At 45.5% G+C, this 144179-nt stretch overlaps 1 protein-coding gene across 1 annotated transcript; it reads left to right on the top strand.

Annotated features, from left to right (window-relative positions):
• Positions 1 to 36354: 36354 nt before the first annotated feature.
• Positions 36355 to 135148, top strand: KCNK10 (potassium two pore domain channel subfamily K member 10). The gene is made up of 6 exons (XM_090034991.1): positions 36355 to 36648; positions 67134 to 67251; positions 83120 to 83280; positions 126609 to 126795; positions 130422 to 130564; positions 133892 to 135148. Exons 1-6 carry the CDS (start codon positions 36415 to 36417, stop codon positions 134513 to 134515), a joined length of 1467 nt encoding a protein of 488 aa, XP_089891117.1. The 5' UTR covers positions 36355 to 36414; the 3' UTR covers positions 134516 to 135148.
• The last annotated feature ends 9031 nt before the right edge of the window (positions 135149 to 144179 follow it).

Raw genomic sequence — 144179 nt, 5'->3', positions numbered from 1 at the left:
TGAGAAGTGAGAAGTGGCTAAAGCAGAAGGGGTGCCCCTGCTTGTATAGTGTAATGCAGTCAGATGCCTCTGCTACAGCTACGTGTCATTTGGGCTTCTCTTACTTCCTGAAAACCAGAAAGTGGGGCAGTTTCACCCTGTGGCATTGGTGTCAGTGCCACTGGTGTCAGTGACATGGCATCCTTGGGAGACTCTTGTGGTGCTCTGGGGTGCTGGAGCTCCCTGGTTGAGAACCACTGGCATACATTCACAGGTCTTGGGTAAGCCAGGACTACTCACCAAGGCAACTCCTACTCACACTCTCTTGTTTTGGTTGCCCCACTGGTTGGTAGCTTCCAGGCTTTAAAGCCTGAGCAAAATGTGTAGCAGTGTGAATCCACTGAATTTAATGGCAAATCCATTGTGAATATCATCAATAATATTCAGAAGGCAAGATAACAGGAGATATACACCCTTGCCAAATACTTCATAGCCTAGGGGAGAGGCTTTCCTGTGCAACTTACTACCTTTATCATTAAATAGTGATCTTAGATGTGTTAAGGCAGAATACTTTTGGAAAACAAGGTGGGTACTGAGACAAAAATTGTACTCACAACTAAAACCTTGTGTTTTCTGTCAAACTTAGTTTCATATTGAAGACCTCTGAAAATAAGTTTGTTAGAGATAATCTTTTGCCTTTAAAAAGCACACGCACATGCGCTGTTGAAGTTTTAGAGCTATGCATGCATGTGACTGACAGCAGAATCAGGTCTTAAGAGATGTGATGAACATGCCTGGATTTTGTTTGTGCAGTCTGTAGTTTGAAAATGTGTAAATATCAGTAGTTTTAAGGGCATATTACAAAATGTCCCCATTTAATGAAATAATATATCATATTAGACTATGATATATTTAGCTTACTGTTCCTCCTTAGGAGCAACACTTGTAGCCATTTCCTTCTATTCATACTTCATTCTATCCTGAAATCCATTCAGAGACAAATGAACATTAAATTTCTTCAGGGTTCTATCTGCCTAAGATTGTGGGTGACTGGCTGCAAACTGACCCCAATGCCTGGTGTTTGCTGAAGGCAATGGACAATTTGCCTAATGGAAGCTAACAAGAATTAACTTTCTGAGAAATGTTCTATTGTGAAACACTTCAGATGATTTTAGCATCAGTATCCCGGTGGGCATTCTCAGTGGTTTAGCGTCCGGTTCTGAATACCTAGACTTGCTGGATCCATGTATTTGTATCTCAGCAGGATTGACTCATCCCATCTTCCTTATAAGGTAGGTAAGCTGTATTGTACTCAATTTACTGTACAGAGATTTTAGAACAAGGCTTCAAGCAGATATTTGTCTGCTTCACAAAGACTTGAAAGATACCGTGGCATGTATGGTAAAAGCTGAGAATCTCCTGTGAAATACTTGGGCCATACTTTCTCTCATTTCACCAATACTGGACAATATGCTGTTGCTGACAGGGCTGAAGAAAGTATTTTAGCAAAGAAAGGGAACTAAATAATGTTCAAATGGGTACATTGAAGCCTATTTTAAGTGGCACCTTCTTTTAGCTTCTCATTATATAAAGACTTATCCAATCTGGAAGGGATAGTTTACTTTAAATTCACACCATACCTGATTCTGGAATAGCTCTTATGTGTGGAACAACCCTAAGTCAAAGTCACTTCTAGTGTCTGACATTTCCATAGATCAATGATTCTCAACCAGGGTGCCAGAGCACCCTGGGGCTGCTTGAGATTCTTTTAAGGGATGCCATGGGATTCCATATAATGTTCGTACTGTTAGGTTAACAAGGATGATTCACAAGATAAGCCCAGAAATTTCACATATAAATCCATAGTTGTGGTCTTGCTGAGTGCTTTGTAACAGGAAAACTGCTCTGTTATTTTTCTGTAGTCTAAACAAGTGTAGCATGGCACTGGGGTGTGCCTGCTCTTTTAAGGAAGTTTGCAGCCTTGCAAGGTTGCCTGCAAGTGGGGCAGGGAGCTAATGAGAAGTGCACCCAACCGGAAGAGGGCTCAGGCTCAAGCTATATATAAGCCCATAGCCTGAGCCCATCAGGGACTCTAGCCCTGCTAGCCATAGGTAGGGTTAGGAGCTCCTGCCCAGGAGAGCTAATCAGGGATACTAGACTGACTGCTTTGCTGCCTGCAGGAACAGTGAGGCTGGGGGAGCTCACAAGGAGTGCAGGCTGGGAGGTATGCCAGCACAAAGGGGTGAGGGAAGTTTTTCCCTCTTAAAAGGGCAGAGAAATGAGAAGAAGAATTAGAAGTGGGGAGACACAAGAAAACTTATCAGGAATTGGAAAAGAGAAGGCTCTTGCACAAGAAACTTATGGAAGGAGGGCCAGGGAGGATGCTGTTTCCATTGTCAAGGGAAGAGATGAAGGCTAGAAAGAGGATATCAGGACACTACTTACATGGGTAGTGCCATGTAAATGATGATATCATTCCTTATTCATGGCTGTCCATGCTGTGGCAGTTGTTCATTTTGTGGTGAAAGCTTTTATAATGATTATTCTTAGTTCTAGAAAAGAAGAACTTGAGGGTCAGGAATTTTAGCTAGGAAAATAATGGAAAACTAGGAAAATAAGTATAATTAATGTAAATAGACTTTATTTCTTATGTCTGATTCCACTATATCACTGTTATCGAGCAGACAGTTGTCATTATAGTGCTTAGGGTTGGAAGGGATCTAAACAGATCATCAGGTACAACTCCCTGCCCTGGGCAGGAATGAGTGCTAGGTTCATCATGCCCCAGCCAAATATCTATCCAGCCTCCTCTTGAAAACCCCCCAAGGTAGGAGATAGCACCACCTCTCTTGGGAGTCCATTCCAGAGCCTGGCAGCCCTAACTTTAAAATAATGTCTCCTGGTGTCCAGCCTGAACCTTCTCTCTAACAATTTGTGGCTGTTACTCCTAGTAACAGAACAGAGCTTCCCCCAATATCCGATGGTCCCCCCGGTGAGTTTGTAAATGGCCACCAGATCCCCTCTCAGCCTTCTCTTGTGGAGGCTGAATAGGTTCAGGCCCTTTAGCCTCTCTTTGTAGGGCCTGCCCTGCTGCCCCTTGACCATGCGAGTGGCCCTCCTCTGGACCCTCTCAATGCTAGCCACATCCCTCTTGAAGTATGGCGCCCAGAACTGGATGCAGTACTCCAACTATGGCCTGACCAATGCCACATAGAGGGGAAGGATCACCTCCCTGAACCTGCTTGTGATGCATCTGTAGATTCACAACAAGGTGTGGTTAGCTTTACTGACTGCTTCCTCACATTGGAGGCTCATGTTCATCCTGGAGTCAACAATGACTCCAAGATCCCTTTCTGCCACTGTGTTGACTAGAAGGGTGTTCCCCAGCCTATAGTGTGTTGCTGGTTCCTTCTCCCTAGATGCAGCACCTTGCACTTGTCTGCGTTGAATTCCATCCTATTCTCATCTGCGCACCTCTATAACCTGTCTAGATGTAGCTGGATTCTGTCCCTCCCCTCCAGTGAGCCCAACTTGCCCCACATCTTGGTGTCATCAGCGAATTTGGACAGCGTACATTCCACACCCACATCCAGATCGCTGATAAAGATGTTGAATATTACAGGCCCCAGGACCGAGCCCTGGGGGACTCTACTGCCCATGTCCCTCCAGGTCAAAAACGACCCATCCACCACCACTCTCTGGATGCAACCATCTAGCCAATTTCCCACCCATCCGACTATATAGGCATCAGTGCCACAGTCGCTTGGTTTTCTTATGAGAGTGGGATGAGAAACTGTGTCAAAGGCCTTCTTGAAGTCCAGGTAGATGACATTCACCTCAACACCTGCATCCAAGGGCTTGGTGACCTGGTCATAAAAGGAAACCAGGTTAGTAAGGCAGGATCTGCCCTCAATGAACCCATGTTGGTTGCCCCTGAGCATTACCTCCCATGCAGATGTGTTCCTTGATAATTTTCTCAAAGGTCTTCCCAAGGACTGAGGTAAGACTGACTGGACTATAATTGCCTGGGTCTTCCTTTCTCCCCTTCTTGTAAATGGGGACCACATTGGCCCTTTTCCAACCCTTTGGTACCTGGCCGGAACCCCACCAGCACTCATAAAGCCGTACTGGGGCCCCGCTATGATTTCTACCAATTCCTTCAGATGAAGAGCATCTGGACCTACTGATTTAAACATGCCCAGCCCCTCCAAAAGTTCCCTAACTAGGTCATCCCTGATCCTAGGCATGGTGGTGCCTCCCCTGGGTCTGTCCACAATTCTAGTGGGGGAAATGTCCCGGTCCCTGTTCAGGAATATGGAGGCAAAGAATTTGTTAAAGAGGTCAGCTTTCTTGTTTGCTGCCATCACCAGATTGCCAACCCTGTCCTGTAGGGGCCCCATGTTACCTGGTGCCTTTTTCTTACTCCCTATGTATTTGAAAAAGGACTTTTTGTTATCCCTAATTCTGGTCGCTAGCTCTAGCTCCATCTCTGCCTTGGCCTTCCTAACAGCCTCCCTGGAGTCATGAGCAACAGAGGTGTAACCCTCCTTGGTGATAGCCCCTTGCTTCCACTGTTTGTATGCTTCCTTTTTTGCCTTCAAGCATTCCTGGATGCCCTTGCTGAGCCATGGGGGCGTTTTAGCACTCCTGCTCCCCTTGGTACACATTGGGACTGACTCTCTTTGAGCTTGGAGGATCGTCTCTTTGAGGAACAACCACCTGTCTTGGACTCCCATTTCATTGGAGCTCCAAGACCCCAGTGCCTCTCTTACTCATCTTAGCTCATTGAAGTCAGCCATCCTGAAGTCAAAGACTTTTGCCTTACTGCTTGCTTTCACCACCCTGCACTGGATAGTAAATTTCAGCATGCAATGATCACTGTTGCCCAGCTGGTCAAGTAGCTGCAGACCCCTCACCAGGTCATTGCCTGTGGCAAGGACCAAGTCCAGCAAGGCATTTCTCCTGCTGGGACTATGCACCTCCTGGGTTAGGTGGAGGTCCTGTATCCTGGCTAGGAACCTACGTGAGTGGTCAGACCTGGCTGACTGCTCCTCCCAGCAGATGTCTGGGTAGTTTAGGTCATCCATGACAACCACATCCCTTGACTTTACGACCTCCATGAGCTGACTTAAGAATTCCAGGTCCAGCTTGTCCCCCTGGTGAGGAGGTCTGTAGTACACGCCCCCTATCAAGTCCCTTTCCCCACAACGCTCTTGCATTCTTACCCAGTGCACCTCAGTTTGCCCTTCTTCTGACCCCGTCCTGATCATCAAGGATGTGTATTGCTCTTTGGCACCCCTCACCTTTTTTCCTTGCACTGTCTCACCTGTACAGCCCGTAGCCCTTGATGCCTACTGTCCAGTTGTGGGTAGAATCCCACCAGGTCTCCGTGAGCCCCACTAGATCTGGGTTTTTGCTAGCTAGCAGAAGGGTGAGTTCTTTTTGCTTTTTCCCCATGCTTCAAGCATTTTTGTAGAGGCATTTGAGGCCTCCTGTAGTGCACATACCACCCCCTTGTTCCTAAGCCTACCCTGGCCCCAATCACTTACCTGGGTACTACCTGCGCACATCACCTGGCTTGACAGCGAAGTGTCCTCGTGTTCCTCTGCATCCCCATCCCCCAGTGAACCTAGTTTAAAGCTTGCCGTATGAGATCAGCCAGCCTGGAAGAAAAAACACACTTACCTTTTGGGGAGAGATGAAGCCCGTCCCGCCCAAGCATGTCCTCTGTGCGGAAATGTGTGTCGTGGTCCAAGAACCCAAGGCCCGCCTGGTAACACCAGCTCCAAAGCCACCTGTTGACCTCAGTGATGCATGGAATATTATAATCATTTTATTTTAACATTTTTTGCTAAAGTAGTATTTAAATTCTTTATTTTGCAAATAATCTATTTATCTTCACTGTTGGAAATGTTAAGACTCAAGGAGGGTGTGATATAATGACATGCTTTGTAATACATTTTAGTGGAACTGAAGCTATTAGCATAAAATCAAGGGTAGCCTCAGCTTTATAGTGGGGTCTTATGACACACATTTTAAATACCAGTATGTAGTTATAATAATCCTCTGTACTTCTATACATTTTCCTTCTGAGGATCTTGAAGAACTTTACAAACTTCAGCATGAAGCAAACCTCTATCTCACCTTCTGAGGTAGGTTTTAATCTCCCCATTAGATAGGAAACACAGACACAGAGAGAGTTAGACTGAGAACTTCAGAATGAGTTGCTTTTTCAAAGCTTTGCTTTAAAGAGTCAGGGCCTCACTTTCAAATGCTGGCAACCCACCATTTACATTGAAGTTGATGAGAGCTGCCTGATTTAAACATTTGTCAAAATCTGATCCCATGTGTTGATAGCTGTCCACCTCCCAAAAGTGGTATATTTAAAAATTGGTTTTATGCAAGTAGTCTATGACCCAATGGCAAATATGGGGAAAGAAGAGCTGGTAAGACAACATTACTGTCTCCACTAAATATTAAAACAGACTCTAGATGATCTTTCTTTTTAGTGGCAGCTTTCAAGGTCCCAAGCTGGTTTTGGTCTATGCTGAAAAAAAATCAAAACAGAATGATTTCATGGAATGGTATTGTGGGCAGATGACATTTCCTGCTCTGCCTGGTGCAGAACACAGGTTTTTATCTGAGTGATCTGAGAGAAATTAGGTAGAACCCAATCTACCTCTTCATTAGGTAGTACAGGAACCTGTACCATGATTTCACACCTCCAAGCCAGTGTCACACTCACTAGATTATAAAAGGAGCCATCAAGCACTTGTGAATGTGAATGCGGTCTCTGTTTGTGAGACTGAGCCTGTCTGATATGTACTGTGCACCATGTCTGTCAAAAGCTGTTTTCTTCTTAGCTTGTTTTATGTGCTTTGCTTTTTTTTAAAGAGGTGTTTGATTCCTTCCCCTTTTCCTGGAGCATCAAAGGAAATGACCCTAGGATCACTTGAGATGGATGTAGTAGCCTGGCTCACAGACGTGGGTTTGAGGGTGTGTTGCTGAATGTAGCTGGAGTTGCTGGCTGAACTGATATAAAATCTTTCTTTTGAAAGTTCAGATCTGTAATGGCCCAGGAGCAGTTTGTGAATCACTTGGTTCAGGAGAGGCTCTGGAACAAAGAGTCTTGTATTCAAGTTTCCCCTTTGTTTACTCCTATCACAGAAGTTGTTTTTTTTTTTCAGTGTCCTTCTCCCTTGACTGTTATTTGCAATGATACCCTCATTCTCAAAGTGAGGCAAATCACAGCATTCTGACTCCCAGCCATTGTATTAGCACTGCTGATTCTGCGAGCACTAATAATAAGAGGTCCTAAGATGCAGGGGAGAGGCTAGAACATTGTGGGGCTGACAGGAGAGAGAGATCACTTGCTGTTGTGACAAGCAATCATTTTTCCCTCTAGAACAGTGGTCTCCAAAGTGGGGTGCATACACCCCAGCTGGTGCTCAAGACAATCCATTGGGGTGCGGGAAGAAAATTATTTTTTTTTTAGTGAGAGCAAAAGGTTTTTTGTACCGTTATATAATTTATAAGTAAATAAATATACATATATTGGGATGCGTGCTCAAAAATTTTTACTGATAGGGGTGCGCGATCAAAAAGGTTTGGAGACCACCGCTCTAGAATACAGTCTGATGTTTCATAGTTTCATAGTTTCATAGTAGCTAGAGTCGGAAGGGACCTAGGTAGATCATCTAGTCCGACCCCCTGCCTTGGCAGGAAAGAGCACAGGGGTCAGATGACCCCGGCAAGGTGCTCATCTAACTTCCTTTTAAAAATCCCCAGGCTAGGAGCCTGCACCACTTCCCCTGGAAGCTGGTTCCAGGCCCTAGCCGCCCTGACTGTGAAGTAGCGCCTCCTAATATCTAATCTAAACTTACCCTCCGCCAGTTTGTGACCGTTATTCCTGGTCACTCCTGGCAGCGCACGGGGGAACAGGGACTCCCCCAATACCTGCTGATCCCCCCTGACCAGTTTGTAGCAGGCCACAAGGTCCCCCCTTAACCTTCTTTTGTGGAGGCTAAACAGGTTCAGGTCCCGTAGCCTCTCCTCATAAGGCCTGCCCTGCTGACCCCTGATCATATGAGTGGCCCTCCTCTGAACTCTTTCCATATTGTCCACGTCCCTCTTGAAGTGTGGCGCCCAGAACTGGACGCAGTACTCCAGCTGCGGCCTGACCAGTGCCGCATAGAGGGGGAGGATCACCTCCCTGGACCTGCTCGAGATGCATCTGTGGATGCATGACAGGGTACGGTTGGCCTTCTTGACTGCCTCCCCACACTGCCGGCCCATGTTCATCGTGGAGTCAATGACGACTCCAAGATCCTTTTCCGTCTCCGTGCTGGCAAGAGGGGAGTTCCCCAACCTGTAAGTGTGGTGCCGGTTCTTCCTCCCCATGTGCAACACCTTGCACTTATCAGTGTTAAACCCCATCCTATTCTCATCCGCCCACCATTGCAACCTGTCAAGGTCAGCTTGTTCTGGCTCAGTCCTCATGAAAGAGCCCTCCAATGTGGTCTCATACCTATGCTTGATCTTAGAACAGTTCCTTATGGTGTGAGTGGAGACACACAGGCTGGAGGTGGGGTCGGGGATGAAATTGAGATGGTAGATCCACCTGGAACTCTTATTAAAGGATCTCGGATGCTGTGACTGTTGGAGGAGCTGTCAAAGCAAGGCACTGGAGGATGACTCTATGCTACTGGCTCCCAGTGGTGATTTGTCAGACACCATAAGTCCTCTGAGTTCAGAGCTTGCATGTTGTAGTGATGGCCCTGAGTTTCAACCCTAGACTGCTGTGTTCCTTACTCTTGAAAAGACAGTTGTGGCTGACATGCCAGGTATACCTACTGGGCACTGCTGAGGAATGGAGATGCTGCAGCAGAAACCCAGCACTTTGAGCTGGTGGAATCTGAGAATGGTGATGGGGATTCTGTGACTCTTGAGTGTTGTCTCAGCCAGTCAGCTGGACAGTGATGGAGGGTGCTCCACCTGAAGATTAACAGTTTAATAAGAAACCATAAAGGCAGACTATGGAGTTGAGGCTGAGGTCCATTTTCTTCATTCGAAGCCTGTTGTCTACTTGGCTTCCCTTGTTTTGAGAGATGTCTTATTCAATTGTAGAAATTGCTAATTGCAGCTCTGCTGCTTTTTCCTTCTCACTTTCCTGGGGTCCCTCAGCCTTAACTCTTTGAATGTCAAGGGGTGCCACAATGGTGGTAAAAGGGCACAACTTTTTTGAACTCCTCATACAAAAAGTAGGCTGATATTTTTGCTTTGTAAGAGACGCATTCAGATTCCAATCTGGGGGTCCTGGGTGAAGGGATGGGATGGAGATGGTTTCTTGAGCCAAAGCTCTCATATCAGAGCTGGGGTGACAGTCCTTTTCTCCTTGGGAATAGGGCACGGGTTCTCTGTTCAAGAGATTGCATAGGGTCATTTTCTCCAGGGAGAGGCATGTATTGGTACATTTTTTTTCTTACTATCTATACCTTTATTCTAGGCAGGACCACATTGTCTTTTTGTCCTGGCCCCACTTGGCTGTGCAAAAGTTATTGTCCTAGGAATGTGGATTTCATCTGGAGCATTGACCATATTTTATATGGGAAACATGGGGGATCTTACTTTTCTTTGCTATGAAGTTCAGTTCTCTTCCCCCTAACTTATCTTACCACTGCTGTGTTTTTGGCAATGTGTTTCTCCCTTTCATCAACTCTGCTTACCATTGGCACTTTAATGCCAAATAGTTACAAGCTTTGGCTTTCATTCAGACATTTCATTCAAATGTTTGATTTGCCCTGGTAGTGCTGGTAGCAGCAGAAACTGTTTATGCATCCTTGAGACTGTGGTGGGACACTGTGATCCAATATTCAGGTCCAAATGTTCTGCCAGCAATGCACTTAGGCTACTACATAGACCTTGTATCAAGCTATGAGCACTCTGAAATTGGGCATTTTAGACCTTCAGGGCAGTCTTTATGGTAGAAATCTAGTATAGATTTACCAGACTCATAAACACATACCAAATTTTGGGCCACCTGCTAGAGGGAAAGGTGCAAAGAGCTCTGGTTTGGACCCATTTCATACAGCTGTCTTACATGGATGCTCTGCTGTGATAGTTCTCTGTTTTCAAGAGGAAGACTGTGGACTGTCAGCAGTTTCATTGTGTCCTGCTGCACTGCTCATCTCACAGCTGACTCTGCAGAGGCTAAGAAAGCAGAGGTGTCTTTCTGCAGTACTTTGTGCTTGATGGAAGTCTGTGATATGTTGGCATCGGAGGAGCTGCTCTAGGTCCTGCTGTCTCTGACTGACAGATGAAGGAACAGTGGTATCTAGATTGTTCTCTCTCCTTGCAAGAACTCTCTCATGGTCACAATTTTAATCATATCTAAAATTGTCATGCAGCAATTTTTGCCTCTACTTACAAATACCTGAATAAACATTTGCTATCTGAATCAACTGGGCCAAGAGTGTTTTCTTCCAACTGGGCACTTAGCAGAGCACAGGTCTCACACCACTGCCCAGCAATTGCACAGGTCATTTCTAGCATTAAAGTGTTTTTTTTGGAGGGGAGGGGTGGGAATCTGAGCAATATGTGCTGGAGAACTGGAAGGAGTCTGAGGAGAAGGTGAAAAATGGCCTGTGAAAATGAAACTGTCTTCTGACTTTTTTCATTTTGGGAATCAGTTTGGGTTGTTAATAGACTCAGGACCTCAATGTTTTGGCACCAGCTGTTGTGTCTAGATTTTCCTCTGGGGCTTCAAGGCCACATTCAGAAGTACAGGAAACACTGTATTTGGAATGGGTACCACAGGTTGCTCCCTGTGGTGCTGCATTGCCTGTAGGTAAAGGAGGCTAAGGGCTCATTAGTTATGTCAGTAGGATGGCAGGTTTTTGTCTTCAGGTTTTTCAGCTTCTGTATTCCCCCTTCAGCCTGGCTTAGAGGACCCTTCCTTTCTCTTTCTTCTTATGCTTGTATTTCTGCTAGTGCCTGTTATCTTGGAAGGCCTCCATTTTAAAATGGCCTTTGTTAATACTATGTAAACCTTGAGACAAGCTCTGCTGGACCAGACGTTCTCCATGGTGACCATGGCTCTTGGCAGAACCACTTTTTTTTTTTAACTCTATTTTTCCCTCTGATATTTGTACCTCCAGGAGTCTTGCTTTTCTGACTTTTGTCTAGGCTGGGTTGGCCAAAACATCCAACCTGACTGGTTTTGGTTGATTGGGCTGGAAACTTTTAGTGGCTTTCACTTCTCAAACTGGAAACCAGGCTATACCACTTCTGGAGACAGTCCTCCCTGATTTCCAGGGGGTGCTTCTTCCACATTGCTTAGTTTCTGCTAGGGGTGCACCCATAGAGATACTGATGTCTGGTTTTTTGTTTTTTTTGTTTTTGAGTTTTTTCTCTTTAATAAGCCATATCAGTTGATACCAATCCGATTGCCAATACATCATTGCAAGACCCCTGGCACGGCTTTACGAGCACTTGTGGTGCTCTGGTGTGGTGCCAGAGGACTGGAAGAGGGCCAACATGGTTCCTATCCTCAAAAAAGGGAGGAAGGAGGACCCAGGAAACTATAGGTCAGTTAGTCTTACCTCGATCCTGGGTAAGCTTTTTGAGAGAATTATCCTGGCACATGTCCACAAGGGGCCAGCAGGGGAGGTTATGCTTAGGGGCAACCAACATGGGTTCATTAGAGGCAGGTCCTGTCATACCAACCTGGTGGCTTTCTATGACCAGGTCACAAAATCCTTAGATGCAGGGGTAGCAGTGGGTGGAGAGGCTATGGGACCTGAACCTGTTCAGCCTCCACAAGAGAAGGCTGAGGGGGGATCTAGTGGCCTGTTACAAACTAGTCAGAGGGGACCAGCAGGCATTGGGGAAGTCCCTGTTCCCCCAAGCACTATCAGGAGGGACTAGAAATAACGGTCACAAGCTGGCAGAGGGTAGATTCAGACTAGACATCAGGAGGCGCTACTTCACTGTCAGGATGGCTAGGATCTGGAACCAACTTCCAAGAGAAGTGGTGCTGGCTCCTACCCTGGGGGTCTTTAAGAGGACGCTAGAAGAACACCTTGCTGGGGTCGTTTGACCCCAGTACCTTTTCCTGCCATGGCAGGGGGTCGGACTTGATGATCTGCTCGGGTCCCTTCTGACCCTACCAAATATGAAACTATGCAGCCCTGCAGCATGGAGAGTGGTGACTGGCTGGTAAGTCTGCTGTGGGGTGAGGAAAGGGGCATGGGGGGGTAGATCAAGGCCCCCGTGGTGACAGAGGGAGGGGGGCTGGGGTTGGGGCAGGGGCACGTGCTGCCCAGCTGGGGTGGGGTGGGGCACGGAATGGAGCTGTGGCTTATCTGAGGGGTGTGGGAAGGGCGGGATGGTGGCATACTCTTGCCCCACACAGATACGGGGGCACATGCCCCCTATACCCCCTGGGGTGTGCGCAGTGGTGGGAGCCACCCCACCCCTTACCCTCCAGATGAACCATGGCTCCATCCTGTGCCCTGTCCTGCCCTGGCTGCAGCACCTGCCCCTGCCTCAGCCCCACTCCCTCCCTCTCCACAGCAGGCTTGATCTGCCTCACCCCACCTTTTCCTTCACAACAGACTTACCAGCCAGACAGGGCCGCTCTTCATGCTGCCGGGCTGTGCTGTTGGCCACCTGCATGTTGTGCGTGTGCGCGCAGCATTTATCAGCCACATTACCAGCCACATGAACCAAAAAAGGCCAGTTGCTGATACTCTCTATTTTCCTCATATCAGTGCTGATCTGATATGGGACTGATGTATCAGTGCACCTCTAGTTTTTGTTGAGGTTTTATACAGAGGCAGTTCTCCCAGGCCATCTAGTGATCTCTTCACTGATTTCTGTACCTTTCTGTGTCTGGGATTTTGTGAAGCCAGGCAACTTGGTTTCTTGGAAAAGTCTACTAGTGATTGTTTTCTTAGTTATGAGCAAAAATAATATCTATGATACCTCTGTCGAAGTGCAGCATTACACTACCTTCACTAATGCAGACAGAAGTGCAGCTCCCAGCTGTAACAGAATGATTTTTGCAAAGTGGTCTGATTTAAAACATTACCCCAGACCAAGCAGAAGTTCACTGTCATCTCCAGCGGGGAGGAGAATGTAGCTGTGGGCTGGGAGCCTGCAGCCAGGTTTCCACAGCAGTGGCCAGGCTCTCTGCCAGTGCTCACTGTTTTCAGAATGGGGTTGGGGGGGGTGGGAAAGGCAGTGGAGGGAGCTTGTTCTTGGGTCTCCCCAGACTGTGCTGAAGGATGAGGTAGGTGAACTGGAGCCCCCCACCTTGGGGGGGCAGGGCTGCTCCAATACAGCTGCTTTAACTGCCAGGGGGACTGAAAACCCCACAGTCTGAGCTCGCTTTGTTTCCTTTCTCCCCCATCCTATTCCGAAAAGAGCAACAGGCTGTGAGCTCTGCAGACACAAGTTACAAAAGGTGCTACATTTTGAAACCTCTTTGTCTGATACCTCATGCAATGAGGGGTCAGATTTTCACCCAATCAGCCATTTTTAAGCTGTTTGCAGCTGTGCACTTGTGCTTGGTCACAGCTATAGGCTGCTTTCTGTGGCCAGATCAGGCAAAAATTGTCACTTCTGCCTGCACCCAATGTGGTAGATGCTTTTATTCTTGGTTACTATCTTTTCAGCCTCAAAGGCTTTGTCCATACTTTCTTTTTGTAAGCACCTTGCCGTGGCAAGCTGACCTAGTGCAGAGGTGCTCAGCTTCTGGCTTGGTAGCCAGATGCAGCCCCCAAAGCCTCTGGAATCAGGGCTCTGCACAAGTTGGGGAATTTGGACGCGGGGGAGCAGTGGCAGCACCACCGGCCTCATTGTTGCCAGAATTCCAAGCCCCATGGGGTGGGTCTGAGCTGGGCCATGACCCTCTTCCTGCATGGCCAGATTGGAGCCAGGCCATGACACTTCCCTCTGGGCCACCAGGTTGAGGCCATGCTGCATCCTCTTCTCCCTGTAGGGCCTCGTTATGCCCCCTTCCCTCTCCTAGTCAGATTGGGTCTAGGCCACACCCCATCCTCCTTCTCCCTTTCCCACCACCCATGGGGCTAGACCATGCCCCTGCCCTCTGCAGGGCTGGACTGGGCATAGGTCATGACCCTTTCCTACACAAGAGCAGGTTAAAGCCATCCCAAGCCTCCTTCCACAGCGTGGCTGGATCAGGGCTGTATTGCCCCTCTCTTCCCTCTATGAAGCTGGGTGGGGCCTTGCCTGATCTGGCCCACAGAAGGTTTGGGCACAGTACCTATCTGATCCGGGAGCCAAACATATTAAGCACCACTGACCTAGTGCTTTCTGTCTGCTAGTTGCTTTGGGAGTGCCATCAACCTTGAGGCATCTACATAGTGCTGCCCTGTTTGGCCTCACAAAGAAAATAGTGTTTCATTTTTTTTCTAGATAGTCCCCAACTGATCCTTCCTCTCCCCCTGCCTCCGTCTTTTCCTTTTCTTGTATGGCAGCTTTTTGATGCCTCAGGACACCCCTGATTATGCTGGAAATAAGATACATGTCCTGTTCCTATAAAGCCTTTTTTTTTTTACTAGGCCAGGTCATTGTATATGTATCATATATAAGATCAATACATATTACTTTCATATTGTACCTCTCTTCTCTGAACAATGTTTTGGTTTCAATAAAGCCATACACTTTGGCATTTTATCGTATTGAAACTATTTGTATCATCTCTGTTAGATATGTTTCCTTTCCTAAGTTCTCACATTAATATTTTATCTATAGAATATTACTTTAAAGTTTGGTCATAGAAATGCAAACCAGATTAATTTTTTTGTGTTCAAGTTTCATTACAAAATACAAACATAAGACAGACTTGCCATAAAACTTACTAAGTTTTGCAAACTTGGTGATGAGCTGGATGTTAGTTTCTGGTGAATTTCATCAGCTTTTGCAGGAAACAAAGGAGAAGTTACAGACTTGGATTCAAGTTACAAGAAAATAGGTGGTTTCATGTAGTTCTGAAATTCTACAAGACAACCTTTGGTACTTTTCGGGGAAGAATTGTTCCTTTTTCACATGTTTAGAGAAAAGGGATCCTGTGAACTGAAATCCCATATGCTAGTAAGGGGAAGGCAAAATAAAGAGCTGTTTTAATGTCCATGAAAATAGTAGCTCATTGATTAAAATCCCCAGGCTTAATTTCTTTTGGACACCAGCAAGGGTAGGAATATTTCTTGGATTTACACTTACTTATGTGGAGCTAGTGATAGGCAAGAAACTGCTTCCAATAAGTGTGTGCTTGAATAAACACTGTACTATTGAATTAATCCTGCCTCAAGCAGGAGTGCTGTTAGTTTAAATGTCCTGTCTTCTTGCCAGCTGCTTTTAATCTCCGCTCCCTTCCTACCCCTTCTAATCTGTTTTACCATCCCCAGTTCCTGAAACACCCAGAGCAAGGAATTCGTTGATGGTTCTTTTAACATAGGAACATTCCACTGACTAGCACTTGGTGCTCTGCTCTGGCTTCCAATGTCAGGTGAAGGGGAAAGTAGATGGCTAGAGAGTGCCAAGAAGAGGCGGCCAGCTAGTTTCAGGTATGCTGCCTCCCACTCAACCAGCAGGGTTGGAGAGAAGTGAGGGGCAAGAACAGATGGATGGATTTGGAGGGGTCAAGGCGGAAAGAAGTCTGGGGGAGGGAGAAAGCAACACAAGGAAAGCAAAATAAAAAATGTACTCCAGTGGTATATAGCCTTGTTCCAGGACCAGGGAAATCTCCCTCAAGCATTAGTCTGGACCTGGCAGTTCTAAGTCATGCCACAAAAGTTGTCAGTGGCAATAAAGATTCATGTCAATGCCAGAAAATGTCAGCTAAATTCTGCCCAGAACTGTTTTCCTAAGGCTGAATCATTAAAAAACAAAAGAACTGTTCAGCTGTTCCCAAAGCTTATCTCCATCCTAACGCTCTCTTTCTCTCTCCTTCAGCAAAATTGTCAGCTTCCAGCTCAGAAATAAGCTGTGGGCCTTGGAAGAGTCAAAGAAACATCCCTTAACTATTTTTCACTTTGTTGCAAGGGCTCTTAGCAGGCTTTTATGTAAGGCTGTAGAAGTGAACTGAGGCTACTTTTTAACACATATTATATCCTTGTTACACAGGAGCTCTGAAGTAGTGTCTTGTAACACTGTCACCCTTGGGCAGTATCCTTCAGCCAGGTAGGCTGGATTCTGATCTGTTACACCAGAGTAGCTGAAGTTAGAATCTGCCCTGTAGCCTCTGAAATTAAACAGACTATGTTATGCACTAGCGTTATGCTATCTCTATGACAGACTAAAGCAAGAGTATTATAGACTCCGCACCTACTAATCATGCAACAGATAAAGCAGCATTTTCTCTCCGACAGTGGAAGAAACACATGTGTCACAGTGATGGAACTTGAAGATTTCTAGGTCCAAATTTAGATCCAGCTAGGCTGAAGTCTGAGGAAATGTACCTGGTTATTCCAGCTGTGAATTTGGCCTTCAGGACTTAAAAAGCATGTACATATCTAGTATAGATCTTGCTTAAATGAAATCCCATTGTTACTGTTCTATTCAGTCTATTTGTTTGCATCTTTGTGGTAAATTAATACATATAATACCTGCCTCATTAAGGCTTATATCTAATATTTGTAAAAAGTGTGGAGACTCTCAGATGAAAGGCACCACTTAAGTGTAAAGATGATTATGACAGACTTTTGGCACAAACTAATACCAAGAGGAATATAGTGATTTAGGTTTCATTACTTATTTTGTCTGTCTTTTCATAGAAATCCATAAAAGGGAGGGGTGGATTGGACCTCCTGGGATCATTTAGTCATATTCATCAACTCTGAGACTGGATAAGTACTTTTGGATCATTCGTGACACACAGTTGTCTAGCCTGTTCTTAAAAGCTCACAGTAATAGGGGTTGCACAACCTTTTTAGGTAGTATGTTCCAGTTTTAACTATCCTTATAGTTAGAAAGTTTTTCTTGCTATCCAACTTAAATTTGTTTCACTGCAAATTCAAGCTGATTGCTGCTTCTCTATAACAGTCTTTAGATACTGGCACACTGCTACCATTTTGCTCCTATGTCTTCTCTGTCCTAGGCTAAACAAAACTAATTCTCTCAACCTTTTTTTATAGGTTCTGTTTTTCAAGCCTTTCTTTCTTCTCTGAACTTTCTCCTGTTTGGGTATATGTTTCTTAATGCTATGCCCCAAACTAAACACAGTACTATAGCTGAGGTATCACTAGCCTGAGTAAGGGAGGTTTAATTGTCTCCCATGCATTGCATACAACAAGCCTTTTAATACATCCCAGAGAAACTTTTTTCCTTCTGTTTCAACAATATCACTTTTTTTTAACTTGCATTCAGTCTGTGATCTATTATAATCACTGCATCATGCTGTTGCCTGCCCATATATTCCCCACTTTGTATACATTTGAATTTTCCTTGCTAACTATGGAACTTCACACAAGACTTTACTGAATTTTCTTATCCATAGGGTGCTCCTACACATGTACCGGGCTGCACAATTGGTACTGTGCAGTCATTTAGTACTTGCTTTAGTACTTGCTAGTACTGTATAGTTCCGGTGGCACATAGGCGCATGGGCACTGCCCCAGCTCAACCCCCATGCCAGGAAGAGCCCATTGCTGCCCCTGGGCCCAGCTCACATTCCTTCCACATTTTGGTCTGCATTCTCTTGGTGGTGATGAGTTGTGTTTAAAGATCTAGAAACTTTTTGTGAATTCTAAAGCATATAAGGTATGGGATACAGTACTTCTGCCTTATCATTTTGGGACTGTGAAATTTGCTTTGTGTGAAAATTTGTTTTGGGCTCCTTGAATACCTGCAAAAATGGAAGATTTGCTTGGGGAAAGAGTGTGGAAAGAAGTGAGAGAGAACCACATTTATTAACAAAGTCAAATGAGCAGCTGTAATATTCCCCTGACTCTAACAGTGAGTGACAAAATCATTGCCAGCAGAAGGCTATAATATGAGTGCTGGCTTGCATATTTGTAGCCTTAGGGCTTTCCCATATCTCTGCAGTGGCTAGTTCTGAGAGACAGTGCTGAGCATGGCTCACCTGAGTCAGCAGCCATGCTCCAGACCCAACAGTTTGCCAGTGAGCTTGATCTGGTCACCTCTCCAATGTTCATTTTTGAGTCCTGTATCTCAACTGGGTCTTAGAGCAATTGCTGGGAATGAGCCTGGAGCAGTTCTGGTTCTGGAGCATGTCAACAGATTTGTGTGGGCATGGCATGCTCAATACCATCTTCCCTAGATTTATCTGCTGGAAAGGTATAGGCAAGTACTCAGTTCACAATGTAAAGAACAGGTGTTTCATAGGAAAAGACCCTGAATAGGAAACTTGGAAAAGTAGGCAGGAAATGTACCATCCCCTTTGGACTCTTCTGTCATCTCTGCTGCCCTATCCACTCTGAAATGGGAGGCAACCAGACATTAGCCATGTCACTTAATGCACTAGTGGAAAGAGCTCAGACACTAGGCTGATGAGGGCAACATAAGAAACTATGTGGATGGAAAAAGAGCATTAAAAGTTTAAATTTTTGACAGTAATCAGATATAGGGTATGACAGAACTGAAGGATGAGGTTTCCAGAGCCTACTTCATTAAAAGGGATACAGGCAGTCCTTGACTTACAATGTTTTGAGTTGCAACATTTTGCACTTACAATGTTTATAAATTGACACCATTTCAACTTTCTGACATCAATTTTGACTTTACAATGCTTGATCCGATGTGACACCACGTCAGCTGTGTTACCCATCTCCCTGGAGAACATCTGTCCAAACTTCCTGGGACACTTTCTTTAAGAAAGCAGAAAAGACTCCAGAAAAACCTGCAGCCAAGACTCCTGAGAAGACTCCAGCCTTCAAAAAGTCCAACGAAGAGCCCTTCAAAAAGTCCAGCAAAGTCACCATAAATAAGTCCTTCCAAATCAATATGATTGCTATTAACAATATAAATACATTAATATAGCTATATTAATCATCTATAATTGATTCAGTACAAAATTATGGGGTATTTTTAGTGAAAATAGGGTATCAGGCCTTAGTTCAGAAACCAATCCCCCATTTATAATATAGTTTCTTATGAGAAAATTGGTTCTGAGTTACAACGTTTTGACTTAAGACATGGTTTTCAGGAACCAATTGTTTCATAAGTCTGAGGACTGTCTGTATACCCCTTCTTGGGACTGACACATTCTGTAGGAGCAGGCATATTCTGGGGGAAGCACTGCCACTGTTGGGCAGCCTCCAAACTTCTTGACTATTTCTACAAGGTTTATTTAAGGTACAGAGAAGAAGATTGAATTTCATTGGCTCTTACAGCCTTCTGATGCCTACCACCCTCTCTCTGCAGGACTACCTTATGGTAATTGGGAACCCATCCCAAATGGAAAGACAGGCTGAGTCTCAGACCATCAGAATTAGTTCGTTTCAAGCACATACTCATTTCTGACTGCCTTGTTTTCTATTTTTGTCTTGACTGTAACTTTCTAATAAAGAAGAGAGAAAACAGCGCTATACACTGTGAATTTTTAATTTTCTCTTAATAACTGCATTCCAGGTCAATTCAGCATTGGGTTACTCCAAAAACTATTAATTACTGAGTTTCAATTATAACTGATTAAGCAGAATTATGTAGATTGTCTGAAAACTACCAAGAATCATATATCACCAGCCAGTGGCTGACAGTGTAGCAAATGGCATGACAACTGCAGAAATGTTTTTACACAACCTTTTCATCCCCCACCCCACTCCCCAGCTGCTGGCAGGGATGACAAATCAGTGATGAGGCTTCATTCCCATGTGGAACAGCCCGCTGACAATTCTCCTTCCCAAGACAAAGAGCACTCAATGTGTGAACTCTTTTTATTTTGTGTTGTACTACAATAGTAAGTAAAGTAGGTTTTATTTCTTGTCCAGTTCTATAATCTACCCAAAATAAAAAGAAGCCCTGGGGACAGAAGTGGTTGGAGATAACCAATATTGCTTTGTTTTTAACATGCTCAACTTCTTTGGTTTAATGTTGGCTGCCATTTGTCTCTTCTACCTGTCAACGTCTCTTTTCATCCTTAGTTGAATTCCTTGTTGCTGATGACTGCATTTGCAGCAGGTTTGTGAGATGTTGCTGATCTCAGCAGCACTAATACTGCATTACAGAATCCACTTTAGGTTTAGGGAAAATGATGTTAGATTTAACCAGTATGGTGCTGCTGTTGTGCAAAGTGATTTGCTCTGAGACACACTATGCATTGTGCCAAGAGGTGATGTGTTGAGCTTTGTTTTTATTTATAGTAAATGGAATGGAATGAATATTTGCTCTGAGATACTATATGTATTCTGCCAGGAGGTGATGTGTCAAATTTGCTTTTATTAACAGTAAATATTACAGTAATTTTTTGCACTTCCAAAATCCCTCCCAGCAAAGCACATTACAAACATGATGTGGCAGTCTTGCACCAGGTCCTCTGGTCTGCCCTGCTTAGGTACACCAGGAGGAGTGTAGTTGGGGTCAGTCAGAGGTGTAGATACTCAGGGAATATAGGTCATCCATGTTAGTGCTGTGTAGGCCAAGATGAATGGCAGGCTAATGGATCCACAGTTATATGAATGCAGCAGCCTCCACAAAGGTGAGTTTATTATTTTGATTTAGACTAGAACAAATGGCCTGGGGATGCAGAAGCACAGCTCTTAGTCAAAGGGAGGATTCTGGACTTTGCAAACTTGGATATTGCAAACTTGCTAATATCACTTTTGGATTTAATTTCAGGGTTTTTTTTTAAAGCAAACTGCAAAAGCAAATCACATTATGCTGAACCATACCTACACTGACATGCTTCAACAGGGCTAGAATATTTAGATATACTCCATATCACTGTCACTTGAGCTAATTAATTTGACAGAGTAACTAATAATAATAAGTTGTCTTCTTTTGTGAGGACCAGGAGTAGTGGGAATGAACCACAGAAGAGAGTTGACATTCAAGGCTAATGTTTTCCGTTCCATATTCGGGAGGGGATCATACTATAATGGTCACAGACCTTTCTAACATTGGTATAAATGCTAAGGTTTTCAATTTAATTTCGTTTTGAGATCAGTTTAAACATGGAACTCAGAGCAAGCCCCTGAGACACTGAAATATGTACATCAGCTCCTCCCAATGTTAAATGTTTATATGATGCTGGGAAGTGAGCCTGAAGTGTTGTCTGGCTTTGCATAACGAAGGGAAAGAGGTATGTACATTGTACTTCATGTGCAAGGTGTTAGCTGATCCAGCACCTAAATATGAAGGATAGGAAGCCAAAAACTATGATTTCGTATGGCTGTTTTGGACAGGAGCATATCAATTTATCCTTTCAAGCATCTCATACAGCTCCATTTCTAGAGAACAGGGTTCTTGGATATTTCTTATATTTGCTGTTTTTAGGGTAGGCTGAAGCTGGCAGACCTTGGATCAGTGTAACAGTTGTACACATGCATTCAGGAGCACAGGCACCCCCCAGAGTCTAGAGCCAGTTTGGTGTTCTAGTTTTGTTCTTGCAAATGGCTTAGTGAAGAAGCTGGGTTTCTACTACTGTAACTTTTTTATTTGAAGCTTATCTTTATGTGGGGCTATGTTTTGAGTCTCTTTACCTTGAAAATATCCCTTCAAATGAGGTTCATGTTTGAACACAAAAACTAAATAAATGCAGTATTGCCAACCCCCTGCCAGTCAGAAATAACAGGTCAAATTCTAAAAATCATGAGCTGTACATAATAAATACACACATTTGGGGCTCTTTGTTTGCTGTCTGGTTTCAGAGGTACAAGTTTTATGTTTAAGGGCTTCTTCTCCTGACTTCACTGGCTAAAAAAAAAATGCTGTAAAACAATGCTGATAGTTTCACGTACTTCCTGCACAGGAGCTGCAACTTCAAGGAAAACACCAAATGAGTACAAGCCTCATGATAAATTGAGAGGGTTCACAATTCAGGGACTATAAAAACCGTTAGGGTCATCTGGGTTTTTGGTCGTAGCTGTGTTGGTCTAAGGACATAGGCAAGCAAGGCTCTTTGAGAAGATGTGATATCTTTTATTACACCAAGTGAATAGTTGGAGGGGAAAAAAGTTCTTTGCAAGATTTTGGGTGCAGTCACCCTCCTTCAGGCATAGGGAGTCTCTGCAGGTCTCCTTTAGTCACTGTAATGTCTCCTTTCAGCCTATTTTTTTCTTTTTCCCTGCTCTCTTCCCCTCCCCACTCTGGTTTACCTTTTGTCTTTCTAATTTCTGCCTATTTACCTTTTCACTGACATTCTGCTACACTTCTAGCTTCTTTCATTCCTTGGAGTCTCAGACTAGTAGAGGCTCCCTATGCCTGAAGAAGGGTGACTGCACCCAAAAGCTTGCAAGAACTTTTCCCCAGCTACTCAGTTTATCTAATGAGAGCTTCAGTCTAAGAACCTAGCTTGCCATTAGGGTCATCTAGTCCTTCTCTAGAGAACCAATGTGTCACGGAGTGGGTCTCCAGGGGTGGCAGTGATGCCCCTGGTGGCTCCATGACCATGCAGAGTCCACCCTGAGGGTGCCCTCTTATCTTGTCTGCCATGTCTTTGTTGGAAAAATAACTTGGGTCCATGGGCCTTCACTTAGTCCCAGTTCCCTGAACCTTACTTGAGTTCCCTGATCTTTGTTGGGCCTTTCTTCAACACAGAGCTGCACAGGGCACCTCAGGCCTTATGGGCTAGTTGTATGGCTCTAACATTTACCATGCCCCATGCCTTACAAGTGTTACATCATTGTTATTTTCTCTGTTGTTATGCCCTCCACCCCTTTAATACAGCTAGGCCTTCTAGCCTAGACCCACTGTGTCAGGCCTGGCTTTGAGGCACTGGCCCACAATCTCTTATCACCTAGCCCTTGTCTATTGCATCTCTAGCACTGGGCTCTGCAGCCCCTTGCAGCATGCGCTGTTCTGGCACTGGGGCACTACACAATAGTGTGCCCCAAAGAGGCTGCCTCTTCCCCTATTAGCCTCATCCCAGTCCACCAGTTCAAACAGTAACACAAACCTAAGCCCCTGGGCTACAACATAATATTAACAATAAAGGTAGCACTCTTCCCCTTTAAGACAGCAAAATACCACCCTTAGAATACCAGACCCCTTAGCTCTGGGAACCTTGTGCCCCTAGAGTCTTACTGCATTTGGAGGTAGTAAAGCAGGCAGCCAGATGCATCAGGCAGCTCTCTTGTGCAGGAGCTCCTTTTCATGCAAGTTGCCAAAGAGAGGGTCAGACCAGCCCCAGCCCTGAGCTTATGTTTCCCTGGGCTCTGACTCCTTCTGGTCCTTGACTGCCTGCAGGTGCTGGCTAATTACCTTGTTAGCCTGTTACTCAGGCAACCTGCGGCTTTGGAGCCTGCCAGGCTCCTTTGCTAGGCTGCTACTTTCTGTAAAGGTGCAGGCACACCGTGGTGCCCTGTAACATAGTGCAAGGCTTTTTCCTCAAACATTCTTCAAGGACAGTAGTGTCTATCTTTCTAGGCCCCAATCTTAACAGCAGCACCATTCAGTGGAGTTAAGATCAGATCTCTAATGGGCAAATTTATCTTATGCATGACTTGGCAAGACGGGTTCCATGTTTCTGTACTTAATATGGAACAATATCTCTAGATCCAAGCATTCAGATAATTTACTACTTAATCCTAAACCACCAGTAAATGATTAAAGAGCATGTACAAATAATAACAACTAAAAGGCATGATGATGATCATATTATGGTAACTAGGATGGTGTCTGCAACTCAGGGTGTATCACTTTGATAACAATACTATTTTACACTTCAGCATTTTGCCTTTCTTTGCCTGTTTGTCCAGTGATGTGCCTGCCAGGCTTTCGAAAACTTATGTCTCATCAGCTGTTGACAGAAGTATTGCAGATAAACACTTCATGTACTAATGTAAATCCTGGCTGTATTGTTCTTGCATGGGCAGAAGGATTTGTAAGGCTTGGCTTCAGTAGTCTGGTTTTCTCAGGGATTAATGACTGTGAGGATGCTTACATTTAATGCAGCTTGTAATGTTAGTGTCTTTGATTGTTTCATTTTGAGGCTTGCTCAGACAAACAGGATCTTACCTTTCCCCATTGGCATCCTCTCACTGGGAAAGACTGTGTCAAAACACTGGCATGTTCCTTTGAGGGCTACATACTTGCCAGTTTCGTGTGTGTGTTTGTGTGTGTGCATGCGCATGCACACTGTGCCCCTGAATGGAGACTCACCATTGCTTTTAATAAGGCAGATTTAGTTCCCTTCAATATGATTCAACAAACAAACATGGACAATTCAGTGTACGGGGAAAAGCCAATTTTGATAGCTGCATTTTTGAAACACAAAAAGGGATTAATAGCCAAAGGCTATCTTTTGAATTTGCCAGTTCCTATGCACTAAGTTTGTCAAATCAAATAGTATAATCAATCAAATAATAATAATAATGGTGCAGAGCAAAATTTAATGTTTGTGAAATTAATCCATCTGTTCCCAAGCAGACAACCAAACCAAAAGTATATGGGCCTGATGGCAATACCTATGCTAGGATTTTCCATTGTAGGACGATCTTTTCAGTAGATTATAACATTTGCCAATTTAAAATTCTGGAAGCTGAATTTTCAATACTGATGTGTATCTGTAGGAAAATTTTCAGCTAAAATGGTTCATCCACTTCTGAGCATGAGGTTAGTGAAAACTATCTTTTCTTTTTTTGCCCGTATTAAAAACATTCTGATAAGGGCTCATTCAGAAACCGAAGCCTTGCCATGCTCAGGAACAGGATGTTGCCACTTGGCAGGATGGTTTTCCTGGTGTCAAGGAAAAAAGGACAAATATTATCAAATCAGAAATGTCACTCATGTTATATCTTATGAAAAACTGCAGTCTTCATTCTCAGCAAAGATTTGTTACTAGGCCTGTGCGAATAGGGAATTATTCCATTTGGATTCGGCCGATTTGGAGGACAGTGATTTGATTTGGAGATTTGGATCACTGTCCTGAATTGGTTTGTCTGAATTGGCTTCGGAAGATTCGGCACTGATTCGGAGTGATTTGGTTATTCAGATTAAGCTGGGAGAGGCAGGCACAGCTGGGCGGCTGCAGGTTCTCCCACAGCTCTTCCGGCTATGCTGCCCCTCCCTGGACAGGGGGAACTATGGGAGAAGCCCCCATGGCTGCCCTGCCCAGCCCGATCCCCCACCTGGCCCCAGCCTAGTCCTGGTGCTTTAAAAAGGGACCATGGCATAGGTGCAGTACGGCTCAGCAGGGTGCTGTGTGGTGCCATGGGAGCTGGGGCTGAGTGCTGCTGGGCTCCAGCTGATTGCTGGAGCTGCCCCAGCTCCCAGACAGCACATGGAGGGGGCTCTGTCACAAGTGCCAGAGGCCCCAGTCACTGCTCCTGTGGAGCTTTTTTTTTTTTTTTTTTTTTTTTTTTTAAGTGCCAGGAGGCTGGGCTGGAGATGAGCCTAGGCAGGGCAGCCATGGGGGCTTCTCCTGTGGCTCCCCTGGCTGTGCCTGCCTCTGCCCTGGTAGAGGCAGCCACAGGAGATATGCCCTGGTGCTGCTTGCCCAGCTGGTGTGGGAGGGAGGGGGGACACGAAGCAGGCATGACTTGCTCCAGGTGGCAGCAGGGCATAGCTCCTGCTCCCAGTGCTGCTGCACCCGCATCGGTGCTGGGAGTGGGGGCTCTGCCCTGCCGCTGCTTGGCAGGGGGTGTGGGATGTTTGTGTGGCAGTGCTGGGAGCAGGGGCTATGCCCTGCTGCCACTTGCCCCCTTCTGCCTAGAGTGAGCTGTGCCCGCACACCGCTTCCCCCTGCCCCGGCTGGGCAAGTGGCAGCAGGGCAGAGCCCCTGATCCCAGTGCTGTCACACCTGCATCCCGTGCCCCACCTCCCACTAACCGAGCAACATGCCCCCTACCCTGGCTGGACAGTTTGTCCCAGCCCCAATTCCTGCCTCCCCCATGCCCCTTCCCCTCTCCCAACCCCAACAAATTTACCAGTTGGAGGCAGCTGTCAGCTGCCTGTTTAGACTGTGGCCAAATCTCCGAATTGGCTGAATCTTTTTCCTAATCTTTTTCCAAGTTGATTCAGATACTTTGAATCAATTTGGAACTTTTACTTGGTCTCCCACTTTGATTTGGATTCAGAGATTTGGTCCCTGAATCGGGCCAAATCTCCTCTGAATCAGATCAGCTACTGAAGCTTCACACAGTCCTACTTGTTACATCTGACAGCTAAATTTTCCAAAGATTCCATCTTCATTGTGCATGTTCAGATCCTATATAACAGGATCTTCACACAGTGACTTACCATGCTGCAGCCTAGTGCTCCAAGAAGTGAGCTGGGCTTTCCTTGAAATTCTTCCAATCTACTAGGGGCTACTGAGTAGCAGTATAACCGAGGTGGGGTGGGGAGATGACACAGGGCAGCAGGGTGAGAGGGACATGAACCCTGAACGTTGACTTGGAGCACCAGAATGATGCTGTCTTCCCTCAGAGACTTTGCCACATTTTGAGCAGCCCTGCCTCCTTTGGCCATAGCTGGAGAAGCCTCGTGCTGCCTGGCTATAGAAGCTGTGCGCCAGGAAACAGAAACAGCAACTCTGCATCAACCAGTCCTAGAAGCTGAGTAGGAGGAGGGCTGTGCTGCCCAGCCATAGGAATTGGTTGAAGGGACATGGTAGGAGCAGCTAGGGTCTCTGAGTCCCTAGTGCAGGTAAGACCTTCCTATGGCTGGCCTGGTTCAACTCAGCTTCTAAGGACAGGCAATATAGGGCTGCTTCTGCTATGTCCTGGCACACAGCTCCTACATTTGGGTAGCACAGGGCTTCTCTGACTCAGCTCCTGCAGCTCAATGGGGCTGCTCCAAATGTCACAAAGGAATGCTAGACTCCCCTCCCCCTTAATTTTGGTGCCCAAGCAGGACAGGCCCTGGAGTGGCCATGGCACCCCTAGGGCCACACTAATCCCATCTGCATTCCTGGTTCTCTATATAACCCCCCATTTATCTCTCCTGCCATGCCTTGGGGTTCCTTTGATATTAGTAGGGAGTGCCACTAAGTCCCAGCATGTCCTCACTGGTGTTTTGCTTAGCTTCACTCATTTCTTGTGATTGCTGGGCCCTTTGCCCACTAGCCAAAGCCATGCAGCTCTTCATGGGTGCCTCTTGCACCCTGGTGGACTTACTGGTGCCTAACTGGCATTGTGAGCCAGGAGTCACTACCTATGGCTCAAATGGCCCTTATTTAATCCTTAAGGCTTTTAAGGGTGCTCTACTGCTGCCCCTATATCCACATCCATGCCTTGTATATCATTTGGTCACCATTTGCCTTCCTGCATAGACTTTTAGCTTTAACCTACAGGTTACTCTGGTTGTTGACTGATGGCCTAGGGCTACTGTTTCTGGCCTGGACTTTTCAGTCTCAGCCTCTTGTTGGCCCCTCACCACCTCTGTTGGCTTCTCTGAGCTCAGGCTCTGGACCTCTGAGTGTCAGCCTGCCTATGCCTTGTGCCCCTGCCCCTGGCAGAGCTCAATAACATGTCCCTGAGGCACCCCTGTGACCAATTTTCCTTCCCTATCAGCCACACCCAGTCCACTGGTTTAAATTAGAACAAAATCCAAGCAACCACTTTCATTCAAAATCCCCCCTTCCAGGTCATCATACCACTGCCAGGCCATCTTCCTACTGTTGCTATCCTGTGAGTGTCATGGTCTGCAGCTCCCACTCCCCACCAGCCTGAGCATTCAGCAGAGTTCAAGGCTGCACTGCACCTCTGCCTCAGAAACTCAGGTTTATATCCCTTGGGCTCCTCCCCTTCTTATCAGGATTTCTCCTGACCAGCTGCAGATGTGTCCCCTTACCTTAATGGGCAGCTTCCTGCCTAGGCTGTAGTTTAGGGGTGGCCAACCTGTGGCTCTGGAGCCACATGCATCTCTTCAGAAGTTAATATGTGCCTCCTTGAATCTTTGCACAAGCACATGGTGACCAGTTTGGTGTGATGACTTGCAAAGGGGGATTTTGAGTTAAAGTGGTTGCTTGGATTTTTGTTCTAGTTTAGATCGGTGGACTGGGTGTGGCTGATAGCGGGGAAAAGAGGTCACAGGAGTGCCTCAGGGGTATGCTGTTGAGCTCTGCTAGGGGCAGGGGCACAAAGCATAGGCAGGCTGATGCTCAGAGGTCCAGAGCCTGAGCTCAGAGAAGGCAACAGAGGTGGCCAGGGGCCAACAAGAAGCTGAGACTGGAAAGTCCAAATATACATAAACTGGTACAAGTGATCAGAAACCTCTTCAAATCTGTAACACAACAGAAGTTCAGTGCACATAAACTGCTCAGAGAAGGCAAATGGAAGCTGATCACTGTGTGCTTGTGCAAAGATTCAAGGAGACACATATTAACTTCTGAAGAGCCATGTGTGGCTCTGGAGCTGCAGGTTGCAGTGGCGATGCGTAGGGCGTGCAAGGTGGTTTACTCCTTGAGAGCACCAGTGCACCCTGCCAGGCCACACTCCCTGCTCAAGTGATAGGTGACAGGGGGCAGATGGGAGCGCCGGTGCACCCCCGAGAGTGCCGGCTGGGGAGTGGGAGTGCCGTGGCTGCTTCCTGGCTGGTGCGATCGGCTGTGGGGGGACCCCTCTCCCCTGGTCAACAGACTCTGGTGCTGGCAGCTGGCTCTGGCTTGAACATGGCTGCTGAGTGCTGGTAGCCATGTGGCTGGAGACTAGAGCTCCCCCTGGCAGCCACAGGAGCACATGGCCGAACTAAAGGGACTTGAGACTAACTTTAGTGCCAAGTCCAGGGACTTTGGACTAATTTTATTCCTGAGTCCCTGCACATGTAGACACCTGCCAAAAATCACTTAATGTGCATTAGCTTAATGTGCATTAAATTTAGACATGCTTAAATGCATGTGTTGACATGCTTTTATGTTTAAAGTACTGCATAGGCACTAACTTCAGTGATACCTGTGGGGGGTAGAAGTGTAAGCATTACTGTTCTCATATCACAGTTGGAAAAGCAAGGGCAACATTGGACCCCTGCTAAACCAGATGGGACATCTGACAACTGATGCCCAGGAAAAAGCAAACTTGCTAAATGGGTACTTTGCATCAGTCTTTCACCAGTCCCATGGGATGCCCCTGCCCATTACAAGACAGGGAGGCCCAGGTGAAGGAGATTCCTTATTCCTCATCAGTGCTGACCTCATAAAGGAACACCTTGAGAGGCTGGACACCTTCAAGTCAGCCGGCCCTGACAGTTTACACCCCAGGGTACTCAAGGAGCTGGCTAGCATCATAGCTCAGCCCCTGGCACAGAACTTCAAGAACTCCTGGTGCTCTGGTGTAGTGCCTGATGATTGGAAGAAGGCCAATGTGGTGCCTATCTTCAAAAAAGGGAGGAAAGTGGATCTGGCAAACTATAGGCCCATCAGTCTGACCTCTGTCCTGGGGAAGGTCTTAGAAAAGGTTATTAAAGATTATATAACAGATTGGCTGATAGCAACATCCTGAGGGATAGCCAGCACGGGTTTATTGTGGGTAGGTCTTGCTTGACCAATCTCATTTCCTTCTATGACCAGGTGACCTATCACCTGGACAAAGGAGAAGAGATTGATGTCATATATCTTGGCTTTAAAAAAGCCTTTGATCTGGTATCCCATGATCACCTCTTAGTAAAACTGGCTAACTGCAGCCTCGGCCACACCACGATCCACTGGCTGGGGAATTGGCTCCATGGTAGGACCTAGAGGGTGGTGGTTGATGGAAGTCAGTCATTGTGGTGCCCTGTGACTGGTGGGGTCCCCCAAAGCTCAGTCCTTGGGCCTATACTATTTAACATCTTCATTATTGATGTGGACATTGGTATCAGAAGTGGACTGGCCAAGTTTGCTGATGACACCAAACTCTGGGCTAAAGTGTCCACACCTGAGGACAGAAGGGTGATCCAGGCTGACCTCGATAGGCTCAGAAAGTGGGCAGATGAGAACCTGATGGTGTTTAACAATGAAAATGCAAGGTTCTCCACCTTGGGAAGAAAAACCTGCAGCATCTTTATAGGCTCGGCAGTGCTACGCTGGCTAGCACTACAGACAAAAGGGACTTGGGGGTCATGATTGACCACAAAATGAACATGAGCCTGCAATGTGATACTGATGATAGTAAAGGAAGCAAAATGCTTGCTTGCATCCACAGATGTTTCTCAAGTAAATCCCAGGACGTCATCCTTACATTGTATTCAGTCTTGGTGAGGCTACAGCTGGAGAACTGTGTCCAGTTTTGGGCTCCAAAATTCAAAAAGGATGTGGAGAAGCTTGAGAGGGTGCAGAGGGGAGCCACATGCATGATCAGAGGCCAGGAAAGCAGACCTTATGAAGAGAGGCTGAGAGCCATGGGACTCTTCAGCCTGGAAAAGTGCAGGCTCAGGGGTGATCTGGTGGCCACCTATAAGTCCAGCAGGGGTGCTTACCAGGATCTGGGGGAACATCTGTTCACCAGAGCTCCCCATGGGATGATAAGGTCGAGTGGTCACAAACTCCTCCATGACCATTTCAGGCTGGACATAAGGAAGAACTTTACTGTCCGAGCCCCTAAGTTTTGGAATAGATTGCTGCCGGAGGTGTTTCAAGCACCTACTCTGAACGCCTTCAAAAGACATCTGGATGTTTATCTTGCTGGGATCCCATGATCCCTGCTCACTTCCTGCCCCTGGGGAAGGGGGCTGGACTTGATAATCTTCCAAGGTCCCTTCCAGCCCTAATATCTATGAATCTATGAATCTTACTAAAGGACTCCTTACTAAATACTCACTCTTTCAAAACAAACTGCAAGGCAGAGTGGACTATATGCTAGCTTTTACAACAGAAGAAGTTCCCAATCTAAGACTGCTCGGAAATATCCCCACCTTTAGGAGGAGATCATCTCTCCTAGGTATCAGATATTTTTAGTCCCTTAACAGATGTTTAAAATGAGTTTGTCAGTCAGTTTGTGTATATAATCTCATTTGGGGTTATAATCTTTATATGATCTTGGACAAAAGTTCAATAAACCAATTTAATCTAAATCAGTTAAGTCTGATACTACATCTATTCAAGTTTATCTTGAACTAGTTTTGGCCACTTTGAAAGCAGTTTATATGCACTGAGCTTCTGTTGTGTTCTGATTTGAACAGGCTTCTAAACACTTATACCGGTTTATGAGTAATTTCTATTCCTTACCTATAAATCCATGATGGCTAGAAAGGAATCCATAAGATACGTTTTTCTTTTAAAAGAACTGTCTTTAGCTCTGAGAGATCAAACACAGTAACCCGCTGACCTATTTAAGTGAAGCAGTTCACTTTCCTTTCCCTGTACTCTACAGCTTGTTCTTAAATCAATGCAACACACTTTCCTTTAAGGGGTCATATAACAAGCCATGGCTTTTTCTGTACAGCTGTTATTAACACACTGCTAAAAACATGGTTTGAATAAGAAAGATGCTTAAAGCAACAGAGAAAACAGATCTCCCTTGAGCAGTCTCAACCCAGGAAGCATCTATGTGTAGAGGCATTTTATTTTACCTGTTCTGTTTGAGAGATATAGTATCCATGCATCTCTTTGCAATGAAAAATTAGCACCAGCCTATATATCAAAATATGCTACACTTCAGGGAATCAGCATACCAAACATGCCAGGCAAGTCCTGGCTTCTTAGTCCTTTTTTCTTGGTAGGCCTACGCTGGACAAAATGACTGCTAGAACCTGCAATTAGTGCTCCTCCAACATCACTATTAATAATAGCTATAGGCCATATTCTAAGTCTATGTGAACTGATGTAGTATTGCTGAAGTCCTAGGAGCTAAGCTATGTTGATTTTCATTGGCTGGGATTCTGATCATACATTTTGAGATTTGCTAAAATTAATGAATGGTTCAGCAAGGAGAAACTAATTCGTATTTTAGTGACTTGCGTGGTAAGGTGGTGACAGATGAGGATCAGAATGCAAATCCACTCTTCCAACCAATATACATAGACGTGTGACTCTATTTTATATTATTCTTGCTTCCTGCTCCCCTCTTTTTGTGTCCTGGGATAACATGCTAGATCAGCCACAGTAACCCTTTTCCTTCAGAAAGCTAGATGAGTATAGCAATCGATCTTTTCTGCTAAAACCAGGACCCTAATGTTGTCACCACTTCCCCATAGGCAATATCATTTTTAGAATTTGTAAAGGCTACATGAGCCAAATTTGGAGAGAGAGGGCAAGTTTACGTGTGCAACTAACGCAAAGCAATAAACTCAGGAACTTATCACACAGCAGTTTATTGCTTCCCAGGTGCTGTGTTTACATGTGCACTCGGGACTGCAGCACGTTGAGCCTGCCAATCTGGGGCTGCTCTGAGCCAGCTCACCATGCTTTGGAGGGGCTGGTTGGGGCACAAGGGTGCTCCAGTGTGGGGTTAGCTGGGAGGCAGCCCCCACACTGAAGCACCCTCATGTCCCAGTCAGCTGCATGAGTGTCTACATGCGCACTGCTGTACTGTCCTGCTGCAGAGTTAGTTTACTCCTGCCTAATAGCACTGCATGTGCAGATGCGGGACATTTACTACAGAGCTAATTAGTCAACTCCTCAGTAAGTGTCTTGTGTAGATGCGCCCACCAGGTATCATCTTAATCTGATGCTAGCCCACCCCACCTGGTACACATTGGGTACTCTGGTGGAACTGGTGCTGGTGAGGAAAAACAGATGTGACAAAAATTATTTGGGATTTGGAAAAGGAGAGGCAATTAATTACATAAAGGTCCCTTTTCCTGCAAATCCTGGGTTTTTATTTTCTCTTGAAAGTATTTCATAAACAGTTTTGCTGTAAAAATAATATTAATATTGGGTACAAAGGCTGTGTCTCCACATGGATTTGATCTGGGAGCAGTTTACTTGTGAGTAAATTACTCATAAGTAAATGCTCATGGATAGGTATCTACACATGCAGAGACTTGGGAGATTTGCTGCTCATGGCAGCAATCTGCTCCTGCCCCCACTGATCCTGTGCTGGTCCCCTGCCACAGCCAGGGGGAGTCCCCCACCCCCGATCATGAGGGTGAAGTGGGGGCCGGGAGATAAGGATCTCCCAGCCCCTGCTCCCCAATTGTGATCTCAGAGCAGGGGTTTGGGAGCTCCCTGCTGCTGGGGTGGGGGAACATAATCCCTGCCCAGGCTCCGGTGGTGGAGCCAACCCCAGCAGCCAGCAGCTGCCAGGAGCAGGAAGCAATCTCCTTTCCCCTCCTGGCCAGCTGACTGGCAGCACATTTGCTCCCAGTCAGGCATCTACATGAGCACTACTGCACAGTGACTAATCATGAGTAAATTTGCTACTTGCATTTGCAGGTACCAAATTTACTCGTGATTAGAGCAGTTTACTGCACAGTAAGATTGTGCATGTGTAGATGCACACACTTACTGCTCAGTAAATTACACTACTGTGCAGTAAACATCGCATATAGATTCACCCAATGACCACTGCATTCAGTATTTACTGGTCAGTAGGGCTGTGCAAAACAGTACCTTTCCCATTTGACTTCCATTTCGACAATTTGATGGAACAGTGTTTTGTTTTGAGTTTCTATTAATTTTGAAAGCATGGTTCCATTTTGTTTAATTGAAACTGTTTTGCTGTTTCAACACAGTTTTGATGTTTCATTCATAAGTTATTATGGGGAAACATAAAATGCAGCAGGCAGGCAGATCGGGAGCTTGCCTGCACCCCGGGAGGGCTGTGGGGGCTGTGCCAGAGTCCTTCTGGGGGTGCAATCCCCTGATCTGCCTTCCAGATGAGAGAAGATTGGTTCTGTCATCTGGGACCAGCACCGGGAAAATTGGTGCTGCTGCTGGTCCCAGGTGGCAGCACCCTGGTCCTCTCTTCCAGCATGCAGATTGGGGGCTTGCCAGTACCTCTGGGAGGGCTGCAGGGGCTGTGCTGGAGTCCTCCTGGAGGTGCGGGCCCCCAATCTGCCTGCCAGATGACAGACAGGTGCTGGGCACAGCCCACACCCAACACAGGGAAGATTGGTGCTACTGCTGGCCCCAGGTGGCAGCACCCAGCTCCTGTCACCTGGCAGGCAGATTGGGGGCACACCCCCCCGGGAGGACTCTGGCACAGCCTCTGCAGCACTCTTGGGGGTGCCAATGGACCCCCAATCTGCTTGCTGGCTGACAGGACCCAGGTGCTGCCACCTGGAGCCAGTGGGGCCAGAGCAGACCAGCTCATGCAGGGACCTGCCACCCCAATCCCAGGGTGTGGAAGGGTCCCTGCATGAGCTGATCTGCCCTGGACCCTGCACCTTCCTTGAGCTGGCTCCAGTATGGGGCTGGGGCAAATCAGCTGGTGCAGGGACCTTCCCCCACCCTGGGATCGGGGTGGTGGGTCCCCACATGAGCTGATGTGCTGCAGCCCAGCTGGTCCCAGGCAGCAACACCGGGTTCCTGTCAGGTGGTAGGCAGTTTGGGGGCCTGCCAGCACCCCTGGAGGGCTGCAGGGGCTGTGCCAGAGTCCTCTCAGGGGTGCATGCCACCACTCTGCCTGCTGGGTGACAGGAGCCAGGTACTGCTGCCTGGGGCTAGCAGCAGCACCTATCTTCTTGGCACTGGGTGCGGGCTGTACTCAGTGCTGGTTTGTCATTTGGCAGCGCCAGTCCCAGCTGGTAGCACCCGCCTTCTGTCATCTGGCAGGCAGATTGGGGGCCCACACCCCCAGGAGGACAGTGGCACAGCCCCTGCAGCCCTCCTGGGGTGCAGGCAAGCCCCCAATCTGCCTGCCAGATGACAGGAGGCAGGTGCTACCAGCTGGGACTGGCGCTGAAGCCAGTAAGCTTGGCTTTGAAACTCAAAATGTTTTGAGTTCCTTTGTTTCATTTTGAAGCTGTTTTGTTTTATTTCGATTTTGCTGTTTTGAACTCGAAACGCATCGAAACAGCTTTGAAATGAAACGCTGAGTGAAATTTGACATGCTGTACTGGTCAGCATTATCTTGGTCAGCTGCGATCTGCATCTTTAATGTAATGCTTGAGAAGTGTCAGTTGTAAGAAAATTAGATTTTAGTTGATGGTAGAATTTCTGTAAATTATTCAGTACTATAAGACAGCCTGTTGCTGCGGGAGAGTTGTAGCATGCTGTTTAGCTGAACGCGTAATCTTGTTTTTATGTTCAAATCTTATATAGTCAGTCTGTTTACAGTACTGCTGTCTTTAGATTCTATCAGTGTCCTAGTATAGTTCTTGAGCTGAAGAGGCAATAGTATTTTGGGAATAAATGTAGTTTGGGCTTGGCTAGAGAAGCCATATTTTAATGGTTATCTTGTTTAGGTCACAAGAGGAATGACCCAGTGTGATCTCAAAGAAATTATGGGCCAATGGTAGCTACACCATATGAAGGTTCCAGCAAGGGTTCTGTTTAAAATAAAACTAGTATCTTCTCTTCAACTAGACTGTTAGTCCAATCCATTTGAAAAATAGTGTGTTAGTTCAGGGGCCCAGGTCAGCCTATTTTTAGGGCTTTAATGGGACTTGACAGGCATAGGTCTTCTGGCTCTCTCAAGGGAGTTAAGTTTCACTTGCAAATGTCTGTCACAAAATGTTAATGATTTATGCCAGATTGTGTGAAACTCCACTAGACACTTTCTCTAACACCTGTTGCTTTTGTGTAAGCTTGTGAATAATATGGCTATGCAAACTGTATCAAACCAAACATGGGCTTTGAGTATGTCTACACCATTTCCTTGGTGGTAGTCCAGGGAGGGATGCTCCTGCGCCCATCTGACCTGCCCATTCCTTCTTTCCCATGCTGAACCTAGAACTACAGTGGTAAAGCTGCTCAGGGGAAGGAGAACTTGGGAAAGTCGTACCCCTTGATTTGTAAAACTGTTTAAAAAACAATTTTAGTTTCACCAGCTTTGTTTCTGGTCACTAATAATCCCACTATGATCAATTACTATTTAAGAAGCAGAAATTTATCCTAGTGTCCCGACCAATAGGATAAACTGTTTTGTACACCTATAAATTGTTCTTATCCTAGAGGCAGTAGGAAAAACAACTCCTAATTTGTATACTAATGTACGAAATGTTGGTGGATCTTCAGGAGGGAAGGAGTCACATCAGTATAAGATTATTTTCCAAGTAACAAGATATTTTCCATTTATTTCGGAAATAACCATGTAGAAACTTAACTTTGGGTATATGTGGGCAGGAAGATTAAGCCCAGCTTTTAACTAAAGAGATCTTTAACATCACCTTTTGTTCTACATTTCAGTGGCTGTTCCTGCAGCCGTACCAGCTTGTGAACCCAAGACTAACGAGCCCTACCCAGCTCCACGTCTCTCTCTTTCTTCAAGGACAACTATGGTTGTGACCATGGAAACTGCCTCCCAGGGCTTGCAGACAGTCATGAAGTGGAAAACAGTAGTTGCCATCTTTGTTGTGGTTGTAGCTTATCTGGTAACAGGAGGGCTTGTCTTTCGTGCCCTGGAACAGCCCTTTGAAAGCAGCCAGAAGAATACAATAGCCTTGGAAAAGGCAGACTTCCTTCGGGAACATGTTTGTGTGACCCCAGTAGAGCTGGAGACACTGATTCAGGTAAGACATACGGGCAAGACAGCAGCTCACAGCTAAAGAGGGAATATTTTCCTTTTTTTGGATCTTTTTCTTTTAAGTTGTGAGAAATAAGCTTGGCATTTCATGATAAGCCTAGCCTGTGGGGTCTGGATGGCTCATGGGTGTCTGGTAATGAGCTAGGAGGCATTATAGCTCTGAGTCCCTGTTTGAATCCTACCCTGGTGAGAAGTGGCAGATAACTGTCATCTTCTGACAGCTGTTTGGTGTCTTGTGTGAAAAGAATTGGTCTCATTCCAGGTCCTAGGGGTCCATATTGCTGAAAAGCACCATCCCAAGGGGTATCCTCAAAGGAGGCCTGAAGATTCAATGGCCACAGAGACTTGTTAATCCTTTCTTTGTTCCTCTTTATGGTATAATGCAGCCAACACATTGAAGAAAGGGCTGTCTGGCTGCTGACTGTGCTGTACATGCTTTCTGGTGATGCAGAGGACTTGTTTGCTTGCCATGCTTCTAAGCAGACATCTTTCACTGAAACTGAAGCAGCAAGGAACTGGTTCAATTTACTTGTTGTTAGGGCTGTGCTGTATAACAACAGTTCTTGCTGGTTTGCCTGACAAAGCCTGGGGATTCACAAATAAACTGGCCATTCATTGGTTAAAGCCTAAATCATGCACACAAAGTTCGGAATTCTTGTAGAAATCCTTTTTTGGTAAAGAAGATTAAAATTTCACTTTAGAGGGTAGAAATAGTTATTTTATTTTAAAATATAGTCAAATGGCAGTAATAATTGCAGGCATGACTCAGATGAAGTTATTTAACTTAACAGTAGGGTTGAATTTGGTCTAGTGAGGTTATCACTTCAGTGTGAAAACTGTCCCAATTTACTGTAAGCGATTTAAACTGCAGCACTGAGACTCAGTAATGAGGTAGAAAGGTATGAGCTTTATTGATGATGTCTGCAAGGCATAAGCATTCATTCTGCACTGACTGCAGTCATATCTTAACATGAAATCAGCTTATTGCAAAACCAGTCATGGATTATATATGGGAGCAGATCCTTTTTGGCTGTTGTAAACTCCCAGCCAGGATCTGGAGGATTTGTTCCCAAAACACTGCAAATGGAAGTTCAGATCTATTCAGTAGAGTGATGCAAAATACTTGCAAATTCAGAACTGTCATTTCAAGACAAGCGCTGAATTCAGATGTTCACAAAAGGTTTTCTTACATACATAAACCTCGCAGATGGAGAAGGGCCCAGTTCGTTTTACATGGTCAAACCCAGAACACAGAAAACAGTAAACAGGAGAGTGTGCATGGGATCTGTCATTGGAGAGGAAGGAACAATTCTTGTTTAGAGGACATGTACATTCATATTTCTCTTGTTTGAGTGCTTGTTTGGTTGCTATTGGTAGTTTAAAGGTATTATGGATGGTTTCTTTGCATAGTTTCTTAGGATAATATATGTTGTGAATAGGATAGAAATCCTGTAGGTACAGGTACAAGAATTTTCATGACTTCGAGCAAACTTAATATGACATGCTTAAAAAGATACACAGTCAGCAACTAGGGGAGTAAACAAACATATATTCATAGGAGAGGAATTTGGGAGATTGTGTCCTTTTCTCAGGCTAAAAAAGAGAAGATATAATGTTTCTGATGCAGCAGTGGAAGTGGCCTGAAGAATGAAGGAAACAATGGTGACTGGATGCTGAAGCTCTGGTATGTACGTTATTCCTGAGTGGGCACCTGACAGAAGATATTAAAGCAAGAGATTTTACCAGAAATAACTTTTAGTAGGGGATGTTGAGGAATAGAGGTTCAGTTTAAGATTATTCTTGAGTTCAAGGGGCTTGTAGAAATGATGGAGGTCAGGAGAGAGAAGGCTCCACAGGGGGGTCAAGATTTGTAAACACTTGATGACCAGGATGGCTTTGAGGGCTGACTGCTATGTGAGGAAAATGATCCACAGAAGCCTGTGACCATGAAGATAATGCAAAGAAATACAAGCTATGGAGAAAAAATACATCTGGGAAACAAGTTTGCTGTGGTGGAGAGTGTGAAGGAGGAGAGAGCAGCAAAAGAAAGTGAGACAGGAAAGAAGAAATGGGAAGCTAATTCCACACGAAGAGAGGAAGAGATGATGGAGTCAAGGAGAAATAATGCTGGGAAGTAAAAAAGGTAGAATGATTTGCAAACAGAAAGAAGATTGGAAGGGAGAGCACCTGAGACTTAGAGCAGGAAGAGGTAGTTCTTTGTAGTCGGGATCTCCTTGTTGAAAAGAGCTGACAGATATGCCACCACAGCACACCCAAAAACTATGAAGAGTGTACCGGGAGCAAGGGCATGATATCCTCAAAAGGATTCTGATAGGACCGAATTGAAAATACATGCATCAGTTCTCACATTTGGACAGATGATATTGTTAGATGGCACTGGAACAGATCAAGAATAAGCACACCAAACTAGAAAAGCTGTTAAAAAGAGTGGTAGCTCACCTAATGTTCCACTGAATTTTTTTAGTACCCAGAGAAGAAGGACGAATGCAAGATAAGGCAGTAAAAATCAATAGATGTTTCAAGGATCAGTGCTATGGGAAGAGTGTAGAGATGTTCAGCCATTTGGCAGTATTCATGCAAAGAGGACTCTTGTTGATGGATAAACTCTACCTTAGAATCAGGCTAGCACAACTGTTATGAGCTGTAAAATAAGAAATGAAGGGAAAGAGACTTGAGGGACTGGAGCCAGAGCAGAAGGTATGGGAGGGAAAGGACAGCTGTTGGGGGGAGGGTACATTGCACAGTCTCCCCTGCACTCCCTGAGAGCAACACATATGGGTCTCTTATATTATTCACCCCCCACCCCATTGTCTCCCTTGTGCCCTTCCTGCTGTGAGCCCCTCCCCTGCCAAATGAGCCTTCTTAGTCCTGGTCGGGCAATGGCTTGATCCAGCTTCAGCCCTGAGCTTGGTGCTGGGGCTGACGCTGGAGCTGAGCTGCCACCTTCCCTGGGCTAGTAGTTGAATCTAAAACCAGGCTTTTTCCCCGCCATGAAGACTGGAGAAAAACCTGGTCTTGCATTCAAGCAAATATAGTAATTTCTGTGTCTGGTTTTGATCCCCATGGTGCAGTTGTTACAAGTGATTTCACAGATTCCGTAGACACTAGGGCTGGAAGGGACTTGGGAAGATCACTGAGTCCAGCCCCCTGCCCCAGGGGCAAGAAGTCAGCTAAGGTAAAAGGATCCCAGCAAAATAAGTGTCCAAACATTTCTTAAAATAGTCCAGAGTAGTTACTTGTACCACCTCTGAAGGGAGTCTATTCCAGGTGTTGGGGGCTCTGACAATAAAGAAGTTTTTCCTTATGACCAACCTAAAACGGTCTTGAAGGAGTTTGTGACCATTTGACCTTGTCATCCCTTGGGGTGCTCTGGTGAACAGGCATTCCCCCAGATCCTGATGCACACCCCTTATGTACTTATAGGCTGCCATCAAGTCATCCCTGAGCCTGTGATTTTCCAGGCTGAAGAGTCCCATGGCTCTCAGCCTGTCTTCATAAGGCCTGTTCTCTTTCCCTCTGATTATGCATGTGGCTCTCCTTTGGACTCTCTCAAGCTTCTCCACATCCTTCTTGAATTGTGGAGCCCAGAATTAGATGCAGTTCTCCAGCTTGGCCTCACCAAGGCTGAGTACATTTGGGAGGATGCCATCCTGAGATTTACTTGAGAAGCATCTATGGATGCAAGCAAGAGTTTTGTTTTCTTTGCCAGCTGTGATGTTGCATTGGTGGCTCATGTTCATTTTGTGGTCAGTCATGACCACCGAGTCTCTTTCAGCCACAGTGCTAGTGAGCATTACTGCATGATGGTGCAGTAACAGCCATTACGGCACCGTCCCAGAAGTACGTGGTTATTTTTCGGAACTACATTGCCATAGCACCATACTATAATGAGGTAGTTCGTCACGGCTTGTAGCACAGCATCACGTATAGATGTGCCCAGGGAGAAGAAAATCACACTAACAAAGATATAACATTGCATAAAGAAATTTCAGAGGGAGGAGAGTGAACCCAAAGAGAAAGAAAGCACTGAGACTGATAGTAATTAGAAAAACAATACACGTAGGGAAAGGATTAACTTTATTCTGGCTGGGCAATTAAAGATAGTCAACCAAAATGTATGTATACTAATACAAGGATTCTGGGCAAAAAAAAAAAAAATGGAGGAACTAGAACTGGGCAAAAAAAAATGGAGGAACCAGTTCAGGATGTGACACTTTTCGTTATACAGTGGTAGAAACCTGGTAGAATAGCAACCATGACTGAAATGTGTCATATATTTTTAAACAGCAGGAATTCCTTATTTATTCAAACATCACAGTCACCTTTTCCTCAAGAATAAGCCTTCCAGAATTGGGTGTCTGTTAAGCAGGACATCTGATTTTCTGCCGAAACCAAACACTACACTGTAAGATAGTTGCCACTTCTTTTCCTCCTTTTCCTTCAAGCAGCCACATAGAGGGAACAATGGAGTCCAGCAGAAATAGATTCAGGAGGATGCAGTAATGCAATCACAGCTGTCTTTGATTCCTGCTCCTCCCAAGGTTTAAAGCTAACTGGCCATGTCTACATGAGATGTTGACTGCACAGTCGTTACTGTACAGTCATTTAGTACTTGTATAAACTTATGCTAGTACTAGTATAAACAAGTATTAAATGACTGTGCAAGCATTGCCAAACAACATTTTTATGACACTAGCTGCACAGTAGCCTGAGACTACTACACAGTAGCATCATGTCACACTTTCTGCCATGCACTGCTACTGCACAGTAGTCATGGGCTACTGTGCAGTCAGTGTCTCATGAAGACGTGGCTACTGCCTACCAGCAGCAGCGGTGGCATTTCTAATCAGGTGGCTGAGGAAGTTAATTAACTTCATGGCTCATTGCAATCTACCTGATTTCTGCTGAACTCTCTTCCTATAGTCCTTTCACCTTTTTAATGGTATTCCACTAATCCAGCTATCTATTCTTCAGCAATTTGCTGCCTATTATCTACTTTTAGCTTTTCTTCTCCTATTTCACAGACTTTGGACTGTTTTTAGCTCTTTTCAAAATCCTACCCCATGGAGTCCAGTCTTCACCAGAAGGTGTAGTTAACAGCTTGTGGCTGAGCAGCCAAGACTAAACAAGCCAAACTCTTTCAACTCTCCTCTCATATAGCTGTCCATTTTCCTACTCATCCTAGCAGTCTTTCTCTGCATCTGTTTCAGCTGAGCTCATCTTTTTTGAGCATGGAAGCATGTATTTGAATGTGGACTCTTCCAAGGTCAGACAGCGTCTGGGATTTTGGCTCAGATCTTTTTCTAATACATATTAGGATAGTGTTGCTGAGATTAACATTTCCCATAACTTTTGAGGTGTGATACATAACGGAGCAGTGCTAGGTGGGTTGTGATTTTTTTAATTTAAAAGGCAACAAATTTGCATGTTCTACATGTGAAAGCTAGTCATGAAAGATATGCAAAGTCCTTCTTTTTCAAACAAACAGAATACTTAATGGTACAATAAAGTGTATCAACAGGATGACAAACATTGCAGTCTATGGAGTTCAGGGCTTTCTTAATGTCATATGTTTTCCAACTTGATCTGTATGCAGGTGTCAGTTCTTGACTGTACACAGTATTTTGTCTTTTCTTTTACCTCAAATGTTGTGGTATTAAGATAATAAGGAAGCATGTTGTGCCACTACGAGCCAAACGTTATAAGCAAACTTTCTCTCTTGTATATTTAGTAGATCTGTAGGCATTTTACTGGGTAACCCAGAATTATTTCTAACGTAAAAGGCTTTAGCAGCTTAACATATTGAATAGCTCAAGACCTGTTAGTATTAAATATTTAAATGTATTTTGTCAATAAAGAAGAATTTCCACTTGATTCTTCTTCATGACTGTCTGACCTGGATCAGAGATGTGGTTAAATATAATACAGAAGCTGTGGTTGTAACCAAGCTGAGTGCAAGAGGGCAAAAAAGAGTTTGAGAATAAATGTGAAGGGGGTTAATATTTGCTTTCACACCTTTGTGTTGATGATCTTTAAAAATGAGAACTCCTTAGGTGGCACAGTGGATTTACTGCATTGCACCAAGGGCTTGCCTGTAAGAGTTCAGAATAACGGTGCTGATGTGGTAACTTCACTGGGTCCTGGCTGCTGTGCTATACGTATTCATCATAAAGTTCTATGTAAGGGAGATATGTATTATTAATATTACAGATAACGTTAAAGTGTTTAGATGAATGCATAGATCATACTCTCCAGAATGAAAACAGTGATTCAGCTCTGAGTTCCTGGAGAACATTTCTGTGGCACAAATACAATAAGGGGAAAGAAAGGGATATTTTTATCACAGGGCAAGCCGTATGGCTTTATTTATTTATTTGAAAGGGGTAAAGAGAGATTTTGAAGAGGGAAATAAGGTATGCCATGTATGCTGTGTTTGCAAGGTCAAAACTTCTTTTGTGATTCCTACACTCTAGTGCCTAGACCTGGATCTCTTGAAGAGTCCTGCTGTTACAGGCAAAACTTCAAAGAAAAATGTATGGCTACTGTATGAGGCGTGCAGAAACATTAGTGTAGATGAAATGTGTCTTTCATATTTCTCTGCCCTCCAAAATTATCTGCAAATACAATGTGCTTTGCTGATAGTGCCCACAGATGAGCCCAGGCTGTGATGTTCATATATGAAGGTACTCTGATCATATAGTAATGAGTGCAGCCCCAACAAGTGCACAGAGATGGGAATCTAAATCTAAATCTAAATATTTTCCAAGTTTGTGACTTTTCTGTTTCATCCTTTATTATAAGAAGCCTATATATTAAACTCTGGGAAAGATGTGAGCTTCTCCAAGTTTGTGCTTACCTATAGGGTTTTAGCTCAGGTCTATCTAACACTGATGCATGCTGTGGAATAGAACAGTTTTTCTTAGCAACAACTCTCTTTCACAGCACATGCTGTGTGATCCCAGCTCACCTGGAGTGGAAGGTTTTACTTTTTTCAGCACACATCTGTTTCTGAAGACTAATTTACTGCTGGGAAGCAAATTCATTATTTAGTACTGATGCAATCTACAACTTGGCTTGAATGACTCTATGATCTATTGTAAACATACAACAATAAGAAACTGACCAAAACAACTATATTCTAACAGCCCATTCAACTCAGGGTGTTTCCATTAAATTAGTTTGAAACTGAATTTTGAGAGAAAGAAAAAATAAAAGCTGAAATGTGGTAGACGAAAAACAGACTTGACTATCTCTGTGCTTATCTGTGTAGTTCCTATTTGCCTAAATACTGAAGCATAGTAAGATTCAACAAAGCATTATATATATATTTGGAACCTTGCCCCCCCAAACACATTTGCAGTTAAACTTGCTAAGAAAATTAAAAATCCTTATGCTACAGGGCATAAGATAATCCATAGTTGGAGCTCTCCCATGGTATTGTACAGTTCGAGTATTCTGAGGTCACACCTCTGCATGTAATATCAGGCATTACCCATGACCTGAGACACATAACAGAGTATTGCTGTGGGTTGGCATAGCAATTCCTATGGATCCAATTAGGAAGTATACATTCTGTTTTCACTACTCATCACCCAGACTGGACCAAGTGAGAAGCTTGGAATTTGATCTGCTAGAAATAGATGTGACAAGATGGTTTAATAACTTTGTGGGTACGTAACTTCAGTGTTTTTTTTTTTTTATCCTGTGCCTTCAGATTTTAAGTTAGAAGTGTAGGATATGTTAATCCATCCACATACTTGGAAATCAGGTTTATGAAGGGATACAAATGGGTGCAGTAAGGTTTGTCGGTTGGTCTATAAGGCAAGACAAAATTATATGAAGCTAAGAACAGAGTTATTAAGGTAGGGGGCTAGCCAGGAGTTACCATTTGGGATTTATTGATATTGATAATGCTGTTACTTCTTTGGATAGGCTTTTCAGCATATTGGCCTTCCTATGCCAAAGATAGATAAGAAAAGGCAATAGAAGAGCTCCAGTGTCTAACTGCTTGAATAGAGCACAACTATCTTCTCATGCCTTTTGACAATAGCCAAAAGAGAACTTGGGTGGCAAAAGAAAAAATCTGGAGCAGAAAAAAGGGTCTTCTGAATAAGTTAAAGGAGGAATTGTTTTTTGATGATGATGCAGACAAGACTGGCTGAGCAGTATAGAAAGGAAACTGGCAATTGGCTTTGTACATCCTGTTTAGAAAAGCTATTTTCTATATATGTCAAATTGTTTTTCTGTTCCTTATGTTTTGTTTCTTAAACTATCAACTTTAGAGACAAAAAACCCCTAAAAAATAAAAAATAAGGACAACATTTAGATAGCTTTAGCGTACCCTTGTCTTGATCAGCAGTGAGCAACTCCTATGGGCTGGATCCAGCCCATGGATCTTTGGATCTGGGCTGCAGAACTGGAGGACTTTGATGGCATTTCTACTGTGAGGGCTTTGCCTGTGCTGCAGCTGGAAGGTGGGGAGCTTTCCTTGTGTTGTGGCCAGAGGTTACCCAAGCAGGGTGCAGGGCCCGGGGCAAATCAGCCCAAGCAGGGCCCTGCCCCCACTCTGATCCCACAAGCCCCACACCAGGGACGGCCCTGTTTGTGGCAGTAGCTTGGTTGGAAGCACTAGCACACCTCAGACCTGGGCTTGGCTTCTTTGGCCTGCTGTTTGAAAACATTGCTGACTGCTGCCATAAGTGTTACATTATACAGTTGTCGCAGGGCACTTCAGTACCCTGCTTCTAGTGAGTTTTGAACTTAAGGGGCGAAGGTGTGTCGCAGGGCACTTCAGTGTCCTGCGCCTATAAAGAGGTACAGGTGCCAGTTGCCGGGACAACCACAGTTGGTCAGCTGACCGGAAGGGGGCAGGGCCTGACCTATATAAACGTAATCCAGGCTGAGGCCAGGGAGGCAGTTCTCCACTAGCAGCCGAGGAAGAAGGAGCTGTGCGGGAGTAAGCAGAGTAGAGAAGCCTGATGGCCTGTGCAGCTTCTGTTCGAGGATGTCGGGTGGAGGAAGCCCTGGTAGGGATTTGAATGATGGTTAGCCAGGTGGCTTAGAGTTTACATTATAGCCCAGGAGCTTGAGTTTTCCATTTGTAGTTTTATAAGACCGGTGGACTGGGTGAGGCTATTAGGGTTTGGAGGAGGCCTCATAGGGGCTCCACAGTAGTGTGGGGACCCTGGTGCCAGAGAGGGCACAACATTCAGGGGTGCATTGACCCCAGCCCTGAGAAGGGGTGGAGAAGATTGGGGGTCAGGTAAGGCTGAGGCTGCCTGAGCCCCACAGGAACTTTAGACCTGAGGAGGGGATTTGGGGGCCAGGCATGGCTACGGCCACCTGAGCCCCAATTGTGAAAGGCCCCAGAGCAGGCGCGGTCGCGGGCGCGGTCACGGTCGCGAGGGAAGGCCCCAGAGCGGGCGTGGTCGCGGTCACGAGGGAAGGCCCCAGAGCGGGCGCGGTTGCAAGGGAAGGCCCCAGAGTGGGCACGAGGGTGCGGGTCATAGGTGAGACAAGCCCAGGGAACCTGTGAGGGTGCAGGTGATTGCAGAAAAGCCAGGGGATGCCCATGAAGGCGTGGGCAATTGCAAAACGAGCCAAGGGGTGCCCATGAGGGTGCTGAGGGGAGAACTGACAAGACAACGTCTGGTACATCTGCGAGGCTTGGGGCATGGTACAGGGGTGGTTGGAGTCACGTGTAGCCCCTAAGCCCTAGTGCACCGAGTCACGTAGGACAGAGCACAGACTGGGATACATCAGGGCATCGTGTCAAAGAAGACAAAAAGGCAGCCTCCCTTAAACATGACTAACATCAAAGACGTGGTGGGCGAGATGGTGAGGGTGCGTTGACACTAACTGGGCATGGTAGGGGGCACTAGGGGAGTTCACGGCACCCCTAGGCTGTGCTCCTATCACAACGGTAAAAGCTTTGTTATCTGGCATGAGTGGGGTAATGGGGGTGCCGGTTATCTAAAAATCCCAGTTATCTGAGAGTTATCAAGGAAGACAGAAGCGCAGCGCAGCCACCCCTGCCGGGAAAAGCCCAACACTGCCCCGGCCCCAGTCCACAGCGGCAGGCTGCCCTGCCCCATACAGATCCCTTCCCCCCCACTTCTGCCACAGGCTTGGTGCACATGCTGGATAGACTCGGCAAAGATTCTGGTTGCTAGAGGAGTTGTATTTTGGGATATTGGAAATTCTGGTTAATAGAGTATTCTGGTTAGTAAAATGCCAGCTTACACAGCTTTTACTGTAATCTAGTGGATAGATCCAGCTGGTTCGAGACTCTGTCAGAATACCAGGGGTTGTCAAACTGTGGAGGCTGGACTCAGATGGCAGTGATGCTTCTGAATTCAGAACCACATTAACTTTTTAATTTTACAAAGTATAACATTATGTTGTGGTGTTCATCCAGACTAAGGCCCAGGGATTGTGAGCATGGAGGGGGTTTAAGGCACAAGATATGGACACCCAAGCAAATTAGAATGAATTAAAGGTGACAGGAACATTCTGCATGGCAGTTGTTCCATGGTAGTGTCCTGTATACATGCTCTTATCTCACAGAAGCCAAGAGCTGTTAGTGAGAGAAGCCTAAGCTAACTGTGGTTTTGTATTCATTCACTGTTTGGCAATAGCATGCACGTGGACAGATACAAGAGCACAGTGATTTATAGAATGCCCCCACTCAATTTTAATTTGCTGTAATTTGTTTGTTCATATCCAGAGGATTTTTTTGGTAGGTAAAATAACTAACAACAACAAAAACTAAGGTATGTTATTTTTACCAAGTGTCCTAAGGATCTCCTAAATTTAAGTAAAAGCGATAGGGGGCCAGTACATACATCCACAGGAGGCCTCAAATGCCTCTACACAAATGCTCGTAGTATGGGAAACAAGCAGCAGGAACTCACCCTCCTGCTAGCTGACACCAACATGGACATAGTGGGGATCACTGAAACATGGTGGGACTCAACACACGACTGGGCGGTGAATATCAAGGGCTATAGGCTGTACAGGAGGGACAGGATAGGAAGGAAAGGTAGGGGTGTGGCACGCTACATTCAGGAGGAATACCCATCTTCATCAATTAACAAGGAATCAGGAGGGGCACTCTGAAGTGCTTTGGGTTAGAATACAAGGCAGTCGAGGGGAAAGAGACTTAATGGTGGGGGTCTATTACAGACCTCCCAACCAAGGGGAAGAGCTCGACCAGGAATTCTTAGGTCAGCTCACAGAGGTAGTGAAGGCTAAGGATGTGGTAGTCATGGGAGACCTGAACTTCCCAGACATCTGCTGGGAAGAGCAGTCAGCCAGATCTGACCGCACACGTAGGTTCTTAGCCAGAACACAGGACCTCCATCTAACCCAGGAGGTGTACTGCCCAACCGGGGAGATGCTTTGTTGGATCTAGTGCTGGCCACGGGAGATGACCTGGTGAGGGGGCTGCGGGTGCTCGACCACCTGGGCGACAGTGATCATCGCCTGCTGGAATTCACCATCCAGCGCAAGGTGGCAAAGGCCTGCAGCAAGGCAGTAGCCCTAGATTTCAGGAGGGCAAACTTCAATGAGCTAAGGAGAATAGTCAGGGAAGCACTGAGGTCCCGGAGGGGAGGGGAGCCAGGTTTCCAAGAAAAGTGGTCGCTCCTTAAGGAGACGATCCTCCAAGCCCAAAGGGAGGTAATCCCAATGAAGATCAAAGGGAGCAGGAGGGCACACAAGCCCCCATGGCTCACCAAAAGCATCTGGGAATGTCTCCTAGCTAAAAGGGAGGTGTATACCCAATGGAAAGAAGGGGACATCACCAGGGATGACTATACTGCAGTTGTTCGGGGACAATAAGAAGTCTTTCTTTAAATACATAGGGGGTAAAAAGAAGGTTCCAGGTAATGTGGGGTCCCTGCAGGACACGTTAGGAAATTTGGTTGTCAAACCAGATGACAAAGCCAACACGTTTAACGATTTCTTTGCCTCCATCTTCCGAAGCAGGGACCGGAACAGTCACCCCCCTGCTGGGCTCCCCTCAGGCCCCAGGGGAGGCACACCTAGGCCAAAGGTTAGTGAGGAACTAGTTAGGAAGCTTCTGGAGGGACTGGATGTATTCAGGTCAGCTGGTCCAGACGATCTCCACCCTGGAGTACTAAAGGAATTGGCTGAGGTCATTGTAGTACCCCTGGCACGGCTTTACAAGCACTCGTGGTGCTCTGGTGTGGTGCCAGAGGACTGGAAGAGGGCCAACATGGTTCCCATCTTCAAAAAGGGTAAGAAGGAGGACCCAGGAAACTATAGGCCAGTTAGTCTTACCTTGATCCTAGGCAAGCTGTTTGAGAAAATTATTCTGGCACACATCCAAGAGGGGCCAGCAGGGGATTTCATGCTAAGGGGCAACCAACACAGGTTCATCAGTGGCAGGTCCTGTCAGACCAACCTGGTGGCCTTCTATGATCAGATCACCAGATCATTAGATGCAGGGGTAGCAGTGGACATAGTCTTCCTGAACTTTTGGAAGGCCTTTGACACTGTTTCTCACCCTGTTCTCATTAAAAAACTTGGGGACTGTGTTGTTGACACCCACACAGTCAACTGGGTAGCCAACTGGTTGGAGGGCCGCACCCAGAGAGTGGATGGGTCATTTTCAACCTGGAGGGATGTGGGCAGTGGGGTGCCGCAGGGCTCAGTCCTCGGGCCCGCACTGTTCAACATCTTCATCAATGACTTGGACGAGGGAGTAAAAAGCACCCTGTTCAAATTTGCTGATGACACTAAGATGTGGGGGGATGTGGGCATGCTAGAAGGGAGGAATAGGCTACAATCAGACCTAGACAGGTTACAAGGGTGGGAGGATGAGAATAGGATGGGATTCAGCACTGACATGTGCAAAGTGATGCACCTGGGGAGGAACAACCGGTACCATACCTACAGGCTGGGGAACTCCCTTCTTGTCAGTGCAGAGGTGGAAAAGGATCTTGGAGTTGTCATTAACTCCAAGATGAACATGGGCCAGCAGTGTGGGGATGCAGTCAGGAAGGCCAACCACACCTTGGCATGGATTCACAGATGCATCTCAAGCAGGTCCAAGAAGGTGATACTCCCCCTCTATGCGGCACTGGTCAGGCCGCAGTTGCAGTGCTGCGTCCAGTTCTGGGTGCCACACTTCAAGAGGGACGTGGACAACATGGAAAGGGTCCAGAGGAGGGCCACTCGCATGATCAGGGGGCAGCAGGGCAGGCCCTACCAGGAGAGGCTACGGGACCTGAACCTGTTCAGCCTCCACAAGAGAAGGCTGAGGGGGGATCTAGTGGCCTGTTACAAACTAGTCAGGGGGAATCAGCAGGCACTGGGGAAGTCCCTGTTCCCCCGAGCACTGCCAGAAGTGACCAGGAATAACGGTCACAAGCTGGCAGAGGGTAGATTTAGGCTAGACATCAGGAGGCGCTACTTCACGGTCAGGGCGGCTAGGATCTGGAACGAACTTCCAAGAGAAGTGGTGCAGGCTCCTACCCTGGGGGTCTTTAAGAGGAGGTTGGATGAACACCTTGCTGGGGTCGTTTGGCCCCAGAACTCTTTCCTGCCATGGCAGGGGGTTGGACTAGATGATCTACTCAGGTCCCTTCTGACCCTAGAAACTATGACTAGCAAGTTTGCAGTGCACTAATATAGGAATATATAATAACATATTGATAAACCATGATTATAGCATTATTAAAGTTTTTTTTCCCCCTGCTCAGATCAGTAATCACCAAGGAAAAATCTGACTGTGGGGGAGATCAGATTAACTCAGCTTCTGATCTAGACATTCAAGGAATATGTTCTTACTTGATATGTCAAGTTGAAGTGATGGTGAAGATGACAAAATGACTTTCAAAACTGCAGATTAACCCTGATTTCAGTAGGAATAAATTCTTGCTAAACAATTCCTATTCACATAAAACACTTATGAAACAACATCAGCAATGATAATATTTGCACTTATGGTGACTTTCTGCTAAGGATTTCAGAGTGCTCTATATGTGATGGGCTTGATCTCTAATCTCTTTGGACATTCAGCTTGTATGAGAACTGATGTGTTTAGCCCTTTTATTACTACTCTTCATACAAATTGTGAGGTCTCCTTTTTTGATCTGGGCCAGTATCTTCTGTTTGTTTAATGACAGAAGTTTGATAATCCATTGCTTCAAATTATTCTGGAGGTATGACATGCTTTACAATTTGACAAGAGTTTTCTGTTACCATGCTTGCTGTTTAAGTCCACTGAACATTTAGTTTTCATCAAGCAAATAGGTTCTTTTGGCCCTTATAAAGCAATCAATGCTATATTTTAGCTGAAGCATGGGTGATTGGTGCCTCCTGGCTCTGGTGGAGCACCAGTGGCTGATCGCTGCCGGGGGGGAAATCCCACAGCAACCGATCACTGACCAGGGAGGGGTGAAACCGGAAATGCTGCTGGTGCTTCTTGGAGTGAGGGAGGGCACCAGCTGGCGCTCCCCACTCCCCAGCTGGCGTGCCCCCCATACCCTCCACTATGCATCACATATTAGCTGAAGTAATTGGGCATCGGGTTACCTCTGCTCTCCAAGATAAAGCATGCAGCTGTCATTAGGTCCCTTTATGGCATTACTGTTATTGTTTGTAAGCATTGATGCTTTAGCCCACTAAAAATCAATTTCTGAAATGAAAAAAGATACAAAATGAGCACTTTATGACAAACTATGGAGTGTGGATATGGCCATGGCTTTGGAAGTAACTCACAGATGAAGATGTAGGATCCAAATGAAGAATTTATATAAGAAATGTGAGAATGCAAGAACAGAATACCATAGTCGAGTTTGGAAATGAAGATTAATATTATGTTTATCTTTTCCATATATTTTTTGTTTATGTATTGTCCATGAACCATCCAGCACACTTTGGACAATATCTGGTCCTAACCTCATGGGTGTTTAATGTAATTTAATGTAAATGTAAAGATACCAGAAAAAGAGATGAGAAACAAAGATCAAGATTATAAGTGAGAGAAGGACGACGGTTAGAGTTTCCTTTGGTGACTCTACTGTCTAAATTTACTCTGTTACTTTTTATTATGTTGATTGGAAATTGTAAAGCTGGCAAACAAGGAACAAAGGAGCTAATAGGTTTTATGAAAAATAGTTAGTGGTCTAAGTCTTTAGAGCAGAACAGGATATTAACAAGAGGTTGCAATGAGCATTGTTTAACAATTATTGAGTAGGTAAAAATGCAAACGCAGAATTGGGCATCTGGTAGAAAGGTATTAAGGAATTCGTCTCTAAAAGCTGCTCCCTAATGAGAAATCATTATAATAGAGAAACATCACAGCATGAAAGGCATTTGGAACATCCTTTTGTCTATTTGATAGGAATCTGTTTTGAGAGGAATTACAGTGAGGGAGATGATCATTATATGATTAATACAATTCTTGGAGGGGAATTAATAGAACAGAAAATAAAGGAAAAATATTTTAACTATTTTCTTTCTCAGTTTTGACACAAATTTTTACCCTTGGATACACATGGTCTGTTTCTATTGAACACATTCTCTCCAGACCCTTACCCACCTTACCTTTCCAGATATTCAGTAAGTTGTCTACATTATTTCTGTGCTCTACGGGAAATGAGGATATCTGTTCTTGGCTTGGATTCTTGTGGAAAACTAGAGGGATTAGAGCACCAAGTGAACCAAATAGCACCGATTTTCTTTTTTTCTTTTTTTTTTTCTTTTTTTTCCTCTAAGGAGTCTATAACCAGCACCCTTGACACTCTGCTCTGCTCATCCATCACATCAGTTGCCAGTAGTACCACAGCCTGTCTTGCTGTGCTGGGTTTATTTTAACTAGATTATTTTTATCCTGAGTCAACTGATCATTAATTCAATCAAATTACCTAAGGCAATATATTTCCAAGGGTTAATGTGCACACATGTGGATCAGATATATAAGCCTGATAATTTCATGGTCGCTGTTGCCCAGGTTTCCCTCAGTGTTCAAGCCACACACCAGTTTATCTCCCTTGGCCAAGACCAGGTCCAGGAGAGCATTACCACTTGTTGGCCCTTGTACTTCCTGGGTCAGAAAGAGCTCCTCAATTGCAGTCAGGAAACTACATGAACAATTTGACTTAGCTAAGTGCTCCTCCCAGTCTATGTCTGGGTAATTGAAGTCACCCATGACTACCAAGTCCCTTGTGAGTGCAGCCTCTGTCAGTTCTCAAGAAGAAGAACTCCAGATCCAGCTCCTCTCCTTGGTTTGGTGGCCTGTAGTAAATGCCCACAGTTAGGTATCTCTCACCTCTCCCCCCTGTAGCTTGACCCAGAGATTTTCAAGCTGCTTCTCATAGTTTCATAGTTGGTAGGGTTGGAAGGGACCTGAGCAGATCATCACATCTGACCTCCTGCCACGGGCAGGAAAAAATGCTGGGGTCAAACAACCCCGGCTAGGCAATTATCTAGCCTCCTTTTGAAGACCCCAGGGTAGGAGCGAGCACCACTTCCCTTGGAAGTTGGTTCCAGATCCTAGCTGCCCTGACTGTGAAGTAGTGCCTCCTGATGACTAGCCTGAACCTACTCTCAATCAACTTGTGGCCATTATTCCTAGCTACTCCTGGGAGTGCTCGGGGGAACAAGGACTCTCCCGTTCCCCACAGATCCCTCTGGTAAGCTTATGGACGGCCACCAGATCCCCTCTCAGCCTTCTCTTGTGGAGGTTGAACAAGTACAGGTCCCATAACCTCTTGTTATAGGGCCTGCTCTGCTGGCCCCTGACCATGCAAGTGGCCCTCCTCTGGACCTTCTTGATGCTGTCCACATCCCTCCTGAAGTGCAGCGCCCAGAACTGGATGCAGTACTCCAACTGTGGCCTGACCAATGTCACACAGAGGGGGAGGATCACCTCATTGGCCCTGCTTGTGATGCATCTGTGGATGCATGACAAGGTGTGGTTGGCCTTCCTGACCGCTTCCTCACATTGGCTGCCCAATAATGACTCCGAGATCCCTTTCTGCCTCTGTGCTGATGAGAAGTGAGTTCCCCAGCCTGTAGGTATGATGCTGGTTCTTTCTCCCTAGGTGCAGTAGCCTGCACTTATCAGTATTGAATCCCATCCTGTTCTCATCCGCCCACCCCTGTAACCTGTTTAGATCAAGTTGTAGCCTGTCCCTCCCTTCTAGTGTGCCCACCTCTCCCCACATCTTAGTGTTATTGTGAATTTGAACAAGGTGCTTTTCACCCCCTCATCCAAGTTGCTGATGAAGATGTTGAACAGTATAGGCCTGAGGACTAAGCCCTGGGGAACCCTACTGCCCACATCCCTCCAGGTCGAAAATGACCTGTCCACCACCACTTTCTGGGTGCAGCCCTCTTGCCAATTTGTGACCCATCTGACTGTGTAGGCATCAACACCACAGTCACCTAATTTTTTAATGACAGTGGAGTGAGAGACAGTGTCTAAGGCCTTCCTAAATTTAGGAAAGACTACATCCACTGTGACACCTCCATCCAAGGATTTTGTAACTTGGTTATAAAAGGCCACCAGGTTGGTCTGACAGGACCTGCCCTTAATGAACCCATGTTGGTTGGCCCTGAGCATAATCTCCCCTGCTGGTCCCTCGCAGATGTGCTCCTGAATAATTTTTTCAAAGACCTTCCTCAGGACCGAGGTAAGACTAACGGGCCTATAGTTACTTGGGTCCTCCTTCCTCCCTTTTTTGAAAATGGGGACCACATTAGCCCTTTTCCAGTCCTCTGGCAGCTGGCCAGAGCACCATAAAGGCTCGTAAAGCCATACCAGGGGTCCCTCAATGACCCCTGCCAATTCCTTCAGCACCCTGGGGTGGAGATCATTTGGACCTGCTGATTTAAACATGTCCAGCCCCACCAGAAGTTCTCTAACTAGGTGCCCCCTGACCCTAGGCTTGGCAGTGCCTCCTCTCCTTGAAACTAGTGTCAGCCTCCAGAAAGGTGTACTGCTCTCTTATGTTGAGAGCTACCCCTCCACCTTTTTTCCTTACTCTGTCCCTTCTGTGCAGGGTGTAGCCCACTACAGCTATGTTCCAGTTGTGTGAGGAGTCCCATGAGGTCATATTGCCTACTAGAGAGCAGGAGGACTAGATCCTTCTGCTTTTTCTCTATGCTCCTGGCATTGGTGTACAGGCAACTGAGGCCCTCAAGTGACACCCTCATTTTCCTGAGATGCTGTGGAGGAACTCTTCAGTTAACATTTTCAGAAACAGTTGTACTAGTGTCCTCCACAAGGGATTTTTCTTGTGTGCCAGTCCCCAGTCATGCTCCACTTGAACCTTCCCTGTCCCCCAGCAAAGTTAGTTTAAAACCCCGTCCAGCAGAGCAGCCATCCTGGCTGAGAACAGGGCCATACCTCTCCACATGAGGTGAATTCCATCTCCTAGGAGTCCTCTCCCCCTGAAGTACATGCTGTGATCAAGGTAACTAAACCCCTCGCGGTTGCACCACCGTCTGAGGCATCTGTTGACCTCTTCCATACAGCCTGCCCTCTTGGGTCCATGGCCTGTAACAGAGAGCACAGGGGAGAAAACTACTTGAGTCCAGCCCTCAGAGCCCTGTAGTCACTCATGACCCAGTCAAGGGTACCCCTGGCTGTGTTGTTCATGCCCACATGGATGAGGAGCATGGGGTAATAGGTGGAGGGACTGACAAGCCAAGGGATCCTCTGCAAAGTGAGGGAGGCAGCAGACCTCTAGGGCTCAGGGGTCTGGATGGCAGATAGATCCTTCTGTGCCCCTTGGGAGAGAGTCCCCCCCTCCCCCCACCACCTGGCATCTCCTTCTAGGGGTGGGAATACTTACCTCCTGAATACTTACTTCCTTCTTCTCCTCCTCCTGTGTCTCTGTCAAAAACTCCTCCTGCATAGTGAGGGGATTGTATCTGTTGTGCAGTGCCAGGGGAGGAGTGGCCCTAGCTCCGTGTGCTCTGAATCCAGAGACAACAGTTTTCCAAGTAGCTCCAGGGGGGTCTTTGTGGCCAATGTTCTTCATGGCCTCCTCCTCCCCCTTCTCCTCCACATTCTTCCTCTCTCCTCTGTTTCCCTGGAGTAGGGCCTAGCAGTAGTTGCCTATGTAGTTTTCATGGGCCCTGATGGTGCACAGCTGGTGTACCTCCTGCACTTGGCCCTCCAGGGACTCCACCAAGGAGCACATCCCACAAGCTCGGGTGTCAGCAGCCACTGTCATGCCAGGCAACTACCGCAGTCCAGGGCTGCAGGCTCTGTCTGGGTGGTGGTCTTGGTGCGTAGAAGCTGAAGATGATGGGCAAGGCGAGCCACTGCCATGGCTGCAAGGTCCTTCTTGTACTTACCTGGTCTCAGCAGCACCTGCTCTTTAGGCCTCTGAGCTAGGCTGCTTGCTCAAACCAGCCCTCTGGGTGCCTTCTGTGTGTCCTTCCTCATGAACTCCCATGCAAACTGCTGTGCCCTAGTTGGGCCGCACCTGTTTGTGCAGTCTGTTTGCGCAACTCTGGTTGCAGGGCTCCCTGTGGGGCTCAGCTAAGTAGGGACTGGGGGCAGTGTTTCCCTCCTGGGCTCCACTCAGCTGGCGTGTCCTGCCTGGCATGACCTCACATGCACGCATGCACAAAAACTCCCTCAGCCCCTATGAGCGCCCCTGCACTCACCTGCCCTCCCTCATGGCCCGACTCTTACCTCCTGGCTCTTTGCTGGGGGGGTCCAGGTCCAGGTCTTTGAAACATGTCAAAGAACTATCCCAACCCATATCATCCCTGCTGAAGTAGATTTATTTTCTGATTGCCCAGACAGTTACTAATTTCAGATTTCCTCTAGACTCTTTGCTGCTATTGATTTCCCATGTGGCAAGAATGGCTAGAAGCACCTCCTTCCCTTTCTAAGTATCTCCAAAGTTAAATCTCATCCTCTCAAGTGCTGACTTACATTTGCTACCTTTAGGGTTAACTGCTGTATCTTACTTTGATTAGGAATAATAACAACAGTGAAAGAGCTCTGACTGCTTTGAAATGTAGTGGTTTACCTTTCTTATAGGATAATGTGAGCTCTGTGCAGTGGGCTGCCCCAGGCACAATTCAGGTGTCACTTTGTTTAACAGGTTAAATGAAAGGTTCTGACTCTACCCTTCCAACCATCCATGCTTTCAGTTTAAGCCGCCTACAGTCTGACTTATTTTCTGTGACTATGGCCATCCACAACGTGCCAAACTCCTAGGAACAATGGAAATATCAATTACACTCTTGAAACATTTAAGAACAGTAAAATGACTGATGGCTTTGGATTCCTATCCATTAAAATTTAGAATGGTCACATCTCTCACTGCTATGGGAACAACGTGCCAGATTTATTCTGGTTCTTTCACATATGTCCTATGTAACCTTGGTTAAATCAGTCCCTTTATGCCTCTGAACCCAATAAAGTGAGGATAATGAAGTCAAAGAAATGAAAACCTGAAATAGATCTTGAGAGGTGTTCCAGTTCACTTCCCTGGTCTGAAGTAGGATAAGTACAGGCAGTTCTCAATTTACAATGTTTCAAGTCACAATGTTTCACACTTACAGCGTTTATAAATGGACACCCTGTTTTAACTTTCTGACATCAGTTTCAACTTTACAACACTTGAACCGATGCCACGCCACACCAGTGAACAAGTTCACTGCATTGCTCATCTTCCTGGAGAACATCTGTCCAAACTTCCTTGGACACTTTCTTTAAGAAAGCAGACAAGACTCCAGAGATACCTACAGCCAAGACTCCTGAGAAGACTCCAGCCAAGAACCCTTCAAAAAGTCCAACCAAGAGCCTTTCAAAAAGTCCAGCAAAGTCACCTCAAAAAAGTCCTTCCAAATCAATTTGATTACTATTTACAATATAAATACATTAATGTAGCTATATTACTCATCTATAATTGATCAAGTACAAAATTATGGGGTATTTTTAGTGAAAATAGGGTATTGGGCCTTGGTTCAGGAACGAATCCCCCATTTATAACATTGTTTCTTCTGAGAAAATTGGTTCTGAGTTACTTTTCAACTTAAGATGCGGTTTTCAGGAACCAATTGTATCATAAGTCCAAGGACTGCCTGTATACTGGGCGATTGTCTAACCTTTTTCTTAAAACCATCAATGTTTAGGGTTTAATTTTCTTTCCATGTACCTTTTTCAGTGCTTATAGTTAGAAGGATGTTCCTAATAAGTACCCTAAATCTCCCTTGCTACAAATTAAACAAACTACATCTTGTCCTATCCCCAGTGGGCATGAAGAACAACAGATCTTTGCCTTCCTTATAACAAACTTCCATTCTGTCTTTCCTTTTCTAGACTAAATAAATGCAATTACTTCACCTTTTCTCATGGTTATTGTTTTATTAAACCTCTTCTCTGTTGCTCTCCTCAAGACTCCCTTCAATTTGGTTACATGTTTCTTGGTGTGGTGCCCAAAACTGGACTTAGTTGAAGTTCCCACACTGCTGAGTAGATACTTCCCATATAGATTTCATATCTTACAAATACTTTCTTTTTACTATACCCAAAGATAGAATTTGGAAGAGCAACAGTGGGTGCATCTATATAAGATGCTTTACTGCATGGTAGAGCAAATTACTTCACAGTAATCATCAATTTCTACACATGTAGAGGCTTAATGAGTAGTAAATTGCTCTACTTATGAGTAAATTTGCTACCTGCACATGATTAGTTACTGCATGTGTAGATGCTGACCAGGAGCAAATTTACTTCTGGTCACCCCTGCTATGAGGGGGCCAGCCTCAGGCTAGCCCCAGGGCCCTGGAGCTGGGAGCCTCTCCTACCCCATAGCTGGGGCAGCTCTTTGCTTGCCCCAGTACCAGGCCCTTAAGAGCCTGCAGGGATGTCAGGGCCCTGGGGCATGTGCTGGCAGCCTGTGGCCACTGCATCCCTCAGGACAGGCCACAGGGCTACTACAGCAGCCTGCTTGCACCTCTGTGCCACTCTCTGGCACTGCAGTACTGCATGGCTGCCAGGGCCATGCTGTAGAGCTCCATAGGGTGCTGCAGGCAGCTGCCAGGCCTAGCAGTACCCAGGACCACCTGCAGGCAACTTCTGGCCACTGGGTACAGCTCCAGCTGGCCCCAGGCTATCCATAGCAGCCTGGTGCCCATTGTGACATGTTGCCAGGGGAGGGACCCTCAGCCCACCAGAAGCCCATCCTGCTGAGCTCCCCACCCCCAGCATTGTCGAGCAGCTCTGGGAGCCCAAGCCAGTTCCTGCCCTGCCCTGCCAGCTCTGCAGGCTCAGGGCTGAGCCCATGAGGCCAGACAGGTTGCCAACAGCTCCAGCTCCTCTTTGGAGGGTGGCTCTGCCCGGGCAGCTGAACAGGACACCACTGGGACCTGCAGGTCCTTGCTGCCAGAGGGGACCAACCTGGGCCACCAGGCACACCAGCCCCAACCACATGGTAATCGCCACCCCAGTTCTGGCCCTGGCCCCTGCCCCCTTTCCCTACCTGAACTGGCCATTCTCCCCAACCCCCCAGAGCTCCCTCCCCCACTGTACACAAGGAAGTGGGAGATGGTGCAAAACTTTATTGACAGCCTGTGCCACCACAGCTAGGCAGGCCAGGCCTCTCACATGTCAAGGAATGTGTTGATGCTGGTGGTGATGAGGGGGACATGGGCTCTGTTGTGGGAGAGGGAGGGGGATAGGTTCTGTTGCTGGGAAGTGACGGGAGATGGGGGACCTGTGTCTGTGGAGGGGAATAAAGTGCTTCTTTGGGAATGGTCTGCAGTGAACGTGGTGCTGGAGGTGTACAGTGGGGTGACCATTCAGGAGGGCTACAGCGGGGAGAACAGTGAGTCTGGCCAGGTGGGCACAGCACATGGGAGAGCCAGCAGGGCCCAGACTGCCCTGGACTGAAGGTGGATGCTGTGGCTGTGGCAGGCCAGCAGGGCCAGCACAGTGCCAAGCCAGAGCCTGGGGTGTGGGATGTCACTATCAGGACCAGGGGATGGAGCAACCATGGTAAGGGGAGCAGATCCTGTGGTAGACCTACCACTGTGCTCTACATGCTGCTCCTGGCCAGAAAAGTGGCTGGTCAGGAAGCAGCACACAGCTTTTGCAGATGGCTACTGGCCACAGCACATCTGCTCCCACATCTTTGCACATATAGATGTGTGGCCGGGAGAGTTTACTCTCGAATAGTTTACTCAAGAGTAAACTGATCCCTGACTATTTGCATGTGTAGATGCACCTGGTGTTCACTAACATTCAGTTGTGTTCCATTATAACCCCCAGATCATTTTCTGCAGTACTTTTACTTAGGATCATAGAAAAGTAGGGAAGGAAGGGACCTCACAGGATCGTCTAGTCCATCCCCCTGCTCAAGGCAGCAGGATCATCCCACCCAAATATCTGTCCAATCTGCTTTTGAATATTTCCAGGGATAGAGATTCCATAACTTTTCTAGGTAGCCTGTTCCAATGCATGCCCATCCTCATAGAATGTTCCTCATCATTGCTAACCTAAATTTCCTCTGCTGCAGCTTGAGGCCATTGCTTGTAGTCCTGTCCCCTGTAGGCACATTTTCTCTATAACTGCCCTTCAGATATTAAAAAAATGTATCAAATTCCCCTCTCAGTCTTTACAGATTCATAGATTGTAAGGGGCTGGAAGGGACCTCGCAAGATCATTGGGTCTAGCCCTCCTGCACTAGACAGGAAAGACAACTGGGGTCAGGTGACCCCAGCAAGGTGACCATCTAGCCTCCTCTTAAAGATTTCCGAGGTAGGTGATTGCACCACTGCTGCAGGGAGTTTATTCCACAGTCTGGACACCCTAACTGTGAAGAAGTTTTTCTTCCAGGAGTTTGTGCCCATTACTCCTGGTTTTCCCCAATAGTGCTCTGGTGAACTGTTGTTTGCTGAGCCCTTGATGTATTCCCCTGATATAGTGGTAAGCTGCTACCAAGTCCCCTCTCAGCCTTCTCTTTTTTAGGCTGAAGAGTCCCAGGTCCCTTAGCCTTTCCTTTCATGGCTTGCCTTGCAAGTCTCTGATCATATGGGTGGCTTTTCTCTGGACTCTCAAGCTTTTCCACATCCTTGTTGAAGTGCAGCACCCAGAACTGGATGCAGTACTCCAGCTGCTGTCTCACCAATGCTGAGTAAAGCAGAAAAATCATTTCCTTGGTTTTGCTTGAGATGCATCGGTTGATGCATGCCAGAGTATTGTTTGCCTGCTGGCTGTAGCATTGCACTGATGGCTCATGTTCATACTATGGGCTGTTATTACCCCTAGGTCCCTTTCAGTGATGGTGCTAGTCAGTATGGTGCCACTGAGCCAGTAACTATATTAGGGATTGTTCATCCCCGGATGGAGCACTCCATGTTGACCTTCATTTGGTTCCGATCTACCCAACTTGCTAGCCTGTCTAGGTGCTCCTGTATCTGCAACCTATTTTCAGTTGTGACCATGCTGTTCTATAACTTGATGTCATCCATGAACTTGGCTGTGAGCTCTTCACCCCCATATCCAAACCATCGATAAAGACATTGAAAAGCACTGGACCAAGCCCAGACCACTGATGGACACCAATGGCCACTTCTTGCCAGGATGACACAGATCCGTTCATTAGAACTTTATGGGTCCTACCCTGCAGCCAGCTTCCTACCCACCTAACTGTCAAGTACTTAATCCCACAATTCTCCAATTTTCCTCTGAGAACATCATGGGATACCAGATCAAAGACCTTTTGGAAGTCTAGGTATATAATGTCGACCTCCTCTCTCTTATCCAGGTGACAAGTTACCTGGTCATAGAAGGAGATGAGACTGGCAAGACAAGACCTACCCATGACAAAGCCATGCTGGCTGTCATTCAGAATCCTGCCTTCTGCAAGTGTATTGCACATAGACTCCTTGATGAATTTTTCCAGGATTTTCCTGAAATAGGTGTTAGGCTAATTAGCCTATAGTTGCCTGGCTCCTCTCTCCTTTCTGAGCCTGTTGAAATTCACTTTTTTGAAGTCCAGAACATCAAGCCTGCTAGCTGATTTGCTTGGCTTGCAACAGACAGTGAACTTCCTTTCTCCAGATTCAGTAACCCTAGTTCTTTCAGCTTTTCCTTGTAAGTCTTGCCTCCCAGGGCTCTAATCATTTCTGTTGTTCTGCACTGGACTCTTTTCAGTCTGCCCACATTGGGCATTTATATGTGTGCTCCAGCAGTCTGGGGGGAAGGGAGGAGGAGGTGGCATTTATACATGTGGTCTGAGAGGCACTCTAATGAAAGCACCCAGAGCATCATGTGTATCAGCATTCCCACACTGAAAAATGGTGGTGGGGGTGGGGGCTTTAGTTAAAGTGCTCCCTGTTGGCATTTTTCAGTATGGGGATGCTGATACATGTGATGCTGGAGTCTGTGGGAGTGCAGTAATTAGCGCACTACAGCAGACTTGATTAATTGAGCCTGCTCTGATGCACCATAATTACAGTGCGTCAGAGCAGCCTCCTTTCATGTGTATAGTTGCCTATCATTCTTGAATTGTGGAGCCCAAAACTGGACACAGAACTCCAGCACTTAACCAGCCATCTTCCATTTTGTGTTTGTCCATTTGATTTTTTTTCTTAAGCGTAACACTGTGGAGTTGTCTTCAGTGAATTTAACTTTATTGATTTCTGACCATTTTTTCAATATATCAAGATAATTTTGAATTCTAACCAGATCCTCCGAAGTGCGAGGAACTCTCCAAGCTTCATCTGGGAGTTTTTAAAGGGTATTCTTTTTGGCATTGAAGTTGTTAATGAAAATATTGAATAATATCAGACTCTGGGCAAACCCCCATAAAACATTACTTGATATATCCTTCCTATTCAACTGTGAGTCCTATTTATGAATATGGTTGTTAGGATAAATTTAAGATCTGTAAGTGGTTGTAGTGTGCTTCTTGAGTGATATGTGTTTCAGAAAACCTACATATAAATAAAGCCAACAAATTCCCCACATAACTCTATCAATAACAATATATTCCTTTGTATAGAATTAGGGAAAATATCAGTTATGATTAGAAAGCACAGAGGGCACAAATCTGCAAAGGAACCCCACTCATGAGCGTGGTTTGAATAGTGGGAAGATGGAATACTCACCTGAGTGTGTGTTCAAATGAATTATTGTTGCAGAAGGCAGGATAGATTACCACACTCTTTCATAGATTAGGATCCTGAAACCCAGATTGGCTAAATTAACGTCAAGCCAAAACCAATACTTGGTTATCCAGTCCAGTGTTTTGAACATTTCATCATATATAGTGGGCATGTCCACATGAGACGCTTTATGCTGAGTAGCCTAATAACCCTGCACAGTAGCATACCAGGCAAAAACCATGCTAATATGCTACTGTACAGTAGTATTAGGGTACTGCACAGTAAGCATCACTAAAAAACTATGTGCCGGTGCTACTGCGCAGTAACTGTAGTTACTTTGCATTTAGTTAGTACTTCATTAAGCCAATACTAAACTAAATGTGCAGTAACCACTGCACATTAATGAATGTGTAGATACCCCCAGTGGGTGCATCTACATATACAACTAATTTGAAGCAATAAACTCCGGAGAAGTTTGAACCAGAGTATACTACTTCTGGGCACAGTGTCTACATGTGGGCCCAGGACAACAGCAATTTGTGTCAGGGCAGAGCAGTTTTTGGCAGGGCTGTTCCTTCCCTACTCTGTCAGGAGGTGGCATTGGGTGGTGGAGTGTCTGGCTGGGGCATGAGGGTGCTGAAAGTGCACAGCCATGTGGCTAGGTGGCAGACAGGAGTCTGGCCCCTTTCTGGCTGGCACAATTTATGCCTGTGGTCAGCAGCTATGTGTGTGTTTAATCACAGTTAATTACTGCTGAGGACAGTACTATCTCATGGCGATGTTAATTAATTTACTGCATCCTAATAACATTGCATGTGTAGATGGTGATGCCTTACTCTGCAGCTAATTAGTCTACTCCGCAGTAAGCACGTGTGTAGACATGGCCAGTGAGTCTCAGTCTACTATCCCTTTAAAGAAGATAGCTCTTGCTGTTGTACTAATGCAGCTATGCCAAGAACTGCTCTCCTCAGGGGTGCCCCAGTGTTGGTGCTGATGCCATGGCAACAACCAGGTAAACCTGTCCTGTGAGCACTCCTAGTTCATTAACACTCTGATCAGCCTAAAGCAGGCAGGATGTGGCTGCTGGGCTGGAGCCCTTTCTGGTCTCCCACGCTCCTACTGCAAACAGAAGTACGTGAGACAGTTCCAACTGTGTGCCTCTATTCCCAGAAGGAGTGTAGGAGGGGCTGGTTAGAGACAGGCTACACAGCATGAAGCAGCTCCTGTCTGCTTGAGGCTGATCAGAGCCCTAATTCAGGAGGAATGTGTCCACATGCTGCAGCTCTTTCCTGGCTGACTGTGTATCTGGCAGGGGGCAGTGATATCTGGAGGTACCAATACCTGGTTGTGAAGCACTGAGCTAAGTTGAATCAGCACCAACAATGGCTCTCAACCAGGTGCTGCCAGTCATAAAAGGGCTGGAGGGCATCTGAGAAGGTTGAACCCCACTGCAGTATGAGTTGTGCACCTACTGCCTGGGATAGCTGCAGGTTTATAAATTAGAGGAAATCAACCACAGCACAGAGAAGCCTCCTGTGATAGACTGAAACGTGGTCATGTGAAGGGACAAGACGAAGAGCCATGCATGACAACAGAATTCTTCTGCGTTGCAGCAACACAGCACTGCTGCCAGAGGGGCTTGCATCTTCAGCTGCACAGACTTGATAGTCTATGTGACAGTGGACATGACTTGAGCATTACCATTGGTCCAGACTATTCTCATGCCCGCAAGGGAAAGACAAGTATTCCCAGGCACAACTAACATGAGAAGGTGACTGACAATGTCACGGCCTGTTTGAATAACCAGTCTGTCAGAGTGATTTACACTCTTCTGGGTACATAAACCAATGCTCTCTGCACTCACAGCTTCTGTGTGCCAGTAAATTTCAGTCTCACACAGTTTAAAAGGAATGAATTATAAATCCTTGGAAACCACTGATCAGGAAAGAACAGGAGGTTGGGCACCTCCATAATAGTTCATTCCTACTATTCATTATTTAGATGATGGTAATGCCTGTAGTGTTATGGATAACTTCAAGAGGCTTAGTCCTAGAACATGTCGTTCTTAACAACCATATCTCGGCCATTTTAACATGTCTCACAAGCCTACCTGTTTAGTCCTCATTTGTCTAACTTCAGTTGGTCCTGCATTTCAACTATATTCTTTGATGCATTTTTCCTTAGTGTCTCATCATCCATTTAAATTCAGCATGATATTTATGGAATTACTGATCTGTTTTCCAAAAGAAGCAATCAGGGTGATGAGACCTGCAACTGCAGTTAATTATGTTTATGTTTGTTCTTATTTAACACATTACATTTCTCCCTATTTCTTTAATTCGGCTTTTTTCCCCTCCAATACCTATGCTCAGCTTCAATCTTTGCACTGTTAGGCCTCTTCCTCAATATTTGACACCCTTCCTCTATGTTAATGAGATGTTAACCCATGGGAGAAACAAATGACAACCTTTCTTAGAAGTGTTGTGGGTACTTCCTTCCAAGTGTTGTGGAAATGGGAAATGCACTGGATATAGGTCTCAGTAAAGATATCAAGGAGTGTCAAGTGACATTATGAGGGGCATTCCAAGAACAAGTTCGACATGGAAGAAAGCACAGAGATGGTTTTGAAAAAAGAGGGGAAATGGAATAATGAGCTGTTAGTGGAACAGGGAATGAGATACAGTCAGGAGATGCTTGAAGGTAATGTGGCAACAATGTAAAGGGAAAGTATACAAAAAGCAGGATGGCACAATCAGATTGATGAAGAAGAAACGTGATAAAGTGGTGGTTTTTAATTACTAGGGGCTGGGGATGTTACAATCAGAACGAAAGATGATGATGGATTTCATGGTAGTTTATGTTAAGAATGAGAAAAGTTGCATGGTAGAAATATTGTTTGAAAAATACCTTCAAGATCTGGACACCTCCTGGATGTGAGAGATGAGAGAAAGTTGAGATGGTTCCTTAGGCTGGGTGCTGGAGCACTGGAGAGATTTTTGGAGCAGAATTCAACTTTAGTTTTGGTCATGGTAATACTAAGTTTTCAGTGGTTTAACCAGAGAGATGAGTCAAGATATAGGATTGGAGGGGCAGTCAGATGTGGAGAGGTAAATTTGTCAGTCATTATTGTAAAGCTGGAAGATGAAATTGGTAGATGAAATCTCTGGAGATAGCACTTTAACATTGTCAGAAACAAAAGCAAAACACGAAGTTATGATTTAAGCCCACTGAGGCAGGTATTTCCCTGCTACTTATGCAAACTACACAGCTTAGCAACAAACAAACACTAAATTCCCTCTGGAGCTGTGATGTCTCATTAGAGTATGTTAAATTACATGGTTGCACTGATACAGAAGTATGCAGAGACTAACATAATCAGAGTGGGGTTCCCTGTTAACATCTACAGCAGCTCTAGCCCAATTCCTTCCATTCCTACTGCCAATCTCCTTGCACGTTTTTATTGCCATTGGGAACAATCCATTAACCAGAAATGAACATCTACATACTGCCGCTGTGTATAGGCAGTACTGTCATCTATCGAACAAAACCCCGAAGTGTTTATCTGTGTGTCAGATACTGAGGAAGGCTGAGATTTATGTTAGGTGGTAACTCTGGCCTCTGTGATTTTGAGAGGAGGATCTTACCTGCATCATCATTTCTGCTGTGAAATCTCAAGGGTCAATGATGTGTGAATCACAGTGACAAGCAGCAATTTCCTGATGGTAATAGAGTTGATACAATATATTGTTCTTAAGGTGTCCTCCTTGCTTTTTTTTCAAATGAAGTATTTTATAGTTTGTTTGGCATAACATGGTAACAACATTTTTCTTAACTAAAATTAATAAATTATCAGTAATAACAATAATTAATTTATTGGGAACAAATTTATTAAGTGCCTGGGAATTACAACTCTTGGCAGACTATTCAGTGGACTTCATGAACATTATGCTATCTACTACCTGATCATTCCTGTTACCATCAGACTTATTCCTGTTCACCAATAGAATAAACTGTCTTCTGCAAGTTTTGACTCAGTTTTAGTGAATCTCATTGTCTCCATTATATTTCCAGATTTCTTGGAAATATGTCTCAGTCCCCTATATTATTTATTTTTGTTCTCTTTTGATACTTCTTTAACTCTGTAGAATATTTGGGGGATAGAAGGATGCTGCACTCCAAGCAAAATTTTTTTTTTGCTTGTCTATTTATTTAATGTCAGCTATAAAGCTTGGATCCAAGCTTTTTCATTTGGTGCATGGAGCCAGAGTTTAGGATATGCTTCTGCTTATACCATATTCAGCAAGGTATTTGTGCTGATTTGTTATCTCTTTTTTGCAGCATGCCATTGATGCTGATAATGCAGGAGTCAGTCCCATAGGAAACTCATCCAACAACAGCAGTCACTGGGACCTAGGAAGTGCCTTTTTCTTTGCTGGAACAGTCATCACAACCATAGGTAAATTCATCTTTTAAAGTATGTGGTCACAATAAGACCGGGAGGATCAAGTAAGATTCAGTAGAACACACAGAGAGGGAAAATCAGTTGATTTAACTTTTCTGGATGCTCAAACTATATCATTTTGTGGTGTATCAAATTATGCCATAGGACAGACCTCAACAATTGCTTATATAATGAGTTCAAGAAAGCAAGATTAATCAGAAAGTGAGTAGCACCAATAGTTTTACAGTTTTGCAAGTCTGCTTTTGCACCTAGCATGGCTCCCTCTTTAACTACACCTACACAGACTAGCTCTATTTCTAAAGATCAATGACCAGTGTCAGGTGCTTCAGGGAAAGGAGCAAGAAACTCGGTACTTGTTAATTACAGAATCATTTGCTCATGAGGCTAATTTATTTCTAACCACATCACTTAGTTGATAGCTTATGCCCTGGAGCCTGAGTATATATTTCCCTTGGATTTTGAATATCATATCCATTGCAACTGTGAGACACTATAGTTGTTACTACACAGTCATTTAGTACTTGTATAAACAAGTACAAGTACAACTACTTGTATAAACAAGTACTAAATGACTGCACAGTAACTGGAGTTACTGCGCAGTCATGCTGAGGAATGGCTGTTTTGTGATGCTGACTGTGCAGTAGCTCATAACCACTACGCAGTTGCATTGCATCACACTTCCTGCCATGCAATACTACTGCACAGTAGTCACAGGCTACTGCGCAGTCAGCATCTCATGTAGACACAGCCTGAATGTACTAATTATCCATATATGTTTAGCTAATCCTTTTAAAAATTCCTATTTAGATGGCGGCCTCAGCGACACCTTATGACAAGCAGTTCCACAGTTAACATCATCAAAAAGCTGGGAGACTGTGGTGTCGATGCCCACATGGTCAAATGGGTAGCCAACTGGTTAGAGGGCCGCACCCAGAGGGTGGTAGTGGATGGGTTCTTCTCGACCTGGAAGGACGTGGGCAGTGGGGTTCCGCAGGGCTCGGTCCTCGGGCCCGCACTGTTCAACATCTTCACCAGTGACTTGGATGAGGGGGTAGAAAGCACCCTGTTCAAGTTTGCTGATGACACTAAGATGTGGGGGGATGTGGGTGCACTAGAAGGGTGCAATAGGCTACAAGCTGACCTTGACAGGTTGCAACGGTGGGCGGATGAGAATAGGATGGGGTTTAACACTGATAAGTGCAAGGTGTTGCACATGGGGAGGAAGAACCGGCACCACACTTACAGGTTGGGGAACTCCCCTCTTGCCAGCACGGAGACGGAAAAGGATCTTGGCGTCGTCATTGACTCCACGATGAACATGGGCCAGCAGTGTGGGGAGGAAGTCAAGAAGGCCAACCGTACCCTGTCATGCATCCACAGATGCATCTCGAGCAGGTCCAGGGAGGTGATCCTCCCCCTCTATGCGGCACTGGTCAGGCCGCAGCTGGAGTACTGCGTCCAGTTCTGGGCGCCACACTTCAAGAGGGACGTGGACGATATGGAAAGAGTCCAGAAGAGGGCTACTCGTATGATTAGGGGTCAGCAGGTCAAGCCTTATGAGGAGAGGCTAGGGACCTGAACCTGTTTAGCCTCCACAAGAGAAGGTTAAGGGGGGACCTTGTGGCCTGCTACAAACTGGTCAGGGGGGATCAGCAGGTATTGGGGGAGTCCCTGTTCCCCCGTGCGCTGCCAGGAGTGACCAGGAATAACGGTCACAAGCTGGCGGAGGGTAGGTTTAGATTAGATATTAGGAGGCGCTACTTCACAGTCAGGGTGGCTAGGGCCTGGAACCGGCTTCCAGGGGAAGTGGTGCAGGCTCCTAGCCTGGGGATTTTTAAAAGGAAGTTAGATGAGCACCTTGCCGGGGTCATCTGACCCCGGTGCTCTTTCCTGCCAAGGCAGGGGGTCGGACTAGATGATCTTCCTAGGTCCCTTCCGACTCTAGCTACTATGAAACTATGAAACTATGAAACATCTATCTGTCTGTCTATCTATCTATCTATCTATCTATCTCTAGATAGATATGTCTATCTATAAATATATGTTAACATTCTTTAGGCTCCCATGATTTTTATTCTCAGTCCCTGTTTTTCTGAAGGCATTCACTTGAGGAGCTATGACTTTCCCAGCAACTGTTTTTTCAGAGGAAAACTAGTAATTGAAAAGATGGTTAATTGATAAAATTAATAAAAAGAATATTTATCTAATAGCTGTATGATGCTTCAGTAATATAAAGCTCTGTTTCAGTGCGGCTATAGTTGCCATTAAGAAATCAACATTTACCAACTGTTACTACATGGTGATGTCAGACTTACCCCTGTTACTTCCTACTTTATAGAGTCACAGAGAAGTAGGGCTGGAAGCATACTCCAGAGGTCATTTAATCCAAACTCCTTCCTAAAGCAGGATCATCCCGATCCAAACCATCCCATACAACTTAATCTAAACTCTACATAAGACTACCTTCAACTCTGACACAACACAGACCTAACACCCTACCCTGCCACAGGTAAAGTAGGGGAGCCATGACAGCCAATGTCTTGCTTCTATAAGATGTTGTCAATCTATGCTCAAAAGGTCTCGGGCAGAGGGCCACACCACCTGCTACAGAGAGAGGCAAAAGCCTGACAGTCTATACCAATTTGACCAGGGGGTAAAATTCCTTCCTGACCCCAAGTATGGTATTGTCTCACCCTAAGTGGTGGAGAGGCAAGAACCTCTAGCCAGGAACCTCTGGCTTTAAGTCCCAGCAGGAGCACTGACACACCCCAGTTGAAGTCCCCAGATTTGGTTGTAGCCAGCACCAAATGTGTCTAGGAAGGCTTAAAAACACTGTGACACATGTAGCAGAAAAGGGAGGGGGAGGGGCAGGAACAACCAGAAAGGCCCAGATGCATGGGAAATTCCTATGGTAGAAAACAGGCATAGTTATGCATAGATCATCCCCAACCAGTGGCTGTCCAACCTTTTCCTGAACACCTCAAGTGATGGAGAATAGAGCTGTGTGAAGCTTTGGTCCCTGATTCGATTTGGCAGGATTTGGCAGAGATTTGGCTCAATTTGGTGGCTGAGTCTCAGAATCCGAATCGAATCAGAGGACGCTTTAATCTCTCCAAATTGAATCAGAACCCTCTGAGTCAATTCGGAAAGATTTGGACATAGACACAGCTTTAAATGTTTTTTCTACATACCTCTAGGTAGCAGGAGGCTCGTGAGTGCTGCAATGCTGGGGTGCATGGAGTGTCCCACAGAAGCACGGGGAGCTCCTCAGTGCGCTTGGCAGCAGAATCAGAAGTAGACCAGAAGCACTTCCAGTCCACCTCTGGGTCCATCAAGGAGCATGTGGGGAGGCCCTCCATGCTGCCCTGGCTTGGCAACTGGTGCCTCCTGGGTTTGGGGGGGCACCTGGGGTCCCCCTGTGACTGATCGCTGAACTGCAGGGGGGGTGCTGAACTTGCCTACCTCCTTCAGCTTCTTCTTGTATGACTTGCCTTCCAAGCCCTTGATCATCTTTGTAGCCTGCCTCTGGACCCTCTCTAACGTCTCTACATACTTTTAAAATGTGGAGCCCAGAAGTGTACACAGTACACATGGATGAAGCCTAACCAGTGCTGAGTAGAGAGGCATTATCGCCTTCTGTGTTTTGCACCGAATGCTTCTATTGAGGCATCCCTAAACCATGTTCACTTTTTGTGTGGCTGCATAACACTGCAGACTCATAAATATTGTTCTGTTTTCAGTACCACTGTAGAGTAATCATTGGCAAACAATGACCTTTTTAAATTGTGTCTGATGTGAATTGTGTTATATTATCATTTTATTATTTATTGATAAACAGAAGCAACTTGAGCATTGGATTGAACACTATGGAATTATATAAACTACAGTGAGACTGAAATCAAACATGAAGAGCTCAGAGGATTACCACAGTTCGAAGTTATGATAAATTTAGACCATGAGTCTACATTAGAAGATTTGCAGAAATCCATTAAAATCAATTCCTGGGAACAATGCATCCATCAATGACTATTTGCCTGCTGAAATCTATAAACGTGCCAATGTTGAATTATTTTGAAAGCTTCATAAAGTTATCTTTATCTGTTGGAAAAAGGAAGCAATACCACAAGATTTCTAAGATGCTCAGTTTGTACAATTATACAAAAACAAGTGGGATAGGAGCAACTGTGACAACTATAGTGGTATCTCCCTGTTGAACCTCATTGGAAGAATTGTCACTAACATTGTGCTCCCTAGGCTGTAATCTCTACGGGAAAAATCTATCCTGAAAGTCAACGTGGTTTTCACTCAGGACGCTGTACCATTTATATGATATTTTTGGCCCAGCAACTGCAAGAGAAGTTTTGAGAAAAATAAATACCATTGTATATAGCCTTCATTGATCTGACAAAGGCCTTCAAAACAGTCAACAGACAGGGTCTTTTTACTGATCTAAAGAAACAGGTTGTCCCCCTGAACTGTTGAACATCATTCATTCATTACATAAACTTATGAAGGCAACTGTAGTGTATGAAAACAAAGAATCAAACACCTTTAATATCAACAGTGAGGTGAAACAGGGGTGTGTCTTAGTCCCCATGCTTTTTAACTTCTACTTTTCATTCCTTTATGCATTCAATGACAGCAGTGATAGTATTTATCTTTGAAGAAAACTACATGGAGGCTTGTTCAACATCGCAAGGTTTAGAATGAAAACCAGGGTGAAATAACTGGTTCTGAGAGATTTCCTTGGTTGCCCACAGCAAATCTTCCCTGCAAAATGCCTTGGGCAGATTAACACTGATAAGTGCAAGGTGTTGCACATGGGGAGGAAGAACCGGCACCACACTTACAGGTTGGGGAACTCCCCTCTTGCCAGCACGGAGACGGAAAAGGATCTTGGAGTCGTCATTGACTCCACGATGAACATGGGCCGGCAGTGTGGGGAGGCAGTCAAGAAGGCCAGCCGTACCCTGTCATGCATCCACAGATGCATCTCGAGTAGGTCCAGGGAGGTGATCCTCCCCCTCTATGCGGCACTGGTCAGGCCGCAGCTGGAGTACTGCGTCCAGTTCTGGGCGCCACACTTCAAGAGGGATGTGGACGATATGGAAAGAGTTCAGAGGAGGGCCACTCGTATGATCAAGGGTCAGCAGGGCAGGCCTTATGAGGAGAGGCTACGGGACCTGAACCTGTTTAGCCTCCACAAGAGAAGGTTAAGGGGGGACCTTGTGGCCTGCTACAAACTGGTCAGGGGGGATCAGCAGGTATTGGGGGAGTCCCTGTTCCCCCATGCGCTGCCAGGAGTGACCAGGAATAACGGTCACAAGCTGGCGGAGGGTAAGTTTAGATTAGATATTAGGAGGCGCTACTTCACAGTCAGGGCGGCTAGGGCCTGGAACCAGCTTCCAGGGGAAGTGGTGCAGGCTCCTAGCCTGGGGATTTTTAAAAGGAAGTTAGATGAGCACCTTGCCGGGGTCATCTGACCCCGGTGCTCTTTCCTGCCAAGGCAGGGGGTCGGACTAGATGATCTACCTAGGTCCCTTCCGACTCTAGCTACTATGAAACTACTATGAAACTATGAAACTATCTGAATCATGCAAGAGGTTTGGGATGGTTATTAGTCTCAAGAAGACTGTGATCATATACCAAGGGGTGAAACAGCCAATACCCGACAGCATTGTGAAGGATAAATCTTTTGGTGTCATTGACAGTTTTTGCTACTTGGGTTCTACAATCAGGAGGAATCCTAACTTTCAGACTGAACTGACTAACAGAATCAGAAAAGCATCTAAGAATTTTGGGCTGTTACAGAAATATGCATGGAATACCAGCAAACTGCCAACTAAGGTGAAGATGTGAATCTATGAGACTTGTGTGCTGTCATCCCTGCTTTATGGTTCAGAAACATAAACTACATATGCTAGGCATATCAAGAGTCTGAACAGCTTCTACATGAGATGTCTGCATAAGATCCTGAAAATAAAGTGGGAAGACAGAATGCCAAACACAGAGGCACTGGAGTGCACAGAACTGTTGCACTTAGAAACTGCTATCAAGAAGAGGAGGTTGTGATGGCTCAGCTATGTCAGGAGAATGGGAGAAGAACATATCCCCAAGAATATTTTTTATAATAAAATTTGAGACAGCTCTAGAAAGCAATATTGCCCTCTGCAGAGCTACCATGATGTGTACAAAAATGATATGAAGTCATTTAACATCAACATAGAAAGCTGAGAGGAGCAAGCAGAACCCCATCTGATCTGGAGGGAACATCTGGCACTGGGTGCAGCTCAACATGAAGTGGCTTTGATCCAGAGGATGGAAGCAGAGCAAGAGAGAAGAAAACAGCATGCTGTAAATTTGGGCTCCAACTCAGACAACATATGGATCTGTGAAACGCTGCATTGCTTTTGAATTGGGCTTGTCAGCCACAAATGGATTCATCAGGCATCTGACTAGACCTCTTATGTGCATACCATGATCCAGAGGATTGACAGTTGCCTACTAAGGGTGGAATTCAATTCCCCTTGTGCATATAAATGGTAGTTTTCTGGTTCTCTACCTGGCTGTTCTTGGCTGTGGTTTTTCTCTGTGGATGAGTAGGTGTGAGTATGCAGATGGAGCATGCGCAGTAGGGTTTCACGCTGTCTGGGTACATATATGGCTTTGCTTATGTGTCTTCCAGGAAAATGACATGGGTGGTGAGGCCCTACCATATTTTAACCCCAATAGCTAAGTAGTTAGAGGATTTGCCCAGGAAGCTGAAAACTCAGGTTCTAAAGCCCCTCACTTAGAGAGGGGTTGAATCTGCATCTGTATGACTTCCCAGCACAGTGCTCTTGCCACAGGTTAGGTATTATGCAGTCCTTTCTTTGCTGCTCATTTTGAAGCTGGCCTACTGGGCAGCCAAAAGAGAGAGATATATAGAGCCAGAAGGAAAAGCCCAAACCAGCGGGTTTGTGGCTCAGTGAGTTGGCTGCTGCTCTGGGAGGTGGTCCTGTGCTCTGACATGCAGCTTCAAAAGGAGCACTGGAGAAATATCTGGATAACTCTATAGCACAGTGTTTACCACATTGGGCTAGGAAGTTGGAAGGATGCAGGTTTAACCATCTGTGGGCAAGGGGGTTCAAGAACTTGGGTCTCCCACTTCCTGGGAAAGTGATCAAAGCAATCAGCTATAAACATTCCCAATCATAGGTTTCTGACCAGCTATATTTTATGAGCTAGATGCAGGTATGTGTCCAGAATGGGAGTGTGTGCATCTATGTACCGGCCCGGCCAGTACATTGCCTATTAAGTATGCTCATTCTGCACACAGAGGCTTATGCATTCACACTGCAGGGGAAATTAAATTGTTACCTTCCAAAAATGCCACTTACAGTTGCTTACAGACATGGAAAAAAACCCAAATAGTGCTTTACTTTAAGCTCAGCGTGTCCCTGTGCTAAGCACAGCGCATGCCCAGAAGAGGTATTGCATTAGTTTGACCTAGATGGCCCAAAGTCTGTATGGACTGGGTGCTTCAGTGGGGCTTTCTGGCACTTTTGTCTAATAGCTGGTTGAATCAACTTTAGATAAAAGCACCAAAAAGCCCTGCTGAAGTGCCCAATCTATATAGAAGCTGTGGAGCCAGGTCAAACTAATGTGCTACCCCTTCCAGTAAAGCTTTTTTATTTTCACGTCTGTCAGTGCCCTGTGTGGCTAGAAAGCTGCTATTCTGACATGCAGACTGGAATAGAATTCTACCCTCTATTTGTATGGACATGATTTCATAGATTCCATAGATTTCTAGGGTTATAAAGGACCTTGCAGGTCATCGAGTCCAACCCCCTTCTTTAGGCAGGAAAGAGCGCTGGGGTTAAATAACCCCAGCGAGGTGCCTGTCTCATCTTTTCTTGAACACCTCCGAAGTAGGGGAAAGCACCACCTCCTTTGGAAGCCCATTCCATATTTTGGCAACCCTCACTGTAAAGAATTTCTTCCTAATATCCAATTTAAATCTACTCTTCTTTAGCTTGTGGCCATTATTTCTAGTAACCACGAGGGGTGCCCTGGTAAACAGAGTATCTGCTATTCCCTGATGATCCCCCCATGATGACTTGGCAGACCTTGCTCCTCCCAGCAGATATTTGGGTAATTTAGGTCACCCATGACCACTAGGTCCTTTGAATATACTGCCTTTGAGAGCTTTTTTGAGCATACTAGGTCTAACTCCTCCTCCTGGTGTGGGGGTCTGTAGTAGACCCCCACTATAAAGTCCCTTTCAATCCTTCCCCCTTGTAATCTGACCCATAGGACTTCAATCTGTCCTCCTTCTGTCTCCATCAAGAGGTGAGGGGAACCTACTCCCCACTGAGGATTTCCTTTTGCAAGCAACTCAACCCTCTGGTGCCCTGGCCGGGAACTGAACCCAGGTCTCCCACATGTTAGGCAATAGCTGTACCACATGATTCTTATTTTAAATCATGAATAGGGAGTCAGATGCAGCAGAGCACTTCTGTCAGGAAAGTTTAAGCGCATACTGAAGTGCTTTGCTGTATTAGTGTCATAATACACACCCCACGAATGGCTGGCTGTGCAAACAAATATTCTGAAAATCCTATGACCATGAATTAAATTGTGGAAATCTGTAGTGCAAGTTCTGCTACAATTCTATGGGGTTAAAGCTATGAAATATATCCCACAAATTCTGCAAGGTCTCATAAATCCTGCTATTGGGATCAACTGATCTCTTTTTTTCTTTTAGTCTAACTTTGCCATTAGATTGCAATTGGAATGGGCATAAGAAAGTGATGTTGTGTGTATATATGTACACACATAGGCGTATCCATCTGTGTATTACATTTTAGCTGTAAACATGGGAAAGAGGAAAACAAAGATTCTGAATGAAATGTTTTTGAAAACTCCCTAAATAGTTGTTTATCCCATAGATAAAAACAAAATGTTTTAAAATTACACTTGGGTATCTTCTTATTGGCATCTGCCATTAAACTGATTTATTGAAAATATCTTGGAATTTTCATAGATTTCATAGACATCAGGGCTGGAAGGGACCTCAGGAGATCATCGAGTCCAGCCCCCTGCCCAACGGGCAGGAAGTCAGCTGGGGTCATAGGATCCCAGCAAGATAAGCATCCAATTTACTCTTGAAGGTGTTCAATGTAGGTGCTTGAACCACCTCCGCTGGCAGACTGTTCCAGACCTTGGGGGCTCGAACAGTAAAGAAATTCTTCTTTATATCCAGCCTGAAACAGTCTTGCAGGAGTTTGTGACCGTTCGACCTCGTCGTCCCTTGGGAACAAACGTTCCCCCAGATCCTGGTGGTCACCCCTGATAAACTTATAGGTGGCCATCAGATCACCCCTGAGCCTACGCTTTTCCAGGCTAAAGAGTCCCATGTCTCTTAGCCTATCATCAGAAGATCTGTTTTCCTGACCTCTGATCATGCGCGTGGCTCTCCTCTAGACTCTCTCAAGCTTCTCCACATCCTTTTTGAATTGTGGAGCCCAAAACTGGACGCAGTACTCCAGCTGCGGCCTCACCAAGGCCGAGTACAAGGGGAAAATGACGTCCCGGGATTTGCTCGAGAAGCATCTATGGATGCAAGCCAGCGTTTTGGTCGCTTTACTAGCCGCAGCATCGCATTGCAGGCTCATGTTCATCTTGTGGTCGATGATGACCCCCAAGTCTCTTTCTTCTGTAGTGCTATCCAACGTAGCACTGCCGAGCCTATAAGGATGCTGCAGGTTTTTCCTCCCAAGGTGGAGAACCTTGCATTTTTTGGTGTTAAACACCATGAGGTTCTCGTCTGCCCATTTGCTGAGCTTGTCCAGGTCAGCCTGGATGACCCGCCTATCTTCTGGCATGGATGCTTTGCCCCAAAGTTTGGTGTCATCGGCGAACTTGGCCAGTCCACTCCTGACTCCAATGTCCACATCATTAATGAAGATGTTGAACAGTATGGGTCCCAGGACAGAGCCTTGAGGGACCCCACTGGTCACTGGGCACCACGATGAGTGACTGCCATCGATTACAACCCTCTGGGTCCGACCATGGAGCCAATTTCCCAGCCAGCGGATCGTGGTGGAGCCAAGGCCACAACTGGCCAGTTTGGCCAAGAGCTGATCATGGGATACCAGATCAAAAGCTTTTTTGAAGTCAAGATATATGACATCAATCTCTTCTCCCTCGTCCAGGTGATAGGTCACCTGGTCATAGAAGGAAATGAGATTGGTCAAACAAGCCCTACCCGCAACAAACCCGTGCTGGCTATCCCTTAGGATGCTAGCCTGGGCCAGTCCATCAAGGATGGCCTCCTTAATAAACTTTGCTAAGATCTTCCCCAGGATAGAAGTCAGGCTAATGGGCCTGTAGTTAGCCGGATCCACTCTCCTCCCTTTCTTGAAGATCGGCACCACATTGGCCTTCTTCCAGTCTTCGGGCACTACACCAGAGCGCCAGGAGTTTTCAAAGATCCGTGCCAGGGGCTGGGCTATGACGCTCCCCAGCTCCTTGAGTACCCTGGGGTGCAGATTGTCAGGGCCAGCTGACTTGAAGGTATCCAGCTTCTCAAGGTGTTCCTTCCCGAGGTCAGCATTTATGGAGGGTAGGGGATCCACATCACCTGGATCTCCCTGTCCCGTAGCAGGCATGGGTGTCCCATGGGACTGATGAAAGACTGACGCAAAGCACCTATTTAATAGGTTGGCTTTTTCCTGGGCGTCAGTTGCCAGTTGCCCCATCTGGTTTAGCAGGGGTCCAAAGTTGCCCTTGCTTTTCCTCCAGCTCCCCACATATCTGAAAAAGGACTTTTTGTTGTCCTTGATGCTTGAAGCCAGTTGCAGCCTTGGCTTTCCTGGTTTGCTCCCATATTTTATCCATATTTGCCTTGAAATCTCTAGATGGGTTCAGTTTACTTGCAGTTTAGCCCAGGGGTAGGCAATTATTTCAGGAGGATGGCTGCTTAATGAGTTTTGGTGATCTATCGAGGGCCACAAGGGTAACCCTGCACCTTAACAGGTGCCCCCTCCTCGCCGCTTGCCATCCTGGGACCAAAAGTCCTGCCCCCCTTAACCACTGACCTTTGCCACCATAAGTCCCTCCCCTTGCCACCAGAAGTACTCCTTTTGGGAAGGGGGTTTGTCACCTTGGAACTGGAAAAAAAAAACAAATTACAGGCAACCCCTGCTTAACACCGTTTCGCTTAGTGCTATTTTGCTATAACGCTCAGTGAGTTTCATTATAATGGTAATTGTTATTGGCGGCGTGCAGCCTTGTTGTGCAATTTAGCCTGTCTGCACTATATAGCTTCTTGTCTGGCACCCAATCCCCAGGCCAGGTGCGGCTGGGTTATGATTTGTGCTATGACTTGCATTGGGGGAGCCCTGGATGCTGTGCCCCACTCCTGCTGCCCACAGCAATCATGACTGTGACCATGACTGCCCTCCCCACCCGCTGCCTGGCATGGAGGGGACTGCTGCTGCTGGGCGCCCTGGTAATGAATTATATTTATTTACATTAATTCTTATGGGAAAATTGTTTTTGCTTAACTCTGTTGTGCTTAACATTTGTTTTTTTAGGAACGGATTAAGAGCGCTAAGTGGGAATTGCCTGTACTCAAAATCAAACATCTACAGTAACATATTTTAATTTTATTAAAAAATATATTTATGTCCTGATTTGTGTGTGTTTGCTTTGTGTATATAGAGGTGATTGCATAATAGCTCAAAATGAAGTCTTACTTTTGTATATTGTGGGGTGGGGGGTATAGGTTTTGCGAGCAGCTGTGGGTGTGGGTGTGTGGATGTGTGTGGGTAGGTATGGGGGCTTGGATGGGCATGTGTGACTATGGGGTGTGTGGGGAAAAGATGGCTAGAGGTATGTGGGGTTTCTGGGTGTGGGGCATGTGGTGGGGTGCATGGGTGTGCATGTAGTAGTGAGCAGGGCACCACCCAGAGGCATGCAGGTGCATGTGTCTGGAGGCATGTGGGTTTTGTGGGGGAGAGGGGGTGGGTGGGTGCAGTGTTTGTGATGTGTGTGATTGTGTGGGGGGGAGGGTATGCTTGTGGGGGATGGTTTGTGGGTACGGTGAGGTGTACAATTGAGCGCCCCCCATGCATATTCTTCCCATGAGCTAGTCAGCATCTGCCCCCACCCCTGCCCTCCAACAGCTTGGAGTCCATGCACCCTGCAGTGCTTCCCTGCCACCGCGAACAGTGTGCAGCCCCAATGTGCCCCACTCGTGCTCCGGACTCACTCCCCTCAGAGCATATCAGCTGGAACCTGGGCACAGCCCTGCCCTGGCCCACCCCGCGCTTGCTCTGCATCACCTGCCCATGGTGTGTCCTGCTTCCCCTTGGCATGTAGCAGGGCAGGGCTGGTTCTGCAGCACCATCATTGCTGCCTCTGGGCTGCCCAGTGGGGCAGCAGTGGCAGCATAGAGAAGATGCAGGGCAGCCCCATGCAGGCTCCAGGCAGCTGTAGCAGGAATAGCCAGCAGTGGGAGTCGGAGGGGCCGCTTCTCTCCTACTCTGTGCGTAGCTTCTGTACCGCACTGCAACTGCTGAGCCTGAATGGGTGAGCCCAGAGTAGGCATGGGGTATGCTGGGTTGGGGCTGTGCAGTGCAGGTTCCCACCAGTATCATGGGGCTGGAGCCAGTGGTGACATCAGCTGGAAGGAGCCACTGCCACCGGGGCAGCCTAGAACAACTGTCCAGCTGCAGAGCCACCTCAACCCTGCTGTGTTCCCAGTGGCAGGATGCACCAGGGCTGGATGGTGCCTGGGCCAGGTGGGGCTGAGGGAACTTCTGTGTGCTGGACAAAGACCTTTGGGGAGTATTTCGCTTACCCCTGGTTTAGAATGAAATATTTTTATTTACCCTTATTTTATACACCCTTTTGTAACCCTGGTAGAGCTCCTCCTACCTGGATATGTACCTACCTGCTATACTACGGTTATAAAATACTAAATACATGTGCTGTAACATTTCTATTAAACTATGTGGGTTACAGGATTTTTTCTTCCCTTATTTTCTCTAATCACACCTAGGCACGGGCTCTCTGTTGCCATGACATGGTAGTGCAGCCTCAGAGTCCAGCTACAGTACGTCTCCATAACCAGTGCTTACCGCATAATAACTTGGTAGCTTAAGCACACTCAATTATAGAGCTCCAACCACATGTAAATTGTCACAGGCACAGAATAAGTATTAAGGTCTATGCAGAGCTAAACACTGTATAGATGTCTACATAAAGTTACTCTTTTCAATGTAACATGAGAAATACAGAGATCTAGACAAAGTAATACACCCTAAACACACTTACCTCCTTCCATTCCTTTACCACACTGAAGCATTCTCGTACTTAGGTTAGGGTTCCAGCAGGGGTTCCAGGATTTTCCTAAAGCAACTTTTATACTGTCTTAGAAATCATAGATCCTCTTTCCATTACAAGTCTGAACTGGATAGTCCATCAGTTAAAAAGGACTACCCCTGTCCTCATGAAAGCATGTTCCTCTCTGCCTCTGTGAGTCTCTGACTCACCTTTATTTTCAAAGGACAGCATCAACATCTTCTTTCCTTATTTTACATTTGGGAATTTCCACTCTCCAAATCCTGGCACCTTGCACAGATGTTGGAAAAAAAGGGATTCTTGTAGGCTTTGGTCAGCTCTCTGTGCCAAGATGCTTCCCCCTGAATAGACAATCATTAAGGTTTAATGAATGACTGCAGTTTCTCCTCTGGCAGGTATGTGCTATAGATTACTATCAAATAACAGTCCACTGATCCAGTTCATGACAGAAATTCATATTATGCCCAGATCACCAAACACCCTCAAGTGTTTTAATGCCTCAGAGCCAATGCTCAACACTGCCTTTTGTAACTCACATGAATTCATTTAGAAGAGAAAATTTTCTGGAACTTCATAGATGGCATATTACAGTCCTTGGCCATGATATAGGCAAGCAGTTAAACACGTGCTAAAGTTTTGTTGACTTAAACCCATGTTTAACTTCAATTTTGTGTTTATATGACTTTCCTGAATATGGATGTTTACCTGAATCAGGACCAGGGGGTTTCACTAATCGGGGCCTTGGTGACTCAATTACAATGTAGATTCTATTCTTATTTTTCCTTTGCAGTTTTAAATAATTTGTACTTCATATTATTTTGGGATGTGTAATAGTTTGTTAGTGGGAGAGTAAGTGGTTGTAGCCAAATCACTAAGTTAAAGGGTTTTTCATGGAAATCCTAAAGAAAACTTAACAGTCATAGTATTAATTACTTGTTTCTTATCTGTGATAGTAAACATGCTTCCTGAATAGAGGCACAATGGATAGTAAGGCTATGGAGATCTATATTGGCTCCTAGATGTATAGCTACAGAGGAATGGGAAGAAAGGAAGTATTGGTGCAAACAAAAATATTTTTTTGAGCTATCTGGCCCCCATGTCATAACACATAACACAGAGCACTTTTAAAATGGCCAAACATGTGAAAAATTAACTCTGGTTAAATCAGGTATTATATTATGGTGCTCAAAACTAGATCACTTTTGGGAACTTGTGTTCCCTCCAGAGTTAGTTTTTCGTGATGGGGGTAGGGCTGGGTTGGTGCCCAGCTCCACCCTACCCCCTGGGCTGTCCGGAAAAGAGAGGGAGTCCTTGGTTGTTGAATAGCCAGGGCTGTGAGGAGGAGGCAAGGAACAGGGCTTCCACCCAGCTATCCTGGCTGGGGTATTGTGGGGAGCTGGGTCAGGCCCCCTGGGGTGAGGGGCCTCCATTCCCCCAACCTCCCCCTCAGCTCTGACCATTCAGCAACTGGAAGCAGCCAGCATGGAGCTCTGGGCTGCTGAAAACAGGCAGAGATGCAGGGGCTGGGTAGGTGGGAGCTGAGCCCCCTCGCCTCATGGCCCCACCCAACTCCCTCCAATACCCCAGTTGGAGTAGCTGGGTGGGGAGGGACCCGTGAGGCAAGGGAGACTTGTTCCTGCCTACTCCCCTTCAGCTCTGTCCATTCAGCAGCCTGGAGCTCAGTGCTCGCTGCTCTCAGTTCTTGAACGAATAAAAGAGAGAGTAGACTTTGATTTGAAGACTCGTGGCTTGGAAGTTGCAGTTCATACAGTCGTTGTGATAAAAAGGCCATGTAATTCAGAGCTGGAAACTGAGAATTGGTATGCTAATATAAGTCATTCTCCAGTAAGGGAGCAATGGGCAGAGCTCGGGTGCAGGCTCTGGCTCTAGTCCAAGGATTTCCTGTAGCAGCCTAAGTAGCCACCATGCTGAATGATAGCAACTTTGGTTAGGAAGCTGCTCCTCCAGAGCAGTGGTTCTCAACCTTTTTTGTTCCAGGGCCCATTTGTACCCATTGATGGCCAGTCCTGACCCAGTGCCCCTCACTTGCAATGTGCTGCCCCCAGGCCCAGCCCCACAGTGTGTGGGGCAGGGAGTGGGTGTATGGGGCAGTGGGAGGGGGCTGGAACACTGCCAGTCTGCAAGGGAAAAGCCAGTTTCCCATGGTTCTCTCCTTTAAAGGAGAATCCACTTTTAAAGTTCATTTACGACCCTTTCATATATTCTTAAGACCCATTTTTGGGTCATGACCCACAGGTTGAGAAACAGTGCTTTAGAGAGAGATTGGTAACAGAATTACAAATGAGTCATTCTGAGCTACAGTGGATACTATTTAAAAATCAGAGCTAGATCCGGTCTGTGGGATTGTAGGCCTGGACTCCCAGTGCACTACAGGTTTGCACAGCATATGCTGTCTAATGAAGAGTAGGGGGTCCACCGTGGGAACTGTGGGTTAACTTCCTCAAAGGCTGTCTCTGAATTAGGAAGTTCTGATGATTATTTTTCTCTCCAGGGTATGGGAACATTGCCCCGAGCACTGAAGGAGGCAAAATTTTCTGCATTTTGTATGCTATCTTTGGGATTCCACTATTTGGCTTTTTGCTGGCTGGAATTGGAGATCAGCTGGGCACCATCTTTGGGAAGAGTATTGCAAGAGTGGAGAAAGTTTTCCGAGTAAGTTAATAGTCAATTCTTTGCTGGTATAATCTAATTGGTGTAGTCTTTAATTTCATAAACATTTTGTACAATCCTAGAATGGATTTACCTGTTGCCACAATGTTTTAGTTGTGTAACTTGTTTATGTGACCTGTTTCATTCAATGAATATAAGAACAGAATAATAGGAATTCTGTGGGACGAGATATGCAGAGAGAACCTTAATGTATCAGTATTAATAACACACAAACCTGGAAAGCATAATTTCTAGGCTGGATTATGTTGCACGCAGAAAGAGAGGTAGCTGACTGGTACAGCTCCAGGGAATGATGACAGCAGACACATTTTAGACAATATCCACAGCTGGTATCAATCAGTGTAGGCCTACTGCCTGTGACGGAGCCAGCTGAGAGTATTCTCCATGGTTTCCCCACTTCTCCAGGGCTTCTATAATATTTTGTTACATGTATTTACTCAATATACATTTTACAGAAATTCCTAATAATACTAAATATTCTTCAAGTTAAGCTGCCCATGTGTAACATTGCATTCCTTTTTGTTAAATTACGTCTCCATTGGGAGTACTCCTGTGCTATAAAACATTTCTTCTGGGACTCATGCCATGCCACTGGCAAATGCTGTTTCACATGGCAGTTTCACTTCAGGGATTCTCTTTTTACAAGCAGGACTTTTAGGAGTGATGTGCCCAGTTGTTGATTACCTGGTGGTTGGTACACCTGGAGGTAAGTTTTGTTGAGGGGATGATCCTGATTACTTTAATAAATTTTCATATATAAAAATATCCCTAAGATGAGGGCAAAGTACTTGTGACTGTTTTTTTTTTCAACTGAAATAACTGAGCCTATGAAAAAGATTCTCTTTTGATTAAAGGAGAGAGAAGCAGAGAACTATGAGTAATTTCGCCTTTGATTATACTAACTGTGAAGTGTCCTAGTTCACACATTGGGAATATTTTTATATATATATATTAGCTAGTGGTTGCACCCATGCTAGTTTCATAGAATCATAGAAAATTAGGGTTGGAAGGGACCTCAGGAGGTCATCTAGTCCAACTCCCTGCTCAAGGCAGGACCATCCCCAACTAGATCATCCCAGCCAAAGTTTGTCTAGTCAGGTCTTAAAAACCTCAAAGGATGGAGATTCTACCACCTCTCCGGGTAACCTGTTCCAGTGTCTTACTACCCTCCTAGTAAGATAATTCTTCCTCATATCTAACTTAAACTTCTCTTGTTGCAACTTGACACCATTGCTCCTTGTTCTGTCATCTGTCACCACTGAGAACAGTCTAGCTTCATCCTCTTGCTAACCCCTCTTCAGGTAGTTGAAGGCTGCTATTAAATCCCCTCTTCTTCTCTAGACTAAATAAGCTCTGTTAGTTAAGTCTGAACTGAACACAGTACTCCAGATGGGGCCTTACCAGTGCTGAATAGAGGGGAAAATCACTTCCTTTGACCTGCTGGCAACACTCCTACTGATGTAACTCAGTATGCTGTTAGCCTTCTTTGTAACAATGGCAGACTGTTGACTCATATTCAGTTTCTTTTCCATTGTAACCCCCAGGTTTTTTTCTGCAGACCTACTTCCCAGCCAGTCAGTCCCCAACCTGTACTGATGCAAGGGATTGTTCTGTCCTAAGTGCAGGACTTTGCACTTATCCTTAGTGAAACTCATGAGATTCCTTTTGGCCCAATCCTCCAACTTGTCTAGGTCACTCTGAATCCTATCCCTATGCTCCAATGTACCTACTACTCCCCACAGCTTGGTGACATCTTCAAACTTGCTGAGGGTTCACTGTATACCATCTTCCAGGTCATTGATGGTCATTGAACAAAACCAGCCTCAGGACCAACCCCTGGAGCACTTCACTTGATACCAGCTACCAACTAGACATCGACCCATTGATTACTACCCTCTGAGCCCGATGCTCCAGACAGTTTTCTCTACACCTTACAGTACAGTCATCCAGCCCATATATCCTTAGCTTGCCTGGGAGAACGCTGTAGGAGACTGTATCAAAAGCTTTGTTAGAATCAAGGTATATCACATTGTAGCCTCCCGTGCTGTTCACCTGTGTGTTGAGTTCACAGGGTCTTTTCTGACTTTGCCATTGCTTTAGGGAAGAAACAAGCTTTTTAGTGGGTTGGACTCTGGTTGGTTTTCCAGGGGGTCTCTCCTGCCATGTCTTTGTTGGAAAATTATTTTAATTGGAAGGAAGATGGTCTGTCCCGTCTCTCCTGGTGCCTTCCTTCAGTCGTCCCAGTTGTTCTTCCCGCTTGGGGCTCCGCCTCCCCTACACCCTGCCTAATGCCAGCCAAAGATGTCATTTCCTGAACCACCAGAATTGGTATCACATGCACTTTGGTGCTTTGGCCCTTTAAATTTATGACAGTTTGTTTGGCCCCAGTGTTCCCTACCACCCCTTTCCTTGTTTATGTGTCTTCCTGATCCTAGCCTGTCTTGTCCCCTGGCGTCTCGCTCCATATTCGGGCCTTATACTTGCCACGGGTAAGCCTTCTGCCGATCCTTGCCTTACTTGGTCCTACCGGGATCCAGTCTGCGCTGTGGATGTCCAATATCCACAAAGTCTCTATAGGTAAGTCATTGAGCCTTCTCTGGCCCCTAAGTATTTGAGAAAACCCCTTCCTGGGTTAACCACCATGTCCCTGTGCTGGGACTGGGATCTGGATCTGGCGCCTCTGGGTGAGTCGGGGACCTCACTTCTGATCCTCCCTGCTGGTCTCCCACCGTGCTTTTTATTCCAGCTTCAGGGGTCAGGGGTCTGGACAGCTAATCAGCTGCAGCAGGCCACAAAGCGTGCCCATGCCAACATGGGAGCTGACCCTAACTCCTTCTGGCTTGGCTGTTTTTTTTTCCTTTACCATGGTGTCTCCACCCACCGCGGTTTCACTTTTGCCATGCTCCAGTTCCAGCGTGGCATCCTGCAGGCTCCGCTCCTTACCCAGCTGAGGTAAGTCTTTTCCACATATCCCCCAACTTAAGTTGCCTTGTGGTGTAATGGTTTTAGGATCTCAGTCATCAGTAATCTCGACACAGGTCCTGTGCCGATCTGTCACTCTCATCTCACTCTAGTTACACCTTGATAAAAAATCTGCAACTTTATTAGTTGCTATGAGTCTGTAACTAACACTGAATTTAGAAGGTTGTAGTGATAATGCCCAACGCGTAATTTGCACATTATCATGCTTAAATTTATTTAGCGATCCATGACCAATTTGAATTCTTGCCCCATTAAATAGTATCTGAAATAGTTTATGGCCCATTTTTTTGCCAGGCACTCCTTCTCAATAGTAGAATACCTGGTCTCAGTGGCATTTAATTTTTTACTAGCAAAGGTGATTGGTCACTCTACGCCTTTTTGATCCTGACATAGCACTGCGTCTACAGGAGTCTCAGATGCATCCATCTGCAGGATAAAAATTTTAGAGAAATCACACATTACTACTACCACATCATTACACAGGGCTCTTTTGATATCCTTAAAAGCTTTGTCCATTTGAGGAATCCACCATATGGGACCCTGGACCTTCCCCTTTATTGCATCTGTTGATGTTACTGATTTTTCCGCAAAATGGGGAATAAATCTCCTATAATAGTTAGCCAGCCCCAGGAAAGATCTCATCTGTCACTTAGTCTGGGGCGGTAAATAATTTTCTATTGTCTCTGTCTTACTGGCCAGCGGACATATGCTTCTCTGTCCCACTCTACATCCTAGGTAATTGGTTTCTTGCATTCCAAGAGCATATTTCTTGGGGTTGACTGTCATCCCTGTCTGGCGAAGTTCTCGTAGCACCTCTTTTACATGTCATAGATGTTGCCCCCAGGATTGCGAGTATATAACAATGTCGCTGATATGAGCAGTGGCGGGCATTATGTGCAGGGCAAGGATGTGGTCCATGAGTTGCTGAAATGTCACTGCAGCTCCATGTAGGCCAAACAGCATCCTCGTAAATTCAACTAGGCCCCAGGGCATACCGAAGGTGGTTTTCTGTTGGTCCTTCTCTGCCATAGGTATTTGCCAATACCCTTTTCAAACATTGATTGTGGAAATAACAAGCCTGGACTATCCTCTCTAATAGTTGCTCCAAATGCAGCATAGGAAATGCATCAAACCTGGCAATTTCATTTATTTTCCTGAAGTTGATACATATTCAAAGGGATCCCTCAGTTTTGGGTAGTATTACCATGGAACTTCGCCATGAACTGTGTGAAGGTACAATAATCCCTTGTGCCAACATCTTCTGTATTTCCTGACATACCCTTTCCTGTAAGTGATGAGGAATGGGCCTCCATCTTTCTTGGTTGATGGTTCCCTTTGGGGTATGGATCTGATGTCTCACCCTTTGAGCCCACCCAGGCTTTTCATTAAACACATTATTGAAATTCTCTATAAGCATTTGTAAATGTTTGTGTTGCTCTACATTAAGCCCTGTTCCTTGTGTTAGTTGACTACTCTGGACTATCTTCTCTTGGTTTTCTACCTCAGGTCCTAGTTCCTCCCATGGATCCTCTGGGCTCAGCATCCAACCTTCAGGTTCCCGTCAGGCTTTCAATAAAATAATGTTGTAAATTTGTCGCTCTTTCCAGTGCCCTGGATGGTATACTTTATTGTCTACAGGACCGGCTTGTCGCACTATCTCGAATGGTCCTTGCCAACATGTTATTAATTTGTCTGCTGTAGTAGTAAGTAATACAAGAACTTTGTCCCCTACATGGAAGTCTTGTACATGGGTCCTTCTGTCATACTCCTATTTTTGCCTCTGTTGGGCCTCTGCTAGGTTTTCCTGGGCCAGCTGCCTAGCCTTTTCAAGTCGGTCTACTGTCTCGTGCCTGTGATGCTGCACCCCAACTTCTTGCTGGCCTATGCTCTCCCATTTCTCTCTCATTTCCTGTAACAAACCCCATGGCTTATGGCCCTATATTAACTCAAATGGGGATAATTTCATGGGTGTCTGTGGCATGTCTCTCAAAGCGAAAAGGAGGAGTGTCAGAATCAAATCCCATCTCCGGGGTTCTTCTTGTTCACAGCATTGCAACAGGAATTTAATTGTTCCGTTTAGGCGTTCTACCAGACCATTGGTCTGTGGATGGTATACAGACGTACACAATTGTCATATTTTCAACACTTGGGACATGGTTCTGATAACCCCGGACATCAAAAGCATATAGAAATGTCTCCTAGCTAAAAAGGAGGTGTACACCCAGTGGAAGGGAGGGGCCATCACCAGGGAGGACTATACCTTGGTTGCTCGGGGCTATAAGGGGGTGGTCAGGAAGGCCAAGGTGGAGATAGAGCTGGGACTAGCTACTCAGATCAAGGACAACAAGAAGTCCTTTTTTAAATAGATTGGGGGTAAAAAGAAGGTACTGGGTAACATGGGGCCTCTGTGGTCGTTGCACCAGATGACAAAACTAACCTATTTAACACTTTCTTTGCCTCCATTTTTCTGAGCAGGGACCGGGTCACCCCTCCCACCGGGACCCCCATAGGCGGTGCACCCAGGCCTAGGGTGAGTGAGGACCTAGTCAGGGAACTTCTGGAGAGACTGGACTTATTTAAATCAGCAGGTCCTGATGATCTTAACCCCAGAGTGATGAGGGAATTCGCAGAGGTCATTGTGGGACCCCTGGCAGGGCTTTATAAGCACTCATGGTGCTCTGGTGTGGTGCCAGAGGACTGGAAAAGGGTCAATGTGGTTACCATTTTCAAAAAAAGGGAGGAAGGGGGACCCAGGAAACTATAGGCCACTTAGTCTTACCTCGATCCTGGGGCCAGCAGGGGAGATTATGCTTAGGGACAACCAACATGGGTTCATTAGAGGCAGATCCTGTCAGACCAACCTGGTGGCCTTCTATGACCAGGTCACAAAATCCTTAGATGAAGGTGTAGCAGTGGACGTAGTATTTCTGGACTTTAGGAAGGCCTTCGACAGTGTCTTTCACCACATTGTCATTAAAAAACTAGGGGACTGTGGCATCGACACCTACACAGTCAATTGGGTCACTAACTGGCTGAAGGGCCGCACCCAGAGAGTGGTGGTGGACGGGTCCTATTTGACCTGGAGGGATGTGGGCAGTGGGGTTCTGCAGGGCTCGGTCCTTGGGCCTGCACTGTTCAACATCTTCATCAGTGACTTGGACGAGGGGGTAAAAAGTACCCTGTTCAAATTTTCTTATGACACTAAGATGTGGGGGGAAGTGGGCAAGCAAGAAGGGAGGAATAGGTTGCAATTGGACTTAGACAGGTTACAGGGGTGGGCAGATGAGAACAGGATGGGTTTCAACACTGACAAGTGCAAGGTACTGCACCTGGCGGGGAAGAACCAGCAGCATACCTACAGGCTGGGGAATGTCCTTCTCATCAGTGCAGAGGCAGAAAAGGATCTTGGAGTCATTACAATGCCAAAATGAACATGGGCCGACAGTGTGGGGACGTGGTCAGGAAGGCCATCTGTACCTTGTCATGCATCCACAGATGCATCTCAAACAGGTCCAAGAAGGTGATCCTCCCCCTCTATGTGACCCTGATCAGGCTGCAGTTGGAGTACTGCGTCCAGTTCTGGGTGCTGCACTTCAGGAGGGATGTGGACAACATGGAGAGGGTCCAGAGGAGGGCCACTCGCATGATTCAAGGGCAGCAGGGCAGGCCCAACGAGGAGAGGCTACGGGACTTGAACCTTTCAGCCTCCACAAGAGAAGGCTGAGGGGGGATCTAGGGGTCATTTACAAACTAGTCAGAGGGGACCAGCAGGCACTGGGGGAGTCCCTGTTCTCCCAAGCACTACCATGAGTGACTAGAAATAATGGTCACAAGCTGGCAGAGGGTAGATTCAGACTAGACATCAGGAGGCACTACTTCATTGTCAGGATGGCTAGGATCTGGAACCAACTTCCAAGAGAAGTGGCGCTGGCTCCTACCCTGGGGGTCTTTAAGAGGAGGCTAGATGAACACCTTGCTGGGGTCGTTTGACCCCAGTACTCTTTCCTGCCATGGCAGGGGGTCGGACTTGATGATCTGCTCAGGTCCCTTCCGACCCTACCAACTATGAAAATTCGTACCTTTAACTCGTGATTATTTTTTTTTGGTACTCATTCAAGATATCCACTTCAGTAATTCCTCTGCAATTCGGACGACCTTAAAGGTATTGCCTCTGGGTAAAGCGTGGCCTAGTCAACTATGACTAGTATATACTGATGTCTGGCACTGTCTTTGTCAAGGGTCCTACTACATCTAATGCTATTCTATCAAACGGGATATCAATGAGAGGCATGACCTGCAATGACATGCGTGGTGGCCACCTTCCTTGGACCCTTTGACACTCTGGGCAGGCCTCAGACCGTTGTGTGACTTTCTCCCTCATTTTTGGCCAAAAGAACTACTGCTCAATCTTTGTGAGCATCTCATCTACCCTGAAATGGCCTCCTATGGGGTTGGCATGTGCTAATCCCCACACTCAACTGCGGACGGTACGGGGCACCATTAAAACTGTTGAGCCCACTCACCCTGGACTGGGCATTTTCTAGCTCAGTACAATAAACCATTATGTATCACAAAACAGGGATCACTTACATCAAGTTTGGGTCGTATGACTTTTTCCACAACACGGGCCACCTCTGCTTCCCAAATCCTCTGGAATTACTTGTCTTCTCTTTGTGCAGTCTGGAATTGGGATCCCCTTGTGCCCATCCTAAGACTTATCCAGTCATCTTCTCCTGAAGAAGTTGCCTCTTCTTCAGCTATCTAACCCTCAACCCAAGGCATCCTTTATGTCTTAATTTGTCTCTTTGAACTTCCTCTAGAACTTCATATAGTGGTGGCCAATCTTGCCCCACGATCATCTGACCATCTAAATCCTACTTGCATCTTACCTTTGCAATTGGTGATCCTCACATCCACAAAACCGCTTTCATACCATTCCACTTCTCCATGTATAGAGCGCATTCTCACCGGCCAACACCAGTTGATGGCATCTCTGGGTACTAGTCCAGCCCAGACTAGGGTTTAAGAACAGCCTGTATCTAGCATGGCCTGGCTTGGTTTACCTGCTACGCATACCGTCACCATGGGTCTTTCCCATACAGTTATTTCTTCGCTGCACCCAAAGCTACAATCCATTTCTTCAATGGGCTTACTTACTGCGGGTTGCTTTTTCAGTCCTGTGCTTTCTTCTGTTGATTTCCACCTTTCTTGTGAGCCTATAGTGCATTCCCTGGATACGTGACTGACCTTGCCACATTGGTAACATATCACACCATGCCTGGAGTATCAGAAAGGCTCCTGTTAAGATTCCTCTTCCCTCTTAATGGCAGTTCCTGTACTTCTATAGCCTCTCTCTCAGGAATGCTCCCCTTCAGATGCTGCAAAGGCCTCAGGAACTCTTAATGCCTCCTAGGCTGTCCTGGGTAAATGCTGTCATACCCATAGTTGTGTTTTGTCATCCAAATCATGTATAAATTGTTCTAATAAAATTTGGGTGGCCAAAAATGCCAGGTCTACCTTCTCTGGAGTTACCCATTTGTCCAGCAGGTCCTTTAAAAGTTGCATGAGATTCCTAGGCTTATGGTCTTCCTTCACCTTCTGAGCTCAAATAGTTTACAGTAGTGCTTGGGTGTGAGCTCCAGGTGGTGTAATATTGCCACCTTTACCTTTTCATAGTCATAGGCATCTTCCCTCGGGAGAGCCCAGTATGCAGCTTCTGCTTTGCTTATGACTAGGGATCCAAGCTGGCTTGCCCACTGCAGCCTGTCCAGCCCCATTTGTATTGCTCAAATAATTCAATATAGGCTTCAACATGATCCACTCAATGATTCAATATAGGCTTCAACATCATCCTCATGGGTCATTCTATGCATTTGAAATGTTGTCCAATTCCTTCGCATCCATTTGTGTTGTTGCAGCACTTGCTGCTGTTGGACTTCTAATACTTTAGTCGCTGTGTTCAATGTTTGACATAACAACTCGATTTGGGGGGGGTCAGGTTTATTTCCATTTTGGTGTCAGCCTCCAGGGTTACCCCTTCTTTTGCGTTCCCAGCCAATACACCAATTTATAGCCTCCCGTGCCATTCACCTGTGTGTCGAGTCTGTGGGGTGTTTTCTGACTTTGCTGTTGCTTTAGGGAAGAAACATGATTGTTAGTAGGTTGGACTCTGGTCAGTTTCCCAGGGGGTTTCTCCGGCCACATCTTTGTTGGAAAATTATTTTAATTGTGAGGAAGATGGTCTGTCCCATCTCTCCTGCTGCCTTTCTTCGGTCATCCCAGTTGTTCTTCCTGTTTGGGCCTCCGCCTCCCCTACACCCCACCTAACGCCAACCAAGATGTTGTATCCTGGACCACCAGAGTTGGTATCACGTGCACTTTGGTGCTTTGACCCTTTAAAATTTATGATGGTGGGATCGGGACATTGTTTGGCCCAAGTGTTCCCTATTACCCCTTGCCTTGTTTATGCATCTTCCTGATCCCAGGCTGTCTTGTCCCCTGGTGTCTCGCTCCCTATTTGGGCCTTATACTTGCTGCAGGTCAGTCATCCATTGATCCTTGCCCTACTTGGTCCTGCCGGGGTCCAGTCTGCACTGTTGATGTCCAAAAGTCATGAAGTGTCTACAGGTAAGTCATTGAGACTTCTCTGGCTCTGAGTATTTGAGAAAACCCCTTCTGGGGGCAACCACTAGGTCTCTGTGCTGGGACCAGGATCTGGATCTGGCCCCTCTGGGCCTGTCGGGGACCTCACTTCTGGTCCTCCCTGCAGGTCTCCCAACATGTTTTTATCTTGTCTTCAGGGGTCTGGACAGCCAATCGGCCCTGGTGCACCACCATAAAGGATGCCCATACCAACATGGGAGCTGATTGTGGCTCCTTCTGGCTTGGCCATTTTTTTCCCTTTTTTCTTTACCATGGTGCCTCCACCCACCATGGTTTCCTTTCACCACACTCTGGTTCCGGCGCCGTGTCCCACTAGCTTTGCTCCTTGCCTGGCTGAGGTAAATCTTTTGCACACATCTACTGTTCTCCCTGTATCCACATAGCCAGTCACCTCATCATAGAAGGCAATCAGGTTGGTCAGGCATTACTTGCCCTTGGTGAATCCACGGTGACTGCTCATAATCACTTTCTTCTCCTTCAAGGGCTTAGAAATGGATTCCTTGAGGATCTGCTCCATGATTTTTCTAGGGACTGAGGTGAGGCTTACTGGTCTGTAGCTCCCTGGATCCTCCTATTTCCCTTTCTTAAATATGGGAACTGTGTTTGCCTTTTTCCAGTCATCCAGGACCTCTCCTGATTGCCATGAGTTTTCAAAGATGATGGCCAATGGCTCTGCAGTCTCATCAGCCAAGTCCCTTAGTACTCTCAGATGCATCCTGTCCAGCCCTATGGACTTGTAAATGCCCAGGTTTTCACTGTTCTTGATTTGATTGTTCTTTGATTCTTTACTTGATTCTTGTTTATAACCCCACAAATCATTCTGCCCCATCCTTGGCATTTTCATGCTTCCAAAACTAGCCACTTGCATGGCTAAGATGCACAGATATAGTGAATGTATTTCTTTTCTTCTAAATCAGACATCTGAACTCTGTAAGAAATGTTGTTGCTTTCAATGTGAAGTCCTTCACATTTTGCAATAACACCAAAGTTTGAAGTTGAACTTAATACTATAGCTGTTTAAAGTTCTCACATATCTCAGCTTGTAAACTGGCTAGTCTGAATACTCATCTGACATTTTCCATTACCAGGAATAGCTAAGGAGTGGATGGTGGAGAGGCCAGAGAATTTGGGTCAGCCTGGAAAATAGGTGGGATTTTCTCTGCTTAGATCTGCATTGATATTTAGAGTAGATTTTGAGAATTTCCTTCAACCAGTCTTAACCACTCGAGATGCACTTCTTGTTTATATCATACCAGGCAGTTTGCACCAAAGCTGTGTTCACCTAGTGTGTTTTTTCCTTGATCATGACACTAAAATGCATCGTAGGTTCCAAAGACTTTTAGGAAATAGTCTGTGAGTTACTTGGTTCTCTTTTGAGGCTTCTCTCTATTTACGAGCAGCAGAGAGGAAGCAAGTGCAGAGTAGTTTAAAGGTATTAATTGGAAATTGTGGGACTGCTGGTGGTGGACCTGCTGTGCTTAAGACTTGAATGTTTACCTAAGTTCCAAACATACTGATCAAAAGGGAAAGGCAAGGAGGCAAGTGGGGTCAAAGTCAGCTTCATACCCGCAAGTTCAGCAGCATTTCCAGGATGGAAATAACCTCCAGAAGTCAAGTGAAAGCATTTATTCTATTGATAGCTGGTGTGTATGTGCTTGAGGACAATCTTAAAGTTGTCCCTGACTAATAATATAGACACATTCGTAGTGGCAAACAAGGTAACTGTATAAATAACATTTAATTAGCATTTTAATTTATTGATTTAATTAGCTTAATTAGCCATAACTCTAACCCAGTTGCATAATTAACTTAGGGCATGCATTCCTCCTGGAGCACATCTTGAGAATTTGGGCTGCCTGCTGGAAAGCCCTGCTAATGTCTTTGTCCACAATGTTACATTAGCCCTGAGTTCCTTCTGTTGTCTGCAAAGGGAAAATATGGTATGTCCCTGTTTCTTTCTGCTCTTTCAGTGTCTCATGCTGGAGTGCAGAGGCTCGTACAGAGGTGCGCTCTTTGGCATGGGTGCACACAGTACATGCTTGTGCATGGTTTTCCTGCATCTTGCCTCTTCCAGTGGGACTGCACTGGTTGGCCTGGACTTGGGTGCTTCTGTGACTGTGTAGAGTAGATGGAAAGAAAGTGGAATTTACACTTCAGAACAGAACTTTTTTCATGCTGTCTTTTCCCTTAATAATTCCATGAACAGCCAAACCATCCTATGTAATAGGCAACTCGCACCTGACACTCCAGGGCATATCTGGAATGCCGGGAATTGAACTAAGACAGTTTTGTTTTTGAGCCAACTTGTACATCCCCCTGAATACCTAATTTAATTAACAGTGCTAATTAAAACCCAAGAATACTACATTTACTACACACTCTGCACTCAGATTCATTTAAAGAACACTTTGTGCTCCCTGGGTGAGAGATCTGCTCTTATCTCAAATGCATGCTGCACCCACATTACTGACAGACTCTTGAGCTATGCTGCTGGATGCTTGCCACTGTTCAGCTGGTATTCCAGTGTGTTACTAGCCAATGAAACTGCTATTCATTTGCCTGCAACTACAGCTGGTCGGAAGTTATTTGCTGGTTTTTGTTAGAAAACATCGACTTATTGAAACCAAGTTTCAAGGCAACTTCCATGAGGAAAATACTTCCCTAGTCCAGGATAGAAGAGAAAGAGATGCCAGTGTGCCAGGCTAGCTAACCTAACAGCTCAGTGGTCAGCAGTCTTCTGAAATGTGAGACCAAGGTTCAAGTCACTGATCTGCCATTTCTACAGACAAGTGCCCTACTTACCGGCCTACTGGTTCTTCTGGAGGGACCAGCTCCAATAGGAGAGATTCAGACTTGTATAAATAATTAAATAATCATTGGGAAGGACTTCAACCTGGGTCTCCTACATTGCAGGTAAGAGCACTGCTGTTCTGGAGTGGGTAGGTCTGTTTCACATTTTTTTCCCATTGTGTGCCTTGGATTGACCCAGTGTGGGAAAGGTTTCAAATTTTTAAAATTTCCCATCCACCTCCCCTTGCCACGTATAAACTTGTCAGTTCCTCTTTAATTATCTGAGCAGTAAGCTGGGCAGTGATCAGAGAGCAGTGGCTCTGGGATAAGTTGCTCAGGTGTGTGACTGCCTTAAAGAAGCTTTTCTCTGTGCTAGTGACTTGGGGAGGCTGATTGCTGCTAGAGTGTTTGCCTGTTGTCTGGGGTGTGTTTAGGGCTTTCCCCCCTCTTGTGGTGTGTGATTGCTTTTTCTTCCTGCCTGCCTTTTTTGTTCTTTTCTTTCCTTCTCCCTTCTGGAGTGACTGAGTGACAGGGCTTGCTCTTGGTGGGGCTGGTTTAGGTAATTGAGGGATGGAGCTAGGCTAGGGTAGGCAACCTTATAAAAAGGCAGCCCTAATGAATGGTGAAGAGAGAGCACTGACTGAAGAAAGAATTTGCTTAGGGAGAGTACCCCAGAAGGGAGCCAGGGAGCAGAAGACTCTGTGCATGTGCTGACAAAGGCCCTGGTGTAGGTGCTTGGTGTGCAGGTTCTTCTGGTGTGTTTTTTCCCCCCCTCTTCCCCACCTGTCTTTTTTTATCCTTATAGTATAGGTGTGCTCTGAGGAGCAAAGGAAGCACAAATAGAGTCTGGGTCAACTGTTATGACCTGCATGGGATATGCCATGTTCATGTTCCTCCCAGAAGGGCAGAAGTATTTCATCTTCACCAACTATAAGCTTGGAGGAGAAGATTCTCAGATTGGAAGCTTGGGTATGGGACCAGGAAGATTACTTGGACAAGAATTTCAAAGGAGGAGAGCCCCCAGAATTGAAGAGGAGCAGATTGAAGTCAGCAGCTGCTTTCAAGCACCCTATGGTAGAACTGCTGAGGACCAGGCATCAGTTAGAGAAGGCAACAGTTTAGAGAGCAGGATGTGCAAGGCCCCATAGGCAGGGCTTCCAGAACCACCACACCAAGAAGGAAGAGAAGAGTGGTGGTGGTTGGTGACTCCTTTCTGCAGGGGACAGAGGCACCCATTTTTCCATCCAGATTTGGGGGCTTGGGAGGTGGGCTGCCTGCCTGCTTGGAACAAATTCAGGATGTCACAGAGATTCTGCCAAACATCATCCATCCTTCAGACCACTACCCCTTCCTCCTTGTCTACATAGGCACCAATGATACTGCCAGGAATGACACTGATCAAATCAGAAGTGATTATGAGGCTCTTGGCAGGAGGATTAAGGAGCTTGCAGCACATGTAGTGTTTTCATTGATTCTTCCCATGGAAGGCAGGGGTCCAGGCAGAGACTGTTGTATCCTAGAAGTGAATGCATGGCTGAGATGGTGGCGTGGACGTGAAGGTTTCGGCTTCTTTGACAATGGGTGGAAGTTCTTGGGAGGAGGGCGGCTATCTTGGGATCCATCTGATAAGAATGGGGAAGGGCATCTTTGGGTGTTGTCTGGTACAAGACATAGGAGGTGATAGCACCTCTCTACTAGGCAGCAGTTAGGTCTCATCTGGAGTACTGTGTGCAGTTCTGGGCGCCACATTTTAAAAAGGACATTGAGAAGTTAGAGTCCAGAGGTGGGCAGGAAAGATGAATAACAGCTTGGAAAGCAAGTCGTATGAAGAGAGGCTGATGGAGCTAGGTATGTTCAGCTCATCAAAAAGGTGCTTAGCAGGGAACATGATGGTCTTCAAATACTTGAATAGCTGCCATACAAAGAGGGAAAGAAGAAGGGGGAAAAGCACCTTTTTTCTCTTGCTGCAAAGAGGACGTGGACCAATGGCTTGAAGTTGCAGCTTGAAGTTTGGATACCTAGAAAAACTTTTTATAGCGAGGCAGTGGAAACAGACTGCCTAGGGAAGTTGTGGACTCTCTGTCTCTGGAAGTGTTCAAGAGGAGGTTGGTTAGCCACTGGTCAGTGATGATCTGAGCAATGCCTATTTTCTACCATAGGTATTTCCCATGCTTCTGTGCTTTGCTAGTTGCTCCCTCCCCACCTCCTTTTTCTGCTATATGTGTCAGGATGTTTTTAACCCTCCCCAGAGGCACTGGGTGTTGGCTAGAGCTAAGGCTGGGGACTTCAACCGGGGTGGGGGGTGGGGGGGTGCAGATTCTGCTGTTAGGAGCAAAGCTGGAAGTTCCTGACTAGATGGTCTTGTCCATCCACTCAGGGTCAGACTGATTGCCATATTTGGTGTAAGGAATGATCATGGAATAAAATTCAGACTGGTATGGACCATGGGAGTTTGACTTCTTCTGTAGCAGGGGGTGTGGCTCTCCACCCTGCACCTCTTGACCATATATTGACAACATTTTATAGAAGTAGGACATTGGCTGCCATGGTTCCCCTGCTGTACCTGTGGCAGGGTAAGGTGTTACGTTTATGTTGTATCAGGGTTGAGGGTAGTCTTATGTAGAGTTTAGATTATGATTGTCTGATTGTCCCCCACTTTCACAGCTGTGACTTGCCATTAGAGGCCTGGTGAGCAGGGGCAGGGCTAGAAGCTGTAGCTGTGAGTTGTCACTATAATGCTGGTGAGGCAGGACAGACTTCTACTTTTGCTGTACTGGTGGAGTGCAAGAGATCCTGGGATACTGGAGGAGTGCAATATGGGCGGCACCTTAACTGAATAGGAGTTAGGTAGTAAGGATCAAAGATAGTTCTGTTCTGAAGTGGCATAACTTTGATCTGCATAACAAAAGCTTCAAACCACTTTAAGGTGTTAAATGTGCAGACAATCCAAGGGTTAAGAGCTCCAGGAGCCACCCAAAATTAAGGTGTAACAATGCCCTTATATTAATATATGCTCTATGCAATCAGCCCCAAGGTCTTCTGAGGTAATCCTTCTACAATTTCTAATAATAAAAGTTAATAATTGCAATAACCACATTAATCTGACACTACTTTCTGGGCACCTCAAAAACCAAATATACAACTTAAGGTAATATAAATTCATAACTATAATAATCACAGACTTATAAAGCATGCTATGTACAGTCTAAGGTTGTTTCTTTCGTAAGTGTTAGTAGTTTAAGCAACATGAACATACCAAGCAAACCCTTTCAATCTATTGTATGTACATAGATGCTGAAAGCTTCTAAAGATATAAAGGAAGGCATTCCATGAACAAAGAACACACTTACTGAATGTAAGAGTGCCTTCATCACCATGAGTTTAAATTAAAAGGAAATTAAAATTGCCATCTGATTCAGGTATTTTAGAGCTTTTTAGAATTTAAAACAAAAAGCAATCCAATGAACTTAATAGAGTAACCTACTCTCAGTCTTAAAGTTCAAGTAAAGACATGCTTAGGGTATGTTGTGCCTGTGAGGCATAGCTCTGAACTGGGAAGGATGCTAAAGGTACACTGTTCCAGTGAGCAAACTGTACATGATTGAAATGAAGTGATGTACCATTGCTGACTTATTTATCAACATCATCTCTCCTTCAAAGATTTAACTTTGACTGGCTGATATACCCTTTGATCTCTTCTTATGAAGTTTAATATAGATGTATGAGACCTATCCTTTACATTCTTTGAAATCAGAATTCACGGTTATTCTCAAAATGGCAATAAGTTTAACATAGTGTTTTGAACACTATGTCTCTTCGAAATAGCACTAGGATTAGCAATTCCTAGTAGAAGGGCAAGGAAAAAAAAAAAAGCATACTAGAAAGCTGCTTCTACAGTTTTCAGTCAATTTTCATTTCAGTCAGCTTTTCATTAATTTTCCTACTCTTTTTTTTCCCTTTTTTCTTCCCCTCCCCACCCCTAGATTCATAACATTTATTTCACCTACTCTATTCTCCCTAGAAAAAAAAGTGTGGTAAAAGCAGTTGTTGGAGCAGATATATTGTACAAAAGGGCAACCACTCCTGCAAGAAGCAGTTTAAACTACTGCTTTTCCTTTAATTGCCTCTTCTTTCCCCTCCCCTTGGCCTCCCTAAACTCCTCTTGGTCATTTGTTTCCCTCCTTTCTTGTTCTTTCCCAAATTCCTACATTAAACTTGTATTGTTATTTTAAGAAACTAAACAGGGATTCCTGAATTAGTTTCTAGTAGAGTTTGGCGATACGTTTCCAAGCAGCCCAGTACTCAGGTGTTGCAGCCAGACTGAGAGAAAGTGGTGGACCTTTTTGAAGTGCCATATTTGCTTTTTCTCCAGTGGTCTAGAGACTTTGCTTGGTTCCCAGCAAATAGCAGTCATTCTCTGTTTAATTTCACTTTTGCCCACCCAGATCAGGAGTGGGTAAAATACAGTCCACAGGCTGGATCTGGCCCACCAGACAATTTCGTTTGATCCATGGGCAGGTGCCTACCAATCCAGCCTATCCAATTCTGCCCTGGGCTGTTCCTGCTGTGCTCACATGGGGCTGAGCTTTGCTCACTCCTGTGGGAGCAGCATATGCTGCACTCCCACCCGTGCCCATAGGATGGCGCTGATGGCAGTCAGTGTGGGAAGGGCAGCAGTGATAGCAGGGAGTGGTGACTGGGAGCTGTGGCAGGGCACTATGTGTGCCTGCCACTTTAAGGCCCTGGGGCTGGCAGCCTCCAGGTGCCTAATGAGGACAGCCATATTAGGTCCAGGGCTGCCTATATAAACAAGGCAGTTTGGCTGCCTGAGGAAGGCAACAACAATCGCCTGGCCTGGGGGCTGCTGAGTTTCATCTGGAGGTAAGGGAGGAGCTGTAGGGGATGGTAGGAGGCTCCTAGTCCTGGGCACAACCTGAAACTACACCCTGCCATGAGCGGGTGGCCTGGTGGGGCTCCCAGTGGTGCGGGAGCCCCCAGAAAATGCTGGCCAGTGATCACCCCAGTGAAAGGCGGGTCGGGGTGCCTTAAGCCCTAGCCCTCACCTTTGGGTGAGTCATGTACACTGGAGGTAGTTGTAGGGGGGTGCCAGCCCCGAGGAGGAGAGTTGGAGGCCAGGTGTGGCCAAGGCCACCTGAGCCCTGCAGGGGTTCAAGACCCCGAGGAGGAGAATTGAGGCCAGGCATGGCTATGGCCGCCTGAGCCCACCTGTGGAGGGAAGCTCCGAGACCCTGAGTAAAGGGATTACGAGCAGTGTGGAGCCCCCAGTGTGAGGGGGCAGCAGGTGGAGCCCTGTAAAGGGAGAGGGGGCTCAGCCAGAGAGAGAAAGCTGAGTCCTGACCCCAGTAAGTCCTCCAATGTGGGGAGACAGAGTTTGGGTTGAATATAACACTGGTAGTAGCACCACGACGTGCTGCCCAGGGAGGGGAGTGAGAGTCCCCTGTGAGACCCTGAGGCACCAGTTGTGGTGTGAGGTAACCCCAGCTCCCCATGTCTGTGGAGGAGGACCCAGAGAGAGGAGGGACCCTAAGATAAGAGTATGGGTCATACATCAAGGCCTGCCAGAGCTTCCCCCGATTGGCCCAGGCAGGGGCTAGGACCAGGAGGGTGAGAAGGACAAGGAGGCCCACTGAGAGGGACACCCAAGAGCCAGGGACCTGGGGTCCTGACCAGCCTGGAGGTGGGCTGGGGCTATACCACAGCCCAAGCCTTGCAGGTGGTGTTTATAAATTCCTCTTTATGTTAGGGTCTCAGCCTCTGTGGGCTTACCCCTTCTCTCTCTAGCTAGACCTGTCAGTCAAAAACCCACTAATCAGGACTTGACTCCAAGACTTTAGCTCTCAAAGACTCTCTTGGCCTCCATCACCCTCTCTGGTGCTGGGGTCCACTCACCCCTGAATACTGCACCCCCTCTGGCACTGGGGTTCACTCACCCCCAAATACTATGCCCTCTCTGGTGCTGCAGTCCCTACACTGTAGTGGACCCCCAATGAAGCCTCCACCTCCCCAAATACCCTCAGCCCAATCCTCCGGGTATTAACATCCAACACAAAACATAGGCTTCTATGGCCATAGAATAGAAAAAGTGTAATAAAGAAATAAGATGGGCAACATGCCTGCTTACTTTAGATGATCATGCTTCTGGCTCACAAAGTGGTGTATTCTTCCAGCAGAGACTGTGGCTGTGGCACCACCATCATTGGGAGTCCTCTTCTCTGCTGCCCCTCTGGGCTTCTCCACTTTCCATTTGTAGGATCCTGGCCTTCCTCTTCCTGTCACCTGACCAGGTGGCAGGGCTTGAGCCTTAACCCCTACTTGACCAGCTGGCCATGACTGGAAGGTTCTGGATTTAAAAGGACCACCCTGTCTCTTAGTAACAGGGCTAGGGTTCCCTGTTACACATCCCCCTCTTTTTTTCTCTGGGATCCTTCTTTTTCCCCTAGTCCCTCTTCTTCCTTGTACTGTCTCAAGAAGAAGTCAGAATTTACATTCTGGGTTCCTAGGCAATGCTGTACCTCAAAACAATACAGTTGCAGACTAAGGGCCAACCTCATCAGTCTAGTGTTATCTGTTTTCATGCTCTGTAGCCAGCGTAGAGGCACGTGATTGGTGATTAGTGTGAACTGTCTCCCTAACAGATAATATCGGAGTGTTTCAACAGCCCACTTAATTGCCAAACACTCTCTCTCTATCATGGTGTAATTCTGTCCTGGTGGGTGTAATTTCCTACTTATGTAGGCTATAGGCTATTCTTCTCTTCTCTCTGGACCAACACCACTCCAATAGCCATATTTGATGTGTCAGTCTGCACCAGGAAAGGTTTATTAAAATCAGCGTATATAGTAGTGGCTGCAAACACAGTGTGTCCTTCACTGCTTGAAATGCCTTTTCCACCTCCAGCGTCTATCTCACCTTGGTTGGGGCCCTTGCCTTTATCGTCTTTGTCAAAGGCACTACTAAGTGTGCGAAGTGAGGTAAAAACCTTTTATAATAACTAGCTAGCCCCATAAAGGCCCTCGCTTGTTTCTTCATACAAGGATCTCGGTACTTTCGGAATACCTCCACCTTGTCTAATAATGGTTTCACCTCCCCGCTTCCTACTAGGAACCCAAGGTATTGCGTTTCTTCTTTCCCCTATCGTACGCTTCTTCGGATTGGCTGTCTGCCCGGCCCTTCTCAAGTCTCATATTCCTGCTCTCAGCATGGTGAGGTGTTCAGCCCAGTCTTCAGTGTATATAATAATAAATCGCCCATGTAAGCCGTGGCATAACCCCCCTGGGGAGCCAAAACTCTGTCCATTAGATGCTGAAATGTAGCCGTGGCTCCATGTCATTCAAACAGCATGTGCCGGAACTGGAAGAGACCCCAAGGGGTGGCAAACGCCGTCTTTTCTTTGATTTTCAGATGCTACTGGGACCCGCCAGTAACCTTTTGTCAGGTCCAAAGTAGAAATGTAGCAAGCTTGCCCAATGTTTTCCACCAATTCATCTACTCTCAGCATCGGATAGGCATCAAACTTAGCTACTGTGTTTACCTTCCGGAAATCGATAGAGACACGAATTTTCCAAAATCAATACAGAGATGAATTTTCCCATCTGGCTTGGACACTGCTATGAAGGGGCTCTACCAGTCGCTGTGGGACTCGCATATGATGCCTTACTCCAGCTTCATCTTAATCTCCATTTTTATTTGGCTCAGCAGTCATTGTGGAAACCATCTCCAGTTCTCATGGATCACCTGGCCCAGAGGAGTTTTTATTTGATGTATTACACCCCGAGCTTCCCCAGGAGTCTCCTGGAACACATCCTCATATTCCTTGACTAGCTTGGTAGCCAATCTTCTCTGCTCTTGAGGTAGGTGTGGGGCCAGTTCTATGTCACCTGGTCCACTTCCCTCTGTCAAAGAGGGTCCCAATTCTAATTCTTCAGGATGAAGGGCTAGGTACATACACTCTTGCTCTTCCCACTTCTTCAACATATTGATGTGGTATACTTGCTTCTTTTTTTATCTGTCTGATACACCCCATAGTTTACAGGCCCCACTTGCCATATCGTTTCATAAGGGCCTTGCCACCGGGCGAGTAACTTACTCTCATGGTCAGGCAATAGAACCAACACATGGTCCCCCAGGTTAAACTTCCTTTCCCACACGCCTTGGTTATAATGCTTCACTTATCATTCCTGGGCCTCTCTGAGATTTCCTAAAACCTCATTCTGAGCTGCTTCAAGGCGTTCCCACAGTTGTATTACGCACTGAATCAAGTTCTGTTCTTTACTGTGTTTTCTTCCCAACTCTCTTTAATCAAATCCAGGATTCCCCTTGGTTGCCAGTCCTACAATAGGTCAAAGGGTGAAAGCCCAGTTGAGGCCTGGGGTGCCTCCCTTACAGCAAACAAAGGTGGTATCATTTTATCCCAATTCTGAGGACTCTTAACCACGAATTTCTTTAACATATGCTTCAATGTCCAGTTCAACTGCTCCATGAGCCCATCTGTTTGGGGATGATACACTGCGGTCTTTAGGTGTTTAATTCCCAAAGCTTTACTCACCCCTTCGAACACGCGTAATGTAAAATTAATTGTCTGTCAGCAGTTCTCTAGGGAGTCCTACTTGTGAGAATATTTTCAATAACTCATTCACCATCTCTGGAGTGGACACTGTCTGTATTGGCACAGCCTCTTGGTACCTCATTGCATAATCCAGTAAAACTAAAATACTGGTTTCCAGTGCTACTTCTGGGAAGTGGCCCTATGATGTCCACCGCCACATGCTCAAAAGGAAACTCTACCAAGGACATTGGAACTAAGGGAGCTTTTGGATGGTGCCTTGGGTTCACTTTATGGCACACAGGACATGAAGTACAATACCTTGACACTTACTGTAACAGTCCTGGCCAAAAAAATTTAGGCTTCTATGGCCATAGAATGGAAAAAGGATAATAAAGAAATAAGATAGGCAATATGCCTGCCTACTTTAGATGATCATGCTTCTGGCTCACAAAATGGCGTATTCTTCCAGCAGAGGCTGCAGTACCGTGGTCATTGAGAGTCCCCCTCTCTGCTGCCCCTCTGGACTTCTCCACTCGCCATTTGTAGGATCCTGGCTTTCCTCTTCCTCTCACCTGACTGGCTGGCAGGGCTTGAGCCTTAACCCCTACTTGACTGGCCAGCCGTGACTGGATGGTTCTGGATTTAAAAGAACCACTCTGTCTCTTAGTAACAGGGCTAGGGTTCTCTGTTACACTGCCCCTAGAGGGTAAAGTGGGTTTTAGGTGGTAGCTCTTGTCTGGGCTGAGGCCTTCTGGTCTTACTCTATTTTACTCTGGCTGAACCCCTTTGTCCCAAGACCTCAAGCTCCTAAGCCCCAGCTCTGGCCCCTATGGGCTCTGGGCTCCTTGGCCCCTGGTCTTGTGAGCTCTGGGCTTGTGCCCTAGTCTTTGTTGTCTGAAAGAGGACAGAGATAGAAGACAATAACAGTCTCTCTGCAGGGCACGGGATACTGTACTCACACAGCCCTGAAGGTTACAATCTTAGGAAGGGCCTTAAGATGAGGGCCCCTGCTGTACCCCTGTGACCTCTAATCTGCCCCTTTCAGGCACTGCTGGTCCTCTGGTTTAAACATAAACCAAAAAACATGAGCAACTGCTTCAAAACAAAGTTCCCCTCCAGGGGTTAATTTTGCCCTGCAGAAGTCCTACCCTGAAGGTCCATAGTGTTTACCTGGTTTTGTTTGGGATGCAGAGTTCCTTTCAACTCCCCTGCAGCTCATGCCCTTCCTCTGGGCCACGCAACCTGGCTCTCTCTTGGAATACTACCTCCTGCAGCTCCTATGGTCAGACTGCTCCCACTGGCTCAGGCCTTATGCTTATGTCTGTTCCTTGGTTATATGATCCTCCAATTCCACCCTCAGGCCAATCAGTCATTCCTTGCACCTGGGATAAGTGAATATTTTATTCCAGGGCTATTGCCCACTTTAGCTTGTCCTAGGGGCTGGGGAAAGCCACTTACCACTGGGCTCCCTCTCCCTTTTAGTAATTGGGTAGTGGCCTCATTACAATCACTTTCTTCAGTTTTCTCTTCAAAAATATGTTACTCACTAAACTTTTCTGTGAGCACAAGTCACATCATTTATTTGCACTTAAGAACAGAATGATGATCCATCCCATGACATAGTATCCAGTCTCTGCCACCAACTGCTGAGCAGAAATGTCAGGGGCATAAAGCCCAATATAGTGCTCCTACTTTATCCCCAACACTATTCCATGAGGATGAGCTGAATTGTAATTTCATTCCTTAGGGCTCTTAGTCTGACCCTTTCCATTGACATTTATTTCATGACAAAAAGTAAAGACCAGCCACTACTGGAAAGGTTACATCCTAGAATATAAAGTATTTATTATTATTGGTGGTGGTGGTGTTTATTGGCCTAAGGCCAACCAAAAATGGGGATTCATTGGTTCTGGTTCTGTACAAACACAGAGTTATAAATAGTCCCTGCCTCAACAAGCTTACAATCTAAGTAAGCATGTGAGACAGGCTAGGGGAAAGGACTCAGAGTGAACAATGTGAGTGATGAATCGCATGTTAAAAAAACTAATTTTTGGAGGGAGAGGGGAGCTAGTTAGGAGGGGATGAGATGGATGGAAAGAGGAGGGAATGGAAGGGAAAAAGAGGAGGAGGGGCATCTGTAGTGTAAATTTAGGTAAGGAAACAGAGTAGAAGGGAATGCTGGAATATGGAGAAGACAGTCAATCAGGACAGAGAAAGTTCTCTCAGAATGGCAGGAAATTCTCCGAGAGTCTGATGGTCCTTGCCTAGACTGGTTATTCCCTGAGGTTTTTCTCCATAGTTACATGTGTGCGCACACACACATAATTCTGGAATCAGGGGTGAGTTAGAGGGAAGGGTATTCCCAGCTGGTTCCCATTTTTCCTCTGCTTTGACTTTTACTGCAGCTAATTTCACTTACTAGAGTAAAAATTATCACTTCTGAAAGCTAAAAGCATTAGGAGGATCAGAAGGAGAAGCTACCTATTTAATGTGTTAATGTAGAGATGCTGTAGTAGTTTCAAATTTGCATTCTCTCCCCCCAGGGAGGGTGATAATTTCTTGATGAACTTGGTAAATCAGTCATAGAAACCTTTGTGGAAGAATTGATGTAAATTATGTTCTCTGGCAACTGAACACTTTTGTCATATGTAAGATCACCTTGTTATTAAAAGACAAAAGATGATGTAACCCTTGGAGAGAATTGCTGTTTGAAGCTCTGAAGTAAGCTGACATGAAATAGTTTCCATTTGCTTTTGATGATTCTGTCTCTCCATAACATTTTTGGGGGATTCTATGATTCTGTCATTTCAAAATCAATCTAACCTAACCTTTTCTTGCTGTAACTTGAGACCATTTCTCCTTGTTCTGTTATCTGTCACCACTGAGAACAGCCTGGCTCCATCCTCATGGCCCTGCAGGCCTTAATCACCTTAAAGGCAATAACTGTGGTCACCAGCTGCCCCCATAGTGATGCCTATGCCTCACAGATATCATTCTACTTCCTTTCATTAGGCCTCCTTGGCCCTGCCTCTCTTACACTGGGCTTTCTGGTCCTGTCCTCTCTGGCACTTGGCCCCTTGCCCTGTCTGATGGCCCCTTGCCCTGTCTGATTACAAACCCCTGGGTCCCTGGCCCTTTTTGCTAGGCTGCTTACTCATTGCCTCCAGACCTTTGCAGGGCTGCTCCAGCTTACTGACTGCTGGGCTTCTGCTCCAGCCTAACAACTGCAAAAGTTATCAATACAGCCCCCTGGCCCTTGCCCTATCCTGACTTCCACCCTTACAGCATGAAGTGCCTCTCAGGCATTCCCCTATAGCTTCCAATCCACTCCTATAGCCATAACCGAAACCTCCAGCCTCTGGCAGCCTGAGTTCCTGGGAGCTCTCCTTTCCAGAGTCAGGGCCAGGGCCAGGGCCAAACTGCCTGCGCTAGCTCAGGAGCTAACTCCTGAGATCCGCTCCTTCCAGCCACAGGGGTTTCCCCTTTGCTTAATGAGCAGTCTGCTTTCCTAACTGCCCAGAACTCTTCCCTTTTTGCTTATTGCCATGCAGCTAGCTCCTAGGTAGGCACCTGCAGCCCTGGAGCCCCCATTTGTAGCTTCCTCTGTCTGCTTACTCTCCTGCAGCTATCCCTCCCTTAGCAGCCTACACAGACTGCAGCCCCATCATGCAGCCTTGCTATTCTTTAAGTGGCAGGGATTAGGGTACCTCGCTACACAGCTTAAAAATACAGCTCCATGGCAAGATACAGTGAACAGAAGTAGGTCAGATACAGTGAACAGAAGTAGGTGAGCCTACAAAGACTCAGGTTTAGATGACTGTGAATCTTATTCAGAGATAGACCTGAACCAAAACCTCTGGTATGAACTTTGCTGAACTCTAGAAGTGATTTTGAAAACCAAACCTAGATCCAGATCCAAATTTTGCAAATGATCTCTTGTTTTAAAATGTTTTTAAACTGACCCAGACCTTGGATCCAAATATCCCCAAACTTCTTCTGGTCCAAGAGTCAAATGGGATCCTAGACTCAAAAGGGTTCAGATCTGAGGCCCAGCTCTGATTTTTATATATGTCAGTTAGGAGATATAGAAAACTTTATTTACATCTTTCTTATTCATTCCCAGGCATGAGTGCCAAGCAGCTCCACTAGCTATTCCAGTTCAATAATAGATCCTTATGTGACATTTTTAAGCTGCATTTTATGACTGGGCTCTGACTTGTTGCTGACTCAATTTACCCAGTCTGTTCATTCCAAGCTTATAACCTTAGTAACTGAGCCTCTGGTAACCAATGACATTTACTAGATGCCTTCAGGCCTGCTGGCTTCAAATTTGGAGTAATTTATTGGAAGGTAAATTTGATTAAAGAAATAGAATATGATGCATCAGTTTGTGTCCCCTGAGACTTTGTGCATTTCCATACAGGAGACTGTGCCTTTTAGATCTTACAGTTTACACTGAATCGCTCTGTTCCTCATAAGTGTTATCTTATTCTAACTTGCTGGGTGGCACTTCGAGAGTGTGAAATGTTCTCCTTTAATAGACAGTGGAACTCATTACATATTTCACCTTTGATGGTCACACAGAACTTCCACCAATTCAAATGGAGGAAAACTATGGGTAGAACATAGACAGTTGATTTGCAGACAAGAGATACATAAGAGATATCCTGAGCGGGCACTAGACTTCTTACTCCCTTTTAAAGAACTAAGCAAGGCCCACACTTTTTAAAACAAAGCTGGTGCTTCTACTTGTCCAACTCCTTTTATGTAATCATCTGGCAGATGGAGTACTTGCCCTTCCTCAGCCTGATGAGATTTAATCCCAAATTTCCTGCTACCTAGGAAAGTGCTGTAACCACCAGGCTATAAACTGGTCTTGCAGGAGAGGGGGAGGGAGGGAGGGGAGTAGAAGAAGGCACCTTCCTTTTCCCTCCTGCTGAAGCTGTGCTAAAGTGCAGAATTCAAGATTCATTGGCAAGAGGGAAAGCATAAAGGGGAACCTGACTCTATAACTAGTGGTTAGGACCATCTCCTGGGAGAGGTAATCCTGGGTTCCAGTTAACCTCCATGGCCTGTTTTTGTATTTTATACACTATCTGTTTAATCTCAACTACTGAAACAGTCCTGACATTAGGGACAGGTCTCCCTTCTCCCAGGTGAATGCCCACAGTTCGCAGGGCTGTTAGCAATTCCACATACACCCTGTTTTAGTTAATCAACAGTTTAAGAAATCAGCAATCACTTTACAGATCCTTCACTTCCTTTTTTTCTCTTTCCCACACCTGGCTCCCTGTAGTGTTCTTTACAAAACTTTCACAACAATCCAATTACAGTTCTTCTAATTGCCTCTTTGGTTGCAAGGTCTGAGCATTTATAGATGTAGTCTGGGAGTTGGGTGGAGAGGCACTTTAATTAGGGAAGCTCTGAGAGCCTGCTTGGAGTGTCATGTGTATCAATGTCCCCATGCTGAAAAATGGCGGTGGGGGCACTTTAACTGAAGCTCAATGAATGAGGTTTAACGTGCTCCTGCCACCATTTTCCAGCATGGGGACACTGATCCATGTGACACTGGAGTCTGCTGGAGCATGGGAATTTCCACACTCCAGCAACCTCCCTGCATGTGTAGGTGCCCCCCGTTCCAAACCAGGGCCATCTAAACACTAAACTTTACCCTGCCCGGTGATAGCATGAGTTAGACTTCTGATTATTCTGATGTATCATTCAGAGATGGTGGCAGCCTGGGACATTAAGTTTATGGTCTCTGACTTCAAAATACCTTCTTCTTGAAACACTGCAGGTGACTTCTGGTGTTTTGCATCATGTTGGTGGTTTAATTATGGTGATAGAAGGATAAATTCAGGTTTTATTATTGCTTTTGATCACTACCTTTTTGTGGTCCAGTGCTTAGCACAGGATACTACTGGCTACTAGGACTCCTAAGAACAAATTAAATTCCTGGTATAAGGCGGTACAGCTCTGCTCTGTTCAGTGACATCACATCCATTGTCCCAGGTTTGAATTTGACCAGTGGATGCTATATTCGATTCTGCATTGACTCATCATATTCTGTAGATTTAAATTTTGTGCTTCACTTTTTCAAACTTAATAACTGGGACACTTAAATGCCTTTCTTCCACATGGGTATTGGGTTAATGAATATTTCCAAAGTCACGTCATTATCACAATATCTCAAGGCTGTGACTTCTTCCTCCTTCTTGCAGCTCTCCAAAGTTGCCTCCTCACAGCCATGGCTCACATCTCCATCCTTTCCACCTGAGGCATGGCTCTCATAGCCACCTGAATCAGGGTCTCTTGCCCCTGCTTTCAGCCCTGAGCCTATCTGCTGGGCCTCATTCACTTCCTCCATCACTTCCAGGATGGTGTGCCTGCTCCTGGTGGGCCTGAAGACATCGTCAGTGTGGGTAGCCCTGTCTTACACCACCCTGCCCCATGGGCAGATTTTGGAATTTTAACTTTTCAGGTTCAGTATTTATTGAGGTTAGTAATGGTCAAAAAACAGGCCCGTTAGTCTTACCTCAGTCCTGGGGAAGCTCTTTGAGAAAATTATCCAGTAGCACATCTGCGAGGGGCCAGCAGGGGAGATTATGCTTAGGGACAACCAACATGGGTTCATTTGAGGCAGGTCATGTCAGACCAACCTGGTGACCTTCTACAACCAGGTCACAAAATCCTCGGATGCAGGTGTCACGGTGGACGTAGTCCTTCTGGACTTTAGGAAGGCCTTTGACACTGTCTCTCACCCCATTCTCATTAAGAAATTAGGTGACTGTGGTGTCGATGCCTACACAGTCAGATGGGTTGCAAATTGACTGGAGGGCCACACCCAGAGAGCGGTGGTGGATGGGTCATTTTTGACTTGGAGGGATGTGAGCAGTGCAGTCCCCCAGGGCTCGGTCCTCGGGCCCGCACTGTTCAACATCTTCATCAGTGACTTGGATGAGGGGGTGAAAAGCACCTTGTTCAAATTCATGGATGACGCTAAATGTGGGGAGAAGTGGGCACGCTGGAGAAGGGGGACAGGCTGCAACTAGATCTAGACAGGTTATAGGGGTGGGTGGATGAGAACAGGATGGGATTCAATACTGACAAGTGCATGGTACTGTACCAGGGGAGGAAGAGCCAGCAGCATACCTACAGGCTGGGGAACTCCCTTCTAGTCAGCACAGAAGCAGAAAAGGATTTTGGAGTCGTCATTGATTCCAAAACGAACATGGGCCGCCAATGTGGGGGCACCATCAGGAAGGCCAACTGCATCTTGTCATGCATCCACAGATGCATCACAAGCAGGTCCAAGGAGGTGATCCTCCCCCTCTATGCGACACTGGTCAGGCTGCAGCTGGAGTACTGTGTCCAGTTCTGGGTGCCGCACTTCAGGAGGGATGTGGACAGCACTGAGAAGGTCCAGAGGAGGGCCACTCACATGATTGGGGGCAGCAGGGCAGACCCTACGAGGAGAGGCTATGGGACCTAAACTTGTTCAGCCTCCACAAGAGAAGGCTGAGAGGGGATCTGGTGGCCATCTACAAACTGGCCAAGGGGGATCAGGGGGCTATGGGAGAGTCCCTGTTCCCCCGTACCCTACAGGGAGTAACGAGGAATAATGGCCATAAGTTGACCAAGAGTAGATTCAGGCTAGGTATCAGGAGGCACTACTTCCCAGTCAGGGTGGCTAGGATCTGTAACCAACTACCAAGGGAGGTGGTGCATGCCCCTACCCTGGGGGTCTTCAAAAGGAGGCTAGATAATCACCGAGCCGGGGTTGTTTGACCCCAGCATTCTTTCCTGTCCATGGCAGGGGGTTGGACTTGATGATCTGCTCAAGTCCCTTCCAACCCTACGTACTCTGAAACTATGAAAGTATCATCTGCTTTTAGACAAATTTACTTGCAGTGGGCTTGCACCAATGAAGGGGTGGTCTTGCCCCACCTGGCCCCACAGCCTCCATCTTGCAGGCAGCACTGTGGGTGGGTGGGCAAGGCTCTCCACTGCTACTGCTCAGGTGAGTGAGGCCCCAGGGCTCCCTGCTGCTGAGCCCTTCCCACTGCACCTGGGGAGCTGGGCAGTTGTTGTGGCACAGGTAGGCCATGGAGCTTTTATAGAATGCTGGCAGGGGACTCAGGAAGGAAAAGGTTGAGAACCCCTACTCTAAATGATGCTTAACTAATGCTGAGTAGAGAGGTGCTATCACCTTCTGTGTCTTGCACCTAATTCTTCTGTTGATGCATTCTAAAACTGTTTGCCTTTTGTAGACCCATACTGAGTCAGTGATTCAATTAAACAGATCAATGATCAGTTGCCATTTGAAATGTAACTCTGGATTAATATGAACCTGAGTAGTTAAATACAGATCTTACCACCTCCTAAGGATTCTTTAACAGTTCTGACTTTCTCACAATATCTGGTAAATCTGTGGGGCATAAGGCATGCATCAACAGTCTGAGACAATGTCAGAGAGAGGCCAGTGGAGGTCTTAAAGAGATTCCACTTCTGTTTCTTAGAAGAGCCCAGGAGGTGGTGAGCTTGGTGGTAATAGATAGGGCAGTTTCATGGATGCTGGAAAGAGAACATGGAGGAACTCAGAGCAGAGAGCATGTCAATATGAAGCAGAGAGAAGAATCATAATTACTATTCTGTTTTTGGAACCACATCAATCTTTTCCTTGACCAGGGAAAAGACTGTAAACAGAAAAGACGAATTAGTCATTACAGTTAGTTCCCACCTGCATTGGAGAATACCTGTCCGGGGACTCAAAGTCAGATCAGTTCACTAATAACTGATCCTCAGCATGCATTGACATAGTACCCACCAGTTTAATCATGTATGGTATTTGAATAATACCTTTCTTTATAAAGAGGAAATATTGAACAAGTTGCTTAGAAATGCAAAACATCCTCTATGATAGATATAGTGAATTCTGTTTTTTTTCTGTAGGAAACCCTTTGAATATTTTTTATTGATTTCCTCCCCCCCATTAGTTAAAGTGATTACATGTGCAAATCTGTAATAACTCTCTGTTAGAGTTAAATTGCCTCCGTTTAATTTCAATGCCCTTGATATTTTATGACTCTTAAAATCAGAATTTCTTATAAGAATAAATGAAGAATCCATGGTTAATACAAAAGGATTTTTGTTTATCACATTTCATATTCTCCCCTAGATTACAGTAAATTATAATAATTAATTCCTCATTTAGGAAGGTATCAGCACGGCATTACCTTTTGCCTGTGAACACACTGTAGCAGTCCAAGTGTACAAATTCCTTCTATTAAAGATTCCCCATATTCCTATGCTATCTTTAGGGATTCCCTAATGTATTTTAGCTCTTTATAGAATGTTCTTTATAAAATTCCTCAGAATTGATTAATAAATTAGAGACACATTTACCAAGTGCCAGTTGATACAAAGAAACCAGGTGTATTAAGGATCCCATAAACAGAAATAAGATTCATGTGCAAAATAGGAGCTTTTGCATGTAAGAGTACTGTTCTTGGGTGGAAAGATTTACAAACTTGTATGGCTGTTCTTAAAACAAAAGTAAACTCCAGACTGGTGCCCCCTTAAATGAATGCCAATGAAGTAGTGGAAATGACTGAATTAAACTTCAGGGAGTGATTTTTTTTCCACTGATACTTTTCACCAGTTCAAGCAAATCAAAGTTTAGTTCTTGGAACCTGACTCTGTGCTCCTCTACCCTCATGTTTTCCCTCTTTTTGTGACCTTTTCTATCTGCACTAATAAAAATTAATTCAGGTCCCTCTCTCTGTGCTGCAGTCTGGTGCTTTCCACTTACTATTCATTTTGAAGCATTTGGCATGCTTTGAATCAGTGGTGACACAAAACAACTCAGTTTAAAGCCTGAACCCAGCCTCTTCATTAAGAAAAAGAATCTGACGGTCACTGACCATGACCTGAAATGGTTAAGAACCACCATTTTGAAGTGCAGTTGCTGAGACTAATACATGAACCTCTACATGTTCGACTTCCTTTAACATTAGTATTAATTGCACAGTTTTAAAACCCAGTGCACTGCAATAGAAACATACCTCTCTCCCCTTTGAGTCTAAAGCAATTATGCTTGTCATGAGGCAGAAGACAGAGGAACTGAAAACATGATTAATAGTGCAAAGTGTCACTGGTGTTTCTTTGCTATTGTTTGTAAAGTTTGGGAAATGAGAAGATTGGTGATAGACCCCCTGGTAGTGATGAAGTACACAAGTGAACTTTTCAAATATCAGAAGTGCTGGAAAAATAACCTGTGTCCTAAAATACAGAAAGGTCCATCCAAAACCATTGTGTTTGAAATGTAGAGCTATATTGTGGGATTTTTATCCAGGAGTTGTTATATCTGAAATCTGAATTATTTATATTACTTATAACTCAGGGAAAATCTTGCTCTGAGTGAAGACTATTTAGGCTGCCAGTTTGGGACAACTGAAAATGTCTCGAAAAACAGAAGTGTATGTAAATGTAACTGAAATGCAAGAAGTGTAAATACAACGTCTGAGAAAGAAGCAGGCATGGGCTAAGCTAAATAAGCCATTGGCAGCCTAAAAAAGGGAATGAAATTGAGAGTGGGTAAAGGGGACAAAGGAACATTAAAGAAAATGAATGTCTTTTCATGGGGAATGATCCAAATTGGAAACTGCTTCAGGGCACGGGTATTCAATCCCTGGCCAGTGGCCAGATCCAGCCTCCAATGCTGGGTCATCCAGCCTATGCAGGTAGCCCTGAAGGGTCATGGCCCTGTGCATGTAGGTCTGGGTGGGAGTGCTGGAGGGCCCCAGGGCCTGAGCCTGGCATGCAGAGGCCAGGTGAGGCTGCCTGCAGACCAAACTCATGCCACACGCATTTGGCCTGCAGGGCCAAAAGGTTGAGTGCCAGTACTCCAGAAACATCAGGACAGTAAGCTGCATGGAGTCGTATTGTATTTAATATTAATAATTTGAAATTAGGAGAAGAATAGAAAAAGACAAACAGCATTGTTGAAATTCTGGGGAACATGGATCTGGAAATTGGAAAAGACACAGCAAATCTAAGAACAACTGAGGAGTGATATTTACAGCGCATAAGCTCACAGAATAAAAAAAAGTCACAGTGCTATTTTTGGTTGCGTGGTATTATATATTGAAGGAGATTTCATGTAAACCTATGGATGACTCTATGAAGTCTCAGTATGAAAACATATGGATTTGCCATGTAAGTTGTTTTAAAGTATGGCGTACCCTGAAAAGTGACTGTAAAAATGTGAGAATTTGGTTCTGTGCATAACCTCTCTTGACATACAAAAAACTAGAGCTCTTGGTTCCAAAATGATACCTTTTATTAGACCAACTGGAAAATGGCAAGAAAATTGTCCATGTGTAGGTGTTTGCATATCTAAGAGTACTACAATTAAGCAGCATCCTCAAAAGGATCATATGCCATTCCAGGATGCCATAGCACCCTGCTAGAGAATAACTGCTTTAAAGGGACAATGGGAAAAAAAATCCCAATAAAATATTCAGAAAAAGACAACATTGTAAGAATTGGTGGAAAAGATACACAAAGAGTGAATTCTGCTGACAGGGGCCCATCATTGAAAATGACCAGTCTCCAGCCTTCTTGGTATCATACCAGAGTAGCAATAGGTTGTTACTTTACTTTCAGGGCCTGGGATTACCTCAGCTGCAGTAATGTCACGTAGTCAGTACTCGGCTCATTTAAGGTTAAATTCAGTACTGTCCTTTGTACATGGAAATGACTTGGGCACCATAATAGGTGTAAGGTAGTCCTGATGGGAAAAAAATATTACCTCTTGGACCCTACAAATATCTCAGATCCTCTCTTGTCATTTTCTTTCCTCAGTTGTTCTTAGATTAGCTTTATGTGAATTTAAACAGCCTCCTTTCCCATTTGCAGACTCTGTTATTTGGTGGATATTGTCATTTATTTCATTAGTTTGGCTTCATTTATTGAGAAAATGAAAAAGGAAAGTGGTTTCCTTTTCTCTTTCTTTTTTTAAACATAAAGTTGAGGCCTCTTTTAGGAGGTGGTATTCTTGCATTGTTTCACTGGTCCAGTATGTAGACAATGTAATACCATGCTGTGAAATAGGTTAAATAGCTATGCTGATCAATCTACAATGTAGCACCTGCCTTTTGTGTTCAGTCTGGGGAGTAGGGGGAGAAATTCTTCCACTGTTACAGTCCTGTCTCCTGTGCAACTATTTTCAGTTAACAAAATTAAAGAGCTTGAGAGCAGTTTTCTTTGGTGTATCAGTTCGTGTACTTTAGGAACTTAAGATATGTCACCAGGTCTCTGGTTTATGACAGTTGCTGCCCTACAGTGATGGGCCATACTGGCTGACTCCTGTTTGGATATCCCTTTAATGCACATGTACAATAATGCAGTGCTGTGCAGGAGAAAGAAATAGGGGCAATTCCTTCTTGAGTATGGGGTGATTAGCAGACACTCTGGAATGTGAGATTTGATTACTTTATTTTAGTGTATGTGACTACAGATGTCACTAAAGCCCAGTGTTTCTTAACCTTTTTGCACTCAAGATGCCCCTTGTTAGACTCAGGGCACCCCTCAGAAAATGCCGCCTCTTAGTATTCACCCATTTCTTGGGTAGGGAAAAATAATAGAGCAATTCTTCTGTTGTGAAGAACTCAGCATAACCACGACACATCAGAATGGTTTGGACATTATGGATTCCTATTTGAAGTCTCTGGGTTTATTTTGTGAATCATGTTTAGGTGTTTGCACAGCTATCAGTGGACAGCACCCTTAAAAAGGATCTCACAGCATCTCGGGGTTGAAAATCATTACTTTAGGCACTTAGTCCCATATCCTCAAGGTACTCTATTTAGATACTCATATGCCTCTTTAAGTACCTAAATCTGTTAATTAGAAGCTCTTTCCTCTGAATTTCGTTGTTGGATAGTTAGGTACTTCTTTACTAAGCTGGCTTTTGAGGATCTTTTTTTTCATAGTTTCATAGTTTCTAGGGTCGGAAGGGACCTGAGTAGATCATCTAGTCTGACCCCCCGCCATGGCAGGAAATAATACTGGGGTCAAATGACCCCAGCAAGATGTTCATCCAACCTCCTTTTAAAAACCCCCAGGGTAGGAGCCAGGACCACTTTTCTTGGAAGCTGGTTCCAGATCCTAGCTGCCCTGACCGTGAAGTAGCGCCTCCTGATATCTAGCCTAAACCTGCCCTCTGTCAGCTTGTGACCGTTATTCCTGGTCACTCCTGGCAGTGCACGGGGGAACAGTGACGGCCCCAATGCCTGCCGATCCTCCCTGACCAATTTATAACAAGATCCCCCCTCAGCCTTCTCTTGTGGAGGCTGAACAGGTTCAGGTCCCGTAGCCTCTCCTCATAGGGCCTGGCCTGTTGTCCCCTGATCATACGAGTGGCCCTCCTCTGGATCCCCTCCATGCTGTCCACATCCCTCTTGAAGTGTGGCGCCCAGAACTGGACGCAGTACTCCAGCTGCGGCCTGATCAGTGCTGCATAGAGGAGGAGGATCACCTCTTTGGACCTGCTTGAAATGCATCTGTGGATGCATGACAAGGTACGGTTGGCCTTCCTAACTGCCTCCCCACACTGCTGGCCCGTGTTCATCTTGGAGTCAATGATGACTCCAAGATCCTTTTCCGCCTCCGTGCTGACAAGAGGGGAGTTCCCCAACCTGTAGGTATGGTGCCGGTTGTTCCTCCCCAGGTGCATCACCTTGCACTTGTCTGTGTTGAATCCCATCTTATTCACATCCGCCCACCCTTGTAGCCTGTCTAGGTCTGATTGAAGCCTGATGCTTCCTTCTAGTGTGCCCACATCCCCCCACATCTTAGTGTCATCAGCAAATTTGAACAGGGTGCTTTTTACCCCCTTGTCCAAATCACTGATGAAGATGTTGAACAGTGCGGGCCCGAGGACCGAGCCCTGTGGAACCTCACTGCCCACGTCCCTCCAGGTTGAGAAGGACCCATCCACTACCACCCTCTGGGTGCGGCCCTCCAGCCAGTTGGTGACCCAATTGACTGTGTGGGCGTCGACACCATAGTCCCCCAGTTTCTTAATAAGAACGGGGTGAGAGACAGTGTCGAATGCCTTCCGGAAGTCCAGGAAGACTATGTCCACTGCTACCCCTGCATCTAATGATCTGGTGATCTGATCATAGAAGGCCACCAGGTTGGTCTGACAGGACCTGCCACTGATGAACCTGTGTTGGTTGCCCCTAAGCATGCTGTCCCCAGCTGGCCCCTCTTGGATGTATGCCAGCATAATTTTCTCAAACAGCTTGCCTAGGATCGAGGTAAGACTGACTGGCCTATAGTTTCCTGGGTCCTCCTTCCTCCCCTTTTTGAAGATGGGAACCACGTTGGCCGACTTCCAGTCCTCTGGGACCACACCAGAGCACTTTAAGGCAGCTCATCTCCCTATGCATTGTTTAGTTGACCTAACTCAGGTCTTAAGGATTCCACTACATGGCATTGTGCTTACGGGAGAGGTGTTGCCATACTTGGCAGTATCCTTTGAGGATCTAGCCTAATAATTACACCCCTCATATTTTCTCACATACAACAGGCCTCCCCCAATAAGATATGCACTTTGCTTTTGAAAGGCAGAATGAAGGAAAAGATCCTTCTTCTGCACCAGGAGTTGGTGGGGAGGGAGTGGGGCGGAAGCTTCAGTGGGAGAAAAAAGAGGGGGAGGGGGCCAAGGGGAGGGGAAGAGAAAGTGTCCATAGCCAGTAGGTAGAGAGCACTAAGTGCAGCACTGTGGCATTACTTTTCCTTTACCTTTGGGTTCCCTTCCCGTATTTCTTTGTTCATAGTACAAACCCCAGTTCCAGCAGCTAAATTCTGGAAAAAGGCACATTTTGTATCCAAGAAAAAAATCAGTATATGAGTATGAGACTGATCCTAGGGCTTCTTCCCATAGAATTGCATTGTCTAAACTCTAGACCTGTCCTCTATTCTAAGTATAGGCAGTCAAAAAGTGTGAGGCTGAATTGATTCACTCTTTGCATGTTAGTCTAAGCTGCATAGATTGAACTGAAAAGCAAGTGAACAGAATTTCACTTTTGATTCTGGAAATGCAGCCACATTCCTGTAGTGCCCCAGGCCAGAAGTCAAGGGCATGAGAGCATGCTATCCCCCTCAGCTGGAGCAGACAACTTGGGCCAAGGCTTGCCCACCCACCCTGCAAGGGAAAGTCTGTGGGGGAGATGCAAAGCATCCTGGGATACTGGGGGACTGTGAATTAACTTGAATCTGGAGGGGATTTGGGACAGAATTTCAATAAATTGATTTAACCTAAATCAGGTCAGTCTGACGCTACATCCACCCAGATTTATTGTAAACCCATTTTCGCCATTTTGAAAGCAGTTTATGTGCATCAAATTTCTGTTGTGTTACAGATTTGAACTGGTTTCCAATCACTTATACCTCTTTATGTATAATTTCTGTCCCTAGCACTAGAGAGTAGATCCCATTTCCCTTTTATCTGTCTGAGCAGAGCTGAGGCTGCTTAATTCATACCTAGCAAGGTGAACAGGGTGGGACATTTCATAGTTTCATATTTGGTAGGGTTGGAAGGGACCTGAGCAGATCATCAAGTCCAACCCCCTGCCATGGGCAGGAAAGAAAGCTGGGGTCAAATGACAATGGCTAGGTGATTATCCAGCCTCCTTTTGAAGACCCCCAGGGTAGGAATGAGCACCACTTCCCTTGGAAGTTGGTTCCAGATCCTAGCCGCCCTGACTGTGAAGTAGTGTTTCCTGATGTCTAGCCTGAACCTACTCTCAATCAACTTGTGGCCATTATTCCTAGTTACTCCTGGTTGTGCTCGGGGGAACAGGGTCTCTCCCGTTCCCCACTGGTCCCCCCGGTGAGTTTATAGATGGCCACCAGATCCCCTCTCAGCCTTTTTGTCGCTGGAAGATGTTGTAAGGCTTTGGCCTTCTCTTACTGGGTACCTTGCCTCCAAGTGACATCAGGGTGAGGTTTGAGCTTGGATGCCACCTGGATGGTATGGGTGCTGCCCTTACTCTTCTGCCATGACTTAATGTTCTTGTTGGGGAAGCAGCTCCCTTCAGGTGGCCGCTTGAAGATGAAGACGCCTCAATCCCTGTTCTTGCTTCGTGGGGCTCTAAACCTCCCCTTTACCCCACTTTTACCACATCCACAGCCAGGATGGATACTGTCCTCTTCAGGCGTCCCCTTGGACGACTTTCCCACCTCCCAGTGGGTCGGCCCTTCTTGGTCAGTTTGCCCTTCACCATAGATGGTTCCTTGACTTCCAGCTGATAAGTGCATATAAGCTGCCCCTGTCTTCGGGCTAACTAGGGCTTCCAACAAAAATCAACACCTGGATTTCCACTGAAGGGTTCCCCCTGGGATCTCATCTCCCAGTGTCCCTTTTATGGTCAAAGTAAAGAAGAAACTTGAAGGAATGGATGAGGGACCCACTTGTCCCTGCACCCCAGGTGGCTATGGGGGTGGGCTGCTGTTCCATTCCACACCCTGGTTCAGCTCCTCAGTTTGGCCAGCACTGGTCCCCAGCTAACCTGGAGTTGCTCCCAGTCTTCCCTGGCTTGGAAGAGTGCATTGTTCTCATGCTGGGTTGCTCATGCCCCCCACTTGCTGTGCCCTCCATGTGGGGTAACTGCTCCTGCCGGTGCCTTCTGTGCAAGGGCCCTTGGCTCCCTCTCTCTTGCCTGCAGCTGGGCAACCTTCCTCCTCATTGCCTGCATCTCTGGGTCAACGTCCTTTCTTCCCTCCACCGGTGTCTCTCGATCGGTGCTTTCTTTTTCCTCTAGTGTCTCTGGGTTGGTGTCCTCTTCTTCCCCACTGGTGTCTCTTGGGTCAGCATCCTCCTCTTCCTTCCCAAATGTCTTTGGATCAGCATCCTCTTCTCCTGCTGTTCTCTGCCCCTCAGCTGTTTTCCCAGCTGCTATTTGAGCAGCCCGCAGTTTCTGGAGGCTTCGCCCATGCTGTAGGCAGCTCTGGAATTGTGGGGCTGCTGCCTGCACTTCCTCCCAACTGCCGCTTTTCAGGATCCCTAGGGTGAGTACCTGGGTACATGGGGTGGGGGTCTGGGACCCCTTAGAGAGGCTTTCATTGCCCCTCTTACACTTCTCTTGTGGAGGCTGAACAGGTTCAGGTCCTGTAGCCTCTCCTTGTAGGGCCTGCCCTGCTGCTCCCTGACCATGTGAGTGGCCCTCTTTTGTACTCTCTCAATGCTGTCCACATCCCTCCTGAAGTGTGGCACCCAGAACTGGATGCAGTACTCCAATTGCAGCCTGACCAATGTTGCACCTCCTTGGACCTGCTTGTGATGCATCTGTGGATGCATGACAAGGTGCAGTTAGCCTTCCTGACAGCGTCCTCACATTGGTGGCCCATGTTCATTTTGGAATCAATAATGACTCCAAGATCCTTTTCTACCTCTGTGCTGATGAGAAGGGAGTTCCCCAGCCTATAGGTATGCTGCTGCTTCTTCCTCCCCAGGTGCAGTACCCTGCACTTGTCAGTATTGAATCCTATCCTATTCTCATCCACCCACCCCTGTAACCTGTCCAGATCTAGTTGTAGCCTGTCCCTCCCTTCTAGCATGCCCACCTCTCCCCACATCTTAGTGTCATCTGTGAATCTGAACAAGGTGCTTTTCACCCCCTCATCCAAGTCACTGATGAAGATGTTGAACAGTGTGGGCCTGAGGACTGAGCCCTGGGGGACACCACTGCCCACATCTCTCCTGGTCAAAAATGACCTATCCACCACCACTCTCTGGGTGTGGCCCTCCAGTCAATTTGCGACCCATCTGACTGTGTAGGCATTAAAACCACAGTCACCTAATTTTTTTTTTCAGATACACATGGTCAGTGTTACATATTGTTATTGCTATTCCTACTACTGCTACTATAGCACCTGGGATTCCTAGTCTGGGATCAGGACACCATCATAGTCCTTGTTGGACCTAGTGCTGGCCACTAGGTGATGACCTGGTGAGGAGGCTGCGGGTGCTCGACCACCTGGGTGACAGCGATCATCACCTGCTGGAATTCACCATCCAGCGCAAGGTGGCAAAGGCATGCAGTAAGGCAGAGGCCCTAGATTTTAGGAGGGCAAACTTCAATGAGCTAAGGAGGACAGTTGGAGAAGTGCTGAGGTCCTGGAGGGGAGGGGAGCCAGGTGTCCAAGGAGAGTGGTCGCTCCTTAAGGAGACGATCCTCCAAGACCAAAGGAAGGTAATCCCAGCGAGGATCAAAGGGAGCAGGAGAGCACACAAGCCTCCATGGCTCACCAAAAGCATCCGGGAATGTCTCCTTGCTAAAAAGGAGGCTTACACCCAATGGAAAGAAGGGGTCATCACCAGGGAGGACTATTCTGTAGTTGATCGGGGATGTAGCAGGGTAGTTAGGAAGGCCAAGGCAGAGATGGAACTGGGACTAGCTTCCCAGATTAAGGACAAGAAGAAGTCCTTTTTTAAATACATAGGGGGTAAAAAGAAGGTCCCTGGTAATGTGGGGCCATTGCAGGACGCGTTGGGAAATTTGGTTGTCACACCAGACAGCAAAGCTAACATGTTTAACGATTTCTTTGCCTCTGTCTTCCTAAGTAGGGACCAGAACAGCCACCTCCCTGCTGGGCCCCCCTCGGGCCCTGGGGGAGGCACACCTGGGCCACGGGTTAGCAAGGATTTAGTTAGGGAGCTTCTGGAGGGGTTGGACGTATTCAAGTCAGCTGGTCCAGATGATCTCCACCCTAGAGTTCTAAAGGAACTGGCCGAGGTCATTGCAAGTCCCCTGGCATGGATTTACGAGCACTCGTGGTGCTCTGGTGAGGTACCGGAGGACTGAAAGAGGGCCAACATGGTTCCCATCTTCAAAAAAGGCAGGAATGAGGACCCGGGAAACTATAGGCCAGTTAGTCTTACCTCGATCCTAGGCAAGCTGTTTGAGAAAATTATTCTGGCACACATCCAGGAGGGGCCAGCAGGGGATGGCATGCTTAGGGGCAACCAACACAGGTTCATCAGTGGCAGGTCCTGTCAGACCAACCTGGTGGCCTTTTACGATCAGATCACCAGATCATTAGATGCAGGGGTAGCAGTGGATATAGTCTTCCTGGACTTCCGGAAGGCTTTTGACACTGTCTCTCACCCCATTCTCATTAAGAAATTGGGGGGCTGTGGTGTAGACACCCACACAGTCAAATAGGTCGCCAACTGGCTGGAGGGCCGCACCCAGAGGGTGATAGTGGATGGGTCCTTCTCATCCTGGAAGGACGTGGGCTCTGTCTTTGGGCCCGCACTGTTCAACATCTTCATCAGTGATATGGACGAGGGGGTAAAAAGCACCCTGTTCAAATTTGCTGATGACACTAAGATGTGGGGGGATGTGGGTACACTAGAAGGAAGCATCAGGCTACAATCAGACCTAGACAGGTTACAAGGGTGGGCGGATGAGAATAGGATGGGATTCAACACAGACAAGTGCAAGGTGATGCACCTGGGGAGGAACAACCGGCACCATACCTACAGGCTGGGGAACTCCCCTCTTGTCAGCACAGAGGTGGAAAGGGATCTGGGGGTCATCATTGACTCCAAGATGAACATGGGCCAGCAGTGTGGGGAGGCAGTGAGGAAGGCCAACCGTACCTTGTCGTGCATCCACAGATGCATCTCAAGCAGGTCCAAAGAGGTGATCCTCCCCCTCTATATGGCACTGGTCAGGCCGCAGCTGGAGTATTGCATCCAGTTCTGGGCGCCGCACTTCAAGAGGGATGTGGACAGCATGGAGGGGATCCAGAGGAGGGCCACTTGTATGATCAGGGGACAACAGGGCAGGCCCTATGAGAAGAGGCTATGGGACCTGAACCTGTTCAGTCTCCACAAGAGAAGGCTGTGGCCTGTTATGAACTAGTCAGTGGGGATCATCAGGCATTGGGGGAGTTCCCCCGAGCACCACCAGGAGTGACCAGGAATAACGGTCACAAGCTGGCAGAGGGCAGGTTTAAGTTAGATATCAGGAGGCGCTACTTCACGGTCAGGGCGGCTAGGGTCTGGAACCAGCTTCCAAGAGAAGTGGTGCAGGCTCCTACCCTGGGGGTGTTTAAGAGGAGGTTAGATGCACATCTTGCTGGGGTCGTTTGACCCCAGTATTATTTCCTGCCATGGCAGGGGGTCGGACTAGATGATCTGCTCAGGTCCCTTCCGACCCTAGAAACTATGAAACTATAGTAGGTTCTGTACAAACACTGAACAAGAAGAGAGCCTCTGCCTTATTTTGTAATCTGTGCAGTTCTTATAAACAAAGAGCCTACCTGATTCTTTTTCATTCAAAGTTACACCATGATCAAACTAAACCTATTTTGAACTGTATTACTAGATGTTACTGTTTTCTACCTTCTGATACTTCATTCCCTTGTTTCTTGTTGGGGCTGGACACAGAAGTGTGAATGAGCATGAGACTCCTGCTCCTCTAAAGCTGCTGTCCTGGGTGGAAACAGGAGCTTAAGAGAAAATTTAAGAGAATTTCCTTTCTTGTGAGCTTTTCAGCCCAGTTTTTTTAGACTCAATACATCAAGAATCTGAATTTTGTACCTGGATACAAGTCTAACTGCAGTTTGAATGTTTTCAAACACTGTCTCTAGTGTGTAAGAATTTCACCCCCACTCCCCAAACACTCTGGAGTGATGTATAACATTGCACTGGTTTAGCAGATGACTCACTAAATGCAACTCAGTGCCATGGACTGAAAAACTTGAACAAAGGTACTGTGATCTACTATTTCTGAGAATCTGGGCAATGCAGACTGAAGAGTGCTTTGCAGAAAAATGACAATACCAGGTGGGTCTCTCATGAGAAGAATTCAAGCTCTTAATCAGTTTTGATGCATGGTTATTGTAATCTCTAGTTTTTTAAGTTTATAAGGATATTCATACCGTAGTATTTCCTTGATCTACAATACTTCTACTGTGTTTTGATTTTCTTTGGAGCCTCAAAACAATTGTCATACCTAGCCCAGTAAAGGGGTTGGGCAGTAGGTGGCATGAAGGTGACTGCCATCATTGGGGCAGTGTCCAGAACCCAGTGTTCATCATCTGTGGCCTGCACTGCCTTACCCAGGACCATGCTCTGCTCCCACAGAACCCAGAACCTGCACTCACTTCCACTCCTGGCTGAGATGGAGACTTGGGCAGGCTGTCTGTGCTACTGTAGCCTGCACAGCTGTGGCCTGGTTCCTGGGGTATGAGGATTTCTGTCAGTTGCTGCATAAAGGGCATGGGCTTGTGGGCACTCCCTGACCAATAATTGTCATCAGTGATGGCAGCCCACTGTGCACACAAGGCCTTGATCTTTATGCAGCACTGCTGCACCAACTGGTTGTGCCCATGCTCCCACATCTGGCCTGACAGGCCCTCATAGATGTAGGCATTGGAGCACCTGCCCTGCTTGAACTGGCACTGCACCCTGGCATGGGACTGGCAGCTGTATGACTGAGGCAAGGCCCCACAGCATTTGCAGGCTCAGGGCAGTCTGCTGGGAATGGGCTTCACGGAGGTGGAGCTGGCCCTGCCAGCCAGAAGCTGCCTGCAGCTGGGCCTGGGGGCTGGCAAGCCTGGCTGGAGCCTGCAGCAGCATGCAGCACCCTGCAGGCCTGGATGGCATAAGCCTGGCAGGTACATGGCATTGTGGTGCCAGCCAGCGGTGCCGGGGTGCAGGCAGGCTGGGACAGGCGGACTGCAGCCTGCTTAGGCGAACAGGGAGATCTGGAGTGGCCTCAGGCTCCCTGCTGTTGTGCCCAAGGGCTCAAAATGCCTGCAGGCTTTTAAAGGCCTGAGGCAAAGGTTGCTATAGAGGCAGCCCAGCCCTGGGGCAGGACAGTCTCTCAGCCCAGAGTCCTGGGGCTAGCCTGAGGCCAGCCCCTTAGTGGGAGGGCTGACCTGGGAGCAACTTTGCTCCTGGGTCATGTCTACATGTGTGTTACTGTGCAGTAACTAATTGCATGTAAATTTAATACCTGCGCTTGCAGGTATCAAATTTATGTGTGAGCAGGGGTTTTTACTGCACAGTAAGCATGCACGTGTAGACATACGCACTTACTGCACAGTAAACTATGCTACTGCGCAGTTAAGCATCTCATGTAGACATGCCTAAAGGGATTGTTGTTAGGGTCTCACTTACAGGACTGATTCTGTATTTATGTTAAATTCATCAAATTAGGGAAAAAGTCCCAGTAATTAATAAAGAAATGTTTTGTATCTTTCTCTTCTTGTTTCCCTTTTCTAGAAAAAACAAGTGAGTCAGACAAAGATCCGGGTGATCTCCACTATCCTCTTCATTTTGGCAGGCTGCATTGTCTTTGTGACCATCCCTGCAGTCATTTTCAAACACATTGAAGGATGGACAGCTTTGGAGTCCATTTACTTTGTGGTTGTCACTCTGACCACAGTTGGCTTTGGTGATTTTGTAGCAGGTGAGCATGGCAATTCCACATATAATCTAGGGGCACTAAGTGTAAGTGCCTGGGCTCCTACCTGTTGCTCCAAGCCTTTTACAAGTATGTTGTATTCCACTGAACACTGTTCTGAATCTCTCTATCTGTTTTAAAGTGCATTTGACAATAACCCAGGTGTTCACGCATCTGAAGAGTGCAAGCTCCCAGCAATGTAAACAATGCAAAACTGGGGAGCTCAGAGTGTCTCTTATTATGGTATGAATTATTCATGAGTGAAATGACTCCTCTGTTGAATCCAGAACTTCTGAATTGTGTTTGTCTATTTTGCATCACATCGATAAGGGTCCTAATGAACAAATCAAATAGCTTTAGATGGCCATGCTTGTGTGTGTGAGCCAGGCAGTCCAATATAACTGATACTAGCTGAACAGCAGAACAATTTCCATTGCATGAGTTGCAGTTTCTTCAGAGGCATCTTTCAGGATTTTACTCTCCAGCCTTGGTAGAAATTTGATATTGTAGCTATTTGATTAAGAAAAATTAACAGTGGAAGTGAAGGAGTAATGGGGAATGTGCTGGGATGCTAAGAGAATTGTATGGTTTTTCTGGGATGAACACAGTACTAATAGGAGGATAAGGATTGAGCTTAATCATTTACCAAAGAGGGAGCTGTGCTGGGATTGGTGATCTGAGAGCTGGGGAAATGTAATTTACTACCTAGTTTTGATGCGGAATAAGTAGTTAGACACTAAATAGATTCTCTCTTCCCAATGGTGCATGAGCCTTCCTTCCATTAAGATTCATGGACATAACTAAGGCAGACAAGGTTCTTTGGGTAAATCTGATATCTTTTGTTAGACCAAATCAAATAGTTGGTTTAATAAATATATAATAATAAAATAAAAACCTTTCCTGGCTATGTCCTTAGACCAACACAGCTACAGCCTATACCCCTGGGCATAACAAATGCTCTGAGATAAGGATGGATCCCTGTGTTACAAAAAGATGTGCTTTATTTGTCCTCTTATTTCCTATTATACCAATGAAATCTGAGTTAAAAATATTAATATACAGCCATTTGGAGACCAGTTTTCTTGCTACAGAGTAATTTCTTTTTTTAAATGCTGCTCCTTACTCCTTTTTTGTTCGCTTTTGATACAGAAGACATAAATTATATGTGGAGATGTGCCTGAACTGAGCCCCAGATCCAAATATACTGGAACTTAAGGAAAGTTCAGAACTAAATCTGAATGTTGCAACTTTGGCCTTTCAGAAACCATCTGAACATAAAGACGTTTTTACTGTTAGTTGTTATAGAACCAGAATGTTACAAAAAGAATGTGGGAGTTTCCCAATACTTTTCCCTGCTTTGCAGTACTTTCCCTTTCCCACTGGAATTGAAAAGAAAAATAATTCTAAAAAAACAGACCTTTTATTTTAAAATACATTTAAGGTGGATAAATCTAGCATCATGTAGTAGCACCCACCTAGTGTGTTGCTAGAGCCAAAAAGTAAATAGGGTTCTTATGGAGTAAAGCAGTGTCAACAGAGGTATGCTGATTTACACTAACTGAGAATTTGGCCCAAAGTCTGTAAACTGAAGTGTTTTGTAAGTGTTTTTACAGCTCTTGAACATAGTGGAAAATATATCACAAAACAGTATTTGATAGGCTGCAGAAACATGATGCTACACTTCATTCACTGCCTGGTTACTCCATGTGACAGACCAAGGCAATCTGCTTTACAGCAAGCTTCCACTGGGACATGTGTGATCAGAATGGCCTCATTGTGCCATAGCAACGGCAGCCCCCACCTTCCATCGTTTCACACGGCTGAGAATTGGAAAGGCAAAGTGATTCATACAGTGTATAGAGGGAGATTAGCATCAAAAACAAAATTTGGGGCCCTGCCAACCCTTGAATGCCTGGGCTTTCATGGGAGTGTTCAATCATTGTAAGTACACTCAAACCTAGTCTGGGTAAAATTCATTTTAAGGGTTTATTAGAATGTATCTGATTGCAAACAGGCTGTAAAAGCTCGGGGGGGCGGGGAGCATTCCATTGTAGCAGCATGCAGTGTCTGTCACTGCAAGAAAACATGAACATACACACCATATTTTCTCGCATACTATATGACCCTAAAAGAGATATGCACCTTGTTTCTGGGAAGGTATAATGAGCAAAAAAAAGAAAAAAAAGGATTTTCCTGGAATTATGACTTCAGTAGAGCAGGGCAGAGCCTAATCTTCAGCTCATTTGCACTCTGTTTCCTACACAGGCAAAAGGTACTATTTAACCCTTTTGCAGCTAAATTGGTAGCAGTATTTGGCTACTCAGACAAAAGGCGAAACACTCAGACGAAAGTGTAGCTGCTGCTGAAGACTGGACTTCATAGGCAGATGTAGGATTTTGAAAAGAGCTAAAATAGACTGCAGGGCTTTGAAATAGGAAAGGAGAAACCAGGAGTAGCTAACAGCCAGCAAAATTGCTGAAGAAAGACTAACTTGATTAGTGCTCCATAAAGATTGTTAAAAAGGAGAGTTTGTCATTAACACCTTTGGAGTGAAGAATGGTTAGCAGGAATCAGATAGATTAGAATTAGCCAGTTCACTCCTTCAGTGACACAATGGACTCCCTCTGTCAGCAGTGCCTGAATAGAAATGCCACTGCTGCCTGGCAGTTGGTTTTAAAATTTGGGTGCAAGAAGAATCAAAACAGGGTCTGATCACACCTCTTCCCCCCTCCACCCCTGCCCCCACCATTGTTTTGCCCCTGCTGGACTCTACCCCTCTCTTCATGCAGCTGCTGAAGGGAAGAGAAGGAAAAGACGCATCAGCTATCTTACAGCATCTTCATCTTTCTATTCTAGGCAGAAAATGAGCTTCCCCTCTTAAGAAATGCACCCAGGCTTTGGAAGGCTAATTTTGGAAGGGAATGGGGCCTGTGGTATGGGAGTAACTATGGTATCTATCGGGGTAGTCAACTCCCAGCATGGGTGCCAGAGTGTGGCACTCAAAGACATTTTGCTTGGCACTTGTGCCTCTGGGTGGATGGTGAGGAAGGGGCTGGGGCTACATGGCCAGAACAAAGATCAGGCCCTCAGTGGTTCCCCTGCTATCTGCCCTTGGCACACAAACAAGTTGAAATTTTGGGTGTTTTTGGCACTCTAGATCCAATAAAGAACTCAGGTATTTGAAGTAGGATTTAGCTGTGTAAGTCTGCAACTGCAATCCAAAACACTTTTGCTCAGCTTCTTCCTGACTCTAGATCCAGCTAAACTTTACCAGCCACTTCCTTTTTTGACAATAATATTACCTTGATGGTTAGACTTGACCTCTGCAAAAACTAGAAACTAGAAACCCTAACCCTAATCCTATACTCATCTCAGAAAATGTGTAATGTAAAGAAGAAAATTGTTGCATCATCAGCATCAAAATATTAGACTGTTTTGCAGGGTCTCCATTCAGGAAAAGACCATGTACACCAGACTAGACTCCCTTAATCATCAGGTAGGACTACAGGAAGGTACTGATTAGAACTTGAAAATACTTTCATGATTTGCCAGAAATACAGAGGGTCTCCAGTTAAATATTTAGCCATCTCATGGTTCTTAAGAATGAATAGAACAATATCTGCTTATTGCAGGGGGAAATGCTGATATCCATTATCGGGAATGGTATAAACCTTTAGTATGGTTTTGGATTCTCGTTGGTCTTGCCTACTTTGCTGCTGTCCTGAGTATGATTGGAGACTGGCTAAGAGTTCTATCCAAGAAGACAAAAGAGGAGGTATGACCACTAATTTCTCAGTAATTTGTTACTTCATAAAAGTACTTGCCAGATTGCTGCTAGCCAGGAAAAGATGGTCTTGTATGTGGAACGGATGCTAAATGATTGCCTTGATTTAGCCTAGTCACTGCCTCTTTTCAAATCTATTTTGAAATAGGTGTCATGGTACCAATTATCCTTGATTAACTTCAGCCAAAACACTATCCTCCACAATTGATAGGGAAGGGAAGAAAATATGCTATTGACTCAAGGTACAAAATGGAGGGTAGTTGCCATGGCTGAAACATTAAAGTCTGTTTTGGAGCAGATTGGCATAATAAATGTACGTAATTTAATCTCTTCATATAGCCATAACAACACCTACTTTGGGAGATTAGTTAGCAAATGCATAACCAAAGAACAGTTTGTCAGATTGGTACTGGTGTTTGTCAAGAGAGTCATTTGTGAAGTCAGCTGATTCATGTGAGGCTAAATGTATCCCTGGTGTATCTCCAAGGAGACAAATGGAGATACATCATGGAAGAATTTGGTCTATGATAGTGGACTGAGCAGCTATATAAGCCTAAATCCATTATATTCTGACTTATTCATTTGTCTTCTTTTTTTCCCCATTTCAGAAGAAATGTGGCTTCTTATTCTTAAGTCATTATTCTATATCTGTGTGCCTGAAGACACTAACATAATACAGTTGAAAATGTTTAGGAACATTTGAATGGAACTGTATTTTTCTTTGGACAACCCACAAGAAATGCTCTGTTTTGAAAGTCCATGCTTGGGGAAACAAACCATTTAAGAACCGGTATGGGGAAGAGCCTCCTACACTTTGGGATGGTATTTACAAAATTCAAGGCTTTATGGAGACTTTATACTGCCACTAAAGATTGTAGTTAGTGACTTTCTGAGAAAGGACAACAAGCTAGCTGCTAGATGGTCTTTCAGGGCAAGTCCTGATGAGCATGCATGTGCAGTAAGGCTGTGCGAAGCTTTGGGTGCTGTTTTGATTCGGAGAAGACTTGGCCTGATTCAGTGGCCAAATCTCTGAATCTGAATTGAATCAGGAGACCAGTTAAAATGTTTGAATCAATTTGAAGCTCTCTGAATTGATTTGGAAAAGATTCGAAGAGCTTTGGGAACTCAGGCATTCCCTCCTGGCTGCAGCAGGGAGCTGGACCCGGACTTCATACTGGTAAGTAGGGGGTGGGGGGTAAAGGAGGGGAGAAGGGACCATGAGGGGACCCCCGTTAGGCCCCATCCCCTGCCTAATCCCCATGGGCCCCCCAACATCCCCTGACCCCAGCCTGCCCCCCCAGCCTCCCCCGCCATGTCTGTCTGCCCACTCCAGCTCCTGGTTGTTTAAAAAAAAATCAACCTACTCACTGGGTGTTGCCAGGTGGAGGGGAGGAGTGATCCCTGCTGCTCCCCACTGCCCTGAACTGTGTGGGGGGCTCTGCCACAAGGCCCAACCCCCCCCAACTGTCTCAGTTCCCCCATGGCTGCCTCGCCTGCCTCAGCTCCTGGCCCTTTAAAAAAAACAAAAACCCCTGACTCACCAGCTGCTGCAGTGGGCTCAGAGCTTCTAGGGGCTTGTGGAAGAGCCCCCCCCATGCAGTGCAGGACAGTAGGGGGCAGCGGGGATTGCCCCTGCCCCCGCTGGTCAGGAGCCAGTGAGTTCGGGGTTTTTTGTGCTTTTTTTTTTAAGGGCTGGGAGCTGGGGCAGTTGAGGTAGCCATGGGGGGGCTGGGATAGTGGCTGGCGGTCAGGGGGCTCATGGCAGAGGCAGTGGGGGACAGTGGGGATGGCCCCTTGTCAGGCAGTAGCCAGTGAGTGGGGGCTTTTTTTTTCAAAGAGCCAGGAGCTAGGGTTGGGCAGGGCAGCCATTGAGAGTGGGCAGGGGGATGGGGCTAATTTGGAGATTTGTCAGATTCGGCAGTAGCTGAATCTCTGAATCAGATTCAGCTGAATTGATTCAGGACAGTGATTCGAATCACTGAATCGAATCACTGTCCCCTGAATCAGCCAAATCTGAATCCGAAGTGAATACTAGCTGCTTCACACAAACCTAATGTGCGGTTTGCAGCACCTCTAAGCAGTTTGGGGTTCTGCAAACTGCACATGGCAGACATGAAATTGTTTACTATGCTGCTATTTTGCAACTTGGTAGTTCCTGGGGGTCAGAAAAAACTGGCACTGAAAAAAATTTCAGGCAGGAATGTGGCATCAGCATGTGCTGCCAGAAAGGGAGCCTGGCTCCAAGTGACTGTCTTGGTACTGCTGCTGCCCTGGGAGGTCCTCAGGACTCCAGGTAAGGTTGCTCAAGTACACATGCATGGTATGCCTGGGGACAAATGGCAGTGGTAGAAATATGTGCCACTGCTATTTGTCCCACGGGAAATGCACGCCCCTGCATGTGCATGCTCATCAGGATGGACCCTTAGGGCCAGATTTTATTCCACATTTTAGTTACAGATATGGGTAATTCTGTTCCACCCTGTTCAAGACCTGCAAATCCACTAATGCATCTACTTTTGTAACACACACTCATCTTACCCTTCGGACCGAGTCACAAAAAAGCAGTAAGGAGGAGAAAGACCTAGCCAACATTTATTTATATTTAAAGTTTTTCAGGGATTCAAGCAATCTGAAACAGAATCACACTTATGTGCCTAAGTCTACTTTTGCAGCCAAGAGGTAGAATAGAACCTGGACCTCAGTCTTTTGAAATACTTGGAATGGATTAATAAAAATATAGATGTTAAATGAATTCTTTCATGGGATAATACAGAAACTTCAGTTAGATTGCATAGCTGTAGTTGTGAGCAAAAGATAGGAATAGGCGGGCATGTTGTTTTGTTAATGCCTTAGTTATTAAAGACTTCAAAGCCCGATATAGAAGAATGCTTGTTTGCTGGTGCTGTTGTGGAGGAAGTTAGCATAATTATAGCTGTTAATTTTATCTCCTCCTCCTGTCTACCTGTTGAGTGCCTGGACCTTCTCCATCAATAATTTTATTGTTCTAATCAAGGAAGGCTTGGTAGAAGTTTGGGAATCTTTTAACTTGCAGTCCAGATATAAAATGATTTCTGGTGGTACCAAAATGTAGGAAAAGTAAACAAGGCATTCATATGGCACGGAGTCCAAACCTCGTATGATTAGAGCTTGATGACCACTGACGAATTCTGGGAAAGTTTGGCTTAGGCTTTGGATCTAGATCTCAGCCCTGCAGATTGGATGAATCTCTAATGACAGAGCATACAATAAAAAGTTTGTGGTGTTATTCTATGGAAAGATTTTCCCTGTTTTGATTCTATTTTTTTTTCTCTTGGAAAGGTTGGTGAAATAAAAGCCCATGCAGCTGAATGGAAAGCCAATGTGACTGCTGAGTTCAGGGAAACACGGAGGCGACTCAGTGTGGAGATCCATGATAAACTTCAAAGGGCAGCCACCATTCGGAGTATGGAGAGGAGGCGCCTAGGGTTGGACCAAAGGGCCCACTCATTGGATATGCTCTCTCCAGAGAAGCGCTCTGTCTTTGCTGCCTTGGAGACAGGACATTTCAAGGCCTCATCTCAGGAAAGCATCAACAATAGACCTAACAACCTGCGCCTTAAAGGAACAGATCAACTCAACAAGCATGGGCAGGGGGCATCAGAAGACAACATCATCAACAAGTTCGGCTCTTCATCTAAGCTAACCAAGAGGAAAAACAAAGACCTGAAAAAGAGCATTCCAGAGGATGTGAGGAAGATTTACGAGACCTTTCGAAACTACTCCTTGGATGAGGACAAGAAGGAAGAGGAGACTGAGAAGATGTGCAACTCAGAGAACTCTTCTAGCACAGCAGTCCTGACCAATTGTATCCAGCAGCACTCAGACCTGGAGAATGGAATGATCCCCACTGAAACCAAAGAAAGGGAACATGAAAACAAAGCATTACTTGAAGACAGAAATTAAATGTAAAAGATGCTTGACTTTGATTAATGTTAGTGTTTTTTATACACACATATATATATATATTGACACGTGCCTTATACAGACTCCTTATTCAGTCTGAATTACATAGCATCGAAGAATATTTCACTGTGCCATAATGACTAAAGCTTGCTCTGCCAAAACAAAACACAGTGCAATGGAAATAGAAAGCAACACAGGAGATTACCATGGCAAAATGCAAAGAGAGGCTTACCATGGCAATACAACCAGAGTGCTACCACCAGGGCATAATATGTTAAAGGGCAGCTATGTTAAAAGAGCTCATGGGAGGGCAAAAAAAATGGTTGAGAATAGTGTATCTTTTCAGCGGATTATGGCTACATTAATCCTCCCACTAGGAATGAAGAAAACAGGAGAAATGGTTGGAATGAACTACAGATGAGCTAGCAACGTTTAGTAAGGTTTAGTTGACGTTTTGGCACGTGATCCAAGCTAGATCTTTTTTCAGTTTTTAAATCAGATGCATTACCTTTCTAACTCCAAAAGAATGTCCATAGACATAAGTTCCAGCTGGATGCTGGTAGCAAAATCAACGCAGACATGTTAAAGGGTGTGATTTGCTTTTTTTCTTTAAAAAATATGAAAATACAAAAAAACCCCACACTGTTGATACTTATCTTAACCAATGACAAAAAAATAAGAAAAAGGAAAAAAACCAAAAAAAAAAAAGGAATTTTATTCTCTCTCTTATTGGAAGTATACAATATAAACTCACAAATGCTGAAGAAATCACAACTTCTAGTGCTACAATGTTTAAAAGAGGAAAAACAAAATTTCAAATGAAGTTTTGTTTGGCACATGAAACAGTGGGCCAGCAATTTTTAAAATTTTATTGTTCACACTTTATATCACTGAAGGGAATTCAGTTTTAATGCTGTAATACTCTAAAGACAGAAAAAAAAGCTATAGGCTTTGCATGATATCAGCAACCTGCTGTTCTCTGTAGCTGAATTTGAATTTTAAAGAATAGGCATAAGAGTATATCTAAAACTAAGATGAGGGCCAGGGCAACCTTAGAATCTCAGGGCTCTATGTCCCTTTTGGTGGGTTGGGGTTTAGACATGAGCTTCAGTCATAATCTCAAAAAAAAGAAAAGAAAAAAAAAGAATATGGTAAAAAACTATGATGAACATCTTTTAAGTGCTTCTAGCTTTAAGTGCCATTAATGCTGTCATATTTTGTAACTTTTTAAACAAGTATTTTGAATAATTTATTTGCTTTCTTTTGTTTTTTCTTTGTTTGATACTTACTCTCTTCAAGATCCTTTTCTCAGTAGAATCTAAACACAAGCTCTGTGTGTTTCAAAACTAAAAATGAGACATAACCAAACTGTGAGAGTTTTTTTATTTGGTGTTTGGACATGTGGCTATGCGAAGCACAAATGTCTCCTGACTTCAGAGTAAAGACTCCAAAAAATGCTGTGGAATAATTAATGGGAAATGCAGATAACTTTAGACCTGGTGCACTCAATTTGTGACATGCATTGTCTGTCATTACAAGCAAAGAATTTTGCATGTTGAAAGTGGGGCATATATGATTGCACAACTTATGTTTTTTTTCCCTGCACCTTCACTCTGTTGACCTGCAATTCTGACTGCACCCCTTATGGGTTTGCAGCCAAAGTAAGCATGGTTGTAGAATGAAGAGATGTTATGAGTCTTACAGACTGCTCATACATCCAGGCACTTTCCAGTCATGAACACATAGATTTTATGGAATTGCAGGCCACAAACCATATGCACAGAAATGCATGCATAATTTTTGTATACACTGTTTGAGATTTCACCTGCAAATTGTTACTTGCACACACAGTTACCATGACTGTGGGGCGCAGTATGCGAAAGCACATGTAAATAAGGAATGTGCATATTTGCATATGCAATTGCTTGTGCACAAATTGCAACTCTAGGCCAAAACCGTGGCTGCAGGAGAGCAGAGGAATACTGACTATGGCCTCTCTTACTGATTCACCTCAGCTGAAATATTGTGTTGTAACTTTAATCCAGTTATCCAAATAGGCTGTTCTAGACTAAACATGAAAAAAATCACTGGTTGAAAAATTTAATCATGTGGGAATGGCTTTGCCCAATAAAGCAAAAATTGGATTTTGCTTAATCCATTGACAAATCTGTTAAGCTACAGGGACAGATTCTGGCTTTTCCAACCAGTGGCATGATGCAGAGATTTGGATGGGGGCCTTGCTATTTAGCTAGAATCCCCAAGAAACATTGAAGCTGATTTCTTTTGGAGGCTCCCATGCAGCATGTATCAGACCACAGCTTTGACACCCTGGGGAGGTAGAGGAGACGTTTCCTTTCATGACAGGTCAGTGCAATGGAGATAGGGTTATGACTATGACTATGCTCAAATCCCATCCAACTTCAAATCCCAGAAAGATGCTAGCAGGGGAAAGTATCTATACAAGAATAAAAGCCCGTTTGCCTTGCCCCTTTCCTTGTGTATCTATGTAGGAGCCAAACCAAATGTGGACCACAAGGGCACTGGCCAACACATTCCTGCTAATCTCATTTTGAATTGAGTTGCTTCTTACTTTACTACCTACACAGGCCCACAGAGGATTAAACACACCTGTCTCAGGATTGGGCTCAGTAAAGTTTTCTGCTGTTCAAATCTATGGTTTGACTTAAGTCCATTATGGATCTAGGAGCTAACTGTAGATTTGGGTTTGGATTCCAGACAAGGTACAGAAATGTTAGATCTGAGGTTCATATCCCTGTCAGTCTGGAAATATTGTATTGCACTTTATTTTTTTATTTTGCCTGAATAGGGTACACAGAAGGAACTACTATGATTCCAAAGTGTACAGTATACGTATACTGTATTAACAATTCTCCTTGATTACCACTGTACCTAGTGTAATTTCTTCTAGTAGGACATGCTAGGGGTGGGCAAAATGGTGGATCCAGCTGGCAGCCAGTTTCCATGGCGACCCCAGTAGCAGTTGGGGCCAGTCTCCATGGAAAACGTGGTCCTGCTGGTACAGCCCTGCTGCTTCTGGGATCTCCATGGAAACTGGCTGCAGCAAGGGGGGAAGGGACTGCTGGGAAATGGAGTCCACCACGGGCCTGATCCAGCCTGTGAATTAGACTTTGCCCAGCCCTGGCCTAGCTGCATCCTGTTTAGCACCACCCTTCAGGTAGTTGAAGGCTGCTATTAAATTCTCCCTCAGTCTTTTCTTCTCCAGACTAATTAAGCCCAGTTCCCTTAGCCTCATCTCGTAAGTCATGTTCCACAGCCCTCTAACCATTTTTGTTGCCTTCTGCTGGACTCTCTCCAATTTGTCCATGCCCTTTTGTAGTGGGGAGCCCAAACTGGACACAGTACTCCAGATGCGGCCTCACCAGTGCTGAACAGAGAGGAATATCACTTTCCTTGATCTGCTGGCAATACTCCTACTCCTACTCCTACTATTGGCTCAGATTCAGTGTATTGTCCACTGTAACCTCCAGGTCCTTTTCTGCAGAGCTGCTGCTTAGTCAGTCCCCAACCTGTACCTGTGATTGGGTTTGTTCTGTCCTAAATGCAGGACTTCACAGTTGTCCTTACTGAGCCTCATGAGATTTCTTTTGGTCCAAACCTCCAATTTGTTGAGGTCTTGTTGAGTCCTAAGCCTACTCTTCAGCATATCTACTACTCCTTCCAGCTTGGTGTCATTTGCAAACTTCAGTGGTGTGCTCTCCATCCCATCTGCCACATCATACTGAGTCTTTAACCACTGTAAAGCTCTCACCAATTTTGCATAGTGGCTGTTTGGGGTTTTAACTTCATCCACATCAGATTTTCTATACAGTTTATTTGCCCTTTTACAAATTTTATGTGAAATAATTAATTTTAAAGAAATATTAGTTAATGGCCACCATCATTTGCATTAACTAAACCTCATCTTGGGTGTAGTGGGGACATTATAAATGAGTGGTGCTTTTGCTGTCTGATTTATGATGTCCCTAGAAGCTCTTGATGGAATTATGTGCTTGTTAAACCAGTTTAGTGCATTGCTTTTTTCTGTATTTTTTCTAGTAGCTTGAGCAAGTCAGAATGAGTTTGGATGATGCCCATTTCTTACCCATGAGCATCAATAAAATATGGGCTGTACCAGGATCTTTTGGGGCTAGGATATTCCCTAAACCAGGGTAAAGAAAATCAAAACTAGGTCTGTATGCTCATCTTATGGCAAACCCTGAGACATATTTATCTGAATATGTTTATATTTATGTTGTTTATGGGTATTTTTTTTTTTGCTCAGGAGAACATTTATGCTGCCAAAATAAAATGAACTGTTATATTCATACCCTTTCCAGCCTCAAGAAAAAAAAGTACGTAAAGACCAGAGTTCATGCTATTTAGCATATTAACATACAGCAGTAATACAACTGACTAAACAAGTAGGAACTAAATGGTGCCCCAAGCAGCTTCAGTTCCTCCCTCACCCCTGTTTATTGTGACCCAATATTAAGGTTTAACTACTTTAGGGCCAGAACCTGCTTCTGTTGAAATCAATGCAGTCAGGAGGAGCAGGATTTAACTCATAGGGTGCATCTACATGTGCAAATAATGCAGCTGAATAAACTCCAGCGCAGTTTGTACTAGAATTTATTGCTCCCAGACACTGCATTTGCATGTGCATCTGGGATTGCAGCACGTTGAGCTGGGGTGGAGCAGCCCTGGCTGGCAGGGGGCTTTAGGGGTCAGCCTGCCAGCCCAGGGCTGTTTCACCCCAGCTCGGAGTGCTGTGGAGGGCTGGCTCGGGTATAAGGGTGTTGAATTATGGGGCTAGCCAGCAGACAACTCACACTGAAGCATCCTCATGCCCCAGCCAGTGTCATGAGCATCTACATGTGCGTTATGGTGGAGTAAATAACTCTGCCATAGGATAGTACTTGTGCCAGGCAGTACTATCCTATGGTGGAGTTAATTAGTTTGGTCCAACCTATTAGCACCGTACATGCAGACAGTTACGTCTTACTGAGGAGCTAATTAGTCAACTCTGCAGTAAATGTTGCATGTAGATACTCCCATAATGTTGTAAACCCATCTGAACAAAGACCTGTTATTTTTATGCATTTGTAAAGTACCATGTGCACTTAATGATATGATATATGAATAAGAAATGCAAATAATTCCAGCTCCATACATGGCTCCTGAGATAATAAAGTACCCACAGAAAATGGAACCACAAATGCAAATTAACAGAGATTCCTGAAAAACAAATATAAAATGCTAATCCTAGGTAAAATAAGGTAAAATAAACCACAAAAAGAATTTAGGCCTAGATTTTCAAATTTATTTAGGTACTGAGTCCTATTTAGGCAGAGCTAGATGCCTAATACCTTTTAGGCTGTGGGCCTTAGTGTCTGTACAATCTGCTTTTGTCACTGACAAAGTTTTCTTTTTCAATTACCTGATGCAGCTCCATAACCAAACTAGCATATGTTGCATCATATTACTGAAATCAGATGCTGACAAGGAGCAGTGGCAAAAAGCTAGTCTGGAATAGCCTTATAGTAGTAGAAATGTATTATATCTGAGCTGGGTTACACTGGGTTGAATAGGTCACTTTAATTACAGGCCCCATTCATAGTGCTGGTAGGTACTCAGGATCAGCCTGCATTTGAAATGGTTGTATATATATAGCCTTGTGCTTGTGTGCACACACATCATATCAGAACATGTATACAGTCCTTGCACGAAAATCTAATGGCAATGTCCTTCACTTACGTAGTTTCAGTTTAAATTTTTGTGTTACCCCATTTCTGTACGCAAGTCACATATCAACCTAGTAGTCTCAGTATAAAATATAGATACTTCTTATTTTGAGGATAATGGACGTCACTCTAGCAGGTGTCTAGGCAACTGGGATTTGGTTTTATGCTGAGCTATTTAACAGTAAATCACAAACTGGTGATTATTTAGAATGTAAGAGAGAATATTTTTTTCTCCAAAATATATTCTACTTGCACACACTCTTTCCCTCCTCATAAGAGCTGTGTGCTGAAAAGGAAAAGCTTAACAGTGCCTAATGTGATATGCAAACCAAACATACCAGCCTTCAGTCTATCTTTCAGAGATTTCACAGATCCTAGAGTTGTGTGCTAGATTATCAATTGTAATTAGAAACAGGTATAATTTACATCTGGATTGGAATTTCTTCACAGTCTGAGCAATATTCTAGCGTAAGAGATGGGGCCCATCTCCTGTAGTTCATGCTCAAACGCGATTGACTGAAACATCCCCAAGTTCTACAGGAGTTCCTGTCTGATGTTCAGGATTGGTGGACTGAGCTGAGAAGTTACAATTTGCAGTTTTCAGCTCTTGATTTATTCAAAGTGTGGAGGTGTCTCCATATGGGATTTGAATCCAGTTTGTCTGTTTCTGGCCCATTTCAAATTATAGCATAATTAATAATTAGATTCACTTGCAGAGATGTTCTACCTATTCTTTTTCTGTCTCTCTCCCAGTCTTTCTCCCTCTCTCTTCTCTTTCTGTAAGATTTAATGGTGCTGTAGAAAGGCATTTTCAGAAAAAGGAGGATTTCATAAATGTTATTAGTCAGGGTACTGAGCAGAATGTGCTTGTACCATCTCAATAAGTTTTGCTGCTATTGTCTTTATTTTATGATGTAATGTTTTTCAATGATGGAAAAAATGCAACAAAGACCTTCTGGAGGATACAAACACTTTTCCTGTTGTTCTTGGTTTCTTTCTCATTTTATTTTCTGGGAAGAGGAGCTATCGCTCCAGCATTAGTCTTACTTTTGCATACAGCTACAGAAAACAGTGTTGGTGTCACTTGCTTTTTTTCTTTTTTCTTCTTACCTTAATATTTTTTCCCTTTGTTGGCAGAATTCATTGTTCTCTTCCCTCAGTTTTTAATTTAGGGAGCAGTGGTGGTGGGAATGAAATGATGATAGGAAGAGGAGGCACGGCAAAAACTTTTCATATGTAACGAATACCCACTAGGTCAGTGCTTTGGGGGAAATTCCTAAAATGACAAATTTAGATGTCGTTCTCCATGTGACATGTACAGGAGCGACCAATATGTAGAAAAGCAAAGATAAGAACTTCTTAGGAGCACAGTGATATCTGTCCATGGAAAGTGTTTTTCAGCCTGCCACGTGGGGACCTGCTGATTCCTGGGGATGAGGAAGAATCACTATAGGATACTAGAGCAGGGAAGAAAACAAGTTGCTTTTCCCTAGGAGGGAGAGCTGAGTTTTGCCTTCCTGGTTCAAGTTAAATCACAGTCCCCCAGCATCCCAACATGCTTTCCAGCCCTAGGCTGGGCGGTGTTGTCTGCTCCAGAGAGCAGGGCTGGCCCTGCCCCTCTGCTCCCTAACTGGAGCAGTGAGGGCTGACTGACAAGGAAAGCCTGGCTGGGGATGCAGCTTAGTCTGGGGGGAGGTGGGGGACTGCCCACGCAAACCCCAGCTGGGATCTGGGGCCAGGGAAGGGAGTTAAACACCCCCTCTCCTGCTCAAACTTACTGCTGGCTGCAACAGTGGACTACAAATCCCAGAGGTACCTGGAAGCAGGAACAGGAAGTAATGAGCAACCCTGCAGAGTCCTGCTACTGGAATTCTAGACTGCAAATCCCAGAGACCTTGGGGGCAGCTGGAAGAGGAAGTGAACACACAGCCAGAGAGCCATGCTCTAGCACCCCTTGGCTTCTGGCTTGAGCCACTGCAGGCATGTGGTTGCATTTCCTGAATCAAAGGTAAACATTTGTTCACTTCTGTTTCAATTTAATCTTTGTAGCTTAGACTGAATAGATTCAGGCTCAGGCTTTTTGACTGTCTATACTTAGCCTTTCTGTAGTGAATCCTCATTTGCTTCCTTGCTTCCTTTTGGGTACCTCTTGTTTGCTCCAGCCTGCTGCTGTATTCTGTCTCCTTCAAGTTGGGGCTAATCTTTCCTTGCATGGAAAACAGAGCAGCTCCCTTCAAGCAGCCAGGGGACATGAGTCCCAGCAACCGTGGGACCAGAGAAGAGATGGTACAGCCATTTCTCCTTAAAAATGAAGAAACAAGAGTATGAAAGCATGGCAGCACTTGCAACACATCTATTCTTCCTCAGAACCTTTGTGCAGGATGTTAAGAGTTACACTGAAGAACTGACTAAAGCAGGATTTACTTAGTGCTGTTTGCTGTTTTGCATAAGGGTTGCTATTTTTTAAATAAATTGTTACAATGTGGTAAGCAGATAGATGCTTCTTTTAAAAATATTTAAATATAGAACTAGAATGCTGGAATTGAACTCAACAAGAAGGAGGATCCCACACAACACTTTACAGCACAATACTTGGCCAACCAAGTACCAAGACACTTTCCCAAAGGCATTAAATATCTCCTCAGATTTCACACAATTTCCACAATGACCTCTGTAGCATTACCCATAGGCTGCCTGTACCCTCTGATTTTGACATTTTTTGTATACTGGCACCCCCTTTGTGTTCCTCCTTCCTTAGCAATGTCCTTTAGTGAGAGATGGACACCTTTAATGTGGGATGATGGGCTTATTGTGTGGATATACGCCAAATGCCATCCCAAGAAGCAAGAGGGATCCTACCTCTGTAACCCAGTGTACAAACACTTCCCTAGAACAAAGGAGTCCTGAGTTTTGGGCTCTGCCCATTATACTGTCTATGCATTTTATCCCATGACTATTTCATGTAATACCAGCAGCCTGCATAGGTTTAGAAATCTAATAGAGTAAGTTTTTATTGGTTCTACCTGTGCAAATCTGCTGGCAGCAAATAAGGAAGCACAGATTCCATGGCAAGAAATGTCCTGCAGCCCCTCTGTTCCGAGTGATGATATGTGTGAAAGTGAGTACCCTGCCTGATTCAGAACCCAAACTTGCAACTGAGATAAAGCTCATATAATCACTTCACATATAGTCATTATGATGCAATAACAGGGAGGAGGCTTACTATGTTGTTTTGGCATCATTTTTAAGACTTAGGGCATTGTTCAAGATACTGTACCAAGAGAGGTGAGAATTCCTGAAATGACTGTGACGTCTACCAAAGTACTTTTTAAGATCTCAGACAATCCAAGTGACACCTCTATTGGTGTGAATACAGCAGTGCATTTTCAAGGAATTAAGCACACACTAAAATTTATAATGCATGTGTTAATGTGAATTTAAACATTTTCTCTGGTACACAGGCATTTACAATAAGAAATATATGCAGAAAGAAAAAATGAGATCCATGTGGGAGGTGCTGCCACTTACTCTTCATATTGACATACGTGGTATCATTTGATGGGGACGGACACTGTGTTATGTAGCCAATTATATTATTTGACATCCTTTTTTACCTATGGTGAAGCTACATTTGATAAACTAAATACAGTCTGTCAGGCTAAGAAGGCTACTATTATCAGTTTCTCCTTGACTCCCTTCTTCACAACTGTAAAGCTGCATTTTTGAATGATGTTTAAGACAGCTTTTATTCACTGCTTGGCAGATAGCACAAACTGGCTTTTGCAAAGGAATACAAAAATTTGTTACCTGAAGTCTAGGTTTATCTTGGTAATTAACTGGCACTAGCACAGAACTTCTTAGCCACTGACTGACCCTTCCCAGTATGGCTAGGGACAGACATT

The sequence above is a fragment of the Crocodylus siamensis genome, chromosome 2 (genome assembly GCF_052110815.1).
Source record: "Crocodylus siamensis isolate JL-2025a chromosome 2, ASM5211081v1, whole genome shotgun sequence".
Taxonomy (NCBI): domain Eukaryota; kingdom Metazoa; phylum Chordata; order Crocodylia; family Crocodylidae; genus Crocodylus; species Crocodylus siamensis.
This window is presented reverse-complemented; position numbering and strand designations above follow the sequence as displayed.

Coding starts and splice junctions, on each gene's coding strand:
- KCNK10 (XM_090034991.1), top strand. CDS start 36,415: ATGGTTGTGACCATGGAAACTGCCTCCCAGGGCTTGCAGACAGTCATG. Junction 126,796..130,421: donor CTTTGGTGATTTTGTAGCAG/GTGAGCATGGCA, acceptor TGCTTATTGCAG/GGGGAAATGCTGATATCCAT. Junction 130,565..133,891: donor CCAAGAAGACAAAAGAGGAG/GTATGACCACTA, acceptor TCTCTTGGAAAG/GTTGGTGAAATAAAAGCCCA.